This window comes from Lissotriton vulgaris, chromosome 2_1 (assembly GCF_964263255.1).
Source record: "Lissotriton vulgaris chromosome 2_1, aLisVul1.2, whole genome shotgun sequence".
NCBI classification, from domain to species: domain Eukaryota; kingdom Metazoa; phylum Chordata; class Amphibia; order Caudata; family Salamandridae; genus Lissotriton; species Lissotriton vulgaris.
The window spans coordinates 603,189,661-603,333,839 of record NC_141687.1 but is presented as its reverse complement, the minus strand read 5'-3'; positions in this window follow the sequence as shown (position 1 = coordinate 603,333,839).

Here is a 144,179-nt window from a genome sequence, read left to right as displayed (position 1 = left end):
AGAAAAACATCATGACTGTGTTTTCCTGACCGAGGAACAGACAAAGGGTCGTGTTGACTTACAGGATGTGCCACTTCCAGATGTGGATGGGGAACTGTGGGTTGATGGATCGTGTTTGAGGCTGCCAGATGGCACGACTTCCGCAGCATATGCGATCATGACACTTAAGACAGTGGTAGAAACAGCTAGGATACCACAAAAGTCGGCTCAGGCAGCAGAGCTGATAGCTTTAACAAGAGCCTGCGAATTAAGTGCTGGATTATGTGTGAACATATACACGGACAGCCGGTATGCCTTTGGAGTGGCCCATGACTTCGGGCTACTTTGGAGGGAACGTGGGTTTCTGACATCACACGGAGAGCACATTATGCACGGAGAGCTAGTGCGTGATCTCCTAAATGCATTGCTTGACCCTAAGAAAGTAGCGATAGTGAAGTGCAGTGCCCATAAAAAGATTACGGATAAAGTGGGTCAAGGGAATGCCTTTGCAGACAGCATAGCTAGACAAACGGCTATGTCCCGAACTAGCTCCCCCATGTATGTGGTACAATCACAGGCTGAGCGATGGAATGATGCTAGAGCAGAAATATTGGATATTCAAAAATCAGCTACTGAATCTGAACTTGCGGCTTGGGCAGCAGACGGGGTACTAGATGATGAGGGTTGTTGGAGGAGTAAAGACATGGAGAAGTGGAAATTGCCTGCGGCTTACTTACAGGCGATGGTCCAGATGACACATGGACTGGCTCATGTCGGAGCTCTGGCAATCACTCGGCTTTTAACACGAGTTTGGGAACATCCCGAGATTGCTAATACTGCAACGAGAGTAGTGCAGACCTGCCTGGTGTGTTTGCAACACAATCCTGGAAAGGGGACCCATACTCCGAAAGGAGGGTTCGTTCCACCTTCTGCACCATTTGAAGTGCTTCAAATGGACTACATCCAGCTCGAGCGCTGCAATAACCTGAAGTACGTCCTAGTGGTGGTGTGTGCTTTTAGCAAATGGGTTGAGGCTTACCCCACGAAAGACAATACGGCTTTGACGACAGCTAAGGTGTTGCTTAAGGAATTCTTTCCTCGCTTTGGAGTTTGCAAATTTTTGTGGAGCGATAATGGGCCCCATTTTGTTGGAAAGATTGTGGAATATGTACTGAAGGGGTTAGGGATTCAGCAGAAGTTCCACGCTGTATTCCACCCTCAGTCAGCAGGTTTGGTCGAGCGGTACAATGCTACGTTGAAGCTTAAGCTGGCCAAAATTGTAGCGTCTACATCGTTGAAGTGGCCAGATGCTTTGCCGCTGGCACTGCTTTCTCTTAGATCAGTACCCCACTCACGAACCGGCCTTACGCCTTATGAGGTGGTGTTTGGCCGCCCTATGAATATCTGGGGGGTGCCCAAGCCACGATTAATACATGATGTACCTTGTGTCATGATGAATGATTATCTGGCACGATTAACAAATGATTTGCTCTCTATTCACCAACAGGTTCGAGAAGCGCTCCCTGATAACTCTATTGGAGAGGGCCACGATCTTCGTCCTGGGGATTATGTTATGATACGCTCGTTTGAGAGAGCAAGCAGTCTGGAGCCCAGGTGGAAGGGCCCCGAGCAGGTCCTCCTTGCGACCCGCACCGCAGTACGAGTGACCAACAGAAAGCGGTGGGTGCATTCGACACATTGTCGCCGTGTCTCCCCGGACCTGGTGACTCCCGCTGTGTTGACTGATTATAAGGAGATCTTGGAGAAAGAAAAGAGCCCAGCTGTGACGTCGCCCGAAGTTGAGGGAGCCTTCCCGGACCAATCTGCTGCCGGAAGAGAGCGTTACAACCTGCGCCCACGATAAGAAGATTTTTTTGTTTTGTTTTTTTTTAATGACTGGTTGGTTACCGCTCCAGGTTTGTGAAACGGAAACCGGGAATTCCAAGGGGGGGGGATCAGTTCTGCCAGAGTAGCGACACCCGTCTTGGCCCGGAGAAGAAAACAACGGCTACCTCGGAGTTCAGCACCGTATTTTTCTTTTTTAGGTATACACGTACGTGTATCTGAGACTTTGGTGAACAATTTGTGAACAATTTGTGCTATTTGAGACTTTCCACGAACATTCTTGAACTATGGCATCAACGGCATCCCGTGATAAGAAAATATTGGGTGCCTTTCTCTTTGTTTTGACCATTGTGGTGATAGCTGTTATAGCCTGGGTAGTTGAACTTGTGGTGCCTGCACGTGAACATTTGCTGCCGACTACCCCGGCTCCGTCTGAACATTTTCATTTTACATTGCCCTTTCATGAAGAGCGACATCGCCAAACGTACTTAAATAACAGCTTCATTCAGATTCTTCACCACACACATAACATGACCAATACTTCAAATTGCTGGGTGTGTGGGATGTTGCCAGGGCACCAGAAGAGAGGGGGCACTCCACTTATTCCACTCCCGTTTTCGCATAATGGGTCATGCAACGCTTGGTACACCCTCCTCTTTACTATGAGATGGCCAACCAAAGGGGGGGTGCTTTTCCGTTTGAATAAAGTATGTTTCCACGACAAGGATGGGTTTCCCCGGGCTGAGGGCACTCGTTTCGAATGGGAAGAGTACAGCCTGATAATGTGTCTGCCCCACGTGTATACAGCAATCAGAGGAACATCAATGTCTCTAGTGCCCATGTTATAAATGTCATTGCTACAAAAGCCGATTTATGTATCAGGAACAAGGGTTCGATTGCAGTGGGAAAAAGCGAATGTAATACTACTCTCACGTTTGATAGCCCGAATGGCATTTCATTTGTTGCATCACGAAATACATATTTTATCTGTGGAACGAAGGGCTACCATCAGCTTCCATTGGGGTGGTTGGGCACGTGCTATGTATCGTTTGTGTTACCTCCCGTATTCATTGCCCCTCCGATGTATCACAATGATTATACTTTGTACCATGATTTCGTTCTGAATAGGGTTAAACGAACTGTTGTCCTGGAGGACATTGACCAAACGGACACTGCATTACAACTAACCCTGGGCGGAGTTCGCGGAGTGGGGCTTCGCGGAGCTACGCGAAGTGGGCGAGAAACTACGCCCACCTCCGCACTCCGCGTAGCCCCACTCCGCAAAACCACTGGCCGGCAGCCCCGCAACCCGCCTCCCTCCCGCCCTCCCTAAATACTTTAAAATAAAGGAACGCAATAATTTTAAAAGCACTTACCTTGCCGCCGCTGGCCGCCGCGTTCCCCGGGGCTCGTTATCTTCCGTCTTCCATATTTTGCAGTAATGCGCATGCGCGGCCGTCCGTTCCTTTATTTTAAAGTATTTAGGGAGGGCGGGAGGGAGGCGGGTGGCGGCCAGCTACGCTCCGTCTGCGGAGCGTGCGTAGTGCTGCCTGGCTCCGCCAGCTCCGAAAAATGCGGAGTAGGCGGAACTACGCACACTCCGCAGACGGAGCGTAGCTGGCCGCCCACGGTTAATTACAACAATATGTGGACTTTAATCTGGGACTATTCTCCTTTGTGGGGGCTGCACTGAACAGCCGGAAAATCAGACGACTGACCCGTGTTGTCGAGGCTGTTGCAAATGACACTGCCATTGCCCTGGGGAATATTACCGAGGAACTACAGATTTCCAGGATTGTCACCCTCCAAAATAGAATGGTATTGGATGTTGTTTTGGCTGATCGTGGGGGGGCCTGTAGAATTATCGGAAGCAGCTGTTGTGTATACATTCCGGACAATTCTCCATCTGTGTATGATGCCATCTCCAAACTTCATAAAATTGCAGCTGAGATTCACCCGGACAATGGAACTTGGACACTTTCGGGATGGTTCTGGTCCATGCTTGCAACTTGGGGCTGGAAATTGTTGACGATTCTCTGTATACTTGTAGGGGCCATGTTTTTCATATGCCTATGTATTCAATGTGGCCCAGCTTTATGTTCAATGTGTTTATCAGCTTGTATACCATCAAGACGAGCTCTTGCCCATGACAAAATGATGCTTCACAAGGAGGTAACACAAATAATGTTAATAGACATCGAGGACGAACATCCTGACTATGTTCACTATGAGGTAGATTCCGCTAAACGCTAAAAGGGTCGTCTGTTGTAATTGGCCCGGCCGCATTAGCGATTAGCTGAACCTACACGTTGTCCTCCTTAACTTGGCTATATATGAAAACGCCATTTTGAATGTTACAGCGGCCATCTTAGATCATGAGCGGCCTCGTGGCTGGCGTGCCTTTTAGTCCGTTGTCCGTTCCGCTGACCACTTCTATCTGCCCAGCAACAGGCTATTTTTAGTACCGGTCAAGCCGCACATGCGCAGTTCCCACTGACCCGTAAACCTTCTGGAATGTGCACCAAACTGACCAGCAGAGTTGTGCCCCCTCCAATGAGCTGGCAGTATTCCGAAACATGACCATATATGTCCTTAAAATGTGTCTTAACTCGTGCCGCCTATCTTTTATTGCCCCAAAACTGTATATAAACGGGGTCACACCGGTGTTCGGTGTGATACCTCTTGCATTACCGAAGGGTGCTGTTTGAGTGTACCACCACCCCATGGGGTCTTAATAAACTTGTTCTTTGCCTTTTACAGTTTCCGTGCCAACAGTTCTTGAGTGTAAGTGGGTTATCTCTGGAGTGTGTAGGCCTTGGGAACCCCGAATTACTTCAACTGGTGAATTTATCTGGAAATATTCCTTGATCGCTTTTTTTATGGTGTCTGCGTAAACATTATCAGAGAGGGCTCGGGAATTGAACCTCCACTGAAACGGGGGTGGTGCGTAATTCGGTATCATGAGTTTCATTAAGACAGGATTGTGATCTGACAGTGTGCGTGGCAGGACCTGCACTTCATGTGTCCATAAGGCAATGCTATCTGTGCCTAGCCAGTAGTCCAGGCGTGACCATCTACTGTGGATCGCTGAGATGTGGGAGGCCCCCGTGCGTCAATGTGCCGTTTCCTCCAGATATCAGTTAATGACAGATCCGCTAGCATATGTCCTAACTTCGTCCTTGCTTGTTTATGCTGTTCTAAGGAGTTGGGGGATCGATCCAGCCCATCCACAATAGTCGCGTTCCAGTCTCCCCCACATATGATATGCGTGTTCGTGAATGACTATAAGTGTCCCCGTATCTCTTGAAAAAACTCTGGCGCATCTTTATTTGGACCGTATACATTAAGGAGTGTTATGTGTTGCCCGCGTAATGTGCCGGAGACTATCACATATCTACCATTGGGGTCCTGTACCACTCGATGTGACTTGAAGTTTACACCCTTACGGATCAGTGTGATTACTCCCCTCGAATAGGAGGAATAGGAAGCCGTATAAGACAATTCCGCCCATCGTGTACTTATATGCTGATGTGTGTTAGGTGCAATGTGCGTCTCCTGCAATATAGCCACATCTATTTCCCATCTGTTTAGATAGGCAAACACCTGCCTTATTTTCTTTGGTTGAGTGAAGCCCCTTATATTCCACGTGAGGAAGTTTAGGTGTGTTCTACCTGTTCGTCCATTGTCCTGAGTCATTGATAAGGACAGCACGATCTATCTAGGATCGAGCAATAACCAGAATTGAAATCGGAACCCATCGCAATGCAATTACATACATCTGATCTACCAGTCCCATGCCACAGAGGACATAGTATCACGACATTTCTCAACTTTCTTGGTCTCTCAATACAAACCGAACCCTTGCTCCCTCCCACCCCACCCACTCTAGCAACCCAAACCTGCCGAAGCCATATTCCCTTTTGAGACATTCCCTTCAAACTAGAACAATTCAACACATTCACCCTCACAATAGAACTTATTTTGGGGGTTACCCTTGTGGAGGTCCGCTTGGGGCGCAACTCGACACCCAACGTATTGGGTGTGGACGACACCTTTAACAGATTATTTATACATGTTTGGTATGTCTGTTTGCCCGCACCCCCACCCCGCCAGCATTAGCTGTAACGTGGACAGTGATCATTAACAACAACACCCATAAAATATACGTCGTTCATATAATAGCATTTTGAGCAAGACTGGTACGTTCCCCCAACAATAGTTCTAGTCAACACATCGTGGCCCGTGAGCTGATCTCACAAACAGATATTTGTCAGATATGTATGTCGGACACACACACGTGCAGTGGTTAATCTTATGATTGTTCAGCACATTTCTGTAGCCCCATTCAGTCAGAGTACGGCGCCATCGGCAGCCCATAAACAAGGTTCGACCAGTGTGTGCATGTGACCAGAAAGGATACTGTATGCTGATCCATTCTCACAGGACCTCACAACCCAACAAAAGTTTTTACAATAAGTCCGAAAACAGCGCGTTAGAGTATCAATGTTCGTGATTGCCAAAAGCAATTTAGGTTTATAGTTATTGTGTGACTTGGCCTCCCTGCCAGATACCAAAAGTCGATAAAGTTTTACCCATTCACAGTCACTGGAGGTCTCGCAAGTAGCTGCATGGGCCATGCACTGTTCGCTGCAGCATTTAGTCTGTCACACTTATTTACTCAACAACCCATTTCCTCTTGCCAACGGCAGTCACAAGGATCCCGCCCTGCCCTCCTACAATCATGAAGAGTCTTACCGCAATTCTCCTGTGGTTCTTACCAGTACAGTTATTCTGAGTCTTGACGCTGTTCCTCGCGGTCTTTAGTCCTTTGTTCTTGCATCACTTTAATGATTCCTGCGCCGCTTTAGGTGAGGATAACAGCACTGCCTTGTCGTTCCATGGCACGCGTAGCTTGGCCGGATACAGCATGGAATAACTGATGTTAAGGTCCCTGAGTTTGGCCTTGACGGACGTAAATTTCTTCCTAGCTTGCTGCACTGCGATGGTGTGGTCCGGGTAGAATTCTAGTGAATTACCCTGGTGGGTCATTTTTCCTTTCTCACGTGCAAGGCGCAGGATGGCATCTCTGTTGCGATAATTTAATATCCTCGCTACTATTGGTCTCAGTGTTGCTCCAGGTGGTGGACGAGGCGCGCGTTCCACAATGAAAATTGGCGACAGCGCTTCTGGTCCGAAGAGGTCTTTGCATAGTTTCTCCACGTACAATTCCATACGCCCGGTGTTTGTTGTCTCCGGCAGGCCTGTGATGCGCACATTATTGAGCCTTGAGCGCGCTTCCAACTCCTCTTCCTTTGCTTTAATCACCTCTAGGACGCGTTTCATGCCTGCGCATTTGGTGGCCGTTGTGCGCGATTCGTCTTCTACAGCTGAGATGCGTGTTTCGGCCTCGTCTAGCCGTTCACAGTGTTTTTCTTGTCTTGCTGCCATGCCGTCCATCCTGCATGTTAAGTTGTCCAGCTTACCGTTTATGTCTTGTAAATTCACTTGAATAGCCAACAATTTTTTTTCCATGTTGCTGCTTGGTGCCGGATCCGCTGCCCCATCGTTGTCCGCCATGTTCTCCAACGGTTTGGGTGCTTTTTTATTTTCAAAGGATAGTTTCTGCTGTTGTTTATCCGGTTTCCCCATCGCCACTGCCCGTGGGGTAGTCGTCTTCGTCGTGTGGACTGATGCCCTGGTGGTTCTTACCGCCGACGCCGTTTTGCCCCTGAAAGTGAAGGACGCTACTGGGGTCCCCGTGTGTGTTCACAGTTCAGACGCTCCGTCCACTATGGGTCAGGCGTGTCCCCATTACCACGTGTCTGCGCTGTATACCATCACGGCTCTCCGGTATTTAGAGGGACCCGTTACTCCCGTGGTTGTTAGTTCTTTTATGGAGATGTAGAAGCTCCCCTTATGCAGCCACAGGGTTTAGAAAGGGGCTTGTGTCGTCTCCAGCAGTGGAGCTGATCACGGCATTCATGTCCTGAACCCCCCTCTCAGTCGCACCATATTGATGGGACTTGGGGATCACGGCTGTTGATGCGGTTGCAGCCTGCAGTTTCGCGCCGTTTTTATGATTTTCGTGCTTCAGGCAGCAGTACTTGAGTGACGATGTCTCACGAAATTATCTACCTTCAGCATAAACGTCGCATGTTACCAAACCAGGCATGTCAGGCGCTGTCACCATTGAGTCTTCAAGCCTCCTTTTACACTTGGCACGGAAAATTATATCTGCCGATCTGCGATGTGCGCCGCCGTTTTATTCCCTCTCACACTCGGGCTCAGTGAATGTAAAGCCGATCGTTACCTGCATTCCAGTATGCGGATTTGCCAGTCTGATGTAGCCGCAATCGTATCTTGCCTTCGCCAGCTTCCACCGCGGTCGAGACCTCCGCATTACTCACTGAGCCGAACCAAACGCGATCGGGTCGGCAATCTCGTCCCCCGCCATCTTGTCCGCTATGCTGCGCCACACTCAGATCCACGCTGTTTTGTACCTCTTTGCCTGCGTCTTTTTATTCCATCTTTGGTCCGCTCCTGCTCTGTACCATCCTGCACCACAATATTCGATGAGCTGGCGGAATGATGGGGTCCAAGGCAGGGACAGACCATGTCGCATTTGGTCATCCGGCGGAGCTGCGGATTACACAGCCATTCCGCTGTGCGCCCCCTAGCGCCTCCCTTGAATCTCTTACTTTAAAATTACAAGTAGCAATTGTCAAATGCAGTGCCCATAAGAAAGTTACGGATGATGTTGGTCGCGGAAATGCGTTTGCGGATGAAGTTGCGAAAGAAACTGCGAGAAATGTGATGAGTAGAATGTATGTTGCGGGTCCAGCGAGATGGGTTCCAGAGAAGAGTATGTGTGAAGATACGATTGAGAGTGTGAAATCCATTCAAGCTGAAGATACAGAGAAAGAGTTGAATGAATGGAGAGAAAGCAAGGGTAGATTGGATTGGAATGGTTGTTGGACTGATTTGTCCGAGCATCAAAGATGGTTGCTGCCTAAGGCGTATGTTCTTCCGGTTGTTACAATGGCTCATGGAATGGCACATATCAGCGTGAAAGGGATTTGTAAGTTGTTGGCTCCAGTTTGGCAGAATGCGGGAATTCCAAAATGTGCAGAGAACTTGGGTACGAACTGTATGGTGTGCTTGATGTACAATCCTGGTAAGGAAACTCCAACACCAGCTGGTCATTTTGCTCCTCCTACGTATCCGTTCGAGGCTTTGCAGCTAGATTTTATCCACATGGAAAGATGCAACAACTTGAAATATGTTTTAGTGGTCGTTTGCTCTTTTTCTAGATGGGTAGAAGCTAATCCCCTTAAGGACAATACTGCCTTGTCCACAGCGAAAGTTTTGATAAAAGAGTTTTTCCCTAGATTTGGAATGCCGAGAATTATCTGGAGTGACAATGGGAGTGAATTTGTGGGTCAAGTCATAAAGAGAGTGTGTGAGGGACTAGGAATTCGGCAGAAATTCCACGCTGCAAATCACCCCCAATCAGCTGGTTTAGTCGAGTGCTATAACAGCACTCTTAAATTAAAATTGGCCAAAATCCAAGCGAGCACTGGTCTACAGTGACTAGATGCTTTGCCTTTAGCGCTCCTGTCAACAAGAATGACTGTGCATTCGCGAATGGGTCTGAGTCCGTATGAAGTGGTCTTTGGTCGCCCAGCAAATATTTGGGGTGTGCCAAGACCAACTAGATTTAGTGAGATTGAACATCCTGTGTTGCTTGACTACTTGCGCGAATTGATGACTAAATTGCGTGTCTTACACCAACAGGTACATGAGAGCCTACCACAAGCTTCTGAAGATCCAGGCCACGCTATTGAACCTGGTTCATGGGTCTTCATCAAGAATTTCCTGCGGAATAAGAACGATCAGCCCCGCTGGATAGGACCCTTCCAAGTACTCCTGTCTACACGTTCTGCAATACGAGTACAAGGCAAAAGAAACTCGATCCACAGTGTACACTGTAAGCGAGCACCTTTGCTCTTACCGTACGATAAGTGGGTCCAGGAGGGACTTCCGGACTCTGAAACTGATACTGTTCCACGATGTTTGCCATTCAGCGATGCTAGTCTGATTTGTACGAACTCTGAGAGACAAAGTGACGATCTGTTACAAGAAGCTGTGCCTCTTTCGAATCGCTTGAACATTAGTGAGCCTGATTTGCTGTTTAAAGATCAAGAATTGCCTGGAAGAAGCCGCTATAATTTGCGACCGAGAGTCATGGACAAATAAAGCGCAAATAAAGTTTTTATGATTTTTCTGTTTGCAGGTTAACTCTCCACCGAGGATCTACTAATTTTTGTTTTTCGAACCGCCATCCGGGTTCAGCTGTAGGGTCGCGGTTGCCGAAAGTCTTTGGAGTGCAAGCCTGAGACACTAGGTCGAGTGTTCTGGTTGACCTAAGGGAGTTGCCCTGGGTTGACAGAGGCATTCCTTAGCATAGAACACCCTAGCATCGCGAGCAGCATATTAAGTTTAGGATGGATTTCTTCGAGTTGGAGAGACCTGCACGGACAATGATTTTTAGAAAGAAGTTATGTAAATTGATTTCAAAGAAACGATTTCTAATACCGTGTGTATTTTTGCTATTGAGTTTGATGACATTCATAATTGGTTATGTGACATTCTCTTTTAAAGTAGCGTTTTTTCCCACTGTGCAACCTACACCTACACCTACTATTTCTTCTCATTCTTTTCACCCTTTGCCTGAACATGAGGTAGTTAGACGATTGGAATTTGCCAATAATTCCTTTATTCAACTTTTGCACCAACACCAGTTAATGATGAATACGACAAACTGTTGGATCTGTGGTCTAATGCCCCATACGACCGATAAGGGTATTCCGTACTTAGTTTTGCCCTTCAGTTTAAATGGTTCGATTTGGGCTTACAGAACGATGTTTATTTATGCCCATAGTGTTTATCCCCTACGTTCACCGAAAGACAACCCGAAGAATAGTGCTGTTGCAAGAGGCATAGTCGACATGGTTAAAGGGACTAATGCCGTTGAAACTATTCCGATAGATGAGAAGCAACCCTATAGTGGATGGGATGTTACTGGATATGGAGTTAGTCTGAGTGTTAACCAGCGAGCGAAGAGTTCTCCACCGATTTGGATAGTGCCCCATCAGGGTCGCTATTGTCTGCAGTGTAACGGCAAGAATCCGAGAAGGAAGAGCGTTTGTACTGATACTTACGTATTTACATCTCAGTCTTTTTAGCTGCTAAGGGTACCTACTTTGTTTGCTACGACAAACCATATACATGGTTGCCCCCTGACTTTTCGGGCACATGTTTTGTTTCTTTCCTGTTTGCTCCCACTTTTACAGCTGCGGCAGATTACCATATGACGAGAGTTGTAGAGGTGTCTTTAGTCAAGAAGACACTGCAGGGCAAGAATTGGGAGATTTCTTTAAGGGTTTTCTGCCGTTCTGGGGACCGATGGCTAATAGCAGGAATATTCGCCAGTTGACGAGAGTGGTTGAGTCCACTATAGTCGAAACTGCCGGTGCCCTTAGTAACTTGACTGCTGAGCTCCAGTCGGATAGACTCATGACACTTCAAAATAGAGTTGCCCTTGATGTCATACTAGCAGATCGAGGTGGAGTTTGTAAACTGATTCAATCAAGCTCGTGCGTTTTCATTCCAGACAACGCTCCGTCAGTTTTCCAGGCCATTTCCAAGCTACATAAGATCTCTGATTCTGTCCATTTGGACAAAGGAGATTGGTCATTGATGGGATGGTTATGGGGATTGATATCCACTTGGGGTTGGAAGATTTTGATGGTCATTGGGATGGTTTTAGCTATCCTTTTCATGTTCTGTCTCTGTGTGCAGTGTGCTCCTGCTATTTGTGGCCTCTGTGCTACTTTGTGTGCAAGGAGACCTGTCCAGAGAGAGGTACTAAGTAATAGGATGATGCTACAGCAACATATCGATGATCTGATGAATATAGATCCAGATTCAGATTAACATGGGTTTGGGTCTGTTGCCTATGTAAGGGCAAAAGGAGGGTCTGTATGTCCGTGAGTTTGTGGGTCTGGTTCGGGTGTTCCGAACCCGTTCGAATAAGGTCGTTGGAAAAAGACGATTTTGGTGTCAGCAGACCGCATATGACGAGTGTAGCGTGTATGAGTGTTTTCGCATGAATCGATCGATGATAACACTCTGTATTCAAGGATTTAGTTTGCGTACGGCAGCCATTTTGAGTGGTTGCCCTCACATAGGCCGAAGACTACGGCCGAACGAGTCCTTGAAACACGTATGTCTTAGCTGACTTTTGAATGACCTGGCTGAACTGACTCCGGGCCCGAGGCTGCCCTCGCTGAGCCAGTTCCTTGTTAAGCAGCTGGATAGATAGAGATCAAAGAGTAGGGCAGGCCCGAGTTTATGGTACACTGCTCCCACCTTTCTATCTCACTTCCTTTACAACATAATCACTGATTTGGGTTGAGGGTTTATGATGGGTTTGTCCGGCCTGACTGAACAGGATAATGGAATGTGCTTGGTCATTTCTGGTGGGCTGGACAACGGAGAATGGGATTGTTGTCATACGCTACTTTCAAAATGTCACTTTTCGATTGGTCAATTTGTAAGAACCCAATGCTAATTTTGAATGTTGCCTGAGGCTTGATTTTTGGCATAAAAGACCATGCTCCGCTCATTGAATGTGTGCAGTCTCTAGCGAACCACCCGTGTGTGCTTCGTAGATCTCTGTTCCTGGTTGCAGCCAATAATTTTTGGTCTTTGACGTCATCAAGAAGTGTCCCGTGTCTCTGTTTGCCGAGACAAGGGAACTCGAAGGCATCGGGCGTTTTCCCTGATGCCCCTGGGTCTTAAAACCCGGTCCTTCAGTTGTGCGGTCCTCCTAGCAATGCAATGGGGTTATTAGATGCCTGGTTGGGCCCTCACTGGCAGTATGGGAGGAAGGAGCTGGACCTAGCCCTACTTACCCTTGAATAGGCTGTGTTTTGTCTCCACACAAATGGCTGCATACTCCCTGCAGTTAGTGTGGAGCCAGAGGCAGGAAGTCAGGGCATCTGTGAACTTCAAAGACCTGGCTCTAGAAGCTTCTCCCCACTTCAAAGGCACAACTTGGCATTTATACTGGACCTCATACACCACCACTTCAGTAAACTTTTGAAACTGTGGATACTCTGCCAAGAAGAAGGACTGATATGCTCCTAAATGATGACTACTCTGCTTGAGTGATGCTCTGAAGAACTACTGCCCTTCTCTGCTGACCTACTGCCCTCTTGCCTTGGTGCAAAGGACTAGCACTGCATCTCTTGAACCCAGAATGGCATCAAGGACTAGTTGGCTGTCTCTTGATCTGAAGCCTTAGGGTCTTCTAACAACCTTGCACCTGCACCTGGAGGCTGCCATCTGCGAGCCTACCCTGCTAAGTGGTGCCATACCAGTCCTGGACCCTTGGAGTTGGGGTTAAAATGCTCTGTAAGCCTCTGTAGATCCAGTGTAACCAATGCATCCCTTCTGCTGCACATCGCAAACCTGAGCATAAACGACATATCGCTGCTGCTGCATGGATTGGACCTGTCACACAAGACTTGCATTGCCACCGCAGCCCCTTCCGAACTACCACTGCGTGATTCATTCACTGTGCAGAACCTCACATGCCTTATCAATGGCAACATCGACAACGGTACATCGCACCCTCACAGCTCATCAGAACCAACAAATCGCCCCAACTGTGCACTGCATCCTAGATGCAGGGCTTTGCATTGCAAGCCCCGTCTACAGGATCCCCAACAATGATGCAGGCCCTTGCATTGCAGTCTAGCTGCACCTCAGTATTGATGCATCACTTTGACCTCACCAGGCATTGTCAGAGCAAATTCTGTTGATGCTCCGCAAACCGGGATTTAAGGGAACTCTGTGCAGCATGCGTAACTGGGTACCTGCAGCCTGCATGCACTCCATTGCAGTTGACCTGAACTTTATCCTAGTTCAGCATGATATTCCAAGCTGGTGCTTTGTGCTATTTGGCTCCATTTTCATAAAACTCTTTAAGCTTGACCATCTCAGGGGATACTGATTCCATTTTAGTCATTTTGTTCTTGCATTGTTTATTAAAGAAAGTTCGATTTTTCAAACTTGGTGTGAGATCCTTTTTGTGTGTTGTTTTTATGCTATTAGTGTTTGAAGTGTTGCACAAATACATTAGACATTGCCTCTAAGTTAAGCTTGACTGCTGTGTGCCAAGTTACCAGAGGGTTGAGCACAGGTTGATTTAGGGTTGTCTTGTGCTACAACAAGACAAGGATTGTGGTTACTGTTTGACCAGGGTTCAGACCCCAGTCAATCAACAGCCCATTTTCTTACATTATGAATTTGTATCTTTGTTTGCTGCAGACAACCAAATCATATAGTCCAGTGCTTCACTTACTATTTTCAGTAAACAGTTCCCTGTTTTAAAAACACCTTTTCAAGCTAACAACCCCCAAATTAAACATATAATGTAAAAAATACAGATTCCACAATTGGTAAGCTATATTGACTACTTGGGGCCTCATTTATGAAAAGTGACGCATCGCTGCGTTAAAACAGCGATGCGTCACTTTTCACTGCGCACCCCTTACGACATTCCTGATGCGTCATATTTAATGTATGACGCATCATGTTGCAAGGAGTTACAGATACGTCAGTATTTCTGACGTACCTGTAAGCGCAAAAGTGACGCATTGCTGGAGTGTGTCACAAAAGTGACGCAACTCCAGCAATGCGTCCTTTCACATGGGGAAAGCCCCATGTGAAAGGGCTTGCGTCAGTCTGACGCCTGCTGTGAGGCAGGCGCAAGATTTTGACGCAACAGCGTCCTAAAAGTGACGCAGTGAAATCTCATAGATTTCACTGCGTCACTATTACGAGGCTTTTTGCAGGGGAATGCCCCCTCTGCATACATTATACCTGACGCAGGTATAATGTGGCGCAGGGGTTTAAAAAGTGGCGCATCTAACTAGATGCGTCACTTTTAAAATATGGCGCACCGAGGCGCATTTTTACACCGCTGGTGCGTCACAAAAAGTGACGCACCGGCGGCGCAAAACTGGCGCAAGGCCTTCATAAATAAGGCCCTTGGTTTTTTCATCACACTTCCAACCTTGAAAGTTCCCTAATGCTCTTTCAGCACATTTACTCCTTCCAAATACCCCATCACTTCCGACCTTGAAACTTCCCTGATGCCCTTTGGGTTTGTCCTTTTTTGTCCCTTCTCTAAGCACTCAATCCCTTATTTCAGAATAGACTATTCGCACAGCCCTACGCACCATTATACAGGTGCAGCTTTTGACGAACCGCATTGTGAGCATATGCAACTGACTCATAGGTTGAATTGCCTGTGTGGAGTTACTTGATTGGCAATTGGATTCCTTCCATCCAGTTCATCATCATTGCACATCTAACTTCCCTCACTACCTACTCCTCTTCCTTTCCTGCACCCTCTTCTTATTTTAACCTTTCTCTCCGATATACTGCACCTACTGAATAATTGTTTAACCCAGTCTTGACGATGACCTAAATCCTTACTGGTTGAAAAACCGTCGACCACTCAGCATACCGTTGGCTCCCTTGGTTTCTAACATGTACACATTCAATTGTTTTCTCACTGCCCATGTTATTTATCCATTTTAAAATATTGTACCATTTCTGCTGTTTATTTCACTTTATTGCGTCTCACCTGCACTGTTCATCTTCACACAAGCACGTTGTGTGCACTGTACTTTTGTATTACACTTACATATAATGCATTAGTGCTGCCAGAACTAATAAGTACTCAGTAGCGGCTGTTACCAGACCTGGGTAGTGTGTGGGGCGGAGGCAGGGATTGGGGGGAACGAAAAAGGTAAAAAAAACACTCACCCGTGACGCCCAGCTGGCGCTGCTCCTCCTCTGTCCTCTTCTTCCTGACTCCAGTCCTGCGGCAGGATGCAAGAAGCAACAGGAAGCACCCAGCTCCCAGCCTCTCAATAGCCAATCACAAGGCTGCAATGCAGCATTTTGATTAGTCTGAGCACTGTGGACCGGTGCTCAGACACGGAATGGGGGCCTGGGCATGTACTCCTTGCAGGCTGTAAAGTAATGCAGCCTGCTTGAAGTAGATGCAAAGTGTGCATGAATGTTTGGCCTGCCCAAGAGGGCCGGCCAAACATTCATGTGCACTGAGAAGAGGGCAAACAATCCCACCCGTGCACCTCTGTCGTCAGAAAGGCCCCGCCCTAAACACAAAGCTGCAACAAACGGAAACATAAAATTATAATAACCTGAGGTATTATAATTTTATGTTTCCTTTACTACACTATTGCGAAGCAGTGGGGCGACGCTCCTCCGCCTTAGCAGAGGAGCCGCCAATGTACACAGTGTAATAAGAGACTTCAATACGTACAGCACTTGTCAACTCTGTTGTTGTTTTCCTGCTTCTGTTCTTTCATAATTGATTTTGCACCCTATCAAGTTGTCTTCTATAAGTATTACCTGTTGAGACTTTTTTTTGTTACAAATATATGAATTAGTCACTATGCACACGTATGAAATCTTGGCAACCAGGCCAGTTCTATCTATCTATCAATGCAACCCTCCATATCTGTCTATGCAAGACTCTCTATTTTACCCATCTGTCCAACCATCTCTATTTGTAATAAAGTTTTATAATAACACCACAAGAAACATTAGCTTAGGCAAATGGCTAGCAGCAAATGCCAGACAAATTAGCTTTTTTAGGTCTGGTGTTAACCAAAACCTTTTGATTTTTATTAAAATTATATATATAAAACAGTAACTTATAGGGGTTTTCAGCCAAGCGCAAATCATTTATCTGTTGTTGTGACATTCACATTTTTCTTTTACCCACTCCAGCAAGCATAATGGGGCAATTGGTCAGGCCACTTCATGAGTTGGATTACTTCATTGTGAATTACAGTATGCTATCCTTTCACAAGGAAGGAGCACACATCGACTTGCAAAGTAGTTCCATTGAGTTCCAGGGACTACTATGGTAATGTGTGCTTTTTATAGACTGAGATTTTTTTTGCATTTAAACAATGTTTTTCTGTGCTGAGTGATGAGGGCCTGGCAGCTTCCCCAGCAACAAAGTTTTGCAAAAACCATGGCGGAACAAAATAAGAACCGGCAAATCCTAAAGGACAGCAGATAAAACACTAGACCTATTGGCTTTGGCAATGCTTTTTTACCTTGTGATCGATTTGATCGGTGAATTCATGCACTGTTTACCCTGCGACTCGGTAATTACCAGGATGCCGAACTCATATTCGAGGCAATAATGGGAACCATGTGTACTGCAGTCATACTTTTCCATATCAGAGTTTTGGTGATGTTTACAAACCACCGAGCTTTCAGTCTTGTGGTTAATGATGTCACTAGAAACCCTCTATTGCAATATACTAGATCGTATTATATGGTTATGAATTCTGTATAGTTTAATCTCCACTGCGTCCAAGCCATTTTAAGAACCGCACAAAACAGAACGGTGTTGTCAGCTGGTTGCTTGCTTGACCACAAGTTTCATGTCCTAGTACGGCGCTAAGCCTAAAGTTCCATCATCCTGCCCCTTGTGTGGCAGTGATGTCTGAGATGAAACGCCCAGCCAGCTGAAGGAAATGACAGGAACTGCTGATAACATCTTCAACCATTCAGAAAATATTCAAAATAAGCTATGTAAACCTGCCTTAATGGTGGTGCAGGTAAGCTGGCCTTCAGGAATGGTGACACTGGTGGCACATTCACCAATGAAGCTAGACCATGCCTCTTTGTGAATTACTTTCCATTTTCAATTCTGACTTCTCTCTGGCAGTTTTCTCGCCAGCGTTAAGTCTTGTTACAGGAAGACCAACCCCAAGCCACAGTAAGGATCCCCTAACACTAGTGGTTATGCTAAAATCCAGCAACCAAAACATTGTTATCCCTCATTGGTAGGTTAGAAGTTGTCAAAGTTAGTGGTCTACAGTCATCCTTCATACAAACAAAGAGAAGTTGGAGGGTCTTCTATCCCGAGGAGTAAGATATTTTACTACACCCAGTAGGAACTGCCATAACCCAAATTTGTAACAATAACTAAATAGGAAGTAGAGAGCTGCAGCAAATACGCCATGGTGTTCCCTCCACGAGGAGCCTTATGACTATTGTGCGGGCCGTCTGTCCCCTAAACCCCAGGGTGCTGTTCGAGATTTCAGTCGCACAGACTTTCAGCACCCAGGACAGCGTCGTATGCCTTTCCATACTATGGAATAAGATAATGTGGGTGCATGGTTTCAAAAGAGGGACGGTAACCCAAACAGATCAGTGAATAGCGAAGCAGGCTCCTGCATTAAAGTTATTTTCAACGACATTTTGTGCATAGTTGCGGCTAGGGAACTGATTAATAGACCTGGGCGGTAAATTCTGTTCAGCTCGTGGAATTTGCGGAATTTGGGGAATTTCGCGTTCCACGGAGAACGCAAAATTGCCCAAAATTATGCGTTCAGCACCTTCGCGAAATTTTTCGCTTGTTCGTGTTCTCAAATGCGTGTTCGCGACATATTTCCCCCCGAGCACGCAAACAGCGATTGTGAACAATAAAAAAGTATCGGGAACAAGCAATTCCGCGTGTTCGTGGAATTTCTGCGTGTTCACAGAGATTTTTTTATCGTTTCGCAGAGATTTGCGTAACGAGATTATGCAAATTCAGCGCACTCCTACTGATCATATCAGTTTTCACTCTCAATTGCATGGCACTTTTATTTTAAGATGATTATTACGATGTTATTTCCTTTTAATATTGAATGTGACTGTGTGCTGTGTGCGTGTGTCTAATAACTATGCTAAACGGTATCTGGCGTCACATTTCCACCACCTCCAATGAGTTAAGCTTAACCAACCTACACACTAGAGCCACGGAGGCTTTCGAAACCACATTTTCTTCTAGCAAGCAAGGCACACATGCAGTCTCGTGTTAATACTGCTTGGTGATTCTGCAAACTCAGGGTCAGGGGAAAAGCCTGATGAGAGACCCGATACAGCCTGTTTCTGCCGCTTCAAAGTAATAAAGTATGACCATGCCCAGTTTTCTACATAGTGCTTCATGCGAGCAGAAGACTCTGTCTAAGCACTCCTAGTTTCTGCAGAAATACACTACAGACATAAACTTCGTCTTCTACGTAAGCAGATTGGGTCATCCTCCCCTTGTTTCCACTTTGCTGAGGGGACAGGCTATACCAGTAGGAGAATACCTTATTATATATACGGAACACCTCTCTGTTCACCCTTTGCCTTGTCAGGAGTGGCCATGTAGCAACCTCAATACACTTTAAAAAACACTCAACATGAACTAAATAAATAATTCAGCGACAGGGAGGTAAACATATGGAGTAGAAAGAGAGGTACACCCAGACAGCGAGGACAGAAACACTAATAAACAGCCCTAGAGACACATTAAAAACAGGCACAGGGTGTAGCACTGTTAGCATAATGACCAAGACTCAACTTGCAGAGAACAAACTTACAAAACCCCTGGAAACCTGGTGGACACACAATTTGTATCACTTGCAAGTGTTTGGAAAATGAAGGCTGGTACTTGCAAAATAGGGGAGATCCATAATACGTATCAGAAGAAACACTTGTAGGAGCCTACCAAGACACGAATCACTGAAACAATATTGTGCTAAAAATATCATTTACCATAATATCGTGCTCCTATACTTATACTTACTAATGGCAAGTACAACAATTTTGGGAAAAATATTGTTGACACTAATATCTTCGGAAATTAGACAAAAATGTTGATCTTTTAATATGGAGTGCAAAGTAGTAAATGTTAAATATTTTATTATATGAATGTAATATACGCAAATTGAATGTATTCCACTAATATATATAATACATATATGAGCACACAAACACATATATGTGTGTGTTATGAATGTATATATATATATATATATATATATATATATATATATACATTAATAGAGTGTAACATAATTAATACTATTTATTTAACTTTTTTTACACTTTAAGTTTATTATTCTGAAGATATATATATACACACAGCATATACAAGTATTATTTACATTATATTAATGTATTTAATATGTTACATTTAATAATATATGCATATTAATATTTGCAGTAATACATATACCGTAGGTATGAAATTAATAAAAATGTAAAATAAATATTTTATTAATTGTTACTATGTGTGTGTGTGTGTATATATATATATATATATATATATATATGTGTATGTGTATATATATATATATATATATATATATATATATATATATATATATATATATATATATATATATATATACGTGGCCTACATACACAATAAAACCATACCAAATTTAAACAATCGAATAAGAAAAAATACAACAGATAATGTAGACAATAATAAAATATATAAAATTGAAAAATATAAAAAAATGTATTTACAAACAACTGTAAAAATTTAAATTAATTAGAAAATATGATGAATAATATTAAATATTACAATTTAAACAATTGATACTATGAAATCTATTTAACAAATATAATATAAACTGTTGGAGTCTAAGAATAATAAATATACTATTCCCACCCTAGTTTATGCAACATTAGCGAAAGTGTTGGATTTCACATGGGTTAGCTTTACTATCCCTACTCCAGTCAGTGCAAAAGTAGGGAAAGCATTGGTTTTCACAGGGTGAAATTGACTATTCCCACTCCAGTCTGTGCAACAGTAGGAAAAGTATTCAACTGCAAAGATGTTAATTTTACTATGCGCACTGCAATTTAAGCAAGAGTAGGGAAAACACTTCACTTCCAACATATTACATACATGAGTAACACAATGAATGTGGAAAAAGTATCAAACTCTTAATATAATAATACAAATTAACTATATATATTCACTGAAAAAACCATAGGTTTCAGGCACGTTACAGTTAGAAATTAGCATTTAAAAAACCTTAGAAATTCACTGAAAAAACCATAGGTTTCAGGGGCGTTATAGTTAGTTGGACATTTCACTCGTACAAAAGCAGTGAAATTCCCCCATTATAGTTAGTTCAGCTAACTACAACTCGCGCGCCCGCAATGCACTGCTGATGACGTCACACATTACATCACTCATGACATGGTCAGTGAAATCACTCATGACATCACTGATGACATCGCATATGACATCACTGATGACATGTCTGCAAACACACCCTGTGGCGCTTTTTAATTTGAGGAATTAATTCCTCTTCAATCCTGAGGGTCCCGGGGGGCCAACTAGCCCACCAGGTACCTCCAGTATGCGCCAGAGAGCTGCGTTGCAGAGAGATGTTCAGAGGCCACACCCCTTTTTGCAACACTCTGCAACGCAGCTCTGTGGGGCCTACAGGAGGTACCTGGTGAGCTAGTTGGCCCCGAGGGACCCTCAGGATTGAAGAGGAATTAATTCCCCAACTTAAAACGCTCCACAGGGCGTGTTTGCACACATGTCACCTCAGGCCCCGCCCCCTCCCTTCACCACTGTGCAAACGTGCCCCGTGGCATGTTTTAAGTTGGGGGATTAACTCCCCTTGAATACTGAGGGTCCCTGGGGTGCAACTATCCCACCAGGTACCTCCATTAAGCGCCACAGAGCTGCGTTGCAGAGAGGTGTAAAAAGGGGTGTGACCTTAGAACACCTCCCTGCAACGCAGCTCCCTGGTGCATACTGGTGGCTCCTGGTGGGATAGTTGGCCCCAAGGGAACCCCAGTATTCAAGGGGAATTAGTTCCCCATCTGCAAACGCGCCAGGGGGCATGTTTGCAGAGTGCTGCAGGGAGGGGGCGGGGCCTCCGGCGCAACACCAGTCTTTTTTTTATTTATTTTTTTAAGACAGGGGGCTGTGTGGCCTCCCTTCTTTTTATAATTTATTGGCCCTTGGGACCCCATCCCACAGGGCCTGACCCCTATTTTTTTTTTATTTGGAAGGGGGCCACTGGTCCCCCTCCCAAGCCCATAATCAGCCCCGGGGACCCCATCCCCCGAGGCATGGCCTTTTTTAACATTTTATTTTAATTGGAGGGGGGCTGTGTGTCCCCCTCCTCAGGCCAGTTTTGGCCCCGGGGACACCATCCCCACAGGGCCGGCCTTTCCTTTTTTTGTTAAATGTTTTTAAAAAAATGTATAATGGTGGAGTGGGACCGGGTGGCCCTCCTCCCAGGCCATTTATGGCCCCGGGGACCCCATCGCCCGGGTCTGGCGCTATACGTTGGGGACCATGGGGGGTCCCCAATCCCCCCACGGTCCCAACGGCTCCCCGCCTCCTGCGGGAGCAGGCATTGCTTTTCCACACGGGGAGCTGCTAAGATGCAGCTCCCCGTGTGGAAAAGCAATCTGCTTTGGCATTTGGAAGAGGGAGCAGGTTTCCTGCTCTCTCTTCCAAATACCAAAGCAAAGTTTGCTATGGCAGGGCGGTAGCCGCGAGGCTCCCGCCCTGCCATAGCAAACTGCAGTGTCTCGAGGGTGGGCACCCCGGGACACTGCAGGAGCCGGCCCTGAGCATTGGCGGTCCCCAGGGCCATCGAGGGCTCCAGGAGGGGGGAAGCGCGGCCCCCTCTCACCATTTACAAAGACCCAGGGGGTGGTGGTCCCCTGGGCTGCCGGGGGGGCTGTGAGCCCCCGCAAATATTTTAGATAAGCTCCGGGGGTGGCAGTACCCGATGTTTAGGGGGGCCTTTGAGCCTCCCACACATTTATTTCACAAGCCCTGGGGGTTGGCGGTCCCCAGGATTTGGCCCACGAGGGGGCTAACTAATAACAAAGTGCAGGAGGCCCGCTTCATTTATTTTTTTTGCGGGCAGATCCAAATGTTTTTAGGGCCCTAGGGGTCTTTGCAGGAATCCATAAGCAGGACTAGGGGGTCAAGGTATTTCTACCCTGCGCCCTATTGTTGTTTTGCGCATTACTTTTTCTGTTTTCTTGTGCCTCGGTTTTACCGAGGCACAAGATGGCTGTCAACACTTCCTGGTTTGGAGTGTTGACAGCTAACTAGAATACAGCTCGTGGTCGGGAGGGTCCATGGATCCACCACGGCCATAGATATCTCTATTTTATTTTTCCCCCGGAAAAAATGAATGGATTTACACCATTTAACAAAAAAAGGTCTCTTTCTGCACCAAGGGCTACCTTTTTGCCAAATTTGGTGTAATTTCGTTTAGCAGTTTGGGCTGTAGCCGTGTCTAAAGTTTCCTATGGAAAATTGCATGGGGAAAACACGTTTTGGGATCCCCTTTTTTCTCGGCCCCCACTTGACGAATCACCCTGAAACTTTTAGGATAGTAGCGGACCGGAGCGCCCCACAAGTTTTTAAAATTTCGCGAAGATTCGTCAATCGGCGCCAAAGTTATTGGGAATAGAATGTTGCAATTTTCCTATGGCTAATAGGTCCTAACAATAACTACCTACTGGCGATCGGCAGTAGGTAATATATATATATATATATATATATATATATATATATATATATATATATATATATATATATATATATATATATATATATATATATATATATATATATATATATATATATATATATATATATATATATATATATATATATATATATATATATATATATATATATATTATTCACCAAACTCCTCAGATACGAGGCCGCACACCACAGCAGTTAAGGCATCAACCTTTATTTCCACAAACAAGCATGCCGGTATTTGGAGTTCAATTTGACATGATTTGTACCCTCCAGTGGGTTTGGTCACAGTCATTTCACAGTGTCTGCCGTGCCCCTGGGAGATGAAAGTTTTCCACTCCCGCCGGTCCTTTGTTTTTCAGGAGTGCGATCCCTCTGAGGAGTTTGGTGAATAATTGATATGCGGTGCCTTCGGCCGCAGAGGGATCGCACTCCTGAAAAACAAAGGACCGGCGGGAGTGGAAAACTTTCATCTCCCAGGGGCACGGCAGACACTTTAACGGAACAGGCGGCTTCTCACCCTGGAACCCAATGGAGGGTAAATTAATGTTGCCCTAAAATTGAAATGACTGTGACCAAACCCACTGGAGGGTACAAATCATGTCAAATTGAACTCCAAATACCGGCATGCATCGTAAATGGACTATAATTGGATAGGCGCACCGGAAGCCAGGATGATTTAAAAACATGCAGTGGTATGTTGGAGAGACACATTGAAAATGGCCACAGCGTTTTGCCTCTGAAGAAGAAGCGGGGAAAGCTTCGAAACGCGTCAGGCAGCAGGGCTTTATGGCGGGATGTGAAACCGCTTGTTTTCGAAATAAAGGTTGATGTCTTAACTGCTGTGGTGTGCGGCCTCGTATCTGAGGAGTTTGGTGAATAATTGATATGCGGTGCCTTCGGCCGCAGAGGGATCGCACTCCTGAAAAACAAAGGACCGGCGGGAGTGGAAAACTTTCATCTCCCAGGGGCACGGCAGACACTTTAACGGAACAGGCGGCTTCTCACCCTGGAACCCAATGGAGGGTAAATTAATGTTGCCCTAAAATTGAAATGACTGTGACCAAACCCACTGGAGGGTACAAATCATGTCAAATTGAACTCCAAATACCGGCATGCATCGTAAATGGACTATAATTGGATAGGCGCACCGGAAGCCAGGATGATTTTAAAAACATGCAGTGGTATGTTGGAGAGACACATTGAAAATGGCCACAGCGTTTTGCCTCTGAAGAAGAAGCGGGGAAAGCTTCGAAACGCGTCAGGCAGCAGGGCTTTATGGCGGGATGTGAAACCGCTTGTTTGTGAAAATAAAGGTTGATGCCTTAACTGCTGTGGTGTGCGGCCTCGTATCTGAGGAGTTTGGTGAATAATATATATATATATATATATATATATATATATATATATATATATATATATATATATATATATATATATATATATATATATATATATATCCGGCTCAGTCCCTGCAAGTTTCGAGAGCACTCGCAGACGGGTGCGTGATGCGGTTACAGGATCCGCATAAATATTCAGCTCAGTTTCCATCAGGTTTACCAAAGAAAAGAAACCACGCACTCCGGGAGTAGTTCTTGGATGGTTTAATTTAAAGTTCGCAACAGACGCGTTTCGGCGCTCCGCCTTTCTCAATGTTACAAACATTGATGGTGGGCGCCATGTTTTTAGCAGCGTATAATATATAGGCAATAGTTAAATGTTGACTTTTTGCGTATATAAGTTTGGTTTATAACTGCCACCACTGTGCTCCAAATAATTGAGAGTGTAAATATAAGCGGATTGTGGTAATATGCCGTCAAAATGTGTACTGAAACAATGTATGATGCGCACTATGAACAACATCCAATATGGTGTATGAATTTCAGTCCCTTGTTTGTTTTTGCCACGAAATCACGTGAGAACGCTGCTAAAAACATGGCGCCTACCATCAATGTTTGTAACATTGAGAAAGGCGGAGCGCCGAAACGCGTCTGTTGCGAACTTTAAATTAAACCATCCAAGAACTACCCCCGGAGTGCGTGGTTTCTTTTCTTTGGTAAACCTGATGGAAACTGTGAGCTGAATATATATATATATATATATATATATATATATATATATATATATATATATATATATATATATATATATATATATATATATATATGAATCACAACAACCAGCTCCCACAGAGGCATCCACGGAAGAAGGCACGGACTCAAGGCAGTCAGGATACAGCATCTGTTTATTAGATCAGGCCCCCCTCAATCTCAAGATAACAGAGAGACGCGTTTGGGCTTACTAGAAGCTTTATCAATCTACTTGGCACCATTGCATCACTGGTTTATATAGTCCCTCCCACTAAAAGCATTAATGAACATACACAACATACTCTGAAGCATGAAACTACAGTGTAGCCCTGCGATGAAAATCCAAGGTTGCTGTGCATGGATAACAGGTAAAAACATACAATGATGTTTTAAATTACATAGTGTTGTTAACCACCAAAACATACCTTTGTGTTAGTTGAATGCGTGTACGGATTTAAAATGTATACGCCATCCGCCTTGTAAAGGAACAATGAATTGCAAAGTGCCGCCAAGCTCTCATTGCGCATTGCCTGTGTGTAAAATAAAGCAAAATATATTGCATTTTCTAAAAGAACCAGCTACTTATTCCCCTCATAACTGCATACCCACAACCTCTAACTCGATATTTTCATCAACACAGATGGTAGATTGATTAGCATTTGGCCTCTGACCCCTGTTATGGAAACAAAGTTCCCTCTTCCCCAGTTCTTGAAAACCGCGATTTTAGTACATTTCTCTAGAAGTAAAAGGACAGGATAATCACAGCTGCTTCCCTGAGCCCAACTGAGCATAAAGTGTGGTTGTTCGAAAATTGTATCTGCTTTCCAGCTCGTGCTTGTGTCCTTTTAGGACTGCCTGTCCCATAATGCTGCTTGCTGACCAAAGAAAAACGCGGTAACACAGGCAGGAGTTCTGCAACATAGTCTATATGATGTAAACCTTGCAAATTATAACAAAGTTGCGAGGACAAAAAGCAATTTGTAAAACTAGTCATTTAGAGGGGAAACAGATTCTCAATGTCCTGAATGACATGCCTCCCACAGAGGCATCCACGGAAGAAGGTACGGACTGGAGGCAGTCAGGATACAGCATCTGTTTTATTAGATCAGGTCACCCTCAATCTCAAGATAACAGACACGTTTTGGCTTACTAGAAGCCTTTATTAATCTACTTGGTGCCATTACATCACTTGTTTATATAGTCCCTCCCACTAAAAGCATTAATGAACATAGACAACATACTCTGAAGCATGAAACCACAGTGTAGCCCTGCGATGAGTATCCAAGTTTGCTGTGCATGGATAACAGGTAAAAACATACAATGATGTTTTAAATTACATAGTGTTGTTAACCACCAAAACATATCTTTGTCTTAGTTGAATGCTTGTACGTATTTAAAATGTATAAGCCATCCACCTTAGTTATGAACAAATAATTGCAAAGTTCTGCCAAGCTCTCATTCCACATTGCCTGTCTGTAAAATAAAGCACAATATATTGCATATACTAAAAGAACCATGCTGCTACTTATCCCCTCATAATTGCATACCCACAACCTCTGACTCGATATTTTCATCAACACAGATGGTAGATTGATTTGCATTTGGCCTCTGACCCCTGTTACAGAAACAAAGTTCCCTCTAGCCAGTCCTTGAAAACTGCGATTTTAGAACATTTCTCTAGAAGTAAAAGGATAGGATAAATCACAGCTTCTTCCCCAGGGCCCAACTGAGCACAAAGTGTGGCTATTCGACAATTGTATCTGCTTCCCAGCTCGTGCTTGTGTCCTGTTAGGACTACCTGTCCCATAATGCTGCTTGCTGACCAAAGAAAAACGTGGTAATACAGGCAGGAGTCCTGCAACATAGTCTATATGATGGAAAACTAGCAAATTATAACAAAGTCCTGAGGTCAAAAAGCAATTTGTAAAAATAGTCATTTAGAGGGGAAACAGAGTCTCAATGTCCTGAATGACATGCAGCCCACGAGCGGGCTAAATAATAACGAAGCGCGGGAGGCCGCGCTTGTTTTTTTTTTTCCACGGACGAATCCGCGGATTCTTGGTGGATCCCACGATTTTTAAACAAAAAAAGTTTTGGGGGCCCTGGGTGAGGGTGTTTCTATCCTGCCCCCTTTTCTTATTTTGCGCATTACTTTTTCTGTTTTCTTGTGCGTCGGTTTTACCGAGGCACAAGATGGCTGCCAACACTTCCTGGTTTGGAGTGTCGACAGCTAATTAGAATACAGCTCATGCTCGGGAGGGTCCATGGATCCACCCCGGCCATATATATTATTATTTTATTTTTATAAGATTTCCTCAGGAACTACTGAATGGATTTACACCATTTAACAAAAAGGTCTCTTTCTGAACCAAGGGCTACCTTTTTGCCAAATTTGGAGTAATTCCGTTCTGCTGTTCAGGCTGTAGCCGTGTCTAAAGTTTCCTATGGAAAATTGCATGGGTGCTAGATCTGGCACCATTGGCGTGGGTCTCCGTTCCATTTTTGCTGTTGCCTCATGTGTTTTTGCTGGTGTTAGATGCTTTGGGCACTGTACCACTGCTATTCAGTGCCACAGTGCAAGTGCTCCCTATTGTAAATTGATGTATGGATGAGTGATTCCATGTTTGGCTATTTTGGTTCACTTGTCAGACCCTAGTCTAGTGCACTGAGTGTGCCAGGACGTGTAATCCAAAGGCTGCTGGTGGGCCTGCAGCACTTATTGTGCCACCCATAGAACCAGCCTTGTAAAATGTGTCTAAGGTCTGCCATTGCAGAGCCTGCATGCAGTCTGGTACTGCCATGCTGACTGGGTGAGTGCACCCACTTGCCAGTCTCTAAACCTTCCCTTTTCTTTATATCAGTCACCCCTATGGTAGGCCAAAGAGCAGGGTGCATTGTAAGTATAAGGTAGGACAAGCCCTGATGTGTGTGGCATGTCCTAATAGTGAATTACAGCCATTTTCGTTTTTCACTATTGCAAAGCTACCTGTTCTTCATAGGCCAGAATGGGCTGTTAGAGTTATTACATTTTATAATCCTAACTGTCTCAGGGAACATGGTAGAAATTCGAGTTTAGTATGCCTGAACTCAGAACAATAAAATACATCTTTTATTAAAGTTTATTTTAATATTCTGTGTTTGCAAATACCACTTTTAGAAAGTAGGTGTTTGCTTGTCTAACCATTCAAACCAGCCTCTGCTAGGTTGTGTATTCCTATATCTGGTTTTGAGAGTTACAGAGCTGGGGAATTCCAGGAGACAGGCGGGGTCACCCAGTGGTGAATAGAGAGATCTGCATCTACATGGGAGGGAGGAGTTGCACCTGAACCTTGAGTAGGGCTGTGCATGCCTTCCACAATGCTGGCTCACCCCCCGGGGAGCAGCTGATGCCTCTGCCCTGCACACTGAAAGAAGAGAAGGAGTCCTGTAAACAAAGTACTGTACTTGCCTTCCACAATGCTGGCTCCACCTCCTGTGGGGCGTCTGATGTTTCTGCCCTGCACAGTGAAAGGAAAGGAGAAGTCTGGTAAACAGAGTGCTTCAGAACTGGTTTGGACTGGGAAAAGGCCCCTCTCCCCTCAGAGAATAAAGGATTTGGGGGTATAAATATTGGAACCCTGATCCCATGAAATTGGATCACTTTTGGACTACAAGAAGAAATCTTTACTGAGGAGAGGAACCTGAAGAAACTGAGGAGAGACTATTCCCAAGCTGAAGTGCTGCTTGGGGGATTGGCCTGCAGTGGTTGCCTTACTGCCAAAGGAAGGAGAAAGGAACTTTGTGTACTTTGCTTTCAACTTGTGAAGGATCTCAAAGGGCTTGGAAAAGAGCTTGCCTCCTGCTGAAGTCTCAGGGACAACAGAATTCACCCCCCAGCTCCCCCGAAGTTGTTGTGGGAGTGCATGCTGCTGTTTTGAGCCTTCTGAGGAACTGTGTGTCGCAAGGAGCTGGAAGCGCGACTCAACGAGAAGAAGCGTGTTGCCGTCGCTGTGCCTGCCGTAGCAAATCCCCGCATCCACCCCAATGGCTAGATTTGACTGACCTGTATTTCTGCCACCCTTTTCATGGTAGGGGCCCCGCCATGAAATGTGGTGTGAAAATGCAGGATAGTATTCTCGGCGGTGCAGGCATCAGCACCAACAGCATATTTAGCACCTTTGAAGACTGCTGCAACAGCTGGATCCTTGATCGTGGCAGAGGCGGTGGTCTTGTGGTGTCCTACCACCACACTCGTAATAGGGTGGACAGGTGGTGATGGTCAGACCGCTACCACGAGTACGGCAGTACCAAGATCGTCGTACTTTTAATAAGGCCCATTGTATTCGTCCGAGCCCTCATGTCTTTGCTGCAGCCATACTCTTGTCTGTCAAGAAGACTCTGCCTGGAGCCTCCCACAAAAGAAAACCCAGTCAGCCCGCTCTGCAGAGGATGGACACGAGAAGGGGCTATTGAGCTTTGTAGGATTCCACTCATGCTATTTAGCCTTAAACATAAGACCAGGTGTGAATAGTAATATTCAGCCTCTTAATAACACTCCATAGCGCCTCCTTTAAGACTGCACATCGTCTTCGTACCCATGGATGCTGTATAGACTGGTCTGCCGCCGTCAGCAGGTGTCCTCAATGGAGTGTCCCCCACTCTCTACTTAACTTAGAGCTGCATTAGCGACGAATGCATGCAGTTGTTCCTTGCCGGGCCAGGTATTTACCTCGCTTGATTAGGGTCACAACTAAAGGAAGGCTTTAGAAAAAGTGTTCTGGTTTTGTTCTGAGTACCTTTTTTTCCTGACTATATATTTGTGCTGTTCATTAAAGAGATAGTTTATTTACAAAGTAAACACCTCTGACTGGGCACTGGTATGTAATGACTTAGGTGGCAACTGTAGAAAGGATCACGCTGCAACCGCATTTTATTGAACCTAGCGTTGAGCAATGGATAAGTGAGGTGGACAGAGAGTTTTTGTTTAAACTCTACAATCTTGGTTCTTACGATTACAGCTAGTAGGAAGTGCTTGAAAAACTCATTTTGAGATTTCTAGCTCCTGCCAATTACCTAACATTATCTACCAGGCTATACACAACAAAATGATGGCATACTCTACATAATATCATCACAAGGGGCTTTGTCTTTCCAAGAACTGGAGAGAACACGTTTTTGCCGGTCTGCTGCAGATTGAGAATTGAGAATTTGACAACGGGTGTGATTTTGATCTCCACTTCATGAATGTTTAAAGTGTGCACCAGAATAGAAGACGTTTACATATTTTTCCATAGTACATTTTTACACGAGATGAGTGGCGTGAGAAAAATGTTATCAAGACTGGTGCTGATCTGAAGATATGTTTTCAGATGATCAAAGTACCCAATAACTCTTAGACCTTCATCGATTTCTGAAGATGGTCCCTAGAAATGACTAAAGAAGGACCGAAATGTCAACAGACGATGAGCTCCATAAGGCAGGACTGTGTATATGGGTTATCCCCCGCCCCCAGCCATTGGGCTTGGTTCCACCGTTGTTTGTTTTTAATTTTGTCTAGATATTTTGTGTATATGTTTTTTAAATCACAGGTGTGATGGAGTTCGATAGCTCCACCTTAAGGGGACACATATAGTGCATTTGTATGTCAGCGGTTATGAATTGTTGTTACAGCATTTTTCTATACATAAATTAAAATAATAAGTAACTGTAAATGATGTGTTGCTCTCCTTTTGAAATTAGAATTCTGTAATAGAAAATGAAATTGAGTGTTTAAATGAGGAAGAGATTTAGTTAATGTCCAATGTGCATTTTGCTGAGTTTGATATTTTGTACCAGGAGCTGGCACGTGGCCACCCTCCAGCTGCTGCAGTTGGGTTACAAGGGCAGCGCATGCAGCTCACGTCCAGCATCCAGCTGTGCCAGCTGTGCGGGGCAATCTTAGCGCCTCTCAGTCCAGCTGCTGGTGTGGGTCGGTACTGACAGCTTGACAGGTCTCATCCGCTCCACACATGCCATGATAGGACATACAGACCTATCTCAGCACGAGCTGGCTGCTAAAACAGGGCAGTACCAGCAGCACTCCTAGACTGGCCCTACCTACTGCTAAGGGAAGTGCCCGTAACTGTGCGGCTCACACTTCCTGCTGTATCGTCAGTTACCAATACTTCTCAGCAAACTTCCAGCTCTTGCATCTGTAAAAGGACAGCGCCAGCACTTCTCAATTGGATCCTAACTGCTCTAATGGGACAGTGACGGTACTGCTCATCGGTGAAATGACAGCATCGATCCTTCTCAGCCAGACGCCATATTAGAGGGCTGCGGTGAGGCCGCGGTTACCGCTCCTCAGCAAGACTCCAGCAGCCGGATGCAATGAGGCACGTGGAGCTACAGGCACTCGGACCGCGAGGGAAGAAAGACTGAGAGGCAAAGAGAAGAGACAACGGACGCACAGACAGACACAGGGACAGGGAGGCCTTGCAGCAGAGACAAGAGGGCTGGGGCACGAGAAGAGAGACGGAATGGAGAAAGGAAATACTAACACGGCTCCAGGTGCAACCACACATTAACTCAAAATGAGGCACATTAACTCAAAATGACGCACATTAACTCAAAATGACGTTGACAGGAGGCGCAGGGGCGTTTGGAGTATTAGCTTCACCTGCAGGAAGAAGAGATGACAATGCCAAAAGAAGGAAGCTGCCCGAGGAGTGGGTCGGGGGTGGGAGGGGGCTGGACTCAGATACTGGGAAAGAATCACGCAAAGAGCACACACTAGACACAGACTCGAAGAAATAAGGACACAAACATGGAAACAGAGAGATACAGACAATGGGCAAGATGCAAAGACAAAGGGCACAGGGAGCCCGGGGGCACACAGACGTGAAGACGGTAGATAGATGATTGGTGACAGACAGGCTCAGGCCTGGGGAACAGCGGGCACACACACCAATGGCTGGATGAACCAGGTGTGGCCTAACGACCAGAGCTACCGACCTTGGAGTTGGGGACCCAGGTTCGAGCCTCCACGGTGGCTCAACATCCCATGAATATGCCCATACCTACCAAAAATGAATGTGTCCTTGTGTAACGTAGCTGGTGTGCATGTAAAGTAACTGGTACTCATGTAAAGCGCTCCAATACCTTCAAAGCTCTCCAATACCTTCCAGTCGAGATCGTGCTATATAAACCGAAAAAGAAAAAAAAAGTTGGGCAGAGTATAAGAACGGAAAGGCCAGACATCTGGACTACCATTTTTCACTTAATTAGAGATTTGCTGCATTTTCCACATAATTCATCATTCAATGCAAATTAACAGATTTTAACAACAAAACTTTCAATCTCAAAGTTACTAAAAATGCAGCAACACAAGTTGTTGCACAGAGGAAGGCACTCTGCAAAGTTTGACTAGTCACCTTTCAGTTGTATATGGATATATGTTTGTGTTAAACTGGTACTAATGAGGTGCAACCAAAGCCCTCACAGTGTTAACAAGTGTAAAAGTGGCAAACAATGAAGTAATAGTATCAAAAAATGTGCAGCATTACTCCACATAATTGGCCTTCTCTTGACGCATTAGTTACTCACCCCTTTTGCATAATTTGGCCCACATAATTTCAGTGGCCCTGACTATAGCACATCAATCTACACTCTTCCTTACAACAGAACAAATCACGCAATTTGTTACCACAATTACCACATCTCACCACATTCTACCACACTACGTCATACCACACATCATTATACAACAATAAACTATTAAACAATGCAGCCCAAAACCACACAAAAGCAACCAAATCTCACACTATACAACACCTGCATCATGCTACACTATGGGGCTGATTCCGATTCGGTAAAATCCCTTTACAAATAGCCGTACGGAGCATATTTCCCATGCCAATCATACCCGTAAATGTCCCCGTACGTATGATGAAGTATGATTCGGATCCAAAGCAGATCTCCGTACGAATCGTACTGAAACCGTATGACTAAAAAATACGTGTGATTTGTATCCAGAACAAGCAGTATGCGACGTCCGTACATAATTAAGCAGCAGTTTCTGGCCCAGCAAGTACGATTCGTCTCTGCAACACTCCGTACGACTCTCTTTCTACGGGAGCTCAAAACGTCCGGAAAAGCAGAGTCCGACCCAAACCGCATCCCCGGTACGCGACGTACACGCCATGAATGCCGGGGTACGGTGCGTACACACACCATGAATGCCGGGGTACAATGCATACACACGCCATGAATGCCGTGGTACGGTGCGTACACACGCCATGAATGCCGGGGTACGGTGCATACACGGGGTACGGTGCATACACACACGCCATGAATGCCGGTGTACGGTGCATAAACATGCCATCAATGCCCGGGTACGGTGCGTACACAGGGTACGGTGCGTACACACGCCATGAATGCCGGGGTACGGTGCGTTACACACGCGCGCGTATGGCTCAATTACAATAGTGATATGACTCACTCATACGCAATGTTTTCTATACGAATCGCATTCTGATTCCCCGGTCTGGATCGTACTTGTAGGGTCGTACAGCATGTTTACGATTCGTACGGTTCACTTTGATGGTCCGTGTCGTACGGCTTTTCCCTTGCTATTCATACGGTTCGCAAAGATCCGGTCATATATTTTTCCTATGAATCGTACTACGGGATTCGTACGGTAATTGGACGAGTCGTACGGAAAGGGCTACGGATTCGATTCGGTCGTACGGATTAGTTTACCGAATCGGAATCGGCCCCTATATGTTAAGATATTTGATCTTCCTTCCAATTCATTTTAATTCTGCATTTACTTTACTATATCACATAGCATAAAAATATACTGCACCACAACACAGTGTTCCACATTGGCGCAAAACTTACGACACATTGTACCACAACATAGAGGCCGCTGAACACACACAACTAAGCATTAAACTTGATTACACCCCTACAATTCACACCTCACAACAGGGCACATTATCCTTCCCCCACACTTCATTATTCCATATAACTCCGATGGCCGGACTGGGAACCAAAGCCGTGTCGGACAATTTTTTTACAGGGGCCAATATTGCAGCTATGCTTCAAAAATGGTTTTGTAACAAAAACGGCCACAGGGCCCCAAAAAAACGGCCCCCACTCTGGTGGTCCACCAGGGAAATGCCCAGTGCCCGCTACGGCCAGTCCGGCCCTGATAACACCCCACTACCTCATTCCACACTAGACTAAGGGCCTTATTATGATTAGGGCTCCCAGTTTTCCGATTATACGGATTTTTACATATAAATACAGACGGAAAACTATTTTTCCTTTGTCTGTATTTATATTTAGAAACAGCAAAATACTAGTACATTTTTCCACGCTGCCTGCTTCAGAGTTGCCACCCCATGCCACTGTTCTTGATGCTTGAAATTTCTTTCAGTTCCTGCCAATCAGGGTCTTTTAGTGACCTGCTTGAAATATCTTTCAGTTCCTTCCAATCAGGGTATTTTAGTGACCTGCTGTTGACCTATTGGCTCAGGGTCTCTTACTGACGGCCGTGACCCTGAGCCAATCTTGGTTGTATCCAGTGTGAGAGGGCAGCAGTGCAGGGAACAGGGGCAGGTGTCAGCGAGGAGCAGGAAGTGCTGGGGCCTCTACTCCACTCTCCCAGAGCCTCTCGCAAGCCCTCATGCACATCGTAGCAGTCAGCCTCGTGCACCTCGCACCCCAGCCTCCGCTTGCCAGCCGCGCCCTTCCCTAGCCTGGTTCTGCTTGTCCCATGTGCCTCTCCTCCCAGTATGGAGCCAGGCAGGGACCCTTCCTGTCTCCCTGAATGCCCACTGTTGCACTACTGGCCTTCCTGGAAGATGGCAGGATTAATTGTGGGAGCTTGCTTCTGATTGCAGAGAAGTTTGCTTCTGGTCACGAGGAGAGATGCATTTAAGATCGGTGAGTCTCACCTTCTGGAGGAGAAGTTGCAGTTTCTGGAGTGACTTGACAAGATAGTAATTGTAAGGCGGCTTCATTCTATTTCCTTTGACAGCCATTACACCAGCAGTCCCGTTTCCACTACTGTAATTGTGAACTTTCTGCAATATGCAGAGTGTAGCTGCAGGGGCTCTAAGAGGTGAAAAACAACAAGCCTTGTTAACATGTAAATGGTCTTTTAAAGACCTGTGAAGTACTCGGGTGCAGCTGTGTGTGTGCCCGGAAAGCTGTTTCAGCCCAGGCTGCCACACATGACAGGGAGTGGGGGTTGAGGGGACCCTTTGAGAGCCAGTCGGTACAAAAGGGGGTGGTGATGGACGGAGCATCTGAATCAATCAAACACTCACACCCAGTCAAAAGATCTGGGTTTAATCCATCACCGTTCTTTAGCCCACTCTGCCACCCCAGTTCAGACATGGCTATATGCAAATCAGTCTTACCCTGTGCCTCATGGGAACAGTCCAGCCCAAACTGCCAAGCCATGTCTTCCCTGGACTGGAAACAAGCTTCCGAGGACCGGTTTCTGGCATTCCAGCCGTCTTTAGCCCGGCTTGCTTGAATCCAGTGGCAAAGTGAGCAAGGGACTCACGTCTGAGCATACCCTGCCACACTTATGGCGGCCAAAATTGGTACAAAAGGGGGTGGTGATGGACGGAGCATCTGAATCAATCAAACACTCACACCCAGTCAAAAGATCTGGGTTTAATCCATCACCGTTCTTTAGCCCACTCTGCCACCCCAGTTCAGACATGGCTATATGCAAATCAGTCTGACCCTGTGCCTCATGGGAACAGTCCAGCCGGAACTGCCAAGCCATGTCTTCCCTGGACTGGAAACAAGCTTCCGAGGACCGGTTTCTGGCATTCCGGCCGTCTTCAGCCCGGCTTGCTTGAATCCAGTGGCAAAGTGAGCAAGGGACTCACGTCTGAGCATACCCTGCCACACTTATGGCGGCCAAAATCAGTACAAAAGGGGGTGGTGATGGACGGAGCATCTGAATCAATCAAACACTCACACCCAGTCAAAAGATCTGGGTTTAATCCATCACCGTTCTTTATCCCACTCTGCCACCCCAGTTCAGACATGGCTATATGCAAATCAGTCTGACCCTGTGCCTCATGGGAACAGTCCAGCCTGAACTGCCAAGCCATGTCTACCCGTCCATCACCACCCCCTTTTGTACCGCCTTTGAGAGCCAGGCAGGCTGTGGAGTGTTAGAGCTCCAAGGAACATGCTGGTATGTTATTTCTCAGCAAAGTAAACCACATGAAAGTAGCAGGCATCTTGGAAGGATGAAAGGAGGAGTAGCCTTGCTAAAAATGTATCACATGGCCTGAGTTCCCACTTGGTGTACACAACAAGCCCACCAACCCACTGTGCTACAGGGTATCGATGTTCCATACACTGGGTCTATAGCAGGGCTAACCTTGGCACTGGTACGAGTACCACTGTTCAAGAAGGCATAAAGTAACTGGCATAACTAATTTTGATAAAACCAAGTGCCCAAGGGTAGCAGGTGGAGAGCAGATCATGGGCACAGAGCAAAAGGGAAAGAGAAACTAGACATTTACTTGCATATCCTAGAAACAGCAGAAGCGAGGCGCAATGCGCTATAAACCACTATATGTCTGACTTCCAAACCATCACCGTTACCACAGAATTTGGAACAACATATTCATTGCCATGCGCTCGGGGTGGAGGAAATCCCCCCTTTCTGAACCTAGCTGTTTGTTCGTCTTACAGTCAATCAATCAGTGGTACATTTCTAGAGCATTTCTGGTCACCCTTTAGGGTATGCAGGTGCTGGGAAACCCCATTCCATCCCCTATGAACTAGTAACGCCATTTAACAAGAGCCAAAAGTAAGATTTAAGCAGGGATCTGGCTTTCATCATAAATATGGGTGCAATTTAAATAAATGTGGAAAAATACTAGCTGTAGCATCGTCTTTTGCTTGTTGCAAAACTAAATGTGGATAAATACAGATAAAATGCCCAAAAAATAAATATGGATAAATACAGACGGAAATAGCAAAAAATAAATACCATAAAACCGGGAGCCCTAATTATGGCGGTCCATGGGACCGCCATAGTCGTGATGGTGGTCCAACCACGGCCACACTACGGGACTACATGCAGCATTATAAGTGTGCAGGTCGGACTGCCACTGAACCGCTTATAGCTCTGCAGATCAAGGATCCTGCAGCAGTCTGGCAGTGGTTCAAGGCCAAAATATGCTGGTGGTGCCGCAGCGACACAGCTGAGCATATTTTGAGTTGACTTACCACCACCCTTTTCATGGTGGTGCACCACCATGAAAAGGGTGGCGGTGAGGCAAAGAAGGGGGCCCAGGCGTGAATGCAGGGGGGCACTTGTTGTGCGCCCTGTAGTTATGCACCCCCAGTTTCTGCCAGGGAAGGAATGCACATTATGATGCATTCATACCCGTGCATGAATGTGCGCTGGCGTTCCCGCAGTTGTGCTGTTTAAGGTTCATAATGACCTTTAAACAGCACTGTCACAGGACCGCCATGCTAGTCCCTACCAGACCACAACATTACTTCTAATCTGGTGTGAAGGTGACTGTAAGTTTTGGCAGTCCTGGAGTGGAGCGGTGGAATGCCACTCGCTCCAGACCGCCGAAACTCAGAATAAGGCCCTTAATCAGACTATACCTCACAATACAGCACAATACCTACAATACCACATCATGCTCTATCACACTACACACAGTGGACCTCCAGACTGGCTGTCCACCTGCAGCATTAGGACTGTGTCGGTTGGACCGCCATAGGACCGCTGCTGCCGCCAGGGATCCACTGGATGTGGCTCTGTGGTCTGAGGCCACAAATATGCTGATGGTGCCACTGCGGCACCATCAAGCATATTAGGAGTTTCCTCACTGTCAAACTTTTCATGGCGGTGAAACCGCCATGAAAAGTGTGGCAGTGAGGAAACAAAGGGGACCCGTACAAGGCTCCCTGGTGTCTCAGCGGGGTACGTGCAGGGAGGAACAGAGTATGCCCCCATATCTTCATGCACCACAGTGTTCCTATGCAGAAACATGCTTTGACGTTCCCATTGCGTGCCTATTTTAAAGGCACTGCCGTGGGAATGCTAATGGACTGCCTGCCAGCGACCTAAAAAGTCAGAATCTCCGCTCCCACTCCGCTAAAGTCATAATAAGGCCCTATGTATGGTAGCAGCAAGGTCAAGGTGACTAATGGCTTGGCAAAGTCATCTCTGCAGGTGGCATTTGGGAAATGAAGCTTACAAAGCTTGCCTAAGGCCTGCGCCTAGGCTAGTGGGCACACCACACTGTGCGTGTGTTTGGAACAACAGCCTGTCGGACTTAAAGAGCAGGCAAGCACACCCCACTCTCAACACTACACAACATTAGTGATAGTATCATTTGAGAATGTCGAACCCTCTGCAGCAATAAAGTATTACATTTTTTTTGTGTGAGTGTGCCTTTCCTATAGCACAAGCCCTCTCCAAGCAGCAGAAGAGCACGTTGTAGGAAACCTTTTTAGTTGCAACAAACGCATCTCAAACATGAGTTTCTTTACTTAGAACACACAATCGAGTGCGTGTGCGTGTGCGTGCGCGGAAGCAACACGAAACCAAGATGGAATGGGAATGAGGAGTGATATCTTGCAAGTGAGATGGAAAACTGTGAAGGTTTCTTTACATTACACATTCATTTTTACAACCTCACATATTTATGTTGCATTACGAATAATTACAATGTGACAATAGGGGAGAAAGAAGATTTTCCCATAAACCCGTCTTTTTTGTGAAGTATCACACCTGAGACTAGAGCTCAGGGCTTTGGGTTCTCAGTTCAGCGGGAACCATTGCAGCAAGGGTCTGACATCTAAGGTCAATAGCACAGCACCACACCCCTGCTCAGCACACTTGATAAGGGCGGTGAAAAGTTGCAAGATCAACCTGGAGTGATTACACACTATAAAATTGGCTTCATATAATATACTTTGGCACTTTTGTTGATTGTCTCTTGTGCAGTGCCCCATACTTCTTGCCGCAGGATGTCCTTTAGGGCAGGGCACTGTGGGAAAAGACCTGCAGAAGAGGTATGTTGGAAGCTTTGCCTGCCCAGGCAAGAGGCACCGAGAGGGGAGGCAGACTGTGGTGGTAGGGTTGGAGGGAATGTGGCCAGTGGCGCCAATGATGGGACATGAGGCTCGGCGGGGTCACCCTTCATGCGGCTCTGCATGACTCTTTTCTGCAGCATTGCAAAGGAATGCTAAAGCTGTTTTTTTCAGTTTATGTGCTTTGAACTTTGAAAAAAATAATTATGAATGTATGTATTGCCCGGCTTTGAAACGTAGTAAACCTCTGTTCTAGGAGGACTAAGGTTTACACTTCCTGCAAGGTCAGCAAGTCTGCTCCCTTCGTTAGGACCTTGGATTACAGTCAGTAAGTTGTAAGTCAAAGGCCATGCTTGACCAGGTATAGGCGGGAACCAAAGCATACCTGGAAAGAATGCAGAAACCAGCCCCACTCCCTGCCCCACTTTCCTTTTCTTTCTGACCTTCTCTCTCACACAACTAGGCCTCTCATCTGGCTGTTTGAACTCTGTTTCTCTCCTAAGCCCCTCTTTCCTGTTCCCCTCTACCTGCTCTAATGAACCCGGGAGGCAGGAGAAAGAGACAGGGGCGCCAGCAGAGGCCTCAGCCCTTCGAAGACCGACCCCCAGGGCTCCCCTGCTGCCACCCCACATACTCTCCTCACCTCGGTGGTATAAAAGGCCGCTCCGGCCCTGGATTTGAAGCCCTCTGGTTCTGGATAAACAGATTTTAGTTGTGTGCCGTACTTAGGCTGCGCATCAAGTGGCGAGTGGACCGCACAGGGCATGGATGGATGGACCCAGTGCACGGTTTTAAAGACATGTGGTCTCTGGAGCTCTGGTGTAAATTATTGGAGTTACTTTTAAACACCGATTTCAAACACTGGAAGAGAGATTAGTGACTGTGACAAGCAAGTAATGCCAACAGTTGTTCTGAAGGAAGCAGTAAGGCTGTTAAAGTCCAGATGTCGAAAAGTGCTCCAGGCACCAGTTGTCAAACCAAGAGCAGGCTGCACGTGCACGGGAGAGGAAATCTTTCTTTTCCCATATCATATTTTTAGCAGGGCTGACTGTTTTTTTCCCTGCGTCTTCAGGCAGTCTGCGCGCTTGTGCTTGAGACTGCTACAGCTGGGGGCTGGGACAGGCGCAGAGGCAGCGGTGCTGCAGTGAATTACTGACATCTGTAGAGAGAAACTTACGTGACATGGTGAGATGCGGCGGAGTGACAAGGAAGCCACAGATCGCCGAAGCCTCGGGCCTGCGCCATCCATCAGCTGCGATGTGGCAGGTGAAACGGGCCGGCGGCTGCAACCGTCTGCCACATGCTCCCGGAAACCGCTCAAGAGCATGTGCGCCACTGCCATCAAGCCAATAGGGTGCGAGCCCGCACCTGCCAATGCGTGTCAGCGCCGCTCAAAGAGGCGCACGTGCAGCGGAGCAGCAAGGCTGCTATGGACGCTAACACAAGCAAGGGAAATGGCCTCCCTGCCATCTGGTAGGGTACTAAAGCATGGCCTTAACAGATGTGACTGTCTGTGTGTGTGTGTGTATGGGGGAGGAAGGGGAGGAGAGGGATAAGACTTGTGGGCCCCGTATCCGCCGAGCCAAAGACAGCTACGTCCCTGCCCTGCCTATATGCATGCCTGTGAACAGATAGAGCTTCCGCACTCGAGCACTCTATCTCCGTGATTTAAGCTGCCCGGGCCCTCACCTGAATGCTGTGTCAGACCATGCCATTTCATCGAAATATATTTAATCGAAGACCCACTTTATTGAAAAGTAAGATGCAGGTGTTCTTTGCCATCAAATGGCAATGTGATTGTGGGTCATTTGAGCCCATGTTTTGATGAGCTACGCGAGACGCAGCAAGAAAAGGTTGGAGAGCGGATGCATCATTTTAATTATATTGGCCTTAGTATCTCAGTCACTCATACAGCAGGAAATATATTAGCCACTGCCTACTCTGATAATGAGCAGTGCAAGGTAAGGGTTGTTTCCCCTTACCTGGCTCATACCCTGCGGTGATATTATTCGAATTAAAGATGGGAAACCAATTTCTGGTGAAAAACATATAGGTTCCCCTAGATTTGACCACAACATCATCAACGTAGATGCTGAGCATTTAGAGCACGTATTAGATCATTTATCCAGTTTTGAAGCAAGCTGGAGGGTCCGTAAGAGTTACTAAAGCTATATAACAATAAAGTCAGCCATAGATATATTAGCTCTGAGGCGTTCGATGCAAAAGAAACTAAAGTTGGATGGGCAGTAATGGCTCTCAATAAAATTACGAGGAAAGAACGATAATCTACGTTAACTAGAGTGGGCTTGGCATAAAGATTACTCACTCAACTCCAAATTAAGATGAACTGTAGCAAATTCTCCATATAAAAAAGTTAGTAAGTAAGTAAGTTAGTATCTCCTCAAACAAAAACTGTCTAAACTTGAGAAAGACGTTGCAAGGTTTGACAAGGAAAAAGTCTATCCTTACCTCAAGGAAGGATATACTAATAAGAAAACCGGGTACTCCTCTGATGAGAACTCTGGCACTGATAGTCACAGGGGGTCTTCAAGCAGTGACTCCAGTGCCAGCACTACCCCTAACAACAACCGTTACCAACGTCGCCCTAATTGGAACCGAGGTTACCATCAAGGACCCATGTTTCATGGACCCCCTCAAATGCTGCCCCCTTGGCAATACCCCTTCTACCCACAGGGACCCCCGCAATTCTACCCCCAGAACCCCCCTTTTCACGACAGAGGTTGGGGCAGAGGAAAAGGGCGCAAGCGGAGCGGCACAAGAGGGGTGCAGTGGCAAGATCAGCCATCGACATCCGCCCCGATGGAAACCAGGAGTACAGCGAGGGGGAGAAGAGCCTAGTAGTCAACCTCTCAAATAGAGTACTCACACCCATTGAATTGGCTACTCTTGAAAAGGGTTTAGGGTTTGTCCCTACTCCCACCCCGGACAGTTTCACAGAAATATGCGAGATTAAACAGCTCTTTCGTAAAGTACGCCTTAGGGCCTACTTCCAAGATCAGCCAGCCACTGAAAAGACCGATACAGGGCTACGTAATCCCTCAAACTTTACCCCCACGGATGGGATGGTCCCTCCAGAGGTGATGACTTTTGAGAGGGCTGTACTAAAATCCTTGGAGACTAAACCAAATACCAGTAGTTTCAACAACCTGTGCAGAGCTGAAAGACAGGCAGTCTTATCCCTGGGTAATGACGCTTCCATCGTCATTAAACAAGCTGATAAAGGGGGAGCAACTGTCATACAAAACGCCACCGATTATGACATAGAGTGTAAGCGCCAACTAGCTAACACCACCCACTATAGACCCCTTCCAGCTGATCCAACCAACAGGCTAATCACAGACATTTCCAGTCTTATCATTGAGGGCGAGGCTAACGGCTGGATTTCGAAACATGAGGCAGAGTTCCTTCTGACAACGGACCCAGTGGTCCCCTATTTCTACACGCTGCCCAAAATTCATAAAGGTACCAGCCCAGTCCCAGGAAGACCCATCGTCTCGGGAATCGGCTCATTATTAGAACCATTGTCCAAGTTCTGTGACATATTCCTCCAACCAATTGTGAAGAAAATACCTTCCTTCCTACAGGACACGAGAGATGTCCTGCGTCTCATAGAGTCCATCGAAGGTAGAGAAGAGGTGGACCTACTCCTAATGCTTGATGTGGAAGCCTTATACACTAACATCCCCCAAGCAGCCACACTAGAAGCAGTAAAATCTGCCCTCATGCAGCAGGAATGGTCCTCACCTACCCCAATATCATTTATCATGGCCTGTGCGAGTATCGCCTTAACAGAAAATTCTTCCAATACGGATCACAGATGTACCATCAAATCAGGGGTACCTCAATGGGTTCTACTTTTGCTCCTAGCATTGCCTGTATTTACATGAGAACCAGTTTATCTATCCTGATTCGAACCCTTTCAGACAGCATCTAACACTATGGTGTCGTTACATCGACGATATTCTGATACTATGGAGGGGTGACCGCGATAGCTGCACTCAGTTCTGCACTTGGATCAACCAACAGAACCCCTATTTGAAATTTACAGGCTCCATGTCAGAGACAGCCCTGCCCTTTCTTGACCTCACGATACGGCTGGGACCAGCCGGTCTGAGCACCACTCTGTTCGGTAAGGAGACGGACAGAAACAGTCTTCTCTTGTTCAACAGCCATCACCCCAGAGCACTACGCGAAAATCTTCCCTTTGGCCAATTCTTGAGGGTCCGTAGAAACTGCTCCTCTAAAGATGACTACAGGCTAGAAGCCAACACCCTACAACACAAACTACATGATAGAGGGTATCCCACCAAATTGTTACGTGACTCTAGTAAGAGAGCCCTAAACAACCAAAGGGAGGCCCTCCTTGAAGTACATCAAAAAGAACGTGATGACCTAATAACGTGCGTCACAAGTTTCACCAGAAATTCTAACTTCATTAAAAAAACAGTGAACAAGCACTGGGACATCCTCAGTGCAGGGGGCACTGCTTTACATAAGCCTAGGCTCGCTTTTAAACGCACGGCTAACCTAAAAGACTCCCTTATACATACACGTCCTAAAAAACAACCCGGTGCTGGACAACGGACACTGTGGGACCTCCCACCTGTTTTTGGACACTACCCGTGTGGGGGCTGTGCGGTCTGTCCTCAGTGTAAACAATGCAAACAAATCAAGCTAACTGATTCTTTCACATGGAAACTTAACAGACACACGAATTGCCACAGCTCTAAGTGTATTTACCTACTTATTTGTCCTTGTGACAAATTTTACGTAGGGATGACCATGAGACATGTTAAGCTTAGAATAACGGAGCACAAAAGCAACATACGATGCTCAAAGACCCACACAAGATTGTATGAACACTACCAACTACACAATCACTCTGCTGACAGCATTCAATGGTTAGTGCTTGAGTCCCAACCAGCCATGACTAAACAAGCACTGTTCAGGCTTGAACAGAGATGGGTTCACCGTCTCCAGCTTGATACAATAGGGCTCAATGATGCTATCCCCTGGGCTACTGTCTCAAGATAAGATACCCTGACCCAGCCCCCCCGTCCCTGCTCGCCTGTCCCCCTACCTAGACAATATGACATACACAGGCATTAACCTTCCCATAAAAGAGGGCTCTTGACATGCCAATAGGCTCCACGATCACATCCCCTTTGGCATCGGGAAGAGAAATCGCAGGACTTATTAATAACAATCCCGGGGTCTACACCTCAAGATTACTTCCGTGGCCAGCGCCTTAGGTTACCTCACTACTCATTCCAGCCCCTAATTGGTAGTCTGAGTTTGATGAACAATTCCCACAACAGAGGATCATCATTCTACTACTCCGTTGTCCCATCAGCAAATTGTTGTCCTTACCCCGGGGCCCCACTATCACTTGATCGACCCCTGTGATATCCCAGAAGAGCTACACAATCCGAACAAATATAGGGGCACACCTTGATATTGACGAGGGCTACTATCTGCACGATGGCACACCACCATGGCGACATCTTCACTCCAACTTTTCTCGCTCATTATGCATTCCCCCATCCTCTGGTCTGGCGCTATCCAAGTAGACCTTTCCCTTGGAATTAGCGCTTCCCCCAAGATGGCAGTCACACCTTGCCAGCTGAATTCGGATACAGGTTGAGGCTACTGCGTTGACTCTGCGCACGCGCAGGTCGCGCGACAGGTACACTATAACACATCGCCCTGCCTAGATCTCAATTCAATTTTTCTGTGATTCATTTGTATTACCCCGACACTGGGTTTGTTACTATCCCAGCAGACCTCACTCCTTAGCATTAGTGCTTCCTCCAAGATGGCCCCCGATCAGTACCATCTGAATTTAGAGACCGGTCTAGACCTCTACATCGGTTCTGCGCATGCGCATGACGCGCGACAGGCGCTACACTACAGATGCAGCCCCGACGTCAAAGGACAACCACCTACATATAGGCGGTCACCGGAGGGACTCCTCACTAGCTGCTCCGCACCCTGACCAGGTGCCGTGAGCGTGAGGGGTAGGTGTCCCGCCGATCCAGTGCCTGACTTAAGGTAAGCGCCTACTCTTATCCCCGAGGCTCGTGCAGTTGCCCCAAGCTCAGCCCTCCGAATAGCACCCGGCATGGTTCCCGGCGGTTTCACTAGTATCGCTGAGAGTCTCCACTATTTTTAAATAACCTCAAGTTGTCCCGCTAGTGAGTGGGCACTGGCAGCAGCGCACTTTACGCCCAACCCTAATCATCAACGCTTCACCCTTTCCATGCTGCATGGCTTTGAATCGAAAGGAGTGATGGCAGTACCCTGAGGTGTTTCCTCCTCTCCTCCCCTCCCCCCCCCCTTCGTTGGTTCGCCCACGGCCCCTATGCCCCCGGGTCAATTCTACCCCCTGATGGCTAAATTCGGCGCGGGTTATGGTCTGAACACAGCGCAAGTGACAATACAACGCCATGCCCGAGGTGAACTGACTCCCACTCACCTCTTTATTCACTCATTAGGCTGGGTTCAACACCTTGTAGTCCTTCCCCCCAGCGCCAATTTGGACATTATGCTGGATACTGGAGTATGCAGTTTGATCTTAGTATATTAATCCAGCTAAGCCCTGGTTTAATAGATTATGCACACCACCTCCATGTCTTTGGAATTTAATTCATTTATAGTGACATTCAATTTGGCACCTATACCTAATGGTTACCAAGTTTTCACCATGGAGGTTACTCTTCCAACCAGCCTCCACCATCAGATCGCCTCAACCCTACCCTACTGGACTATACGCCAACTTTAACTCCCTTACCTACCCCTCATGTTCATCTAACCTAACAGCGCTGGCCCCACGGGAGTATGCTGCGAGGCTCTGATCATTTCCCTTAGGGTAAGAATATGCCTGCTTTTTTCCTAGGAATGGGTGTCCTCTTTAAAGTCTTGGCTTCACACCTCAGTATTGTGTTTGAACAGCACTCTGGGATACCTCCAATGTGAGACATTAATCGTGCCATTATTAGACCGATTTAGAAGGGAATTCCCACCAAATGTCCGGTACTCCTGTTTTCCCTTCACATATACCCCCCCTCACCCCTCACAGTGTGGAAATGTATCACCATAGTCACGTTATGTTTTCTAAGCGGAAAGTCACTTAAGTGAGTTTTGACTTGACATGTTCTTTTCTAACCTACCTTTTTTACCCTACCTCTAGGTCACCTAAATAGAGCAGGACCCCTTGGCCCTCTTTTTTCTTCGCCCCAGTGAGGTTGTATCTGTCTTCTTCAAAGTGAATGTGCATGTGTTTTTGTGTAGTACTTTGTTGAGGTCCTGACGAATCGCCGGTTGGCGAGAAAATGTTGACCACACCAGGGGGTTGAGTTAGTTTTCTGTATACCTATACGGTCTCTAGCTCCCCTCTCACCCCTTTTAACAAGCTAGAGGGTCCGTAAGAGTTACTAAAGCTATATAACAATAAAGTCAGCCATAGATATATTAGCTCTGAGGCGTTCGATGCAAAAGAAACTAAAGTTGGATGGGCAGTAATGGTTCTCAATAAAATTACGAGGAAAGAACGATAATCTACGTTAACTAGAGTGGGCTTGGCATAAAGATTACTCACTCAACTCCAAATTAAGATGAACTGTAGCAAATTCTCCATATAAAAAAGCTATTAAGTCATCCAAAGCAGCCTATTATTTTATTAGAATAATGAAGACCATTAATATCACGAAGGCCCTCTCCCAAGTAGTCAAAAGTAATACAACGTCCTACTGCCCTCCCATTTAATAATTTCAGGGATGCATGCAATCAATGTGCCACTATCTTTAAAGAATAAATCAATCTAATAAAGCTGGGTCCACATGTAAGATCGGGAACTATACAGAATTGAGAAAACTGGATTTATGGTAAATGTGTGGAATCAGTTTGGTAAGTTGAAAGTCAGTGACTGCGAGGTACCAATTGTATGAAGTAAATCCTCGAGATCATTGGAAGGTTTTGCACCTGACAAAAGACACTAAGAAATGTTGCTATACTCTTGCGTTGAAGTGTGCCACTTTTTATTAACACCTCACTAACTTAAGAATAGAGCCCAAGACTTTGAAGGCGCCTAGGGTTATTCGTGCAAAAACAACAGTTGATGGACAGAATGCAGATCAATATCATACATTCACCCCAGTACAGAGATCTGGGCCTAAATCCATCATGTTTTTGCTCACCATGCCATTCCAGTTTGAATCCAGCCATATGCAAATCAGTCTTGACCCTGTGTCCCATGGGACCAGTCCAGCCTGAACTGCCAAGCCAGGTCCTCCCTGGACTGGAAACAAGCATCCTAGGACTGGTTTCGGGCTTTCAGCCCTCATCAGCCAGGATAGCTTAATTCCAGTGGCATGGAGAGCACAGGATGGTTTAGCGGTTCGGGCTGGACTGTTCCCATGAGGCACAGGGTCAGACTAATTTGCATATGGCCATGTCTTAACTGGGGTGGCGGAGTGAGCTAAAGAATGATGATGGAATAAACCCAGATCAGTTGACTGGGGTGAGGGCTTGCAATGTTCAACACTCCGTTCATCATCCCCTTTGGTTTTGCTTTGTTCGCCGTAAGTTGGCAGGGTATGCCCAGACGTGGGTCCCTTGCTCACTTTGTCACTGGATTCAAGCTAGCCGGGCTGATGACGGCTGATTAGCCAGAAACAGGTCCCAGGATGCTTGTTTCCGGTCCAGGGAAAACATGGCTTGGCAATTTGGGTTGGACTGTTCCCATGAGGCACAGGGTCAGACTGATTTGCAAATGGCCATGTCTGAACTGGGGTGGCAGAGTGAGCTAAAGAATGATGATGGATTATACCCATATCAGTTGACTGGGAGTGAGTGCTTGCAATAATCAACACTCCGTCCATCATCCCCTTTGGTTTTGCTTTGTTCACCCTAAGTTGTTAGGGTATGGCCTGATGTGGGTCTCTTGCTCACTTTGCCACTGGATTCAAACTAGCCTGGCTGATGACAGCTGATTAGCCAGAAAGCGGTCCCAGGAGGCTTGTTTCCGGTCCAGGGAAGACATGGCTTGGCAGATCAGGCTGGAATGTTCGCATGAGGCACAGGGTCAGACTGATTTGCATATGGCCATGTCTGAACTTGGGTGGCAGAGTGAGCTAAAGAATGATGATGGATTAAACCCAGATCAGTTGACTGGGGGTGAGTGCTTGCAATGTTCAACACTCTATCCATCATCCTTTTTGGTTTTGCTTGGTTTGCCCTAAGTTGGCAGGGTATGCCCAGACGTGGGTCCTCTGCTCACTTTGCAACTGGATTCAAGCTAGCCTGGTTGATGACAGCTGATTAGCCAGAAACCGGTCCCAGGATGCATGTTATCAGTCCCAGGAAGACATGGCTTGGCAGTTCGGGCTGGACTGTTCCAATGAGGCACAGGGTCAGACTGATTTGCATATGACCATGTCTGAGCTGGAGTGGCGGAGTGAGCTAAAGAATGATGATGGATTAAACCCAGATCAGTCGACTGGAGGTGAGTGCTTGCAATGTTCAACACTCCGTCCATCATCCCTTTTGGTTCTGCTTTGTTCGCCCTAAGTTGGTAGGGTATGCCCAGACGTGGGTCCATTGCTCACTTTGCCACTGGGTTCAAGCTAGCCTGGCTGATTATGGCTGATTAGTCAGAAACAGGTTCCAGGAAGCTTGTTTCCTGTCCAGGGAAGACATGGCTTGGCAGTTCGAGATGGACTGTTTTCATGAGGCACAGGGTCAGACTGATTTGCATATGACCATGTCTGAACTGGGGTGGCGGAGTGAGCTAAAGAATGATGATGGATTAAACCCAGATCAGTCGACTGAAGGTGAGTGCTTGCAATGTTCAACACTCCGTCCATCATCCCTTTTGGTTCTGCTTTGTTCGCCCTAAGATGGTAGGGTATACCCAGACGTGGATCCCTTGCTCACTTTGCCACTGGATTCAAGCTAGCCTGGCTGATGATGGCTGATTAGTCAGAAACAGGTTCCAGGAAGCTTGTTTCCTGTCCAGGGAAGACATGGCTTGGCAGTTCGGGATGGACTGTTTTCATGAGGCACAGGGTCAGACTGATTTGCATATGACCATGTCTGAACTGGGGTGGCGGAGTGAGCTAAAGAATGATGATGGTTTAAACCCAGATCAGTTGACTGGGGGTGAGTGCTTGTAATGTTCAGCACTCCGTCCATCATCCCCTTTGGTTTTCCTTGGCTAGGGTTATTCCCCTGCTAAAAAAATCACTGCTGGATCTCGAGCACTGGGAAAATTATCAGGCAGTTTCACAGCTGCCATACTTTTCAAAACGTTTTCGAGCAGGGTCCGATATGGAATGTGTGGGTAACGCAGTCCTGAATAACCTACGATCTCAGCCATGCCATCAATTCTTCTTGAATTCCGCTGCCTTCCACACCATGGACCACCAGAGCCTTTTGTCCCATTTGGAGGTCTTCAGTGTCAAAGGTATCGTCTTGAAGAGGTTTTAGAGTTTTTACACTCAGCGCATACTCTAAGTTGGACTTTTGTCACAGCTAGCAGACTGTAGACACCTTCCCTGAGAAGTCCCTCATGCTACCACTGACAGAGATGGTGCATAAGGCAGGCCTGACCACACGAATACACACTGACGATACCCAAACTATCTTTAGAATCCAGGATAAGGTTGAGAACAGTGCTTAATACTTAAAACTGTGCCCGACCGATTATAGCAAATAAGCTAAAACAAAATAGAGATAAAACCAGTGGCGTCACTAGGGGGGTGCGGGGGGTGCGGACCGCACCGGGTGTCACCCCCATCATGGGGTGACACCAATCTGGTTTGTTACGACGTTACGCTGGCTGCTGGCTCTCACTGCAGCGCACAGGGCCAGTGGAGTCAGTCCTGTGCAGCCTGACCTCTGCTCTGCTGCCAGTGTGTTTTTTTATTCATAGTGCAAACCTGCAAGCCAAGCGCACGCCACGGTGCACCTGCTTACAAATTCAAATACTCTGCTGTAAGTGCAGCACGTCGCCACGCACGCACGCACGCGCCGGTTGTGATCAGTGGTGCTGGTGCGATGCGATGCGCGGCGTACCCCAGTTTGTGGGTCCCAGGGCCGTCAATCTTCCGCGCTACCAATGACGGCCCTGGGACAGCCCCCGCGCGCACTGTGCTCCTCTGACGCGTTTGCGGTCACGCGCCAAGGAGGAGACGAGACAATAGCGCAGGGGAGTGCATGCGGTGCGTTAGAGAAAAGAATTAATGTGAAGTTAGTCACCACCATCTTCTGTGATATCGCGAGCGGAGCGTCTCCCCTTCAAATTTGGGACAGTGGAACTGACTTCTTGGGTCACGGTAAGAGCAGTATATCATTTTTATGAATGAACTGCTTTTAACCCCTAGCAACATACACGGCGGTTTGTGAAGCCTGAGCAAGGGGATGGGGAAGGAGGGGTGTGTAAAGATTTGCAGGTAGTGTCAGGAGGCTTTGGTTTTACGACGGAGGTAAAGGCCTGGTGACCTGGGGTGGAAAGTGGGGATGGATTGAATGGGAGGCAGCGCCATCAAGTGCAGGGTGGGGGCCACGCTCTGTAGGATTTGAAGGATTGCATATGGGGTGGGGGGAGTGTGTGTAGTGTTGAACAAGGGGAGCCATGGGTTGAATGGAAGGCTGAATGTAGGGTGTGACTAGAAACACCTAAACTGTGCTGTTAGAAGCGTGGTCTCCAGAGAACAGGATGTCCAACCTGGGTGTAAGAGGGCCGCAGTGCGCCCAACGCCTGCTTCTATGTGTCAGACTCTGAACATGTATTCACCCACAGCGCTCGAGTTCCCTCCCGGCTCACAGCCAGGTCTGTGCCTGCCTGCATCCCCCCATCGAGCTGCCCTGCAGCGCACAGCCAGCAGCACTGCGGGCCAGTGCTCCATACCACATGGAACAGAGACATCTCAAATAACACCCAGTCTCTGCCCCCACATACAACCTGCACCAGCTACATTACACACACACCAGAGACTGCTGCTCTCAGGGACATTGCGTCACAGACAGGGCAGCTGATGCAAATTCCGTCGTTTGTATGTAAAGCGCTCTGATACCTACGGGTCAAGCTAGCGCTATATAACACTTTAAAATAAATAAATAATAAATGTACCCCTACAAGTGGGAAAGCGATCCGCTGTGGAGGGACCACGCGACAGGAAGAAGTTATTGCTTGCCGTCTAGCAAAGGGGAGAGGGAGGGGGATGCACTTTTTACACCCAGGTGTCAAGCACAGGCCCTACCTCCCCAGAGGCTGCTGCTGCCTCCCAGACATGCTAATCCCATCAGGGAGCGGAGTACCACCCTGCTGCGATCTGGCTCACAACATGGTGCAAGAGCCGCCACTCACATAAAAAGAGATGCCCCGCCCCTACCCCTCCCAGGCAAAAGGAAACCATGAGAGCACCAAACACACTCTCCTGGCGGGAGGGGCTACGTCTCGCGGCAATAGAAGGCACCCCCCATAACCAGGTGCACGTCCCTTTTCAGGGGGTTCACCATAGAATTCATGCGCGGAGATTATATTGCACAGTTCTGTGCTGAGGAAAAACATAGTAACCAGACCTGACTCCCATACGAATTGCCCACTTTTGGACCATTCCTCGTCCAGACGTTTCACTAGCTTCCAGCTGGTGAGTTTTCAGGTGGGATACACTAGGAGGGTGTTATTGCATGAGTTTACTTTCTCTGAAAGTTTGTAGTTGGAAAGATATTTTCTGATGAAAGGTTTTGCAGAGGAAAGATGGACACTAGCTTTTTATGCTAAAAATAACTTCTGCATAACCCTTTACGTATCATTAGCAGATATTAGGCAATAAATTATTGCAAAATACACGATTTCCATATAATGCATGATTGCCGGATAGCTGCTGTCCAAGGCCTACTGACCACATCATCTAACCTTGATTTGTAGCCCAGAGAGGGTGTGGACATGTCTCCTTACCGCTTCCTGTGCAGAGAACGTCTCCCCAGTTCAGCCCCTCTGGATACATGGGTGTTCAGGCTTGGCTGGCTTCGCTGTCAGGGGAGCTGGTACCTTGTGTGCAGATTCAGAAGCCGAGAGTGTTTCCCCCTGGTGTATGAAGTCTTCTTTTGAAAGGGGTCTGGGCGCCCCTAAACGGGGTGGGTGGGTGCTGTGTCTGGCCAAAGGCCCCACCCTTTAGCCAACCCCTGCAGCACATGGACAATGATCATGCACAGCTGGGGTTTGCTGAATGTGAAGGTTTCGGACTTGGTCCACTTTAGAATATGATCAAAGAACCCCAGAAATTCAGTGAAAAAAGCAAAGGTTAAAGTGACATTTTAAGTTTCTAATACCTTAATTTACATTAAAAAAATAAAAACAAAAATTCACGGAAAGATTAAAGTTAAATTTATGTTGTAGTTAGTTGCTGGAATGAGGCATTCGCTAATGTTAAAAAAATCGAAAACTTTGGAAATTTACCAGTTATAGTTTAGTCAAAAAGCTATATAACTTCTGCCCAAACATGATCACGTATGACCTTAAATAGTACAACACTCATGACATGTGAATTTTCGTTTTTAAGAGGACAAGAATATGGATTGGGTGTTTTCCTGTGGGTGGATGCACTGCCTGGCTGAAGGCCAGTGCATAATGGGGTGAAAGTTATAGTTTTTTTCCTAAACTATAACTGGTGTATTTCTGTGGTTTTCGGGTTAACGTTGTCTTATGGTCCCGTTATTTGCCATCTGTGTCCACTGGCAGACTCGGAGCGGAGAAGGTCCATGCGGTAAGTGGTGAGGGGGTGACACCATGAGTTACCCGCACCGGGTGACACCAACCCTAGTGACGCCACTGGATAAAACAGAGATATAACACCCGTTTAGACAATCGTAACAGTGGAATTATGATTGTTGGCCTCACACAATGGGCCAAAACCAGTCTCAGGTGTAAGATTGTGAAAACCTTACAGTTATTTTAGACTCTGTTTTACAACCGAATGAGGAGATTAAGTCAATAGTGAAGAATTATTTTTTATATTTCAGTGCTCAAGAGGATTATCTACTTATTCAGTCACTCACAGAAGGTCCGGCGAATAAATGTGTTTGACTCAGAGAGACTGGATTATGCAATCTATTCGACCCTCCCAATTTATGATATCAAAATTATTCAACTGGATCAGAATGTGGTGGCCCGACTGGATTTGAACATTAAAAAAAACAAATATTACTTCCTGTGGTCTGGTACAGCTAAACTGACTTGCAGTGGAACAAAGAATAACACTCAAGGCATTATGCCTGGTCCATGAATTAGTTCATGGTAAGAAGATTAATCCTTTTCATGAGATTTTATTTTTCTACTAGCGAGGCCGCCCTTTTAGATCTGGAGGCTCATGCATGTGAAGTGTTCTCTGTGTTAAACATGTAACAATAAGTATTCAAACTTTTTCTGTTGTAGCCTCACGGCTATGGTATGCACAGCCATTTAATCATGAAGCAAATCATTTCCTTTGTCTTTCACCCCAAATTTAACCTATCCCTGATCTTGTTCTTAGCGCATTCCTCTACAATAAATGAACCCTAATCCCGAGCCTAACCCAAACGTGGCCTTAATTCATACCTAAACATAGCCCCAAACCTGAGCCTAATTCCACTCTGACCCTAACCTAAGTATAATCATGACCCTAACTTTGACGCTAACCCTTATACTGTTGATGAACTTGTCCCGAATCCTTCTCTTAACCATTCTTGATTTCTGTTTCCGATTAAAAGTATTTTACAAGACTTTTTTCTATAACATGGTTTTTCAATTAGAAGTTTTCAATGACGTGTTTTATGTGAAAATCTGATGCAGTAACATGCAAGAGCCACAACTGGTACATTAGATTGCGTTGAAGCCGGCTTACACCAAGCTGCCACAGACAGAGAAAATTAACTTAAGTAGAATTGTGGGGGCCTGGCCCAGAATGCCCTCACATACCAGGCGATCCCACACTTCGAGATAGACATCACTCTACACCATCGCTGAGCGAGACAGTAGAGTTGATGAAGAAAGCAACTCTGATGCCAACCATGTTCACTTTACAACTGCTTTTTAAACATCTGGAATGTTGCAACACACTGGACAGCCCTGGTTCTCAAGCTTTTGGCAATTGCATTTTTGTCCAGGCATGTGGGTGCATAATAATGTCCTATTTTAAAGAATCACGCCCCAACAACACATGACTGATTGGCTCTATGAGCAAAGAAAATGAGAAAAGGAGAACCTGTGTGATTATCAGATAGATACAGGAGAAGCATGGAATGAGAGTGCCAGAGAGGGGAAAAAGACAGTTTTAATGATGAAAAAGAGAAGCATAACATGCAGCTGTGCGGCATTTCTTCCCCATGGTCTTGTGACTATCCCGAGGAGTATTTAAAGAAAAACTTTTACATCTTTATTTCATCACTGTCTTTTGAAACTCAATGCTTGCTTTCCATCTCTTTGGACCCTTGACCCTGTCTTCAGGCAGGTCGCTCCCCACGCCGCCCGCGCAGCTCCACCTGACTCCGCCTAGTGTGTTCCTGTGCTGCTGATTTGGATCTGCGCCTAAACCCTCAGGCTTCCACCTGCGCCTGATCCCTGGTGGCCAGTGGGCCTGAGGTTTGTTGCTGCCACCTGTTCTCTTTTCTGTGTCCTTGTGCCCCTATTTTTGTGCCCCAGTTCGCTGCATTATTTGTGACCGTTTTTGTAGCCTGTGTCCTCTTTGCTCCGCTCGCCTGTTGCCTTGCCTTAGACTTGTTTCCCCTTGCCTGTTCCCGCCGCTGCATCCCTGCGGCCCCGCCTCCCCACCCCCATTGGCTCCTTCCCACCTCCCAGCTGCTCCTCCTTCCCACCTCCCCTTCTTATGGCGGTAGCGGCACAGACGTGAGAGAGACCGTTGACCCTGCCTTCAGGCAGGTCGCTCCCCGCGCCGCCCGCGCAGCTCCACCTGACTACGCCTTGTGTGTTCCTGTGCTGCTGATTCGGATCTGTGGGCGTCGAGGCAGCCTCCACCCGCAGGCTTCCACCTGCGCCTCATCCCTGGTGGCCAGTGGGCCTGAGGTTTGTTGCTGCCACCTGTTATCTTTTCTGTGCCCTTGTGCCCCTGTTTTTTTGCCCCAGTTCGCTGCATTATTTGTGACCGTTTTTGTGGCCTGTGTCCACTTTGTTCCGTTCGCCTGTTGCCTTGCCTTAGGCTTGCTTCCCCTTGCCCGTTCCCGCCGCTGCATCCCTACGGCCCCGCCCCCCGCACACATTGGCAGGTGTTCTTTGCCATCAAATGGCAATGTGATTGTGGGTCATTTGAGCCCATGTTTTGATGAGCTACGCGAGACGCAGCAAGAAAAGGTTCGGGAGCGGATGCATCATTTTAATTACATTGGCCTTAGTATCTCAGTCACTCATACAGCAGGAAATATATTAGCCACTGCCTGCTCTGATAATGAGCAGTGCAATGTAAGGGTTGTTTCCCCTTACCTGGCTCATACCCTGCAGTGATATTATTCGAATCAAAGATGGGAAACCAACTTCTGGTGAAAAACATATAGGTTCCCCTAGATTTGACCACAACAGCATCAACGTAGACGCTGAGCATTTGGAGCACGTATCAGATCATTTATCCAGTTTTGAAGCAAGCTGGAGGGTCCGTAAGAGTTACTAAAGCTATATAACAATAAAGTCAGCCATAGATATATTGGTTCTGAGGCCTTCGATGCAAAAGAAACTAAAGTTGGATGGGCAGTAATGGTTCTCAATAAAATTACGAGGAAAGAAGGAAAATCTACGTTAACTAGAGCGGGCTTGGCATAAAGATTACTCACTCAACTCCAAATTAAGATGAACTGTAGCAAATTCTCCATATAAAAAAGCTATTAAGTCATCCAAAGCAGCCTATTATTTTATTAGAATAATGAAGACCATTAATATCACGAAGGCCCTCTCCCAAGTGGTCAAAAGTAATACAACGTCCTACTGCCCTCCCATTTAATAATTTCAGGGATGCATGCAATCAATGTGCCACTATCTTTAAAGAATAAATCAATCTAATAAAGCTGGGTCCACATGTAAGATCGGGAACTATACAGAATTGAGAAAACTGGATTTATGGTAAATGTGTGGAATCAGTTTGGTAAGTTGAAAGTCAGTGACTGCGAGGTACCAATTGTATGAAGTAAATCCTCGAGATCATAGGAAGGTTTTGCACCTGACAAAAGACACTAAGAAATGTTGCTATACTCTTGCGTTGAAGTGTGCCACTTTTTATTAACACCTCACTAACTTAAGAATAGAGCCCAAGACTTTGAAGGCGGCTAGGGTTATTCGTGCAAAAACAACAGTTGATGGACAGAATGCAGATCAATATCATACATTCACCCCAGTACAGAGATCTGGGCCTAAAACCATCATGTTTTTGCTCACCATGCCATTCCAGTTTGAATCCAGCCATATGCAAATCAGTCTTGACCCTGTGGCCCATGGGACCAGTCCAGCCTCAACTGCCAAGCCAGGTCCTCCCTGGACTGGAAACAAGCATCCTAGGGCTGGTTTCGGGCTTTCAGCCCTCATCAGCCAGGATAGCTTGATTCCAGTGGCATGGAGAGCACAGGATGGTTTAGCGGTTCGGGCTGGACTGTTCCCATGAGGCACAGGGTCAGACTAATTTGCATATGGCGTCTTAACTGGGGTGGCGGAGTGAGCTAAAGAATGATGATGGATTAAACCCAGATCAGTTGACTGGGGTGAGGGCTTGCAATGTTCAACACTCCGTTCATCATCCCCTTTGGTTTTGCTTTGTTCGCCGTAAGTTGGCAGGGTATGCCCAGACGTGGGTCCCTTGCTCACTTTGTCACTGGATTCAAGCTAGCCGGGCTGATGACGGCTGATTAGCCAGAAACAGGTCCCAGGATGCTTGTTTCCGGTCCAGGGAAAACATGGCTTGGCAATTTGGGTTGGACTGTTCCCATGAGGCACAGGGTCATACTGATTTGCAAATGGCCATGTCTGAACTGGGGTGGCAGAGTGAGCTAAAGAATGATGATGGATTATACCCATATCAGTTGACTGGGAGTGAGTGCTTGCAATAATCAACACTCCGTCCATCATCCCCTTTGGTGTTGCTTTGTTCACCCTAAGTTGTTAGGGTATGGCCTGACGTGGGTCTCTTGCTCACTTTGCCACTGGATTCAAACTAGCCTGGCTGATGACAGCTGATTAGCCAGAAAGCGGTCCCAGGAGGCTTGTTTCCGGTCCAGGGAAGACATGGCTTGGCAGATCAGGCTGGAATGTTCGCATGAGGCACAGGGTCAGACTGATTTGCATATGGCCATGTCTGAACTTGGGTGGCAGAGTGAGCTAAAGAATTATGATGGATTAAACCCAGATCAGTTGACTGGGGGAGAGTGCTTGCAATGTTCAACACTCTATCCATCATCCTTTTTGGTTTTGCTTGGTTTGCCCTAAGTTGGCAGGGTATGCCCAGACGTGGGTCCCCTGCTCACTTTGCAACTGGATTCAAGCTAGCCTGGTTGATGACAGCTGATTAGCCAGAAACCGGTCCCAGGATGCATGTTATCAGTCCCAGGAAGACATGGCTTGGCAGTTCGGGCTGGACTGTTCCAATGAGGCACAGGGTCAGACTGATTTGCATATGGCCATGTCTGAGCTGGAGTGGCGGAGTGAGCTAAAGAATGATGATGGATTAAACCCAGATCAGTCGACTGGAGGTGAGTGCTTGCAATGTTCAACACTCCGTCCATCATCCCTTTTGGTTCTGCTTTGTTCGCCCTAAGTTGGTAGGGTATGCCCAGACGAGGGTCCATTGCTCACTTTGCCACTGGGTTCAAGCTAGCCTGGCTGATGATGGCTGATTAGTCAGAAACAGGTTCCAGGAAGCTTGTTTCCTGTCCAGGGAAGACATGGCTTGGCAGTTCGAGATGGACTGTTTTCATGAGGCACAGGGTCAGACTGATTTTCATATGACCATGTCTGAACTGGGGTGGCGGAGTGAGCTAAAGAATGATGATGGATTAAACCCAGATCAGTCGACTGGAGGTGAGTGCTTGCAATGTTCAACACTCCGTCCATCATCCCTTTTGGTTCTGCTTTGTTCGCCCTAAGTTGGTAGGGTATACCCAGACGTGGATCCCTTGCTCACTTTGCCACTGGATTCAAGCTAGCCTGGCTGATGATGGCTGATTAGTCAGAAACAGGTTCCAGGAAGCTTGTTTCCTGTCCAGGGAAGACATGGCTTGGCAGTTCGGGATGGACTGTTTTCATGAGGCACAGGGTCAGACTGATTTGCATATGACCATGTCTGAACTGGGGTGGCGGAGTGAGCTAAAGAATGATGATGGTTTAAACCCAGATCAGTTGACTGGGGGTGAGTGCTTGCAATGTTCAGCACTCCGTCCATCATCCCCTTTGGTTTTCCTTGGCTAGGGTTATTCCCCTGCTAAAAAAATCACTGCTGGATCTCGAGCACTGCGAAAATTACCAGGCAGTTTCACAGCTGCCATACTTTTCAAAACGTTTTCGAGCAGGGTTCGATATGGAATGTGTGGGTAACGCAGTCCTGAATAACCTACGATCTCAGCCGTGCCATCAATTCTTCTTGATCTCCGCTGCCTTCCACACCATGGACCACCAGAGCCTTTTGTCCCATTTGGAGGTCTTCAGTGTTAAAGGTATTGTCTTGAAGAGGTTTTAGAGTTTTTACACTCAGCGCATACTCTAAGTTGGACTTTTGTCACAGCTAGCAGACTGTAGACACCTTCCCTGAGAAGTCCCTCATGCTACCACTGACAGAGATGGTGCATAAGGCAGGCCTGACTACACGAATACACACTGACGATACCCAAACTATCTTTAGAATCCAGGATAAGTTTGAGAACAGTGCTTAATACTTAAAACTGTGCCCGACCGATGATAGCAAATAAGCTAAAACAAAATAGAGATAAAACAGAGATATAACACCCGTTTAGACAATCGTAACAGTGGAATTATGATTGTTGGCCTCACACAATGGGCCAAAACCAGTCTCAGGTGTAAGATTGTGAAAACCTTACAGTTATTTTAGACTCTGTTTTACAACCGAATGAGGAGATTAAGTCAATAGTGAAGAATTATTTTTTATATTTCAGTGCTCAAGAGGATTATCTACTTATTCAGTCACTCACAGAAGGTCCGGCGAATAAATGTGTTTGACTCAGAGAGACTGGATTATGCAATCTATTCGACCCTCCCAATTTATGATATCAAAATTATTCAACTGGATCAGAATGTGGTGGCCCGACTGGATTTGAACATTAAAAAAAACAAATATTACTTCCTGTGGTCTGGTACAGCTAAACTGACTTGCAGTGGAACAAAGAATAACACTCAAGGCATTATGCCTGGTCCATGAATTAGTTCATGGTAAGAAGATTAATCCTTTTCATGAGATTTTATTTTTCTACTAGCGAGGCCGCCCTTTTAGATCTGGAGGCTCATGCATGTGAAGTGTTCTCTGTGTTAAACATGTAACAATAAGTATTCAAACTTTTTCTGTTGTAGCCTCACGGCTATGGTATGCACAGCCATTTAATCATGAAGCAAATCATTTCCTTTGTCTTTCACCCCAAATTTAACCTATCCCTGATCTTGTTCTTAGGTCATTCCTCTACAATAAATGAACCCTAATCCCGAGCCTTAATTCATACCTAAACATAGCCCCAAACCTGAACCGAATTCCACTCTGACCCTAACCTAAGTATAATCATGACCCTAACTTTGACGCTAACCCTTATACTGTTGATTAACTTGTCCCGATTCCTTCTCTTAACCATTCTTGATTTCTGTTTCTGATTAAAAGTATTTTACAAGACTTTTTTCTATAACATGGTTTTTCAATTAGAAGTTTTCAATTACGTGTTTTATGTGAAAATCTGATGCAGTAACATGCAAGAGCCACAACTGGTACATTAGATTGCGTTGAATCCGATTTACACCAAGCTGCCACAGACAGAGAAAATTAACTTAAGTAGAATTGTGGGGGCCTGGCCCAGAATGCCCTCACATACCAGGCGATCCCACACTTCGAGATAGACATCACTCTACACCATCGCTGAGCGAGACAGTAGAGTTCATGAAGAAAGCAACTCTGATGCCAACCATGTTCACTTTACAACTGCTTTTTAAACATCTGGAATGTTGCAACACACTGGACAGCCCTGGTTCCCAAGCTTTTGGCAATTGCATTTTTGTCCAGGCCTGTGGGTGCATAATAATGTCCTATTTTAAAGAATCACGCCCCAACAACACATGACTGATTGGCTCTATGAGCAAAGAAAATGAGAAAAGGAGAACCTGTGTGATTATCAGATAGATACAGGAGAAGCATGGAATGAGAGTGCCAGAGAGGGGAAAAATACAGTTTTAATGATGAAAAAGAGAAGCATAACATGCAGCTGTGCAGCATTTCTTCCCCATGGTCTTGTGACTATCCCGAGGAGTATTTCAAGAAAAACTTTTACATCTTTATTTCATCACTGTCTTTTGAAACTCAATGCTTGCTTTCCATCTCTTTGGACCCTTGACCCTGTCTTCAGGCAGGTCGCTCCCCACGCCGCCCGCGCAGGTCCACCTGACTGTGCCTTGTGTGTTCCTGTGCTGCTGATTCGGATCTGCGCCTAAACCCTCAGGCTTCCACCTACGCCTCATCCCTGGTGGCCAGTGAGCCTGAGGTTTTTTGCTGCCACCTGTTCTCTTTTCTGTGTCCTTGTGCCCCTATTTTTGTGCCCCAGTTCGCTGCATTATTTGTGACCGTTTTTGTGGCCTGTCCTCTTTGCTCCGCTCGCCTGTTGCCTTCCCTTAGACTTGTTTCCCCTTGCCCGTTCCCGCCGCTGCATCCCTGCGGCCCCGCCTCCCCACCCCCATTGGCTCCTTCCCACCTCCCAGCTGCTCCTCCTTCCCACCTCCCCTTCTTATGGCGGCAGCGGCACAGATGTGAGAGAGACCATTGACCCTGCCTTCAGGCAGGTCACTCCCCACGCCGCCCGCGCAGCTCCACCTGACTACGCCTTGTGTGTTCCTGTGCTGCTGATTCGGATCTGTGGGTGTCGAGGCCAGCCTCCACCCGCAGGCTTCCACCTGCGCCTCATCCCTGGTGGCCAGTGGGCCTGAGGTTTGTTGCTGCCACCTGTTATCTTTTCTGTGCCCTTGTGCCCCTGTTTTTTTGCCCCAGTTCGCTGCATTATTTGTGACCGTTTTTGTGGCCTGTGTCCACTTTGCTCTGTTCGCCTTTTGCCTTGCCTTAGGCTTGCTTCCCCTTGCCCGTTCCCGCCCCTGCATCCCTACGGCCCCGCCCCCATTGGCTCCCTCCCACCTCCAAGCTGCTCCCCCCTCTCACCTCCCCTTCTTATGGCTGCCGCGCGCAGCAGGAGCGCCGCTGGTGCGATGGAGGCACGCCAAAGGTATGCCCGTCTGCGCCCGTCCGCGCCTGGACCACGTCCAGCGCCAGGACCCCTTGACCATGCGCCCCCCACAACGCCAGACTGCACTACGACTCCAGTACCCTTCACGCACTCAACACCGGAAGAGACCACCCCTGCTACCGGGCCACCCCGAAGCATACTCAAGGGCCCTTTGCCTGCCGGAACTGCAGATTCACCAGCATCCACCTCTCCAAACCACCAGACAGAGAACCCAACCACCTCTGCTGCATCCTCCTCAACACCCGCTCCGCTCGCAAACACGCCATCGAACTCTGGGACCTCCTAGACTCGACCAACCCCGACGTCACTTTACTGACGGAGACCTGGCTGAACGCCACCTCAGCACCAGACTTTCAAAATGTTTGATTGTATGATTAATTAAAATCTTTACAATCTTCCCATTTTAAAATAACTATACAAAAACAATCCATATCAATTAATATCACAGCATTAAAATTACAACATTTAAAATTTGGCAATAGTCAGCTTCTGCCAGCTAACTGGGCTTTTAGTCGACTGTGGATTCAGTCCATGTGTACCATTGGCAATCTTTAGGAAGCAGGTAAAGGGCAGCTTTCTCCAGTGTTATGTACCTGCTCCACTTGCCCTAACCGATTTCTTACCTCTGCCAAGAACTTTACTCCCCGGCAGGCCAGAATTATGGAAGAACCCCCCAGCCAGCTTATCACAGCCAGTCTACAAGTACGAATTTTCAACTCATTAAAAAGGGGCTTCAAGTACTGTGTCCTCCAAGCCATGAGTGCTGGGCAAGCACATAGAAAGTGAGACAAGGATTCCGTTTTGTAAACACATAGCCGACATTGCTCTGTTTGATAATTGTATTTCCAGGATGGTAATAAATCTTTTGCAACGTGCTGTCCCATTCGGCACTCTATATAGTTCTTTTTTAAGTGTCCGCTAAAATGAGATAATAAATAAGCTTGCGGCTTAAGTGATTTAAAAGAGTTGATGATAGTCCATCAGTGTTGATGTTTAGAGGTGCTGTTTTTGTCCATCAAGAAGAATTTACTTTTTGCTGCCTTGTTGGCTGCTCTACAAATAATTGCTTTATCTGCCCTGGTATACCAAACTATTTGTAGATCAAGCTCACTCAAGCAGATTTGCAAATACCTTCCCCAGGAGTTCGGTGCTTTGGTTTCCACCTGTTGTTTAATTTCTTCCCAGCATATGTCCATAGTTTCTGGGTCGGCTGAACGGAATTTTTGGCAAAGCTTTACCAAGCCACTCATGCTCCGGAATTTCTGGTTTTGAAGGCCAAATTCGAGCCACACTTGCGAGGGGGAGGCAGATTTTGGCAGACTAAAAACAGCTTTATAGATCTTTGTCTGCAGGTTATTTAGCAGATCAGCCTCCTTGCCGCACCAAGTAACAAGGCCGTAAGTCAGCATGGGCAGAATTTGAGCGGCCATAACCTTTAGCAGATAACTAAAATTTGGGCAATCCAATTTTGCTTTTAATAAACGATATGCAAAAATTAGCGATTGCGCTTTGGCTTTTATTGCCAAGTTATGCTCCTTATGTGGTAATCCTTGCCCTATTGTGATACCCAGGTATTTGTACGACCGTTGCTCTTCCACCGTTGCACCATTAGTCATCCATTTGTACTTGATTTTTTTTATTCCACTAGGCGGATGACTCGTTTTTGCTTTATTTAATTCCAGTTTTTCTTGTACCAAGTAAGCTGTTAGTATATTTATAGATCCTTGTAGGCCTATTGGTGTCTGACTGAGCACTACTATGTCGTCCGCATACTGTAGTATATTAATCGGTTCGTTGGCCAAGGACGGTGGGTGACATTCAGCGGCCTTCATTACTTTGCTTATGTCTGAGAGGATAAGATTGAATAAACTAGGGGCTAGCACACAACCTTGTTTTAAGCCTTGTTGTGTTGTAATACTCGAGGGTGTGCTGCCACCATTTCATAGTTTCACTCTGGCCCATGTGTTGTTGTGCAGGGCAACTATTGCGTTTAATAGTTGACTCGGCAGTTCCCAGCTGTTTAGTTTTGACCACAGGCGCTCTCTGCTCACTCGGTCAAAAGCATATTTTATGTCCACGAAACATGCATACAACCGAGATCCCTTTTTAACTGCATTTTCTGTTATGAGCGCCAGAATAGTTACATTTGTTATGGTTCCTATCCCTTGCCTGAAGCCTGTTTGGAACTTAGGGATTATTTTCGTGTCACCTATCCAGTCTTGTAGCTGTACTAGGATGCATGATGCATAAAGTTTAGCCTCCACGTCAAGTAGCGATATCAATCTATAGTTTGCAGGGTTGCGGTGATCACCTTGTTTAAATATTGGGTGAATTATAATCCCTTTCCAGGAGGCGGGGACGTCTGTATGTTGGAATATATAGTTAAACAGAGGTGTTACGGTCTCAGACCAGAAGTCTGGGTCGTACTTGAAGAGGGCATTGGGGAGCCTGTTTAGCCCTGCTGCTCCTTCGGTCTTAGTTTTAATGTTATGCTCCTCAATTGTTTTTTAGAAATTAAGGGGTTTGGTTCCTTGCCACTTTTTCCTTTGACCCACTCTTTGTTTTCTTTATTTTCCGGACCCAAGTTACCATTTCTCTGCCCCACTTCTGACTTCATCAGCCATGGACCTTCATGGTTACTTGGGTCTGTGTTGCAGTATAGATTTTGCACATGTTGAGCCCAGGTTTCTTCTCCGATCCCTGCCTCTTGTTGGAGATTTGCTCCTTTATTCAGGTTGTTTATTATACCCCAGAAGTCCCTACTTTTTGGCAGCTTTCCCACAAACAATAATTTATTCCAGATGGTTACTTTGTGTGTGGTCTTGGAGCCCCACAACGTCTTCTTGTAAACTCTTCTTGCTTCCCTTAGTTTGCTTTTATCTGAAGTTTTCCCCATTCTTTTTGCCTGCACCATTAATCTGACCTCTCTTGCGACCCATCTCTTTTGAGTTCATCCATGGCTCATTCTTGGTGGTATAACTTTTTTGGTTCCCCGACTCTGCTGGGAATTTATAGATAAGGTCCCTATTTTCAACCAAATTTCGAGATGCACAACTCGGGTAAAGTGACTCGCCACTAAGCTTAAATGGTAAAGTTCATGAACAAATAATGATTCCAGATGAAAAACGCTGAATCTGTAGTTGCAAAAGAGTTCTTTTAATATGCCAAGAGAAACCAGCCAACGCGTTTCGTTCCGTCAGGCGGAACTTCTTCAGGGCTGTAAATCATAAAGTGAAACATACAAAAACCCGTGTAAGTAACTTCTAACAGAAATGTGTGTGCCATAATGAGAATCTGTGCAAAGCTTAAGATGTGTGGGAAGGGGACACAATACAGAGGATGAAATGCACTATTACCTAGGATGAGACACCAGTGCTAGTATGATCCTCAAGATTCTGTGAATTGTTGACTGTCAAATTTGTGATTTGTTTCCCCTTTTAGTCCTGACCAGCAGGCTGAATTGCCTAATTTGTGATTTGTCTTTCCTTTAGTCTCTACCATCAGGCATAACTGTATCCACCTTCTTCTCACCTACATTACCAGTTGTGTATATAATTCTTTTATCTTCATAATTAATTTAAGAACACCAAACAAACATTTTGTGCCTTCAATCTCCTTGACTGAGTCACGGGTAATATTATACCGACAGATTAGGGTATATGTCCTTTGTTGTCTTGACGCTATTTTCGTGCCGCGCATGGAGCGACAGTGGCAATCTCTCCTTATCTACACAATGTATTACACCTAAGAGTGTGGACTACGTTTATCAACTCTATAACAGCATAAATCTCCTTAGAATTTCAATTTATATATCATTTGCGAATTTAATAATATAATCAACATTGTCCTAATATCGGAATTTTTACTTAATTGTAAATAATAGGCTTCCTATTATATAAATAAATTATTTGTGCCACAGACTATAACAACCTTTGGAGATATAGGAATCAACTCATATGAACGCTAAGGTACTACCGTTTGATTCACTCCCGTTATATGTCTAAACCCCCATAGAACATAACACCATGATTAGGCCTCATTGACTAGCTTAAAATGGCGGCCGTTTTGAACTGGAAAGTAGTGGTTCGGGATGCGCGACCTTCCCCCATCCACACGTGAAGAGGGTGTGGTTATATTACAATCAGCTCGAAGGAGGTCGGCTCCCATAACTTGCCGGGAAGGTTTTGGCGCGCGGACCGCAGACACGCCAACTGGGGGGACAGATACGACCCCGAAAGGTAGGATATGTAGAAGACGTCTCCTTTTCACTACGCTCGGACACATTCCGTTTTTGGCTCACACCACAGCGTATAAATTACTCTGGTGGCATGGGTCCTCATTCCGTTATATTTCCAATATTTTGCCAGTGTAAACTTAAAAGCAGTGCAAAGGTTGTTTCCATTACGGGTACATATATTCCGGTCCGGCACAAGTGTAGATGCATTGCCAGTATAGACTAATATGCGGTGCAACAAGTGATTGCTATATGTGCACATGCTTTTCGGGCTCGGTGGTTTACCATGCCTTGTCCGTTAGAACTAGGTGTGTTAAAAATAAAAACGGATGTTACCATAGTGAGGCATATTATAGTCTCCTGTTTTTAACCATCATGTGCATAAGAGACATTGAAGATGATACTCTGGGGAACCGATATTTCGTTTTTCTTAGGGGTAGCACTAGAGATTAAGATATTTAGAACTATATTACGAGCTATGTAACCATTCTTTTCCGTATGAATATACATATTCATATTGACTTGCAGGTAATTGCCTTGAAGTAACCACAAATCTGGAGTCAATTGAGGACTGCTGGAATAGAACACGAGACGGTGCAAATAAAGTGCACATCACACCATTCGAAGGTAGGCCATTGGATATAGCGATAGACCTACTCTCACACCTCAAGAGTGATAACCTGCTAGCACTACAGGTTTCAAATATATTTTTATGTCTGATAGTTTGTTTTCTATAATTGTCATAGGCCAATAATTGGGCCCAGTGGAACACGCAATACGTCAAGAATTCTGTATGAGGACATGAGAGCATCTGTTTGAGAACCACATTTCTTGAACATAAAAGATACATATCTATTATATTTATCTTGATAAAGGTGCAGTAGTAGTCACCTAGCCCGTATTCAAACATATTAGGGTTTTATCAGTAATTGTCTCTTTTATGCACGCACTTGCTGTATGCATTTTTAGGTGAAGATCATATTTGGAAATATTGCCGGAAATTTCTACTCTACTCATTTTACAATTACGAAGAAGGATTTGGTTCCTTTCTTAAACTGACACTCTGAATTGGAATATACCCCTGCCTTCTTGAACATTATTGCGGTAGGAATTATATCCATATCTGCTTTTATTAATTACTAAGGATTGATAAGTGTTATACTATTAACTTAAGACTAGGGAGACTCATCTGGAGAGCGTTTGCTGTCGGTTTCTAGTGTGGCATGGATTTGCGGCATTAACATAAGAGGGCTATATACAAAAATCTCTGATAATGAAAGATGAAATGACTTGTTTGGACCTATAAAATGTTTTAGGTGCGGAATCATGTGCTGGGTTTTAAATTCGAATATGATCAATAATAAGGATAACACTGTTTTCTGCTATTTGCAATTGCATAAACAATATTTTAGGGATGATGTATCCACAAAACTGTAAAATGTATATAACGTTTGCTTGATAGAATTACCCCAATGGTTGGATCCCGTTGCAGGTCTATAATGAGACCTGCGTTTGATATTTCTGATGCAGCATAGGAACTTTGGAAAATGAGTATAGAATGCACTGTTGAGAAGAGAATGCTGCTATTTTAAATGGAAACATGTTTTTAACTGTGGTTTGTTTTCTGTTTAAGTAATGTCTTTGCACAGATTCTCATTATGGCACACACATTTCTGTTAGAAGTTACTTACACGGGTTTTTGTATGTTTCACTTTATGATTTACAGCCCTGAAGAAGTTCCGCCTGACGGAACGAAACGCGTTGGCTGGTTTCTCTTGGCATATTAAAAGAACTCTTTTGCAACTACAGATTCAGCGTTTTTCATCTGGAATCATTATTTGTTCATGAACTTTACCATTTAAGCTTAGTGGCGAGTCACTTTACCCGAGTGGTGCATTTCGAAATTTGGTTGAAAATTGTTTCTTTCCTAGGATGTATCTGGGATGTACTCCTGGGACAGGGAGTATTTGAAATTGCACGCTATTTATAAGAAATTCTCATTTACATATTGGTGATACATGGGTTGGTGCATTGAAGGTGTATAAGTGGTCCACTGTCCCAATTGTTTTGTACAAGATAGATAAGGTCCCTAGTCAACTGCTCCCAGTTGGACACTCAATCTTCCTCTAGTTGAGACCCTAGCTTCGTTGTGTAATCCTTTGCTGTTTCAAGGATATTTTTCAACCCACCCCCACGCCATTTTAATTTTTTTAGATTGAACTTTTCGGCATGTTGTCTTAGAGAATTCATTCTTTGTGCCAAGGTTAGCGAGATGTTCATTCTTGTTATTTGTGGGAAGTGATCGCTTTGGATGCGTTGATTAATTTGAAATATTTCAATGCTGGGGAGTCAGACCGTGCTCATGATTGTATAATCTATTATTGAGTGGACCTTGCCACTCAAATATGTAACGGCTGCTGGTATATCGCCCTTTGTATTGCCATTCAATATTGACAGTCCCAAGTCTCCTAGTGTAGCTGTTATTTTATGACCACCAAGGGTCTTTTTCATCTTCTCTTCCACGCGATCTTTGACTATGAGGTTGCTGTTGAAGTCCCCCCGAGATAAACATTGGGCATTGTACATAGGCTCTGTGCATCACTTTTATCAAGGTTATTAAATTTGCATATTTTTCTTTCTGGGTCTTCTTCTCCGGGTGAATATAAACATTAATCACTAGTAGTTGCCAATTTTGAGACTCTGGAGGGGACTGGTCGCTAATTCTGATCACTTGGGCCCAATTAACCCCCACGTCCAACTCTTCTGTTACCAAATCATATTTTTGGGCTACGTATGTTGATAATCCGCCTCGCGGATGCCCGAACGGCGACAATCTTTCAGCAAGGATATGATGTTCTTTAAAACCTGTAATTGAGGTCGGTGTCAATTTCCAAGTTTCCTGGATTAGAATTATATCTTGTTGCTGAAAGAAGGCTAAGGTTTCATGGCCCTGCGCCATTTCTTGAAAGCTGTGGACTTTCCAGGAACAAAACGAGACAGTGTGCAGCCTTTTTTCCTTCTGGGTTTGGGTTCGCTTCTCCGCTACCCGGGGAAAATTAGGGTGTTCGTTAGGTGTATTTTTTGCTCAGCGCCGTAGGTATCCATGCCCAATCCGTCATGTCCAGCATTTGATGGTCCATCTGTTGCGTGCTTGCTAAAGTGCTGACCCATGTCTCATTGTTTGTTGATGGTGGTGAAGAGGCGTGAGCACCTCGCACGCAAGTGTTCTGGCATTTTCTATCTATATTTCCCTTTCTTGGATTTTTTAATCTGCCTAATAGGGGATAGGGATACCTTGGATGTTTATGTAGCAATAAGGCGATTCCCCAAGCTACAAATTGTGCTCTTGCTGAATATATCTTGTCCACCAATTCTTTGTAGCCCAATTGGTCACAGATTCCTCTGTGTCTGGCTTTTGCTTGTTTTGTTGGAATTCAACGGATATCAGGTCCTGAGATGTTATCCCTTTAAGGTCGGGGATTTCCTTGAACAGTTTTAACAGATTCCACGGTTAAGGGTGTCCTGTCTTCCTTTTGTGGGGTATTCAGGCAAAAAAGTCATTTTTAATTCAAAGGATTCTGCATGGTAAGGGTGATCTCCAGATAATTGTGTAGTGTCTTCTTTAAAGGCTAAGGAATTATGAGTCGTAAAAGAATTATCCCTTGCGATAGAATCTTGTTGCTCTCGATCTTAGTTAATCTCCTTGCTTTTTATGTCTTTTTTTTCCAAGGACCTTGGTTTAATTGTTCTTTGTGGTTCCAGAGCTGCGTCCCTGTGAAGTAGCGTACATCTGCGTTCCTTGCCAGCTATTGTGATTCTCAGGGGTTTAGGCTGGTTTTCATTTTCTGATGTTGTTTTTTCCAAGGATCTTTGTTTAATTATTCTTTGTGATTCCAGAGCTGCGTCCCTGTAGAGTAACGTACATCTACGTTCCTTGCCAGCTATTGTAATTCTCAGGGGTTTCTGCTCGTTTTCGTTTTCTGATGTTATTTTTTCCCAGTATGTTTTTTTTTTATCTTCCTGTATTCTGGATATATATACACTGTACAATACTACCAGTTATTTGCTGCATGCAATTTTCGCCCGTTGTCCTCTCTTGGCCCTTCTTATCCACCATAGCGAGTATCTCTGTCGTTTGACACCAGACATCGCCATAGCCATCCCACAGGGCTACAAGATCTCCCGCAGGAGGGGGAATCACCATCATCCACAAGGACACCCTCAGAGTCTCAACCAACACCGACGACGCCCTCACCACCGCCAAGCACATGCACTTCCAGATCCACACTGACCCCAACACCACCCTCAGACAAACACTCGTCTACAGACCACCCGTACAACGACCACAGTTCTGCGACACCATCGCTGACCTCGACACCACCCACACCCTCGCCTCCACGGACTACATCCTCCTCGGGCACCTAAACTTCCACCTCAAGAACAACAACAACGCCAACTCCACACCGCCCTGATCGACAACCTTGACAACCTCAGACTCAATAAGCTCGTGACCACACCCACCCACGCTGCTGGACACACACTGGACCCCATCTTCTCCACACGACCCCACGTCAACCACACCACCGAACCCCACTGGACCGACCACAGATGCATCCACTTCACCTTCAGGAAACCCACCACACACCACCGCACCCAACAGCTACCACGCTGCTGCTGGGGCAAGGTCACCAAGGACCAACTGACTACCACCCTCGCCCTGAGACCATCCCGCTGACCCCACCGACCCAGACACCGCCGCGACCAACCTCAAACAGTGGATCAACAACTGCGCCAACGCCCTCGCCCCTCTCAAAACCTCCACAACCAACCACACCAACAAGAAAGCCGCCTGGTTTACCGAAGACCTCCGGATCTCCAAGCGCACCTGTCGGAAGCTGGAGAAGAAATGGCTCCATGGCCAAACACTAGACAGCCACACAGCCCACAAAAGCACCACCCACAGACACCACCAACTCATCAGTGTAGGAAGGTGGATACCTGACTATGGTTACCCCAAATTTTTGCCTAGTGTTTAGCTGGCTTTCGACTTAGTTGGCCTGGGATCCTGCTAATCAGGGACCCAGGCTATCTGCTCTCTCTTTACAAAGGACTCCATGTACCCTAGGTATATCTCCAATTGGATACTGGGTCACCTTATGAGCCCCAGTACAGTGTACTATAGGTACCCAGGACATAGGAGCATCCAAGGCCTACCAGGGGTTGCAGCATGTATTGTGCCACCCCTGGCTGGCCACACAAATTGACACAACTGGCTGATCACTCAGCTGGGGTAAGGTGGTGTAATCACCCTTTGATTTAGATATAGTATACCTATATCTAACCTTAAATCTAGACACATATATACCTATAAGTCACTCCTATGGCAGGCCTTAACAATCCTGGAGGCAGAGTGCTTGGTTTTATGTGAGATGGTGCTCTAGCATGAGCTGAGCCATTCTGCAGCTTTCGGAACTATGTCCTTATAGCTGTTCTAGGATATTGCCATACCATATACTCTTAAGTGCATTATGAACCTCGCGGTTAAATGCTAACTCTGGTTTGGCTTTATCAAAACATGTAGAGTAAGGTGTCATACGATTTGGAATACTACCCCCTCGAATCTGTGCATTAGGGATTGAGAAGCCCCAGCCCCAAGCAGCATCTGCACCAAAGATCAGCTCTGCACACTCCACAGGTTCTGCCTGGGGCCCTTTTGCATTTTCCTGCGTGACACGTCTGCCCGGTCACTTGCCTGTTGGCTAGTGGCCATCTTGGTGATGATCCTTTGAATTTACACCACTGGTCTGGTTGCTCCAGACTGGCCTTTGCTTTCCTCAAAAGAAGCAGCCCCTCAAACCTTGCTGGTCTCAGTAAGAAGCCAACATTGTTTCCTGCATGGGTTGCCTTTGCCAAGGCTTGTTAACTCCAATCCTGAAGCCGACACCACCGACAGCGAGAGCCTTTGTGGTAAAGTCCGTGCCTGACTCCTGGTTGTCGTTGACTCCTCCTGGTCCACGTGGCTGCAGAGACAAGCTTCCCATCAGCACCTGATTGCTTCACGACATCGCCTGGTTCCTTCCTGGTTCCTTCCTGGTCACTGGCTAGTGACCCAGACTCTGTCCCCACTGCTTTCAGGTCATCTTCATCTTCAATCCACCCTTTGATCCATCTGGACACTTCTCTCCTGATCGCCTGCAGCATCTTTCTTCCAGGTTCCATAGGATTCGACGACGAAAACCGAGACACTTTGACACCTATGCAACCGCTTCCTGTGGGTGAGGTAACACGAGTACTTTGGTGCTCCTGTGGGTATCAACTATCCAACTGTGTTGGTTTCAAGTAACTTTCACTGAGTCCAGATAGAAGAACCCTAAAGAACTAGTTTGTAACTTGTACGTTTCCATTCATTCTCTATGGTAACTTGTGTGTGTGTGTGTGATTAGACACTGCACACGCCTCCTGTGGGTCTCCTGCTTCCTAACTCTTGGTAGCTCAGTGTAGCCCAAGCGATTCCCTAGGCCCTAGGCCTATTCACTTTCCGTGTAGTGGTCCTTATACCACTTTTTTAGTATATGGTTTAGCGTGCCCCTAGGGCCCTACTGTATTTTGTGCAACTTATTGTGTTCTAATTACATATCTTGTATTGTGCTTGTGCCTCTGACCTCATAAAGAATTCAGAGGGTTTGTCTAGTAATAAATAACATATATATATTATATATATCCTGTGTGGTGTCCTTTCATTTGATATTAAAGGGGTTACATATGGTAAAACAGCTGGCTTCACATGCCCTCTTGAGTTTAGCCTAAGACTGCTTTGTCCATGCTAACCCTAAGATAGCTGGTCTATAAGGTTAACTTTACAACTATCACCATAAGGGTTGTTTGGATTGGTGCAAGGTGCTCACTAGAATAGTGAACATCATATACCAGGCCAACTTCTCACAATCAGGACCGCCAAGAAGACCACCTTCAAGGACCGCTTAGACAACAACGCACACAACACCAAAGAGCTCTTCAGCATTGTGTAAGAACTCTCCAACCCCAGCTCCAACACCAAGGACATCCCACGATCACAAGACCTGTGCGACTCCCTGGCCACCTTCTTTCACCGCAAGATCGCCGACATCCACAACAGCTTCAACTCCGACACCCCTACACCCACCACCGAGTCCACCACCCCTGTGATCACCACCCGCACCAGCCGCCTGACCGCCTGGTCCCACGTCAGCGACCAAGACACCACCAAAACCATGAACTCCATCAACTCCGGATCCCCATGCGACCCCTGCCCTCACCACGTCTTCAACAAAGCCAGCACAATCATTGCACCCCACCTCCGGAAAACAATCAACAGTTCCTTCGAGACAACAACCTTCCCGGAAAGCTGGAATCACGCAGAGATCAACACCCTTCTGAAGAAGCTCAAGGCGGACCCCAAAGACCTCAAGAACTTTCGGCCCATCTCTCTGCTCCCTGCAAAAGTGACAGTGAAGATTGTCAACAAACAGCTAGCCCGCTACCTCGAAGACAACAACATCCTGGACCCTTCCCAATCCGGTTTCGCAGCAACCACAGCACTGAGACAGCCCTCATCGCCGCCACTGACGACATCAGGACCGTGATGGACAAAGGAGAAACAGCCGCCCTCATCCTCCTGGACCTATCAGCAGCCTTTGACACAGTCTGCCACCGAACCCTATCAGCACGCCTCCATGACGCCGGAATTCAAGAGAAGGCCCTGGCCTGGACCACATCCTTCCTCTCCGGCAGAACCCAGAGCGTCCGCCTCCCACTCTTCCACTCAAAAACCACCAAGATCATCTGCGGCGTCCCACAGGGATTCTCCCTCAGCCCGACGCTGTTCAAAATCTACATGGCACCGCTCGCCCACGTCGCACGACAACATAACCTCAACATCATTTCCTACGCCGACGACACCCAGCTGATCATATCCCTCCCCGAAGACCCTCACACCGCCAAAGCCAACCTCCACAGAGGAATGAAGGCCATAGCCGACTGGATGAAGGACAGCAGACTGAAGCTGAATTCAGACAAGACAGAGGTCATCATTCTCTGACCCACCCTATCAGCCTGGGATGATTCTTGGTGGCCCACATCGCTAGGCTCAGCCCCGGAACCGACAGACCACACACGTAACCTGGGGGTCATCCTCAACTTCACCCTCTCCATGACCAGGCAAGTCAACGCCGTCTCCGAGTCCTGCTTCAACACCATCCGAATGCTCCACAGGATCTTCAAATGGATCCCCCCTAAGCATGGGCGGAAAATCCGTTACGCTCGCGGATTTTGCAGATTTTTGGTAAATTCGCAATCCGCGAGATTCGCGAATTTCCCGCAAAATCCGCAAATTTGCACGCAGCGGATTTTTTTTCTTTGCGGTGTAAGTTCGCAATTGCGAACATGTAGGTGCGGCGGGCAGCAACAATCTTGCACTCGCAAAATTACAAAAATTGCAACTCCGCACTAGAAATCTACTAGCAAGCAGCATAGACCTTCTAAAAATGATTATTTTTATCAGAATAACTCCTCAGGTTGACAGTTGCCTGCACTTTTTTAGATTTGAGGCCTTTTGATTTTCTTTGGATAACTTTTGGATTAGAAATCAACTTTCTCATATAAGCTTGGTGGGGCATTAAAGTTGCTGTAATGCTGCTCTGCAGAAAAACGAGTTTTGCAAAAGTGAAAGCAGGTTCAAAAGTTCAAACTCATCATTAGTAACCGTTCCCTGTAGTGCTTCCTGACAAGGGCCTCTCCAAAGTTCAGTTGCTAGTTGCAACAATTGTTCAGTTGCTAGTTGCAACAATTGTATGACCCTGCTCTGACCCTCACAGCAGGCTCATAGAATAGCTACAAGTAGGCCACAAAGGTCCTGGAAAAAAAAATTGCACTGCAACAGAAAGCAAATTACAGATAAGGATGCAGGTGCCAGACTGGAATTTTAAAACAGTGACACATTAATAAATCAACCCCAAATTAATTCATGTCAGTTGAAGCAGGCAGGTGTGCTTGCTTTTTCCCCCCATAATCTACAGTGATGATGAACCAGAGGGTGGCATAAGGCATTGATGTACCAGAGGGTGGCATGGGTAAAACAGAGGGTGGCAGGGGTGAAACAGAGGGTGCTGGGAACCTATGATGGTGAACCAGACGTAGAAACAACATAATCGTGACCGTTGCGAGCCGACATGTAAGTTCGCGATTGCGAACTGTTACAAAACCCTCGCGAACTGTCAGAAATCCTTGCGAACTGGCAGAAATCCTTGCGAACAAAAAAAAAAATCTGCTAATTTGCGAGAATTCGCGGATTTTGCGGATTGCGAGTTCGCAAATTCGCAAAATTCGCGAACGCCAGATTCGCAAAATTCGCCCATGCTTAATCCCCCCCCCGACATGAGAAAAAACGTCACCCAGGCCCTCATCACCAGCAGACTCGACTACGGGAACGCCCTCTTCTCAGGAACAACAACCAAGCTCCTGAGACAACTACAGCGAATCCAGAACTCCTCGGCACGACTGATCCTCGACGTCCCCCGACGCAGCCACATCACACCCCACCTGAGAGGCCTGCACTGGCTCCCCGTCAACAAGAGGATCACCTTCAAACTCCTCATCCGCGCACACAAAGCACTACACAACACCTGACCTACATTCCTCAACAACCGACTCAGCTTCCACACCCCCACCCGAAGCCTCCGTTCAGCCAACCTCGCCCTCGCCACAGTTTCTCGTATCCGGAAAGCCATCGCCTGCGGCAGATCCTTCTCCTACCTTGCCGCCAAGACCTGGAACACTCTCCCTACAAGCCTACGACAGACTTAGGACCTGCTGGCCTTCAGAAGACTTCTCAAGACCTGGCTCTCCAATCAGTAGAACCCCCCCCCCCCAGCGCCTTGAGACCCTCACAGGTATGTAGCGTGCTTTAGAAATGCAGTGATTGATTGATTGATTGGAGACATTTGTTCCCAAAGGACAGAGGTACGTCTATGATCTTTTGGTTTGAGACAGAATCCTGTTCTTACATTATTTATTTTCTCTATCTTGAATGAGCCATCGCAAGCACTTGGTATCTTCTTTTTGTCGGGAATAAACCGTGAAAAGGTGCATGGTATCTTCTTTCTCTCTAGGATGTATCATGGGCAGGAAGTGAACTATGCATAAAGGGTACCTCTAGAAAGACCCTTTATGCATAGTTCACTTTCTGTCTCCCCCTCTGGACCTTAAACTAACTGGGAGAACTCCTCTTCATTTCTGCTTGTATCATGGGCAGGTGCACAGTATCCTCTTTCTGTCTGAGATGTACCATAGGCATGTGTATGGTATCCTCTATCTGTCTGGGATGGACCATGGGCAGGTGCACGGTATCCTCTATCAGTCTGGGATGAACAATGGGCAGGTGCATGGTATCTTCATTCTCACTAGGATGTACCAGGGGCAGGTGCACAGTATCCTATTACTCTCTGGGATGGAGCATGGGCAGGTGCACAGTATCCTTTATCTGTCTGGGATGGACCATGGGCAGGTGCACGGTATCCTCTATCTGTCTGGGATGAACAATGGGCAGGTGCATGGTATCTTCATTCTCACTAGGATGTACCAAGGGCAGGTGCACAGTATCCTATTACTCTCTGGGATGGAGCATGGGCAGGTGCACAGTATCCTCTATCTGTCTGGGATGGACCATGGGCAGGTGCATGGTATCCTCTATCTCTCTGGAATCAAACATGGGCAGGTGCACGGTATCTTCTTTCTGTCTGGATGGCCCATAGGCAGGTGCAAGGTATCCTCTATCTGTCTGGGATGGAGCATGGACAGGTGCATCCTCTATCTGTCTGGGATGGAGCATTGGCAGGTGCATGGTATCCTCTATTTGTCTTGGATTAATCATGGGCAGCTGTATAGTACCTTCTTTTTGTCATGGACGAACCATGAGAGTGACTTCTTCCATCTGGAATGGACCATGCGCAAGCACATTATATCTTTTCGCTGTCTGGGATGTACCGTGGAGAGGGGCACAGCATATTCTTTCAGTCTGGGATGTACCATATGCAGGTGCACCATATCTTCTTTTTGTCTGGTACGGACCATGAGCAAGCTCACTGTACTTCAAAAAGGGGGTGGGGTCGCACACCACTCACTCACCAGCGGGATCGCCCCTAAGGACTATTGTCAGTGTAGTTTTGTATTCCGCGATGTATCTTTCTTCGCCATCCCTGGACGAGCCTGGGACCCCGCACCCGCGCGCCTGTGTGGTACTAGACCTGGCAATATTTGGATACATCGCGGAATACTAAACTACACTGACCATAGTCCTTAGGGGCGATCCCGCTGGTGAGTGAGTGGTGTGCGACCCCCAGCCCCTTTTGACAAGCTCACTGTCCCTTCTTCCATCTGGGATGGACCATGAGCAAGCGCATTATATCTTCTTGCTGCCTGTGGTGGACCTTGAACAGGAACAATGTACCTTTTATCTGGGATGGACCATGGCCAGGGACACAGTGCCTTATTTCTGCCAAGGATGGACCATGTGTAAGTACATGATACCTTTCTCTGCCTGGGATGGACCATGGGCAGGACCATGGTATCTTTTTTGTCTAGACTACGGACACAGGCATAACACTTTTATCTATAAAGAACGGACCATGAGCCGACACCGGGTACCTTTATTATATCCTGAGTGGGCCAAGGGCAGACGCGCAATACCTTATTTCTGTGCAGAATGGACTGTGGGATAAAGCGCAATACCTTCTCTGTATGTATACTGTAAAATGAGCAGAAGCCCAAGTCTTTGTAACAAGAGTGAGTCATGAGCAGATGAGCAGCACATACATGACACATTGCTTCCCCATAGTGGCTCTTGCACGGATGTCCAGAAGTAAAAAAAATTTCCTAACTTCAGTTAGTCATTCTTCTCTCTAGAAAGGGAATCTGAGGCAGAACATTAGTATGCATCTCTCTTCGAGACACTCTCGGTGCATTTATTGTTGGGGGGAGCCTGTTGCTCCAAAACCTGATTGTGGGTTATTTAGTGGCTACAGCTGAGCTTCTGGCATTTCTTTTAGGGTAAATAACATTTACCCCGAAACTTTTTTAACGCAGGGAAGCACAACGCAGTCGGTACAATGACCGCGCTTTGATTCTGCATACCATTACTCCGCAAGTCGGAACAATGACTTGCGGGGGTGTTGGATTTAAAATCCAACACCTTCCCGCGTGTCCGCACAGACTGGAGTTGCAATAGTAAATTATACTATTCCAACATCCAGCGCCCCCCTTCGTACGTCGTTGTTCCGACTTGCGGATTAATGGTATGCGGAATCACAACGCGGTTGTTGTAGCGACCGCGTTGTGATTCCCTGCGGGGGAAAAGGCTGCGGAATAACGTCATAGATTCTTCTTTTAGACGTGGACCACACTGCGTCCCTACTACGAGGGGTTTCAATAAAGAGATTTACTTCTGTCGAGATGTCAACATTTCTTTTGCAGCCCCTGTTCTATTGCTTCTGTTTCTGCCTGTGATTTCTACGGATTTTGATGCAAATGGCCAAGAATCTCTGCCCAGCATTTACTGTCAAGGCCTCACGTAGACACTTCTTGTAAAGGCCTCACATCTTGCTGGTATATGTATTTACTTTATGGGGTCCCTAACAAGAGCTTATGGCCAGAAACCTTTTCGAGGCAGTCTGAGTCAACTAAATAGGCTTGCTCCACAAATATCTTTGCATGACGTCAATTATGTTATCTTATAGTCGGTCACGAGAATGCTTCTTATTTTGGCCTGGAACATTTCTTCTAAAAGCTGAAGGAATGGCTTAGACACCGGCAGAGTCAGAGAGGAAGAGACGCCTACGCTGATGTGGGCCTAATCACTACATTACACGCGGTGCACCGTGGCAGATTAAGAATGTCACAGTGCACAGCGAGATCGTGATTACTAGTACCTCGGACGTGAGCTTGCACCACGCCTGGCCCTGTCAGGCTGAGGAGGCCAGGACAAGAGGCTGTTTCATCCATGACGCAGCAGGCACAGAAGAGCCCGTGAAGAGGCAACGGAGGATGGAGCCCGCGAAAAGAGCCCTCTATTAGGGACACGGTGACACGGGACAGCCCCGCTCCAAAGAGAGATTAACCCTCAATCACAGGAGCCCCCCGGCAGCCGGCGAGGGCGGGAAGGGTTGGTTTATTGGAGATTAGTCCTTAATCTTTACAACAAATTGTTTTCTCACGTCTCTTTCCGTGGCAAGGCTGCAGCTCGTCGAGCGAGATGGCGGGGGCAGCGCGCACGATGCAGATGCGCGCTGCGTGCAGCTGAGACCGGGGCCTGTCGCTCGTCGAGACCGCGTACACCCGCACCACGATAACCTCTGGAAGGGGCAGGTGTGTGGCAAGCGCTCCGCAGGCGGTTATCCTTTATTCATAGCTAGCTTTCCGCAGCAGCCGAGTATCTCCAGCAGCTAGACGAGAAAACATTGTGTTGAACAAGCCAGCGCTGAAAAGATGCAGGAATAACAGAGGTTCTCTCCAAGGCCTTCACCACAGGCCTCTCCGTTTCTACGCCGCAGGGCGCGCGCTTCGAGATGGAGCTCCGAGGAGCCGTCTGCGAGCGCCAGATCCGAGCAGCGCTCCCCTCCTGTATGTCATTAATGGAAGGTCACCACCATCTATTTTCAAAAAGGTGTCTGCCCAAAAGGACGATATCTAAAGAGGAAATCCCACAGTCTGGGTTGGGGGGCGTGCGGGGGGGGGGGGGGAGCGGAGGAGGGAGGGGGGGAGGAGGGAGTGGAGTGGAGGCTCGGAGGGTGCACTGAGAATACAACCGAGAGATTAAGCGGTCGATAGATTGAAGGATGGACGTAGAGAGACAATCGACAATCACAGAGACAATCACAGAGTTTGAGATTAACAGAGCGGAAGGGGCAAAGGCACACAGAAATTACAGGATAGCTAAAGGCAAAGGTCCAGATGGGTAGTTTGATGGATTGAGGAAGAAGTCCAAACATGCATGACTTTGGGAGTCGATTGCATGGACGCATTTACGGGTGAATAGGCACACAAAAATAGATTCATAATCGAAGGTAAAGTAAGGTAGAAAAAATAACGTTTCTTAATGTTTGGGATTTGTAGAGCGCATGGCTGTTCGAAGGCTTCCCAGCACTAGATAGTTCTGTTTGCACAGATAGCATACATGTACTTATCGGGGAAATAACCAAGGGCCAGATGTAGGTAAATTAGATTTACCGATTTTTAATTACCGAATTTTACCGATTCGGTAATTAAAAATCAGTAAATCTAAAGGGTGGATATGTAGGTATTTCCAGATGTGGAAATACCGAATCTGTAACAATTGGTATTTACCGATTCTGTAAATACAGAATCGGTATTTCCCATTGATTCCTATGGGCTTTGAAGCCCATAGGAATCAATGGGAAATACCGATTCTGTATTTACAGAATCAGTAAATACCGAATTTTCCAAGGGTGCAGGGGGTGTCACTTTGACACCCTCTGGCACCCCACAAATAGGCATGTGTGCCATGTGGCACACAGACATGCCCTAAGGGCATGTCTGTCTGTCACATGGCTAGGGGCCAGATGTAGGTAAATTAGATTTACCGATTTTTAATTACCGAATTTTACCGATTCGGTAATTAAAAATCGGTAAATCTAAAGGGTGGATATGTAGGTATTTCCAGATGTGGAAATACCGAAACTGTAACAATCTGTATTTACCGATTCTGTAAATACAGAATCTGTATTTCCCATTGATTCCTATGGGCTTTGAAGCCCATAGGAATCAATGGGAAATACAGATTCTGTATTTACAGAATCGGTAAATACCGAATTTTGCAAGGGTGCAGGGGGTGTCACTTTGACACCCTCTTGCACCCCACAAATATGCATGTGCGCCATGTGGCGCACAGACATGCCCTAAGGGCATGTCTGTCTGTCACATGGCTAGGTGTGCATGCACACATGTGCATGCACACCTGAATTCAGTATTTTACCACACAATAGGATTGTGTGGTAAAATACCGATTTTGTAGGGCCTTTGGGACTCAGAAGAGACCCACCTACATCTGAGATTTACCGAATCGGTAAAAATACCGATTAGGGGCCCGATGTAGGTAAATCCCATTACCGATTTTGAAATACCGAATTTTACCGATTCGGTATTTCAAAATCGGTAAATGGGATGTAGGTCCCAACATCTGGAATCGTTACCGATTCCTTACAAATTCGGTAATTACCGATTCGGTAAATACCGAATCGGTATTTGCTATTGAATCCTATGGGCCCTTGAAGCCCATAGGATTAAAGTCAAATACCGAATCGGTATTTACCGAATCGGTAAATACCGAATTTGGCAAGGGTGCAGGGGGTGTCACTTTGACACCCTCTAGCACCCCCAAAACGGGCATGTGTGCAATGTGGCACACAAACATGCCCTAAGGGCACGTCTGTCTGTCACATGGCACATGTGTACATGCACAGATGTGCATATACACAGGAATCGGTATTTTACCATGGATTTGTATTCCATGGTAAAATACCGATTCTGTAAGCCATGTGCTGATGGAACATTGGCTACCTACATTGCATTTTCGGTAATTTTACCGAATCGTTATCATTACCGATTCGGTAAATATTACCGATTCGGTAAATTTACCGATTCGGTAATGATAACGATTCAGTAAAATTACCGAAAATGTGCCCCTACATCTCGATAGCCCTTTACCGATCGGAAACGGCCGAAACTCGGTATTTTCCGCCGATTCCGATCAGTAAAGGGCTACCTACATCGGGCCCTTGGTATTTTACAGAATCTGTAAATTTACCGATTCTGTAAAATTGTGCCCCTACATGCCAATCCTTGAATACCGGTCGGTAACGGCCGAAAATACAGATTTTCGGCCGTTACCGACTGACCTACATCGGGCCCTTGGTGTGCATGCACACATGTGCATGCATACCAGAATTTGGTATTTTACCACACAATAGGATTGTGTGATAAAATACCGATTTTGTAGGGCCTTTGGGACTCAGAAGAGTCCCACCTACATCTGAGATTTACCGAATCGGTAAAAATACCGATTCGGTATTTTACAGATTCGGTAAATTTACAGAATCGGTAAATTTACAGATTCTGTAAAATTGAGCCCCTACATGCCAATTCTTGAATACCGGCCGGTAAGGGCCGAAAATACTGATTTTCGGCGGTTACCGACCGACCTACATCGGGCCCCTAGTCTTTACATTTTTCTTGAAGGAGGTTTCATTCGGTAGGGCTCTAATTTCAAGTTTGGGGGCATTCCACAGCTTTGGTACCAGATCAGATGGGCAAATGATCTTCCACCCTATCTAGTCCTTTTGTCTTAAGGAGCTGTTGCTGGGAGGATCCTAGGTGTCTCGTCGGGTGTACCTAGATATCAATTTTCTAAGCTTTAGAGAACCTTTATTATTAATGGACCTGTAAGGGTTTTGAATTTGATTCTGGCTTCGATGGGCAACCAGTGTAGCTGTCTGAGTGGCTCTTTAGATAAGCAGTTGGGAATTTTTAATAAGAGTCTAGCTGACGCATTCTTTACCCCTTGGAGTCTCCTTGTTACATACCTGGGTGAGCCCAGATACAGCGAATTGCCATAATCCAAGTGTGAGATTAAAAGGGACTGAATCACAAGTTTTTTCAGGTGTACAGGAATCACTTCAATAATCTTCCTTAACATTTTGAGAAGCGAGAAGCAAATTCCTGCTAACCTCATAGAGTAACAGTCCATTGAGAGCGTATCTTCTAGCCAGAATTCCAGGTTTTTATGGCTAGTTTAGGGGTAGGAGGATCTCCCATACAGTTGGGCCACTGTGTTAGGGGTACGTGAATGGCCATATTTCCCAGCATCATAAGCTCTGTTTTCCTGCCATTCAGCTTCAGGCAGCTGTTTGACGTCCAGTTTACCACTTTCTCAAGACAGTGGATCAGCTGATGGTTTCTTGGATTAGGGGCATTTTTCAAGGATACTACCAGCTGGGTGTCATCAGCATATGACACCACTGATATGTCAAATTCCTCTTCTACCATGGCAAGCTGTCATACATATATATTAAATAGAGTAGGGCTAAGGGAAGAGCCCTGGGGGACACCACGTGTGATTGGGAAGCGATCTGAAAAAACAGTCCCTTTCCATCACTTGGAAGGTTCTGTTATCCAAAAAAGAGGCAAGCCAATCCACGGCTTTGCCCTGAATTCCTACATCTCTTAGTCTCTTTTTTAAGATAGTGTGATCTACGGTGTCAAATGCTGTGTTGTGATCCAATAGGAGGATATCAGCTGACTCACCGTCATCCAGTATCTCCTTTAGGTCCTCTGTGACCGCTAGTAATGCTGACTCTGTACTATGAGAGGCTCGGAAGTCCATCTGAGTGGGATGAAGGATGTCATTGGCCCCTAACAAAATGGCCAGTTGTGATTTGCATGCTTCTCCAAACGTTTGCCTAGATACGGCAGGAGGGAGATAGGATGCAGATTGTTGTATATGGTAGGGTCAAGATTAGCTTTTTTGATATGGCCTGATGACCGCAGGCTTCCATGGTTTGGGGACGACAAGGGCCGTATCTAAGGATGAGTTTAGTAATTCCGTCACAGATGGTAAAATAACCTCCAGTGCCTTAGCCGGATATGTGGGGGTGCTGGATCAATGGGTGAGCCGGATTTGGTTGCTTTAATTAACTACTGGACATTCTCTTCCTCCAGTCTAGGGAATTGAGTTAGTGTAGGGGAGGATATTGGACCTCTCATCTCGCTTCGTTTGTCTGAATCAAATTTCCTATTCTTCGGGAATTGGGCATATATTTCTGTCACTTTAAAAAAAATGCTGCTATGTTGTTGCATCTCTGTACCGAAGTGGGGGGAGTGTTAGTGCATTCATGGGGACTAGGCAGGGTCTTGACCACTTTAAAGAACTCTTTAGGTGAGTTGGCGGACAGGGAGATTTTAGCCACATAATATTTGGCTTGAGCTTTCTCATTTCATTATGATAAGTCCTGATTAACAGTTTGTATTCTGATATGTTGGCAGGGTCATACTTTTTCCTTCAGAGTCTCTCCAATTTCTTGCATTGTTTTTTCAGTGTGGAGAGCTGTTCATTGTACCTTAGATGGGATTTACAGTTTGTAGTTCTCTTTGGGGCACATGTGTCAGCCGACTGGGTGATCCAGTTTTCACATTGCTGTTATTTCTCTTCTAATTTACCAGCAAATATGGGGGTGTTGTCCCTTTGGACCATCTGCCAGGTTTTAGGGGTCAGTTTGGCCCAACTTCTGGTTGTAATGGCTTGGGCTTTAGCTTTTATTTGTCGCACAGGTTCCAGTAGGCTGAAAGTGACTGGAGAGTGGAATGACCAGGGGCCTGGGATCATTTCCAATACTGTGATCTGGGGATCGTTCAAAAAGATAAGATGCAATGTTTGACCTTTCTAGTGAGTGGTTGATTTCACCTGTTGGATTATTTGTAGTGCTTCAAGATCATGTGATCATGCCCAGCAAGTGGGCGAAACACGTCATCAGCCATGTACTGCATCAACAAAATAAAATAAGAAAACAGCACCTAATTGGAGTCCCGTCTGTCAGCAAGCAGCTGAGGGAGTTTTTGTGCAACACACACACATATATATATATATATATATATATATATATATATATATATATATATATATATTCACTGAAAAAACCATAGGTTTCACACCGGTTATAGTTAGGAATTAGCATTAAAAACCATAGGTTTCACACCGGTTATAGTTAGGAATTAGCATTTAAAAAACCTATTAAATTCACTGAAAAAACCATAGGTTTCACACCAGTTATAGTTAGCTGGAAATTTTACTGATATAAAACCATTGAAATTCCCACGTTATAGTTAGTCGGACTCACTATAACTTGCGCGTGCAATGCACTGCTGATGACATCACATATTACATCACTCATGACATGGTCAGTGACATCACTCATGACATCACTGATGACACCATCCTTGTGACACAGTGACAGACCTCCTCTCAGTGTAAAGTAACCCTTCAGACACATATTCAAAAATAGAAACTGAAATTTTTAAAAAATGGAGATACCTATATCAGTTACAACAAGCAATTCTGTAATTCCACTATCTATATACACATCCACTCATTCACCAACAGTTCTATATAGTCACTCATACATATACTCACTCATCATATGAAGAGATACACCTATACATCCTGTTACACACCGACATTCATCCAAAAGTTACTCACACACATATTCACACGTGCAAATAAACTATTGAACAACCATTTATTTGAATATAGAGTTATACACACACTTCCACCTTACTTCTATTGAAAATTACACATATTTATTCTCTTAAACAATCACTTATAGAAACACATACTTATTTAAACAGGAAATCTTACAATCTCTTACTCTCACATATACTCACTTATATACATCAATATTCATATATACTAGATTAAAACATATGTAGTTACTGATAAAGACCCTAGTGAGACAGTCATTCACTCACTAACAAACACATATAGACACTCATCCACCCATACAGTCCTGTACATATGCTGTCTTCAAAACACATACAAACAAAGAGTCAGTCACTCATGCATCTATGTGCTAAGTAATACCCCCACCAAACCATATAGACACTCATACTGATACTAATAAAAATATCAAATAACCCATATACATACGCATGTAGCTACTTATCAACACATGTAGCCACTTATACACAAAGTGAAACACTAATATATGTATTTAAATATTTAAACATAACTCACTAATATTTATTTTTCAGAAATACACATATTCACTGGATGGTGTCATCAGTGATGTCATGAGTGATGTCACTGACCATGTCATGAGTGATGTAATATGTGATGTCATCAGCAGTGCATTGCACACGCAAGTTATAGTGAGTCCGACTAACTATAACGTGGGAATTTCAATGGTTTTATATCAGTAAAATTTCCAGCTAACTATAACTGGTGTGAAACCTATGGTTTTTTCAGTGAATTTAATAGGTTTTTTAAATGCTAATTCCTAACTATAATCGGTGTGAAACCTATGGTTTTTTCAGTGAATTTCATAGGTTTTTTAAATGCTAATTCCTAACTATAACTGGTGTGAAACCTATGGTTTTTTAAGTGAATTTCATAGTTTTTTTTAATGCTAATTCCTAACTATAAGTTTCACTTTATAAATAAGACTGTTAGCACTCTAGTTGTTCTTTAGAACACTCTGGTACATTCTGTCATTGGGCTACAGTTGGGCTACATCTAGTTGAAATTTGGGCTACATTTACATTTTTTGGTCTCTGGTGGCCATCTTTGGGCTACATTGGGCTACTTTGGGCTACATTTGGGCTACATTTTGGCTCTAACATATATTAAGCCCAATGTAGCACAATACATATTTTTCTAAAGTTAATTTTTTTACAAACCACTTCAGAATAGGGCTACCTGTCCCTACAATTATCCCATTTTTTTTATTTTTTATTTTTTTGGGGAGCGCTCCCGGAGCGCGCCCCGGGGAGCGCCCCGAAAAGCGTACTTCTGAAAAGCGCCCCGGGGCGCGCTCCGGGGAGCGTCCCGTGAGCGCCAATATCGTAAACGAAAACATGATCGTGACGTTTCGCGTAGCCACGACCGCGTGATACGCACGGCGTAAGCGCACCCGGAAGTACTCGAGCGAATACAATCGCACAACGTAAACATCCGACGCGCTTACGCTGCGCGACCCGGGGCGCGCCCCCGGGCGCGCCCCGTGCGCGTAGCGTAAGCGCGTCGGGTCATGTGAGCAGAAAATAACACTTTTCATTGGTTCATAACAGTTTTAGTTTCATAATGATGAAGCCCCTGGTCTTGTGACCTGAAAATAACACTTCTCATTGGTTCAGGACAATTTTTTTTTTCTAAATGATGAAAGACCCCACCTTTTTTCCTTATTCTGACTTTGTCCTTTGACTGAGGAAGACCTGTTTGTTGCTCTCTCTACTTTTTTGCTCCAAATAATGGCTTCAGTAGTAGCATCAGCTGGTGCATCTGCCCCACCACCACCACCACAACCACCAAGAGGACCAGCTCCAAATTATATTGGTGGTCAAGAACAGGAGGAGGAGGAAGAGGAAGAAATGGAGGGGAGAAGAAGATGGCTGCCAGAAGAAAATACCCCATACAAACCCAAACCACACATTGTATGGGAGTTTTTTTCAATCCCAGAGGGGAAAAAAAAGGTGAATGCGCCCAAGGTGACTTGCCTCATCTGCAATGATGAACTTTCACGGGGCAACCCAAACAAAAAATAATCATTTGGTAACTATACCATGATTCGGCACATGACCAGAAAGCACCCAATCAACTACTCTCGTGCAGAGTTCAGGGAACTGGCCAGTAACCTCCCCCAGTCATCAAGGACCCCCTCCCAAAGAAACCAACCCACTCCATCAGAACCAGAAACATCCGAGGTGATGCCTTGCATTCAGCCGAGATTTGCTGATTTTAAAATCACTTGTTCTGCATGTGGCAAGCTTATCGCCTATGGCGAAAAAAGCGTTAAGCTCATCGTCCTTGCAGGTGACAACCACAAGTGCCCCAAAAAGAAGTAATTTTTTGGGTTTTTTGTTTTTTTGCTCCAGTTGAGCCAGTTTCAATTCCCTTTTTTTGTTTCTCCCCCTAAAAAAATACAAAAAAAATATAAAACTGTTTTGAAAAGCCAAAAAAAGTTCAAAAAGTTCAAAAAACACAAAAAAAATATAAAACAACAAAAAGAAGAAAAAAAAAGTTCTTTTTAGAACTACCTCCAATTTCTAAATCAAAACTTCATTTTTTAAAAACTCTGTCACCTTTTTTCATCATAGTACGCTCCCCGGGCCGCTCCCCGGTGCGCGCACCGGGCGCTTCCCCCGCGCAAAACGAAAAAAAAAAAATATTTTAAATGCCCCGCGGGGCCCTTTTATAGCCCCCACATCAAACCTAGGGGGTCAAAGGGGTCTATCCCTGACGCCTTATGGTCATTTCCCCCTTTTTTTTAGCCACCTCTTATGTCTCGATTTTACCGAGACACAAGATGGCGGCCGCTCTGGACTGTTTCGAATGTTTACAGACACCCGAGAGCCAATCAGCTTTCCATGCGCACCTCGCGTCACGCGCCCGGAGCGCTCCCCGGTGCGTGCACCTGTGCGCTGCTATAGATATATATATTTTTTTGAACCTAAATTACTCAAAATCCACTAGAGCACATATCTTGAGACATAGCAAAGGCACATCGGGCTACCAGTCCCTACAATTTTGCCAAATTTGGTGGAAATCCATTCAGCCGTTCGGGTTAAAAGTGAAATCGACCGCCCTATGGAAATTAACATGGGGAAAACGCGTTTTGGGACCCCCCTTTTATCTCGACCCCCGCTTGACGTATCCCCCCCAAACTTTCAAGGAAGGACCGGAGCTCAACGAGGCCATTTTCAGGAAATTTTCAGGCAGATACGTCAACCGGTGCCAAAGTTATTCCAAATAGAATTTTGAGATTTAACATTGAAAAAAATCCTAACTATAACTACCTACCGCCAGTAGGTAATATATATATATATATATATATATATATATATATATATATATATATATATATACTGTACAAATGCGATGGGAAGGCGGCACCTCTAATGGGTATACTATGATGACAACTACAAGATCCATAATTCACTTTGCTTAAAAGCCCGGTGAGCGGGACATTGTGAACATACTTATCCAAGCAAGACGTGCCGCCTCATCTTTGAGCAGCGGCGTCAGTGAGCAAGGTCGAGGACACCTGAAACATTTGACGGATGTGTGGCTGCTTCAATTTAGCTGTGCTGTACGGAGTTAGCTGGAGTGCTGCCTACGAATAAATAAGTTACAAAAAGCCACGCCTGTGTGAGGCCTTCAAATGTGGGTTCATCTTCTTTTGGATTTGTTACGGCCTGCGCCAGGTCTGGAAGGCCCCCCGCAGAAGAGCGGGTCCAGTGCTTCTAATCCAGCGGCACAGAGGAACCGACGTGCTACGATTCGTTAGGCACAAGTAAGCATTCCAGTAGCCTTGTAAGTTGCCCAGCAACCCACTGTGGTTTAAAAAACTGTACAAATGCGATGGGAAGGCAGCACCTCTAATGGGTTTACTATGATGACAACTACAAGATCCATAATGCACTTTGCTTAATCGCCCGATGGGCGGGACATTGTGAACATACTTAAACAAGCAAGACATGCCACCTCATCAACAAGCACCTGCGTCAGTGAGCAAAGGCGAGGACGCCTGAAACATTTGACGGATGTGTGAGAGAGAGAAACTCTGTTTATTTAGACCGTGGTCTTTAAACAATGAGATCGAAATGCATCACATCAATATCAAAACCATAAAAAATTTATAAAATCAGGCTGTTACTCTCCATGCCGCTTTCTATATGTTATACAAAATTTAAAAAGAAAAGGCATTCTATGGGTAGCACAGACAAAAAAATCTTAAGAAGAATTTTAAAAGACTTGCTATACATAATAAAACTGGAAGATATTACATTAAAAATAGGCAATTTCGATATGTTTCTCATTACAGTACTATCCGATATCTTATAGGCTTGCAATCCCTCGTAACTTAGCTTTTACTTGTATCTATCAATATAGGTTCCTCAATTTGATTTATTTTGCTGTTCCTGTGCTAAGCGATTCACCTTTTTCAGAAAGTTCCCAAGTGCAATTGCTATTTCCAGATTTTCCATTCCTATCAATAAGTTCGTCGCATGTACACGTTGTCTTATGCCATATTTTATAAATAAAGGTCGTAAGACATGTCAAGCAGTCAAGTAGTATGTGCAGCATTTCACACTTGGCCCCCAGGCCACATTTACATATACCATCTGGATATAACATTTCTGCCTAAACTCTCCCTTCCATTAGCCAAGGGATGGTGCCAATTCGGATTTTCAGTATCTCCCACCTAAATGCATAATTTGGCAGGGTTTCTAAGTATGGGTACCCAGTCTCGTTTTCCCATGATTCTATCATATTTACCACTGATTTTTTGTTTCTTGGATATCCTATATCCTGCCTTCTGGAGTACTCTCTTCCTTGTACTCTGAGTGCACTCTTCGTGAACTCTACATCTAGAGAGTTTTGGTTTACTCCCACTTTTAGATTCCCGATTATTTCCTTTCTTTTTCTTTTTGCATCTAGTGCCCATCTTAGGTTACTGTGGCGGATTTCTTCACTACACCAATGTGAGACCTTTTCCTCTACCCGCTGGGATTGGCGTTTCCAGAATCTTACCATCGCCATTTTGGCCTGAGTATTCCATCCAATCATATCTGGTTCCAGTCTTATTGCCAGTATCATAGATGACTTAGGTAGTGACAATAATGTTTTCAGGGCCTTGCCTTCCTCCCGATCCCAGCCTCCCTTTCCGCTTAGAAGGAGCACTTCTGCACCATACAGTACTTGGAGCGGTATCATGGCCTCATATGCTTTTAATATCGGTTTGTGAGACATATCCCCATAGTTTTTATTGAATTTTTTCAGGCAACAAATGGAGGAAGATGCTTTTGCGTTTTGGTGTGCCAAATGTATGTCCCATTTTAAGGAGGATTCAAGCCAAAGACCAAGATATTTATATTCTTTTACCGTTTCTAATTTTATTTTATCTAGGTACCAGCTAAAATTCTTGGTCCCTTTACCGAAGCACATGATCTTTGTTTTTTCCATGTTCACTGTCAGTAATTTATCCTTACAGTAATCATGGAATACATTTAGTTTTCTTTGTAGCCCGAGCTCTGTCTGGTCAGTAATCACAAGATTGTCTGCATACAGCAAGCAAGAGACCTTTCTACTATTCATTCTCAGGCTCGCCCTTCTTTCCACCTCTAGTCCTGATGGGAGATCCGCTAGAAATATTGAAAAAAGGAGCGGAGCTAGGATGCAGCTCTGTCTCAGTCTATTCCCTATTTCAATTTTCTTTGTCAGCGCCCCTTGTGTATCTTTAATGACTTGGGCCCAGTTCCCTCTGTGTAATTCTTTCATGATTTCAAGTAAGCACACCGGGATTTCATATTTAATCAGGCACTCAGGCACTCCCATAGTTTCCCCCGGTCCACTGAATCAAAGGCTGCCCGGAAGTCGACGAAACAGCAAAACAGGTTCCCCTTTTGTTCTATCGACTTCCGGGCAAGGGCCTACAGGGCATAACAGTGATCCACGGTGGAGTGCCCTTCTTTAAAGCCTCCCTGTTCCAGCGGGATAATTGAATTCTCTTCCACCCAGTCCTTTAATTTGCCAAGAACTATTTTAGCAAATATTTTCTCCTCGATGTCCAGTAGATTAATTACTCTATAATTTTTTGGGTTGTTCATCTCCCCTTTCTTATGTATTGGCCTTATTGTCCCATTCCAGTTATCGGGGAGTTTGCTAGTATCTAAGATGACTTCAAACATATTTGCAAAAAATTCCGCCCACCAATGTACGTGAGTTTTGATTATTTGAGCCGGGAGGTTATCTGGGCCTGCCGCTCTTGTGAGATTCAAACATTTTATCGTCTTTTTAACCTCTAGGGCGGAAAAACTGAGTTTTATATCTGCTACCAGACCGCTCCAGTCTGTGTACAGATTTTCTTCCCGGTCTTTCCCTGGGCTATACAGATCGTGTAAATACTCCTCCCATGCGGACTCTTCTACAATGCAGTTCATTTTCCCTGGTTGGCTATCTGCTGCTGAGTGGACTAACTTCCAGAAGTTTCGTAAGTTCTTAGTTTCGATTGCCTCGAGTAATTTTTGCCAGCATCCCTCTTTAAATTCCCTTTTTGCCCTTCTGATAAGCATGTTATATTCTCTTTTTAGGCCCACTAGGGTGTTTACATTATCTTGGTCACTCCTTTGCTGAATGCGGCGGGTCATTCTCCTAACTTCCCTTTTTTTCTCCTGGCATTCTCTAGTGAAGCAGCCGGTAAGTTTCTCTATCTTCTCACTTTTCGCTTTATTTTTGTTTTTGCCTCTATTTATATTTTGTAGACCTATACTAAGAGTTTGAACCACCTCCTCGATTTTTTGTACATACCAATCGAGGTTTCGACCCCTGGCTAACTTCAGGTCTAGATTCTGTTGTAATTTTATTAATCTGGCAACATATTCTTCTGTAAGCCTAGTTGTGTGGCGTCTGGGATAATCCACCTTTTGTTCCATAACCTTTGGGCCAGATTCGAAGTGAACACCCGGGATCTCCAAGGCTACCATGTTATGGTCACTTCCATCTCTATTCACAATTCTGAATCCTGAGATTAATCTAAAATTCCAAGGTGTGGTAAAGGCATAATCTATGGGGCAGATTTGAGAGCCTGGTTTGAATGTTTTTTTAGCAGGGCAGTCTAGCTCGCATCTTCCATTTAAACAGAACAGGTTTTTTGTTCCCAGGAGGTTTCCCAACTGCAAATCTTTAGCACTAGATATACTTTCAGGGAAAGTTGCTTGAGGTATTTCATAGGCCTCCAATATGTCTAGAAACCAACAATCTACCTTCTCGGGGTGAAGTTTGTGATTAAAGTCGCCCACGAGAATAAGCATATCCCTGCCGTATTTTTCACCAAGGTAATCTATATCCTCCTTAAAGAGAGCCATTTGCTTTACATATTGCTCTGTGGAGGCCCATGGCATGTACACATTTAACATTAGAATTGTATCCATTTTATACACCCTGATAGTATTATTCTACATGCCAACAACCCTTTGCATTTCACATTTATTTCAATTACTTTCTCAACTATCTTAGTCGATACCAGAGTCATAATTCCACCAGCAGAACGCCCGAATCTACATTTCTTTGCAGGTCGGTTTAGCTGGTAGAAGCCATCAAAAATCGGGGTCTTGCCACATAGCCAGGTCTCCTGGATACACATAATTTCTGTATTTTCCCCCAAATTCCCCTATATTATTTTGTTTCAAGTCATTTCCTAGGCCGTTTATATTCCAGGAGATTATCCTTATGCTATGTGGCATACCTTTTCCCTATTCGATATCATCTAGCCATCCTTCCTCCCTGCAGTCATTTGTGTGTCTCGATGAGGGTCCTACCTGGTCAAACTCCTTACTCCAGTTTCCCCACCCATGTGCCATCTCTGAATTGTTTGTGACTATTTTTATGTTTCCTAGGGGCAATACCTCCTCGTCCTCCAGGTCACATAACCTAACCTGTCTCTTTCCTAGCCCTGCGTGGCTTTTTAGAAAGTTGTTTCCCTGCCATCCCTTTCCTTCTACTTCTACTAAAACTTTGTTCTCATTTAGTAGGCGGATACCTTCTATTTGTAACTCGTTTACTGCCTTTTCAATCGTGTCTTTTACCAGGTTTGAGTACAACGTGATTCTACTAATCTCTTTTTCTTCTCTATTTTGTCTAAAACCCACTTCCCTAATGTCACTCGTTCTTATGGCTTTCAGCTTCTGGCATTTGGAAAAGCCTTGCAGGAGTTGAGACCTATTCAGAGGCCGCCTCTTACCTAGCTTTTTTCCCCCTAGCCTTTGCGTAATTTGTTCAAGGTATTGCCTCATATTATCGTTTTCATCTTTCCTTGACCTGCTGGGTATAGGATGTTCATTCGTATCTACCTTTTCTGACGGGATATAGGGTCTGTTTACTCTCACCTCCCGTGTTACCCAAGCCTCTAAGTTTCCTCCCAGTTTCCCCCCCCCCTTCGGCTGGCCTATGTGTTTGTTGTCGACTGTCTTCTTCAGGGGTTTGTGTGGGCCTTCACCTTTTCCCTGAGGCTTTGAGTTGTTCGATTTTGGGATGCTCATCTGCAGGTGGGGACCCTTTATTTCCTTTCTAGTAATCCTATCTTCCTCTTGCATCGTGACTACTTCCTCCAAGGAGGGGCACACCTTCCTTACTGGTTTAGTTCCTGCTCCTCTTACTCTATTTATTGGCCCACGTCTTGTCTGCTCTGCCCTTCTTATTATCCTCATTGGCCACTTCAAAATATATATCTGGTGGCCCTCATTGGATTGTTTGTCGGATTGGGGCGGGACCTCCCTCTGCGGGGCAGGATCAGAGTTAGGGATTTTGCCTGCTGTACTTGGTGTATGCTCATTTCCCTTTGGATTTTTTACGGTTTCTCCCTGTGCCTGAATTTGGGGCTCCGGATCGGCGATTTGTCTTATCGTGTTTGGCATATGCGATTTAATCCCCCACAGCTCCCCCTCTATATTAGCAAGATATGTTTTCTGAGTTTTTAAAATAGAGTTATTAGACAAGGTGACCTCTAAGAGGCCTTGCAGGGTCCTTTGTAGCATTAACATTAGGTCCAGCATTGATGTGGCTGACAGTGATGAAAGGTCGCGATTAGGTTCGAGGTTTAATTCAGATGTTTTATCCAGTTCGGCACAGTGTCTTGAACTGGTGTTTCCAGTTTCCGATGGACATTTATTTTGGCTCCTGTTCTGACTTGTCCTTTTATTCAGGGAGGTTTCTGTTCCTTTCTCCGTTCCTACCCGAAGTATTGGGCTGTCCAATGGAATTGGGGTGTCCAAGGATCCTCCCTCCACTTCATAGGAGAAGGATAGACGTGGTGATGATGACAGCCGTGCGGGATTAGGCCCCCCTGGTCTAGTAAAAGCTGTAGCGATTGATTAGCCAAATTGAGGGAGTTGGACCCATGTATCTCCAGGGGTAGGGAGGCCCCTGCGTTCTTCTTCCCCTCTAGGCTTGCATTCAGGGATGCCACTTTACTAGTTGTAATGTCTTTGTCTTTTGCAGGTGAAAACACCTTTTTAAAGTGCTTCCCCATAAACTCCTTTATTGAGTTTGACGCTGCACTACCCGTGGTTTTGGCCGTCACCTTTGGTCTTTTGGCTCCTTTCTTTTTAGTTTTCGGTGTTAATTCCAAACACTCACTGCTCTCTTCCAAGCAGCCCGGGCTTGTCGCATTTATAGTGTTTACAGCGTTGAGTCTTGGTCTCAAGTTATGTTCTGCCAGTTTTTCCCTTTTTTTGTGGCCATAATTGGCTTTCACCCAGCGCTGTTAGAGCTCGCTGGGGCTTGGTCTCCCTTAGTTCACCTGATGAGTTCTGTTTTTATCCTTACTCTATAAAAGTTGATTCAGTTAAAGTCTGAAGGATAGTTACGTGCGTCTATTGGATCAGAAGGACTTTTTAGGCTCACTACTAGTATCTTAGACGTGCCCTGTAGAAAGTCTTTACTTAAATTTGGAGCGGTCCAAACATCATATATTTATTCATGTGACTCTCCAAGCCAGGAAAAACTGGTAAAATGCGAGGTTGTGTTCAGCATTTTCACCACCTCGCCGTTCCCCCACTTACCTCTGTGTGTCTGATAGATCAAGCTTTAAACCCATGCCGTGCCCAGCGTCCGGTGGTTATGTTGAGAGCCGGGAGGCCTCTTCCGGGCTGTCAGGAGGCTTCTTTCCTCTTAGGGTGTACTTCTGTTGCTCCTGCTCCTTACTGCTTCACAGGCAAATCTGCTTGCGGCACTCGCAGCACTCGCGGCACTTGCGGCACTTCTCGGCATTCACGGCAACCGCTGGATGCAGGTTCCTCGTCTCCGTGTTTCCCTCTCCCTCCACTCTGCTCCCTGCGTGTCACGTCAGGCGGGTGGAGGGCGTTACTGCAGGACGGTCGTTTCTGGCCCAGCGCGGGCATTTCCAAAATCTTCGACGAGGGCAGGCAAGCAGCGTGATCCATCACAAGACACAACAGAGCTTCTCTTTCACAAATGATTAAGGATGTGTGGCTGCTTCAATTTAGCTGTGCTGTACAGAGTTAGCTGGAGTGCTGCCTACGAATAAATAAGTGACAAAAAGCCACACCTGTGTGAGGCCTTCAAATGTGGGTGCATCTTCTTTTCGATTTGTTACGGCCTGCGCTAGGTTGGGAAGGCCCCCCGCAGAAGAGTGGGTCCAGTGCTGCTAATCCAGCGGCACAGGGGGAACGGCGTGCTACGATTTGTTGGGCACAAGTAAGCATTCCAGCAGCCTCATAAGTTGCTCAGCAACCCACTGTGGTTTAAAAAACTGTACAAATGCGATGGGAAGGCGGCACCTCTGATGGGTTTACTATGACAACTACAAGATCCATAATGCACTTGGTTTAAACGACCGGTGGGTGGAACATTGTGAACATACTTAACCAAGCAAGACGTGCCGCCTCATCTTTGAGCAGCTGGGTCAGTGAGCAAGGACGAGGACGCCTGAAACGTTTAACGGATGTGTGGCTGTTTCAATTTAGCTGTGCTGTACGGAGTTAGCTGGAGTGCTGCCTACGAATAAATATGTTACAAAAAGCCACGCCTGTGTGAGGCCTTTAAATGTGGGTGCATCTTCTTTTCGATTTGTTACGGCCTGCGCTAGGTTGGGAAGGCCCCCCGCAGAAGAGTGGGTCCAGTGCTGCTAATCCAGCGGCACCGGGGGGGATGACGTGCTACGATTTGTTGGGCACAAGTAAGCATTCCAGCAGCCTTGTAAGTTGCCCAGCAACATACTGTGGTTTACAAACTGTACAAATGGGAAGGCAGCACGTCTAATGGGTTTACTATGATGGCAACTACAAGATCCATAATGCACTGTGCTTAAACGCCCGGTGAGCGGGACATTGTGAACATACTTAACCAAGCAAGACGTGCCGCCTCAACTTCGAGCAGCTGCATCAGTGGGCAAGAGCGAGGACGCCTGAAACGTTTGACAGATGTGTGGCTTTTTCAATTTAGCTGTGCTGTTCGGAGTTAGCTGGAGTGCTGTCTACGAATTAATAAGTTACAAAAAAACACGCCTGTATGAGGCCTTCAAATGTGGGTGCATCTTCATTGTAAAAACCAAAGGTACAACAATGTTATAGTTAGCAAATAGAATTTAAAAAACTTAAAAATTCACTAAAAAAAAAAGGTTACAGTGACGTAAAAGTTGGGGTTAGATTTTACTATTTCAAAACCAGACAAATTCAGCCATTATAGTTAGCTGAGTTAACTATAACTCATATCCCCACAATGCACTGTTTATGACCTCACATATTACATCACTTATGACATGGTCATTGGCATCACTGATGACCTATCAAATGACATCACTGATGATATCAGTGATGACATCATGCAGTGACTGAGAGTGCTTTTAAAAGTTTTAATAAGTGTTAAATATATATACCTAGGTATATTGGTGAATCCGTGGGTGTATGAGTGATTGTATGGTTGACTGAGTAGGTGTGTGACTGACTGTATAAGTGAGTGATTAGGTGTCTCAGTGAATGTATGGGTGAGCGACTGGTTGTGTGAATGTGTGTATCTGTCCATCAGTTAATGTCTAAGTGGGCATATGAGTGTGCTTGTGGGTACGCAAATGGCTAATTCATTGGTTGTCTGACTATCTATGATTGTCTGGTGGTCTGTGTGTGTGGGTGAGGAGGTGTGTAACTGCCTGTATGGATGAGTGAATGGGTGAGTGAGTGGCTGTATGGGGTAATGAGTGTGGGTGTGAGAAGCGGTATGGGTGAGTGAGTTCTTTATGGCTGTGTCGGCAATTGAGTGCTTGTGTCAGTATGGATGAGTAACTGGGTATGTGAAAGGCAGTATAGGTGAGTGACTGGGTATATGAATGACTGTATGCATGAGTGAGCGAATGTGAGAGTGGCTATATGGATGAATGCATGCTTCTGTCAGTGACTATAGGTGATTGACTGACTACATGTTACTATTTGTATGAGTAAATTAGTGGGTGTGTGTGTAACTGTTTGGTGAGTACGTGGCTATGAATTGACTGTATGGGCGGGTGTCTAGGTGTGTGAGTAGTTTTATGGGTGACTCGCAGTGTGTGAGTATTTGTCTCTATGTATTAGTGAATATATCAATGGCTGTTTTAGTGAGTGAGTGGGTGTAGGAGTGGCTGTATGGGTGTGTGATTGAATGTGTGTTTTTATCTGTGAATCCGTGAATGGGTGTGTAAGCACTGGTATGGCTCTATGAATGGGTTTGTGAATGGTTGTGTGGGAGTGGCAGTGGGGGTATGAAAGATTCTATAGGGTGTGTGCATCAGAGATGCTGTGAATGATGTCATCAGTGATGTCATTTGAGATGTCATCAGTGATATCACTCACCATGTCATGAGTGATGCAATATGTGAGGTCATAAGCAGTGAATTGAAGGGGCGTGAGTTATAGTTAACTCAGCTACCTATAACAGCTGAATTTCTCTGGTTTTGTATGAGTACAATTTAACCCTAACTATAACGTCCCTGTGACCTTTATTTTTTTTTGTGGATTTCAAAGGTTTTCTAATTTCTATTAGCTAACTATAATGTCCTTGTAACCTATGTTTTTTTAGTTAATTTCTAAGGTTTTTAAAATGCTAAATCCTAACTATAACGTACCTGTAATCTTTTTAAGTAGCAGTTGTGTTTGCAGTGTGGAGGAAGGGGGCTCGGCCTACGACCAGCTCTCAGAAATTCCCCTGCGTAGGATATACAGGAGGTACCAAGAGGGTTTCTTGGCCCCCAAGGTCCCTCTGGACTGGAGCCAAGGGGACTTTTCCCCCCAACTAGTAGTGTGCTGGAAGTAACATTTGCCACAACTAGCCCTCCTTTTAACTCCACTAAGCCCCATACAGCTGAATTGCTGAGAAGTGGTCAGAGGCCATGCCTCCTTTCTCCACCACTCTGCAAACACGTCTCCTGGTCCACTGCTGCTTGAGCCCTGAGGTCCACAGGACACAAGGGGACCTCATCTCCCCACCAGCAGTGCGCCAAGAGGCAGTGGTCCTATAACTACCTGCTGGCAACCGCCATTTTGAGAAATTAAGGTAAAAAAATTATTGAATATCTGGACCTTTGGGTCCGCGAGAGTCTCTGAAGACTCTCACAGGAGTGGCAGTCTAAAAATAGAGAGTTCTGATTGACCTAGGGAGCTTTATTTCTCTAGGTCATCTCGCTTTCATGGGATGCAGACTCCCGAGGAAGTAAGCACTCTGATTGTCTGACAGCAAAATGAGAAAGCTGTTGCTGGCAGCTGTTACAGTTCTTCATCCCTTTGCTGCCATAGCATTGCCTGTCTCAAGTGGTAGAAGGAGGCCACAATGGAATATATAGACAATCTTGTCGGTCCCTCAGTCCTTATCTTAAAGAAGCTCAAGTCCTGGTATCAATCAAGCATCCCCTGAAATTAAAACACTGGTGCTAACCATAAAAAAAACTATGATGTATTGATTTTCAATATTAATAAAATGTTTTGGGAACTGGCCCAATAGTTCTCTAAATAAATTCATTGTGTATGCACACACACTAAAGGCCTCATTACGATAGCGGTCAGAAAGCATTCCAACCGACTCGGTCTCGGAATCGTATCTGACAGAATCGGATTCGGGGAGTCCGACCGACCAATTATGATGTTTCCGAACACTTTTCATTCATACTCCCATTGACTTCAATGGTAGCCTGTGTTCCTTCCAACAACACAGGTTCCCATTAAAAAAGGGGTGGTTGCAAAAAACCCTCCTACACCGTACATTGTTGGAAAGAGGGGACCCATGGGTACACCCACAGGCCCCAACCGAAGTACTCCGGGTGAAGGGGGGGGCGTGCTATGGGCCCCAAAATCAGGTTCCGACAGCTGATTCATGTCCGACAGACCGATTTGGAAAGGCTATCCGAATATCGTAATCGGTCAGTTGGATGTGTTTCAGAGTCGATCGGAAACGCCGATTCGGTTGAACTAAATGTCAGTCAGATCCTTTCCGACCTACATCGTAATTGGCCCCTAAGGGCTAATTCTATTTCCTTGGATTAAGGCTTTGCTATATCGCTATAAACGTAAAAACCTCAGGCACTAGCATTGCTGACTTGTTTTAATATAAGACATGTAAGTCTTCATTAAGAATCTCCCAGCACAAATGGAGTGCTAATAGCCCAGTATTATAAATACTGGGTGGTATTATCAGGCAATTGAAATAGACAGGCCCACAATGGGTGTACTGTGCTACACCCATAATCGGCAGACATTTTACTGCAAGGTTTTCCTAATTATTAACCTTTTTTCCAGTCATATAATCCAGCTGTAAATATGTGACCAGAAAAGCAGGTGGGGTAAACATGAAGTATTACTGGGTATGGGTTATCTACGAGTAATTATGAGTGGGATTCTACACTGGATAACACCTGTAATTGCGTAGAGTGGTAATCTGTTGTGGGCTTTGGCTTATGAAGCAGTTTGTTGTTTTTCTTAGTTATGGAATGTTAGATAGGTAAGAATGCGGGAGGTTCAATTAAAGGTAAGAAGGTTCTGTAGTGACTGTTGAGAGATGGGTCAGGAAGAGGTTGGATGCTGTTGGTGATGTTATCTCCTTATGAATAAATTCCTTGAAAAAGTTTATTTCACCAGGCATGCAGAGTACTTAACATTGGCGATGAACAGAAACATTTAATTGGGATCAGTGGAACGCCACCAATTCTCCTGGAATTTCAATTTATAGGACCTACGTGTGTTAATAACCGTCATTGGAATGCAGGACTTTCTTGAAAAACTGAGGAAGGAATCTCTGATTTATTGAATTAAACCATGTAAGTTTTTTTATCTTTCAGGAGAGACGGCACAGTTTGGAACTTCACATTCTGTGAGATCATGAGCAACCTCACGCGTGCTCTCAGGTGCGACTGACAATGTCTAAAGCTTGATTTCTGTTGCCATGACGAGCATTAGTTGCAGACATACACATGCAGTGTCCTGCCCCAGCCATTGCGTACATTAACGTATGACATCATTACCTGATCACATTGGCAGCCATTTTGAATTTGGATAAATGTTGCAACGCTCATCATCTGAATATATCGACACAGTATTTACACTGAGGCATTCAACAGTAAACATTCTGGAACCTGCAGGCATTGTCAGGTAACCTACTCATTTCCTTTTATTTTATGCTGAATTTGATGAAGACTTGACAACATTGCTTTGTGTATTCTCTGTGACTTGTAATTTCTATTGTAACTACTGGATTATCTTCTATCATGTCGGTGAGTAACATGCCTCAACCTTGACCTTTTCTCTCAGACAAAGGTAATCCTTTACTTTCGTAGAAGTTTTGGAAGAATCTTTTTGACTCGTACTTGGTTGCCATTGGTGGAGCTAAGTTTTCTGCTGCCATGAAGCAACCTTTTGTACTGCATAGTTTAGTTATTGAGGGCTGTAACATTTATGAGAGCACATAAAAATGAGACATCTATTGGCAATTGAGAAGTTGATCCTGCTGACATATATGAAAAGTCAGTGAAAATGTTTAAACAAGGCAGATGTGGTATTGGAAAGCCATACAATCTTCCCTCCTATTCAGGAACCAACAGAGAGAGTTGGCAACTACATAGCATCTCTTAAAACATTTGCCCACACTTGTGAGTTTGGAGAACTGACGGATTCATTAATAAGAGACCAGTTGGTGAGATGCACTAACTGTGATCGCTTTTGTACAAGAGAAGATATTGTCTCATAATCACTTAAGGAAGCAATAGCCATCATGGAAGGAATGGAAAATACTGGTGGATGGGTGAAGATTAGGAACCATCATACATTTACAGATAATGCTACTGCGCAGAGTAGTATCCGCGTCTTCATGGATGATGCTGCACTAGACATTGAATTAAATGTTCAAAAAGTAACTACCAACAGCAAAGTGACTGCAGGTTTCTATGACCACAAAACCAAGCAGCTTTTTGTGATCCTATTGCACCACTGGTATGTCACATTTTCCCATATTAAAAGTTGCACACAGGCGGCACAAGGGACTTGTAAATAAGGCCCCCATTGTTATAGATGTGGGAGTTTAGAGCATCTTTCCAACAATCTTACTTGTTATGCCAGAAATTCAAATTGGCGGAAATATGGTCTTAAAGGAATTTATGCTCGGGTAAGCAAATCTTCTGAGAAAGTGCTTGAAGTTGAAAGTGTCACTGAGGGTGTGAAAACATTTGTCCTGATTCAGGATCTTTTTATCCCATTGTTTGTGGCAAAATTTGGGAGAATAATTTTCCTAATCAACAATTGGAGTTGCTGCCCTCAGATATAAATCCATTTAGTAATGAAGGTAACATAATAAACATTTTGGGGTATGTTGTCCTGAGAATATATTTCCATGGCAGAGAAACTATTAGGAACAATTTATGTTTCAAAAAAGGATGACAACTTATTGGGGTGGAGACTTCATAGAGACTTGGACATAATTTTAGGCTGCCTCCTCCTCGCCATGGTAGCTCTCCTTCCTCGTCCTTTGCAGTCCTTCTTCTTTGATAACTCCTAAGTTGTACATCTTGTGCATGTAGGAGGCAGCCACAGCAGGTAAGTGCCTTTTTTAACATTATAATTACTTTGGGAGGTTGGAGGGACCGGCTAACCCGGCTCCGTCACAGAGTCAGAGTTTTGCCTCAATTCATTGTTCGGAACAGAATGCGGAGTAGGCAAAACTCCATATACTCAGCTGAAGAAGCAGAGTTACCTGCCTGGATTTAGTCAGGATGCCTTTCGGCTTGGCATCTGCCTGGTTCCAGAGAGTGATTTATTTATTTATGGGATTTTTTGTGCGCAACTAATACCCTAAGGTGTCTAGGCGCAGCGAAATACTCCAGATTCCAGCACAGATCAGCACGTTCTTATTGATTAAAAAGCCAGGTCTTCAGTAATTTACGAAAATTAATAAGGGTGGGAGCGGTTTTAATGTGTAAGGGGAGTGAATTCCAGAGCACCGGCGTAACTACCAAGAATCGCCTGTCACCCCAGGTGGCCGTTCTTGTGCGGGGGACAGTCAAAAGATAGCTAGCTGCTGATCTTAGATTCTTTTTGGGGGTATACACCTGAAAAGCCTCTTTTAGAAACTTTGGTCCTGTCTGATGAAAGGCCTTATAGGCTATACAGAGAGCCTTAAATTTGATCCTGCTCTCAACCCTTAACCAATGAAGGTGGCGTATGGCTGCAGAAGTGGGATGTCGCCTAGGGATGTTAAGCAGGATCCGTGCTGCCATGTTTTGGACGGACTGAAGCTTGTTTAGGATGTATTTATGTGTGCCAAGAAAAAGAGCATTTCCATAATCTAATTTAGAAAATACTAGTGTGGTGACTAACGTTTTTCCTGCAGATACTGGTAAGTACGGCAGGAGTTTTTTTATTTTCTTCAGTACAAAGAAAGCAGCCGAGACCACCTTATTAACATGGCATCCAAAAGTTAACTTATTATCAAAAATCACTCCCAGATTCCTGACCTTGGTGGCTGGCACCGGAGGCGACCCCATCTGACTAGGCCACCATATGTGAGACCATTCTGGAGAAATTGTGCCAAAAGTCATGACCTCAGTTTTCTCCGCATTAAGTTTCAGGCAGTTACTGTGCATCCATGATTGTACATCCAGTAACCCCTCCTGAAACCTAGCTGCTACCACGGGGCCATTCTTGTGCACCGCCAACACAAGCTGGGTATCATCAGCATAGGTGGTTAGGCGCATCCCATGGGATTTGATGACCCTCGCCAAGTCCGAAACATAAATGTTAAAAAGAGTAGGACTTAGCGAGGATCCTTGAGGAACCCCACAAGGCAGTTCAGTGGTGGGCGAATAATAATTGCCCAGCTTTACTGCCTGTCTACGGTTGGCTAAAAAGGAAGCTATGAGATCTTTGGCCAGATGATTGATCCCAAAGGTTGCGACACTGATGAAATTGGTCTTGAAGGATGCTACAAATGTCATGTTTTCCCATAAATACTTATTCATGAAAAAAATGCCACAGAGTTTGATAATACTTTGAGAAGAGTATTCAGAAGATTGCCAGAAAGTGGTCTATCAATGAAAAAAGAGAAATGGAGGTTTGGGGTATCATCAGTGACATATTTGGGCCAAATGATATCAGGTGAAGGAATTCAAACTAAGTTGGGATTGCCTCACAACATTATGAAAGCCCCCCACACCAGTCAACAAAGACCAAGTGAGATATTTTCTGGGTGTAGCTGGATATTATTGTAAATTCAATACATGATTTGCTAGTGTTCTAGAGCCAGCTATGATGCTTTTTAAGAAGGGCTTTTTGTTTGTCTGGTCAGATACATGTGAGGCTGCTTTTCAAGCAATTAAGATAGAGATTAGCAAACTGGCTATCCTGGAACACTTCAATGTGACCAGGTTATTCTGTTAGACAACAATGAAGAGGGGGAGGCCTTTTATAAGGAGTTTACTAAAATGTGTAAGAACAAGTTGGGGTTGCTTGAAAATGTTGAACATCGAATTCTGCTCAAGAATGGCCTGATATCCTGTGTTCACAAGGTGCACACATTGCCACAGTTAATGCTTAAACCCTAAAGAGCTGAATTAGACTTATTGCTTGAATTGAATGTGATTAAGAAAACGGAATCCTCAGAGTGGTTGGCACCTGTTGTATTGGCCCCCAAAACCCATTAGGATGTGTGTAGATCTTTGTGATCTCAACAAATGGATTTGGGTAAATCGTCAGTCACTACTTCATATATCAGAAACTCTCACAAGGGTCACTGGGGCCAATATGTTCAGTGTGTAAGACCTTTTTTTGGCTTATCATCAGGTGATGCTGCATAAGGATTCAAGACATCTGATGCCCTTCGGAACACCTCTTGGAGCTTACAGGTTTGTCAGGATTAAGGGTGGGCCTAGCAGGCATAGTGCCTTTACATGGAGTTCCACAGAGTTGGAAAAAACTCAGTGGAACTCTACTCCGCTCCCTCCTCCTCCCAAAGTAATTATAATGTAAAAAAAGGCACTTACCTGCTGTGGCTGCCTCCTACTCACCATGGCTGCTCTTCTTCCTCGCCCTCACTGTCCTTCTTCTTCGGTAACCCCTACGTTGAACGTCTTGTGCGTGGAGGAGGCAGCCACAGCAGGTACATGCTTTTTTTTTACATCATAATTACTTTGGGAGGGTGGAGGGGGTGGCTAACTCCGCTCAGCTACGGAGTCGGAGTTTTGCCTAAATTCAATGTTCGCAACAGAACGCGGAGTAGGCAAAACTCTGTATACTCTGCTGGAGGAGCGGAGTTACCCTCCTGGGTTTAGTCAGGAGGCCTTACGGCTTGGCTTCTGCCTGGTTCCAGAGAGTGACAAAATTGGTCTTGAAAGATGCTACAAATGCTACAAATGTCATGTTTTTCCATAAATACTTATGGGAAAAATGCCACAGAGTTTGATGATACTTTGAGAATAGTATTTAGAAGATTGCCAGAAAGTGGTCTATCACTGAAAAAAGAGAAATGGAGGTTTGTGGTATCATCAGTGACGTATCTGGGCCATATGATATCAGGTGAAGGAATTCAAACTAAGTTGGGATTGCCAGACAATATTATTGAAGCCTCCACACTCGTCAACAAAGAACAAGTGAGGTATTTTCTGGGTGAAGCAGAATATTATTCTAAATTCAATAAATGATTTGCTAGTGTTGTGGAGCCAATTAGGATGCTTTTGAAGAAGGGCTGTTTGTTTGTTTGGTCAGATAAATGTGAGGCTGCTTATCAAGCAATTAAGATGGACATTAGCAAGCTGGATATCCTGGGACACTTCAATGTGATGAGGGTAACTATATTGACAACGGTAGCTAGCCTGAACGGGTTGGGTGCTGTTTTGATGCAAGTGGTGGATCATGACGAAAGGGTTGTTGCCTTTGCTTCTTGTGCACTTAAACAGGTTGTAGAACATTTACTCATGTATTGAAAGAGAGCCTTTGGCAATAGTTTGGGCTGTGCTTCATTTCAAGTTTTATCTGTGTGGTATTCCTTTCCTTGTTTGCATGGATCGTCACTCTTCATTGCAGAATATCTCCTGTAAGAATGGTAAGAGGTTTACTCCGAGGTTGAAAAGATGGAGTGAATAATTTGGAGAATTTAACTTTCAGGTATAATAACTACCTGGACTTGTGAACAAGACAGCTGAATGTCGTTCTTGCTTACCTTTCGATGATGATGGTGTTCTTGACATAGGTGAGGCTCAATCAGTGAATTGGGTCAAAGAATCAGTCATTACCAAAGGGGAATGGGAAGTGAGTGAAGGTGAGAATACGTTTTTGTCCCTTATCAAGGAGTAGGTGGTACATGGCTGGCCAGAGTACAAAGTCCCAGAACCCGGAATAAAACCATTTTGGGGAGTAAGGAATTAATTAACCATTCGTGATGTGCAACTTATGAGAGGGGAGAGAGTTGCACCACCATGTTGCGTTAGGTCCAGGTTGATCAATTTAGCACATGAAGGACATCTAGTAAGCAATCTCACAAAAGCTAGGGCGAGAGAAAGGTATTTGTGGCCAGCCATGTATCACCAAGTGGTAGAAGTGGTTAAGGATTATTTCATGTGTGCCACCAATGTTAAATCATGTGTCACATGTCAGGCAGCTACGTCAGCAGTGAAGGTTCATGAGAAACCTAGGATGAATCTGGGACTAGATTTCATGGGTCTTTTGAGCTGGTATATTCAACAGAGTGTTTTGTATTGTTGTTAGTAGATTATGCCTCCAAGTGGGTGCCAACGAAATGCACGAGTGTTGTGTTCACTGGGTCTGTTTTGGATTTCCCAAAGGATGAATTTGCTAGGAAGGTGTACCTACATATGCAGTGACTAGCAATGGTGTGGAACACATGTCTCATGAGATGCTACATTTTCTGAGAGACCTGGGTAATGGTCACCAAATTAACAGTTGTATATGCACGATATGTCAAAGGTCTTGTGGAGTGCATAAATAGGGTTGTAAAGTCATGTGTGCAAACAGCAGTGGAATTCAGGGTTCCAATGAAGGATGTCTTGAAAGAGACATGGTGTGCTCATCATACTTCTTTGAATTGTGTAACATTAAAGTAGTCATTTTTATAGTTGAAGAGTAGAACGCCTTATTCCAAATCGAATCCTGCCTGGCTACCTCATACGGAGCAATGATTATGATATGGAAGATATTAACTGGAATACAAAGATAGGTATGATGAAAAACACACTCAAAATTAAATGTTGAAGATATGGTTTGGGTGAAGAAGCCTCATTGGGAGAGGAAAGGAGTAACCGAATTCATAGCGCCTTTCATCACTGTATCAACTAAAATGAATTTTCCCACTTTTCATACTGGTGACATTTGGAGCATATCTAACTTAGTCAAGTGTATTGACAAAAACACCAGGCCTCATTTGGAGCATATGGATGCGTTTAGCTTATCTTGTGGAGTTGATGAGGATAACCAAGAAGGAGTTGAAGTGTATGCTGCCATAAATCAACCAGGAAAATTGGAGGTGAAGGCCAGGGTTTGAAGGTGTTCACCAGATCAAGGAAGTTTTCTTCGAGGTTTAAGGACTGTCATAGATTAAAGGGGAATTTTATTTCATGGATTAAAAGAATGTATCAATGTTCTTTTCACTGTCTGGGATTTTATAATGCGTTGTGCACATATTTGGGTTGAGATTTTATGTTATTGTTTTTGTGTATTTTATGAGTTATGTTATTGTTTGGTTTGTTTAACCCTTTCGATGCTGATGACGAGCTGGGCTCGTCATGGTGCACAGTGGTCGTGTGCTGATGACGAGCCCAGCTCGTCATAAAACAATGAAAAATAAAATTTCCAGCACAGGAGGGGAATTGCCTTAGCAGCGAAGGTGTTAATATTTATTGGGTGGATGTGTTGTGGGTGATGGGTAATACACCAGTACGCTGTATTTCTTAGTTATGGAATTTTAGATAGGTAAGAATATGGAAGATTCCATTAAAGGTAGGGACATTTTGTGGTGACAGTTGAGAGCTGGGTCAGCAAGAGGTTGGATGCTGTTGGTGGTGTTATCTGACAAAATGTAGAGGGAGATACCCTTTTACTTGGAAAAGGAATGGGTAACAAGCATTCAAAACAACACATTTCCTTTTCCAAACTTTTTAGGCCGGAATACTTAGGAGTCACTATATAATGTAGGGACAGGTGGACTAGTGTGTAATGAGTATTTGCGCGGGTTACCAAATTTACAAAATTACTTAGATGAATTCTTATATACAAAGGTTAAGTTACACACAACCCAATGTCAAAATTCAAAATGTATTATTTATTATTCACTGTTGAATTGCTGATACATTTCTAGAGTCAATTAATGTGGCTAAAAACACATGGTCACATTATTTATAAAAACATTTTTGCTAAAAATTCAAGAATCACAAAACGTATGTGCAGCAATTATTAGACTTAAAACACAAAATGTATTAATGAACAAATTTGTAAGTACTTTTGTAAATTTGGTAACCTGCGCAAATACTCATTACACACTAGTCCACCGGTCCCTACATTATATAGTGACTCCTAAGGATTCCTGCCTATAAAGTTTGGAAAAGGAAATTTGTTGGTGGTGTTATCTCCATGTGAATGAGCATATTGGAAAACAAGTTTCACCAGGCGTGTTGAGTTCTTAACATAATCTTAAAGAAAAACATGTGCAAATACCTCTTTATACAACTTGTTATGAGGCCCATAGTGGCCTATTTAAAGTCCAGTGTGCGGGCTGCCAAACCAGTAAGATCACAGAAGTCCTGCCCTCTGCAACTCTGCAGAGACCCACACGCCATATTTTAAGATCCCAGCTATACGGATGGGAAGATTCTGCTGAAAAAAATCTTCCACAGACACAATAAGAGCATTTTCAGTGAAATTGTTCAATGTCGGCCAACTGACTATGTCACAGTGGCATGATGGACTGAATAGCATCTTTTTTTTAGTTGTATGACAGAGGCACGAATGTCTAAACTATGTGTGCCTCCACAGCGCTGCCCGAACAACTAATGTACCTGACTAACGCATTCCTTTACCAGGCATGCCTTTACCATGCAATTTTGTGGTAAAGATATGACTGCTAAAGGGATGTGTGGTAAAGATCATCCCCAGGCCCCTCCACCCTGAGCCCTAAAAACTACCTGACCCCTCGAGCCCTAAAAACCTCCCTAGCCCGAGCCCTAAAAACTACCCCGACCCCCTCCTCTGCCTTAAAAACGATCCCAACCCGAAGCCCTAAACACTACACTGACCCCTGAGCCCTAAAAAGTACTCCAACCCCCTCCGAGCCCTAAACACTATCCTGACCCCTCCTGAGCTCTAAACACTACCCAACCCTCCCAGAGCCATAAACACTACCCAACCCACCCCGAACCCTAAATACTACCCAGACCCCCTATTGAGCCCCAAACACTACCATGGCCCCTCCTCGAGCCCTAAACACTACTCCAATCCCTCCCTGAGCCCTAATAGCTTCCCAACCCCCCTCTGTACCCTAAGCACTCCTGCAACCACCCTGAGCATTAAAAACAACCCCAACCTCACCCACCAGGGCCCTGAAAACTACCACAACTACCATAAGCCCTAAAAACTACCCACCAACACTGAGCCCTAAAATGACTCTAATCCAGCCCTGCCACACTTACCAGACTGCGTCCTCTCCCAATCCTTGCTCTTCCTGTGCCAGCCTATTCCAGCATATAGACCACACACTGCATTAACCACGCATATTCTTGGTTAAGGCAAATGCGTGGTTAAGGCAAGCGTGGTTCCACTTGTGTGTAAACAGCTTGCGTGGCTCAGCCTACGTTCACGTTGTAAAGGCCGTTTCCCTCTTTTTTCCAAGACAAACACCCAAAGTGTTTTACAAAGACAAAAAATTATTGCCCTTGACCCTTGAAGTTTTTTCTCAGAGAGTGGGAGCATTATATGTATAGTCCGGCTAGGGCGCACCACACCATATATTGAGAGAGTGACACCGCAAGAAAAGCAGTGCTAGAGAAAAGGGCCACAGCAGATGAACATTGCAATCCATAGTCAACACCAGGTTCTGTGACTCATTTCACAAAAGCCAACAGAGTGGATCCAAAGAGAAACATGAAGGCATATTGTATGAGAGCATGTGCAAACACCGTTCAAGCTCTGAGACAGATCAGAGAGAATGAACCTAGATCCTGCAATTGTGCCCATAGGCTGTAATACTTTGTAGATAATATTCACATAATGTTTATGTGTACAAATAGCTCTCTTTGTAATTCATTGATCACAGACAATCCTGTGCTCAGGTGTATATTTGCAAACACACACCCAAAACATATTTTTGTTTCTATGTGCACATGCATAGTATTAAAAAAAGGCAGTCATCGTCCTCTTCCAGCATATAAACTCCTCCAGGTCCCGCGTGAACATATATATATTCCTCTTTCTATGCAGCTATTTGCAGAAAAGCATTTTTTTCGTTCCTTGGTAAGTAACAACCAATCTTTTGTGTCACTTAAAGAAAGAAAGTGGGCCAGGCGTGCAATTGAAAACTCGTTTCATCTTCAAGTCACTGGAAAAGTGGGTTAGCACTGATGGCAGACTATGATATTAACTTTAATCACAGAAAGAGTGACAGATAGAGTGACAGAGCAAGAGAGAGAGAGCGAACAGGGACACAGTAGAAGACATTACAGTCCATAGTCAACATCGCATCCCGTGACTCCCTCCATAACTGCTAACAGAGTCATTCGGAGGGAAATGAAATGAAATGAGGGATTTCTAAAGCGCAACAAAACCCGAAGGTATCTAGGCGCTCAGTACACCAGCAGGCAGTCGTTTTAGGAAGGTGCATTAATAAAGCCAGGTTTTAAGGACAAAGGGGCAGATTTACAAGCTCCTTATGCCACTATTGCGTCACTTTTAACATGGGAAAAGTGACGCAAAAGAGCCGCAAGGGGCTTGTAAATCTGCCCCAAAGTACACAGGGCCTCATTTATGAGGCCCCTTGCGCCATCGGAACTTCACTTTTCATGAAGTTCCGTGGCGCAGAAGCCTGCGTGGTATTTATCAGGCAGCAGTACGCCAGTTTTTGTGGCGTACTGCTGCCTAATAAATATCAGTCCCTTTAACGCAGTGTACTGCGTTAAAGGGGCGTGCAATGGGTGTTGCTGGGGGCTTTCCCAGCAACATCCATGGCCTTTTGACACTGCCCCAGATTTACGAGAAATCGTAACTCTGAAGCAGTGCCAAAAGCTTACGCCTCCCCAGGGGAGGCGTAAGCTGGGGAGGCGTAAGGGAGGCGCAACAGGGAGAAATGTCTTTATTTCTCCTCGTATTTCCTTTTTCTATGTGTGCTGCATTCTACAGCACACATAGAAAGAGGAAAAGCCTCTTGTGATTATTTTTGTACAGAAAGGTTTTCCTTCCTGTACAAAAATAATCTTCCCCGCAATGCAGGCACCCTTGCACCATTGCGCAAGGGTGCCTGCGCTGGCGCAGGCAGCCCATTGTGAGCCGGTGCAGGGCAAAAGGACAGGAATGCGCCGTATCTTATAGATACGGCGCATTTCTGCCCTTTTCTTTTGCCGTAGGGAAGCGCAGCAGGAAGGCCTGCTGCGCTTCCCTACGGCAAAAAGTCATAAATGAGGCCCACAGTCACTACTCCTCAACAGCACGTGCAATCGCCGCCTAGATAGAGTCTGAGACCGGAAGCGCACACTGCACGTCAGCTCTGAGATAATTAATCGAGGCCGTGTCATCCGATGACTTTCATTGATAGTACAATTACCTAAGATGCCTCGACAAGTCCAGCGCACAGCCAACTACTGATCAAAACCTGAAGATCAATAACGTTTCAAGCTGGCCCCGCCTGTGCAGTGACACCCAGCACACGCACTCTGAGCGTGAGACAAATCGTGTGCAGGATGAAGAGGGCTGACCTGAGCTCACTGCCAACACTCCGTGGTCAGAGCGGAGTGCAAAACCAAAGCTACACTGAACCTGGAGCACAGCCAGGCGCCGGTGCACAGTGAAGGGGTTTATCACGCAGATGAAACAGACACCAGCACTCTCCGATCAATGCAAAACGACTTCAAAAAAGGAGGAAGAGAGCATGGATTAGGGAATATCAACCCGCGCATCATTTGGAAGAGTAGTCCCTTGTTTGGGATTGGGAGGCGTATCTTGAGCACAATCTATCTTTAGACTGACCTGCAAGCCTTAAAAAGAATCTTGTTTAGGTTAACCCTTCCACTGCCCCTAGGACGCATTGATATTTCACAAAATGAAATGAACTCATAGAAACCCAGGGCCTCATATATGAGGCCTTGCGTCAGTTTTGCACTGCTGATGCGTCACTTTTTGAGACGCATTGGAGGCGTAAAACATGCCTCCTGTTGCGCACAATTTACAAAGTGACGCATCTAAGCAGATGTGTCACTTTGGAAACCCCTGCGCTACTGTACCTGCGTCAGGTATAATGTATGCAGGGGGGGGGGGGGGGGGGCGTTCCCACGCAAAAAGCCTCGTAGAAGTGACGCAGTGAAATCTGTGATTTCACTGCGTCACTTCTAGGACGCCGTTGAGTCAAAATCTAGCGCCTGCCTCACAGCAGGCGTAAGACTGACGCAGGCCCTTTCACATGGGGCCTGCCCCATGTGAAAGGACGCATTGCTGGAGTTGCGTCACTTTTGTGACACACTCCAGCAATGCGTCACTTTTGCGCTTCTGTATCTACTTGCGACATGATGCGTCATACAGTAAATATGACGCATCAGGTATGTCACAAGGAGTGCGCACTTAGAAGTGACGCATCACTGCTTTCACGCAGCGATGCGTCATTTCTCATAAATGCGGCCCCCAGAGAGGATCTTTGGAGTCGATGAGATGGCTTTTGTCAGTCTACACAACATTCACAATAAACATGGACGAAAAATCACCTCAACAAAAATGGGCCACTTGGTGACTGATGTCACAGTAGATGTCGAGACTGACTAGAAATAATCATGTGGGTTTCTGGAATATTTTTATTTGCCATTTTGCCATAGTGACTGCTGCAGGGCTGAATATTGTTTTGGCTTTTTTTTACTGGGTTCTCCCTTTGAACATCTCGGTTGAATGTTGATCCACAATCTCTTTTAATAATTGACAGACCATAGAGCCATGAAATGCAGTCTACATTGGTGCCCCAGCCTCAGTCACATTAGTATGTTCGCAGACTGTTACATTAGGGCATGGAGACATTGACATGCTTGCTCATTGCATGTGGGGTGAATGGGTAGACTTGGCACTGGTGCTAAAGAGTCCAACCCAGCAGGCAGTGCCACCTCTTAGAATAGCCACACATGAATGGTCTCCTCCTGGTTGCGGTTAGTGTTATCCAGCCAGACTCAGCACACTGCTCCTCCTCTTCATTTCGACAGTAATGCGAGAGTCATCAAGGCAGAACCAAAAGCACAGAGACCCAGTTAAGAATTGTCCGCACAATATATGACATGTGCATTAAACTTCCAGCACGACCACCTGAACACAACTTTTGCCAAAATAATTGGTAGTGGTGTGGGATGGTATGCTCAGATTAGTGCCCTAAATTGTAGCCCTAAAATGATATGTTTGAGTATATGTGAAGCCTTCTTCAGCCGAAGATGGGCATACGCAAGTTGAATGTCCGACCAGTAATATAATGAGAATTGGACAGGCATTAGGGTCACGATGTCGGGAGTGAGATAATAGCACAGCAAGACTGCTATGGTCCCTGATGCAAGCCAGTAAAATGACCTTGTTGACTGCTGTTGTGGTAGTAAGATGAAGCATTGTCAGGGTTCAATGGGCTCTTTGGGGGCTCTGCACCAATAGTAGCTGTGCCCCTGGAGCGAGAGGGCATTTAAGAATTGACAGATGGAAGCCTGATAGAAATGGTATTAAGGAGACATTGAGAATAAGAGAAGAAGGTACATATTTGCGAGTGATCCGGATAAAAAATTAGGTTACAAAAGATGAAGCTATGATAGAGCAAGAGTTGTGCATTTACAAGTCGGTTCACAGTGGAACCTTTCACCGTTGAGGAGGAAGAAAGGGTAAGACGGTACCTGTGCATGAGATGAAGGAGATATGCTTAGAGAGGTTAGAACAGGACCATCATAGAGTAGGCAGGATCCAGGGAAGAGAACATGCCCAGAATGAGAGGGTGGCCAACAGTATGAATACTACTCATAAACGTTGAAAGATGCGCCACCCCCCCCCCCCTTTTCTGAATCGATACCATACAATGACAGTGCATGCCATAGCATAAAATACCATAGCGTACCGTGCCTTAGCATAGCACAGCATACCATACCATACAACATAACTAAAAAGCAAATCGACAAAGCTAATAGAGCGTTCTGTTGCATAGGCTGGGTATACACTTAAAGCACTTACATTAGTTTTATGGACTTTACATCTTTTGCAGCGATCCTTGAGTAATCTTGAAGGTGACAGTTTCGAATTCTGAAAGTACCACAAAACCTCTCATTCCTCTCAAGTTGGTAAATTAAGTGCCTTTTCACTGATTAATAATCATACCTGTTGTCAGTGCCTAAAGGCAATCGACATTGGAAGAAGAGTGCAATGTATACCTGTTATATACAGCAAGTTTTACAGATAGAAAATGGCGACGTGGCACTAGAACTGGAGAGTCTTTATTAATAGATGAATAAAAGGAGAGAGGGCAGTAGCGAAGAACAGGTTTAATGATACTATAATGCCTTCTTTGGTTTTTGGTCTCCCTAACCTAGGTTTGTGCTTTCTAAATGCATCAGAACGTGAGAGGTCAATAGCGAGTATGTGATTGAGTTTTTCCCGTTCTTCAGTTTCGAAGACATACAAATAATGTGAATGAAATTAAGGGTTTTCAAACCTAAATAATAAGACTTTTTACGCATCTGTCAACGTTTATGAGTAGTATTCATACTGTTGGCCACCCTCTCATTCTGGGCATGTTCTCTTCCGACGACCCTCAGAGGCACCCTCGTCTATAGATCCCCGGGACCACGCACACAATTCAGCGAAGACATCGCAGACTTCATCAGCCCACACGCCCTCCCCTCCGCTGACCATATCCTCCTAGGGGACCCCAACTTCCACCCGGAGAAAAACAAGGACCGCAACCCCGCTGCCCTGCTGGACAACCTCGCCAACCTCAGACTCAAGCAACTGGTCAACACCCCCACCCACTACGCCGGCCACACGCTTGATCCAGTCTTCTCATCTAGCAAGCACATCACCTTCAGCCACTCCACCGGACTCCACTGGATCGACCACAGCTGCGTCCACTTCAGCTTCAGAAGAACCAAGACCCACCACCACCCGCAACAGGTTCCTCACAGGAGCTGGAGCAAGATCACCGCCGAGCAGCTCACCACCTCCCTCAGCCAGAACCCACCTGCCAGCACAACGGACCCCAACGAAGCAGCCCGCAACTTCACACAGTGGCTGACCGTCTGCGCCGACGACCTCGCGCCACTGAAGAACCCTCCCAGCAGACCCAGAAGCAAGAAAGCCTCCTGGTTCACCGACGAACTCAAGGACTCCAAGAAGAACTGCCGCACCCTCGAGAAAGTCTGGTTCCTCGACCAGACCACAGACAACATGACCGCCCTCAAACACGCCACCCGCAAGCACCACCAGCTTATCCGCACCACCAAGAAGAAATCACTGAAGGAACGACTGGACAACAACGCCCTCGACAGCAAGGAACTCTTCAGCATCGTCAAGGAGTTCTCCAACTCCAGCACCGGCAACAACGACATCACTCCTTCACAAGATCTCTGCGACTCTCTTGCCTCGTTCTTCCACCGCAAGATTGCCGACATCCACAACAGCTTCGGCGCACCATCCACGCACCCAACCGTCGAACCAACTCCCCCCACCGCCACCCTCCGCACCTGGACCTCAATGACCACCGAAGACACAGCCCGCACGATGAACACCATCCACTCCGGATCTCCAACCGACCCCTGCCCCCACCACGTCTTCAACAAGGCCGACTCCACCATCGCACCCCAACTCCGGAACATCATCAACACCTCCTTCAACACCGCCACCTTCCCGGAGAGCTGGAAGCATGCCGAGCTCAGCGCCCTTCTGAAGAAACCTACAGCGGACCACACCGACCTCAAGAACTTCCACCCCATCTCGCTCCTCCCTTATCCTGCCAAAGTCATCGAGAAGACCGTCAACAGACAGCTTGCCGCCTTCCTCGAGATGAACGGATCCCTCGACCCCTCACAGTCCGGCTTCCGAGCCAACCACAGCACCGAGACCGCCCTCATCGCAGCCACCGACGACATCAGAACCCTGCTCGACAACGGGGAAACAGCGGCCCTCATCCTCCTAGACCTCTCTGCAGCGTTCGATACTGTCTGCCACCGCACCCTAGTTCAACGCCTCAGCAACATCGGTATCCAAGAGAAGGCACTGGAGTGGATCATCTCGTTCCTCGCCGGAAGAACACAGAAGGTCCGCCTCCCCCCATTTCGATCCGAAGCCACCGAAGTCATCTGCGGCGTACCGCAAGGATCATCACTCAGCCCCACCCAATTCAACGTCTACATGAGACCTCTTGCAGCCATCGCACGCCAACACAGCCTCAACATCATCTCCTACGCCGACGACACCCAACTGATCCTCACCCTCACCAGAAACCCCTCAACCACTAGAACTAGCCTACACGAAGGGATGAAAGACGTCGCCGAGTGGATGAAGAACAGCCGCTTGAAACTGAACTCAGACAAGATGGAAGTCCTCATCCTGGGACCATCGCCCTCCGCCTGGGACGACTCCTGGTGGCCCCCCGCCCTGGGCACCACTCCCAAGCCAACAGACCATGCACGCAACCTGGGCTTCATCCTGGACTCCTCCCTCTCGATGACCAGACAAGTCAACGCCGTTTCATCATGCTTCAACACCCTACGCATGCTCCGCAAGATCTTCCGATGGATCCCGACCGAAACCAGGAAGACGGTCACTCAGGCACTCGTCACCAGCCGACTGGACTACGGAAACACCCTCTACGCCGGAACCACAGCCAAGCTACAGAAAAGACTCCAACGCATCCAGAACGCCTCCGCCCGACTCATCCTGGACATCCCCCGACGCAGCCACATCTCCGGCCACCTGAGGGACCTGCACTGGCTTCCCATCAGCAAGAGGATCACGTTCAGGCTCCTCACCCACGCACACAAGTCTCTCCACGACCTGGGCCCCAAGTACCTCAACGACCGCCTGACCTTCTACACGCCCACCCGCCAGCTACACTCTACAAGCCTCTCCCTCACCGCCGTACCACGCATCCGAAGAGCCACCGCCGGAGGGAGATCCTTCTCCTACCTGGCGGCCAAGACATGGAACTCCCTCCCCATCCACCTTCGGCTGACCCAGGACCATCTCGCCTTCAGGAGACAACTTAAGACCTGGCTGTTCGAGCAATAGCGGACCCCTTCCCCCAAGCACCTTGAGACCCTGCCGGGTGAGTAGTGCGCTATACAAATGTTATGATTAATTGATTGATTGATTGATTGATTGATTGATTGATTGATTATATAGTAATGTATGGTATGGCCTATCATTGTATAGTTAACTCAAGTCATAAATAAGTTTATTTTGAACCTTAGTCCCTAAAACATAGCCCATAAAATACATTATTAGTAAATCGATCCAAAATAAAAATGACTTATAACTTAATTGTTCATATCAATTGATAAAAATACATTAATAAATAAAATGCAAAGCAGGTTCACCTGCTTAATACTCACAACCTCGAATGTACTGTACCACTATTTATTCAGGAGCAACATAATCTCTACTGCGTTTACTTTTCTCTCATATCTTCCTTCTTGCTTTTAAAATGTCACCCATTGCACAGATCGCAACTAAAAATTGCATATGAAATATGAATTTAATAGCTTTCAAACAGTAGATATTCCATATATTCCTGAAACTGGCTTTAAAAATTTCTTATGCTCTCAACTAAAAAACAAACAGTCTTATATATGTGATCATTATTGGATTTCACCTGCATCCTATATTCTCATACACCCCCGTTTATTTTTAGCCTCTTGGCCATCTCAGCCCGCAAATACATAGGATTGACTCAGATTTGAAACCTTAAAAGTACCTGCTTCATAACAGTGTTTGCCAATGTTGAGAGATAAAGAAATACAATAAGTTGTGGCTCTCCGAGGGAGTGCTGCAGGGCGGTGGGGCGGAGTGGGGGAGGGGCAGTGTGGGGGTAGTGGAGTCCGACATATGACGTACAGGAGTAGGGTAAGTAATTAAATTCTCATCTTTACACAACTAGGACATCTCAGGTCACTCCATTCTCGCAGCTTGTTCCAAAATATCAAAGTAGCCCTCTCCGAGAGGCAGGACCATGAGGTAATTCCCAATTCCTGCTCTAGTGTCTGAATCATAACTGATTTGGGCATATTCAGTACCCTTTTCAAGCACTGAACGTCAATTGCTTCAGCTCAAAAATGACATTTTAGAAACATACAACAATTTTGTCTGAAACATAGCTGTAAAAGTAGTCATAACTGGGCCCAGATCAAGCCCAGAGTACTCCATTCTAAATGTATTTATCTCCATTATAGTAGGCACAGAATTTGTTTTAACCGGTTCTCAGTGTGTTTTCCATCTTAAGTTAAATGTAAAATACATGCCCAGATATTATTACTTTTCCACTACTTCTATCCATGTCCTCTCTAATGGCTCCATTACGAACGTAACAGAATGCGGGACCGTCCGCAAGGGCCGCAGCTGTCCCGCACCTGGAATTAGGTTGCCACCACCACCGTGGCGGTGGCAAATCCTATTCCCAGCATTGTGGAGGGCGGTGCTCACGGCACCACCCGCCACAATGCTCGGAATGCACCTGGTGCACTTGCATGCACAACGTGACCAGCACCACAAGTTGCTTGCCCCCTTGTGCATGCAAATGCAGGTGGGTAGCATAGGTACCCCCCATGTGCACCCCCACCCCCCCAACATCTTAGGGGCCCGCTACGGGCCCCCGAAGGCAAAGATCACATGATTTTCCATGGCGGCAACGCCGCCATAGAAAGGCACATCTCCGCAAGCATCGTAATATGGATGGCAGTGACTTGCAGACACCGCCACCATAATAATCTTGTTTTCCGCCGGTCGACTCATTGACTGGCGTAAAAGCTGCAGACGGTCCTTCCATCCGCGGCGGACCCGCCCAGTCATCATAATATGGCGGGGGTTCTTTGCAGTGTAGATGCAGGCAGATCGCCCCGCCGGGCCAGGGGTGACTACAGCCGGCCCTGCAGTGGCTATCCGCCTGTCATCCTAATGGGTCCCTTAGTACCATTTAAACTCATACTTCCTCTGACCAAATTCTAATATTTTGTTTTTTTTCCATATTTGCCACAGGTTTCTTTGGTCTTATAGTACCTTATAAAGGCATCTAATTGCCACTGGAGCCTAATATGTGCCATATCCATAATGACTAAGTTGTCTGTGTAAAGCAGACAAGATATATGGCGCCCGACCAAGATATATGGCGCCCAACCATCTGGGGGAAAAGGAGGCAGATCCCATTATGTTTTAGTGCAGACAAAGTCTGGGCCAGCACACACCCCTGACGTAAATAATTCCATATCTCGATCTTATCAGATAAGGTTCCATTCTTATCTAATTCCATTTGCGCCCATTCTACTGATGGAGTTCCTTGAGTATACTAAGCTGCCCCCTAGGCTCCATAGCGGATATAAGTTATCCCATAGAATCTCACAATTCACCAAGTCGAAGGCCGCCCAAAAGTCTAGAAAGCATCAGTCGAGATTTGATTTCAGATCGATTGCCTTCCTTGTAAAAGCCCATAAACTGAAGCCATGGTCTATAGTCGAATGACCAGCTTTAAAATCACCCTGTTCCATAGCTATCAATCCTACCTCGTATGCCCAGTCTTTCAATCTTTTTAAGATTAGTTTACAAGAAACTTTCTCACCCACGTCCATGAGAATTACCAATCTGTAATTGTTTGGCTCGACAACGGGGCCCATTTTATGTAAAGGTTGAATGATTTCCCCCTTCCTGGTTTCTGGTACTGAGCCTGTCATAGTTATTGCTCTAAATAGTATTTCCAGAATATCACTCCACCAATCTACATTAATGTTTATCATGAGAGCTAGCAGGGTAGATGGTCCTGCAGCTCTCAATAGGGATAGGGTTTTCATAACGTTCTTTATAGTTATGGCCATTTAACTATTCAGTAACTCATCTGCCATCTACTCTCCTGTTCGAAACTCTGGGTAACTCTTTTCCAGGTTCTTCACCCAGGCTTCTTCTGGGACCATGGTCGGTTGTTTATTTCCCATGCCCAAATGCACTGGTCTCTAGAATTTTCTTGCATCCTTTGAGGATATTACATCCAGCTGGCCTTTATTTCTTTAATTGTTTCCTTTTCCAGGAGCTTAAATACATTCCCTATCGTCTCACCATCCTGGCCCCTCTTCATGGACTGTTGCAACATACTTAAATGACTCTTCATTTTCTTGCATTATGTGTCAAACCCCCCGTTCTTACTGGTCAAGTCAATTGCTTCCTATTTAAGGTTCCTATTTTTACATTGGTCCACTTTGATTCAATTAATTACTTATCTTGTTATCTCGGAGAACAAGGTAAAAACTTCCGAAAACTTTGGATGTTGTTTAATTTTGTGTAGGATCTAGTTGGATTTTCATAAGCATAGCCATCCCCTTTTCTTCTACCCTAAGGTTTACCCTTTTTGATAATGTAATATCTGTGATCACAACCTTTAGCTTTATTACAACCTTCAATTGGCACTGGGCTTTCAGAGGAAGATGATAATTGCAGTCAACAGACAGCACCCTAAACTCTGTAATTACATAGAAATACCAAACTGGGACAAATATATAATCGATTGGGCATTTATGGGATCCAATACGAAATGTATTGCAGGCTGGCACATCGCTTGTAAAACGGCCTTTAAAGCAAATTAATCCTCTATCATGCATTACACAGATCACTTCTTATCCATATTGTGACACATTCCATCTGGGAAGATTGTCTCAGGTATATTATATGCATTGAGCAGCTCATTCACACTCTGCTTCTGACTTTCAGCTTAATTCTTGCATTGAAGACACCTATTGTTAATAACAATCCTTTTAAATGGACATATACACATTCCTCAATATCCTATCTGCTGGTTTTTATTATACATTATATTGAACGTAGATGCACACCACAATTAAATAATCAATATCAGCATATTTTTGATATAGATCAACTTTACATATTTGCACCCACTCACATTTCGGTGGCACTGATTTCCAATTTTCCACTATCTTTACACAAGCTAGAGTTAGCAGCCCAACTGAGGGACGCCCCTATATATTTTCTTTAGCGTCTGAGTTAACTTGTAAATAGTTCTCAAATGTATCTTCTACCAACACAGCCAGGTTTCTTGCATATAGAACACTTCATTTTCATATAGGATCAGAACAAATTTCCCTGGGTTCCTTAACCGTTTTAAACCATGAAGTTTCCAAATCATTACTCTTAGGATATGTAAGGACACAACCATCCAAACACTCCCCTCAGGCTATCTTATCAAACACCTGGACAGACCCTCTGGGACTGGAGGTGGGATAGCAATCATCTACCGTGATCACCTGTCTTGTCTCCTTAAGGACAGCCCAATCCAGGACTGTGAAAACGTCCACTTCTCTATCCACCTGCCACTACCCTCTCGGGGATTTTAGTCTACCGCCAACCAGGACAGCAACGACTCTTCTGCGACTCCCTTGTGGAATCTATCACCTCACTCGCCTGTCGAACCCCTAACTTTACGATCCTAGGAGACTTTAATCTCCACTTTGACGACCTAAGCAACAAAACTGCCGCCGATCTCAAAAACGACCTAGCCTCCCTCAACCTAGACTTAAAAAGTAACCAGCCAACTCATCCTAAGGGCCACTTGTTGGACCCTATTTTTACAAACCTCTCGAGACTAGTCGTGAATTCCCCTATCCCTGTCCCCTGGTCAGACCATTTCATAATCCCCTTTAAGCTCCAGCTGTCGGCCGAAGTACCGGAGAGTCCTCCGGCCCAAGCACCATCCCGACCGTGGCAAAAACTGGATTCGGCTTTATGGGCCCAAACACTTGCCTCCACCTCTCCAGTGCTTGACCCAGATCCATCCAGAGCAGACGTTCAACTACGTTGCTGGATCGATCAATCCCTGGACGCTATCCTTCCCGTCAAACACCTCCCCAATAAGAAGAAAACCACCAAATCTCCATGGCCCACCCAAGAACTACAGCTACTTAGGAAACAGTGCAAAAAACTTGAGCGCCTCTGGAGAAAGGACTGGGCGACCGGAAGCAAAAATGAATACAGATCTGCCATAAAACACTACAAAACTTGTATAAAAAATGCCCAGGCAACCTTCTTCGAGAAAAAAATACTGGCAGCTTCAAACTCCTCCAAAGAAACCTATCGCATCGTGCGCCTTCTGACCAAAACCCCAGACCCGGTACCTGTACCAGACAAGTCGGGCACCAGATGCAATCAGCTATCTGAATTCTTTGCCACAGAAATTAGTAATAACCTCAAATCCCTCCCTCCTCTCACTTCCTCTCAACTCCCTGTCACTCCCCCCCTTGTGTAGAGGTTCCCTGCCTCCAAACATTCTCCCAGGTCACCACTGATCTTTTTCTGACCACCCTACAATCTGTGAAAAGCGGGGCTCCATTAGATCCAGCTCCTACGAGCAAACCATCGCCCCTCCATTCACCCAACTGATCAACGCCTCTCTGGCACTAGGCACGGTTCCAGACAATTGGAAAAAAGCTACAGTCAGGGCACTTCTTAAGAAATCTCACCTCGATCCTAAGGACCTATCCAATTTTAGACCCATTTCCCTCCTCCCGGTCATAGGCAAAATCACAGAGCCAATTGTGAACCACCAACTATCCTCTCTTCCTAGAAACTAACAATCTCCTGCGCCAATCCCAGACAGGGTTTAGACCGGGACAGGGAACAGACACTGCACTACTAGCAGTGGTCGAAGAGGCAAGAACCATCATAGACGCAGGAGGATCAGTGGCAGTGATCCTCCTAGACCTAAGTACCGCCTTCGACGCGGTGGACCACACCATCCTCATCCACCGGCTCAGCCTGGCAGGAGTGTCTGGCACCGCCCTGTCCTGGATCAAATCCTTCCTCGAAGGCAGAACCTTTCAGGTATCCGATGGCTCAGTTCTGTCCAGTGCTCTTCCCCTCCAGTGTGGGGTCCCCCAGGGCTCCTCCCTAAGCCCCACGCTTTTTAATGTCTACATGTCCCCATTAGAGGACATCGTAGCCCCATTCGGCATAAAAACAGTCATGTATGCCGATGACACTCAATTAGTGGTGTCCTTAAACCAGTCAAGTAAAAGCCTGGACAACCTGGCTGACTGCCTTAAAAACATCTTCCACTGGATGTGTGAATCACGCCTAAAATTAAACGGAGAGAAATCGGAGATCCTCCTCCTGGGCAACCCACGCAAACTCCCGCCTTCCCTCTCTTGGCCACCCTGCATGGGTGCACCCCCCACCCCCAAAGCAGAAGTCAAGAGCCTGGGTATTTGGCTGGACCAAGAGCTCAACTTCAAAGCCCAGGCTAGAAAAACCTCTGGCATCTGCTTCGGGCTCATCCAAAAAGCGCGGAAGATCCTCCACCTGCTCCCCTTCAAATCTAGGAAACTGCTTATGCAGGGTTTGGTGAACTCCAGACTAGATTATGGAAAAAGACTGCAATACGCCCAAAATGCGGCAGCCAGACTCCTAACAGGGACCACATCAGATGCTCCGCTAAACCGGCCCTCAAAAGCCTCCACTGGCTCCCGATCAAGGAAAGGGTCACATTTAAGACCCTCTGCATCTCACATAAAATAATGCAAGGAAGAGGCCCACCAATCCTGAGAACCCTGATCAAACACCATCACTCGAACAGACAATTCAGATCAGAATCTCTATCCCTGGCCAGTATCCCCAGAATAAAAAAGGCCCGATCTGGGGGGCGATTGTTCTCCTACAATGCCCCAAAATTGTGGAACTCCCTTCCACTGTCCATTCAAAGAGAACACAATCTACTCGCTTTCTGGAGGCAACTAAAAACATGGCTCTTCCCATAACCCCTCACCTCCCCTTACCCCCTCTGGATTAATAGGTTGTATGTCAGTGCTGGGACGCCCTAGGGTAGCTACGCGCTTTAGAAATCCGCTTTCAAATTTCACATTTCAAAATTTCATCTCTTAGTCTATGTCACTTAAGCTAACCCCTTCTATACCCCTGAACTAATTTAGCTCATACTTGGGCTGCTCAAATGGGCCCACATGTGCAATTTGCTTATTCTTGTTATTGCGGACCTGTATACATAACTGTGCCTTTTCTTCCAATTTTTTTTTAAAACCTTGTTCCACCTGCCATACATTCCTAATTTTTTTCTAAAGACAATCTCGCATGGCACTGAAATAAAACTCCTTGCTGTGGCATTTCTACTTCTTCGTGTGGAATAATTTGCATTGAATTCCCATTAAATCCATGTTCCTGTTTGGATATTAAATCTTTGCTAGTTTAGAACGACATACCATCTTCGTTATTTTCTTCACATCATTTCTTATCACAAAATCAACTCTACTGATGTCCTCAGATGAAATAGCTTCAAGATTTCTACAGTTCTTATATATCCCTAGAGCCCTAATTCAATTCTAAGGTTTGAGTTTTGCTCATTTTTACGCCTTTTTCTAACACATCCATAAACAGACAGAGCTCCACCTACTCCTGATTTAGGCAGGGATTTTGGTTTACCCATACTTTGGCACTCATTAACTAATTTTGATTTCCCAATTCGTTCAATGTACGTTCAATGTCCGGCAGGAGCTAGTAGAAGAGATGATACCGTTTATTAGGTTCTTAATCCAGGAAAGAAATCTCAGCCATCCTTCTCAGTGTATGCCACTTGTTCACTCATTCAAAATCTAAAATTTCACTTGGAATCACCCCAAGACAATTCCATGACACATGGGCCCACATTCTAAATGAGCTGGTGGTAGCCCTAGTTACCACACACCTCATAACATAACGTGTATTTTTAACGCACACGTTCACCCGTAGGCATCCTGGTACTGAATAACAGATGTTTATTGTTACCAAACTCAATGGTACTCCCTCTCCTATTATAACATGACAAGAAAAAAAAAGACTTGCACAGCATTGAAAGCTTACATAAAAGAACCCTATTCATGTACAGAGAGTAAAACACATAATATTGCAAAGAAAAATACATGTGAAATTACACATTAAAAAATATAGTCCTCCAAGTAAGCAGGACTCTTTATAACCCTACCAGACTTCCTTGATATAGAAAGTTTACCATTGCCTTCACTTTCTCCCTGGTTTCACCACTAGCTATACCAGTATAAAACCTTCCTCTGTTTTCACCCTTGTCACCAGCCTTGCTACCAGCGTCTTTGTCAACTCCTTTGTAATGGATATTGCTCTGACAACACTTCTCAGCTTTCTCCATGTTTCTCCCTTTGTACAACACCACACAATTGAGATTCCACACACATCGGTCCTCAGTCCTGATGGTGCTTGTGAATACTTTTACAACCATCACAGGCTTTGACAATTTGCCCCCAACTACATTTCGTTCCAGTCTCTTAATTATGACCATATCACCAATAGCGACAGCTGTCAGTTTGACTGCGTGTTTCAAATCAAAGCAGATTTTACTGTTGTCTATTTTCTTGTCCTCCTTCAACTTCCACTCCTCAGACACACAGTTCCTCCTCCCATCACTCATCACTTAAAAACTTGTTGACCCAAGAGGGTTCTAACACAGTATCAGGATGCATCCCCGAAACAAAACGAATGCTGATTCACTCATAGTAGCGTGAAGCGTGAATCTGTATACAACCACCCTCTTGGATACATCTTCTTTCCAATTTGGTCAACTGTTTTTGGCTAAAGAGATGATTTCTTTTACAGTGTGATTAAACAGCTCTGCCTTCTCTTTGGATTTGAGATGATAGCGGGCACATTTGTTTGTGTTTAATACACACCCTTGAAGAAAACTTTCCATCTTCTTTGACACCAACTGCACCCCATTATCTTTCAACATATTTTCAGGAAGACCCTCCCTTGCAATGAGGTGTTTCAAAAAATTAATCAATCACATGTCCCATCTCAGTGTCCTGGGGAAATCATACCTCAGGCCACCTGGAAAATAAATCCATCACAACAATGACATAGCTTTCATGACCCTCCCCATGGATTGGCCCTAGGAAGTTCAGGGCAGTGTCTTCCCACAGACTATTAGGGTGCTTCCTGATAACCATTGGGTGCACCCTGGGCTTCATGGCTCTTTCTCTCACAGCACACTGCACGCAATCTGTCACTAGGTGTTCTAGCTGTAGATCCATTCCAGGCCACCAGTATGTTGAGCGTAGCCGTTATTTGGTTTTGGAGATGCCCAAATCTATTTATGTGCTTGCTCGAATAATTCCTTTCGTAACAAGGTAGGATGAACTAATCTGGTACCACTTCACAAAAGACCATTGTTAGAAGTTAACTGATCCTTTCCTAACCAGAAATCCTTACACTACACACTACCTTGATATTTATGATTTCAGCCTGTACATATCAGATTCAACACTTTTGCAGCACTTTATCCCCTTTTACTGCTTCTTTCCATCTCTCTTTCAGAGATTGTTTCATAATCAACTTCACACACAGACTCTGTGGGATTACCTGTGGTTGAATTGTTAGCCTGTTCAGAACCTACTTCAGGTACTAATCAGGACAAGTTATCTGCAATCACATTTTCTGTCCCAGGGGTATATTTTAAATCAAAGTTGTATTACTGCAAACTCACACCCACTTCGATATCCTAGCTGAAATAGAGTCAATACCTTTTGATTTGAAGACTTCACACAAGGACTTATGATCAGTCCACACTACAAATGTACTGCCCCACAAAATGTCTGCCAGTTTATTAACTGCCCAATGAACTGCAGGCATTCTCTCTCTCTTACTGAGTACATAGTTTCAGCTCTATTTAGACTCCTTGAAATGAACATAATGGTATTTTCTGGAACAAACCCACCTTGTTGTAAAACAGCCCTCAGTCCATTGAGACTCACAACCATAGTGATTATTGAACCTTTATTGGTATCAAAACAATTAGGTTTAGGGGTGAATGTGCCCGTCTTTTTTTTAGTTCAAAAAATACATTTTCACAATCAGAACTCCAGACAAAGTTAGTTCCTTTCCTCAAAATGTGTCTCATGCTCGAGCTGACATCAGCAAAGTTTTGTATAAACTTATAATATTCTGCCATTCCTAGAAATCCCACACATTTTCCCTTGATGGACAGAGAAACCAAATTCTGGATAGTGTTGATGAGCTCCGCATTTGAGACCACCCCTTCACCTGTTATAATATGTCCCAGGTAATCAATAGTCCTTGTTCCAAACTATCATTGTTTTAGCTTGATGGTAAGATCATGATTACATAGGCTACACAAAGCCTGCCTGACCCTGGCACCATTATATCATGTTAGTATACACGAACACCATTGATTCCACATACAATTTTCTCCATTGCTTGTTGGACTACAGATGACACTAAAACAATACCAAAACGTAGCTTAGCCTAACTGAATGTTCCGAAAGGCGTGAGAAATGCAGTGAGATCCTTGGATGCCTCATCCAGTTTATTTGATGATAGGCCGAAGTAAGGTCTATTGTACTAAATACTTTCCTCCTATTATCGTTAGAAACTCAGAAATATTGGGTAGTGGATATTTGTCAACCAGCACACATTTATTTAGCTGCCTGAGATCAACATACAACCATTTAGTTTCATAGCTACAACCACTGGAGCAAATCACACTTTCTCAATCATCCCCCTCAGGACAAGCCACCTGTTCACTCATTTCAAAACCTAACATTCCACTTAGAATCACCACAAGACAATAGCAGGAAACACAAGCCCATATTCTAAAAGAGATGGTGCCAGCACTAGTTACCAAAAACCCTGCTTACACTTAGCTGCTGGCTTCTTTGTCTGTGGACCTCCCCGTTGTTGTGTCATAATATCTACACTAGTACATTTTTGTACATGAGCCGGGGATATAATTTCCTCCCTATGGTTACCAATTTTATTTCCTCTTTCACTCAGAACATAGAGTGAGTTTCCGCTTCCCCTTCCATTTCCTGTTTTTTTAACAGTCTATCTGACAAGCTTTTCTTATAAAACAGATAGTCTCCTCTCTTCCTAACCAACAATTGGTTGGTATGATCCAAAAACAGAAGTGGACTCCCTTTGATTGTTATCCTGAGTTCCAGATCTGGACTGTCCCTCCGAAAGTGGGAGATGCTCAATTTATTTTTATTCATCTGCTAATACCGGCAGAATATTGAAATGATTTTTCATTGCCTCATTATTTAATAACACAGATTCTAAAGTCACATGAAGAGTTTTCTGCATTAATAGCATAGCATCCAGCATAGATGAGGAAGGGCAGGCAGAGGTTTCTGGTAAGATATTCAGTGACTCACTTTTACCATATGAATGGTTCCACACCTCCCTGCCCCAGCCTCCTCAAACTCACTCTCCCCCTACTCTTGCTTTTGATCCCTGTCAGACTAAATGTTCAACACGGCCGTTGGCCTCTAGGCTTTCTTACCCTATCTCTTCCTTTCTATCCAGTCCATAAATTGGGAGAGGATGAGAGCCTTAAAACTGATAGGACAGCCTCCAAAATTAAAAATCCATTGACCTGTAGCTCACTATGTAGCAGTGATGATGCCTCTTGTGAAGAAAACCTATCCACACTATGCTCATTCACTTTGGCTGCCTCTCCATCTTCTCTTTTCTTGAAGTGCCTATCCACAAATTGTCTAATTGGTGGTGCTAAGCCTGTTACTGAGTGCGCTGATCTTAACCATTCAGATTCATCTTGGGTCTGGGACTGGGGTATTATTTTTCCCCTTTTTCACCCCTTTTTCACCCCCTTCCCTTATTTGGGGCACCAAGGGTAAGTCGTCACTCCTCCCGGCTTTATTAGAATCATGCAATTCTTGACTTCCCCTTCCTACATAAGTGGGATTTCTCTTTTTAAGTCTATTTTAATTTGCTTTCCTTGCCTAATTTATTGGCATTTGCTTGTTGTCTAGTATAGCCTCTAAGAATTTCCAGCAGTTAGTTGGAGTTTTGGTTAAACTCAAGGTAACCCTGTACTTTCCACACACACCCATAACATCCACAGTCCCTGGTACAGCTACAACTCTCAGCTCCCTGCTCAACTAGTAAACAATTATTTGCTTCACTCACAATTTATTTAAATTCTGTTTAAGAGCTGAATTGTCTCCAAAATGGTTCACATGATTCACCTAGTCTCTTCAAGGCAATCTCCTTCTCAGTCTCTTTCACACATTGAGTATAAAAACGGAACACAATAGCTTATGGGGAGAGTGTTATTTCACTTGTCCCATCCCTATAAGTGTGCACACTTTCCCTTTATTCACTATTTTCACTTCTCTCTTCCCTTACATCTTCCAGTAGGGTGCATTAGTGAACTGAAACCACTTATCAACTTCTGTGGTGTACAGATAATCGTAGAGTTCAGTCATACCTTGTAGTGTAGTTCCTATATTCCCAATAGGCTCTGCGCATTGGAATAACATAAACGGTAGTTTAGACGTATGACTGAGGTCGACTAGGTCTCTACTGAATATGTTAAACTTAATTAGGTATGCCAGCTAGCTCAGAGGTCACTAGAAACTTTCTCGAAAGAACAGGGAGGAGTTAACTTCCCTGACTAGACAAGAAGGGATTAGCTTCTGACAACCGCATAAACATGACAACTTTGCTCCCTCCAGAATAAGGAGTATATCTCCAGAGTCGTGTGAAAACAATAGATAGCTTTTTCACTCAGTCAATCGTGCATACTTAGTTTCACCAGAGTGCAGAGAAATAGAGAGACAGGCATTTTCAATAAAAGGTGTTATTTATTGAGCAGTCTTCTTTCTCATGCAAGAGAAGCGGACTGCCACAATTGCAATACTTGTCATAAAGTAAAGTGCGTACAGTGAAAGGAGTATTATGAATTAAACTGTAAAAGCATTGATATGGTTTCTGAGCCATATGATACTTAAAACGGATTAAACATATACAATTACATACAATGATAAAAGTTGACTAAACGTACTCAACTGGTGCTTCTAAATACGCCTACCCCGATGTACCTAACCTAAGTCTAGTACGTGGGAAGGAGTAAGGGAGTCGCAGTTTAAGTTAAGTTAGTTTTGCCAAGAATCTGAATCAAAAATTCTCTAAGGGTCTAATCAGATCCGTACCTTGGTTTTAGAATGAAGGAGGTCTTGTATCTCGTTCTCAGGACTCGATCTCACAGTAACCCGCAAGGGTGACTGGAAACACTGGAGCTGGATTTTCTCGGCAGGAGAAAAGACAGCGTCTTTCTCAGTGCATCAAATGGGAGGGTCGGCTTCCTTCGGCACTCGCATCAGCTCTGCTTTGGGTAAGTAAATAGCCGCTCTGCTCCAAACCACCGTGTGTTGCTTAAGGCAAATGCTGGTATATTTATACCTGTAAGGTGCTGTGTTTGACGTAAGGTTGGACATAAGACGTCACTAAGAACTGTCACTAAGAACTGGCAGTTCTTTCAGGACTCGCAGGAGTTCTAGGAAAAATCAAAACAAAAGCAGGGGGTTGGAGGTTTGGTTTGTTTAAAGAACGCGTTGTACTTTCTAGGAGTCTTAAGGAAGTAGCCTTGCCGTATTTGGGCTGCATTAGCTATGACTAAATATGGATATGATTCTTATGCCTTTTTAAGGATATGATTTGTTATAACCACATAAGGGCATAAATCGGTAATATATTATATTAGGGTCCTAGATACGTTCACAACACCCACTCCACGTATAATGTCCATCATTGCTAAATACTAAGCAATGTATAAACATATAAGTATGCATGTGTTTTCCAGCCCACCCCAAAATACATCAAATGCATTTGAAATGGTATAGATACACGAAAATCAGTATTATACTGTACGCTTTCAAGCAGTGGTATCATTCAGATAAAATTGTGTTCATTTGGAATGTTTGACTGAATGAATCACGAAAATTACATTAATGAAATGGCTCTTAATACAGAAAAAAGGTCGAGACCATTTCATCACATATTTATACAAGATTGTACGTGTGCTAGAGGCTGATTGAAAATATTGTCTCTAGAGTCTCTAACAATAGAAGTTCTGTTCTCTAAGAATAGTTGTACTTTAAGCAGAGTACCATGTGCCAAAAAGAAGGGTAAATATTTTGGAAATTGGGAAAAAATTATTTCGCTTTCATGGGGAAAAAAATAGTTCTAAATGTTTTCAGCAGGGCTGTTTATCAAAACTGAAGGCCAAATTCAGAGTTCAGGGAATGCTGTGTGCTCGCTATTTCAAATATTATTCTCGTTGTTAGGGGAGAACATTACCTCAGCTAGGCCAGCAAAAAATTTGTCTACAACAGTAGGTGAAAGTTGGGCCAACGCTGAAAAATCAGAAATAGTGCATATATGCGATGCATTGCCATCTTCGGTGTTCAGATCAGCAATGTTCACGGAAAGTTGTACCTGTGTGGTGCCGCCACCTAACCGTAATGGTGAAGTCTCAACGAATGCCGTCATCAGAATAGGTAGCCGCTAGGGACAACACGCTGCATGGTTCGTTACCGGACAAAGCAAAGCATCGATATCCATTGGTACTGCTGATGGTAGTGTAAGACAGACGTCCAACACGCATTCTTTTCCGCATAGCAGACATCGAAGCACAGGTAAGATGCAATTTTGCCAGATTGGCCTGAATGAAAGAAACCAGGTAGTATTCAGATCTCTTAGCCGGGCCAATCCGAGGACCTTAGAGATACGGTCTCGGTATTGTATTGCTAGGATCGTTTCTTCCATCGTAGCCAGAGTTTTGTCTGTGACTTGGCTTGCCATATCGGAGCAGAAGAAACAAAAATAAAATTCCTGCTACGAGTCCCAAAATAAGAAGCAGGCCACCGAATAGAGGCCGCACAAAATTCGGGAAGATGCCCAGAACTGTTTTAAAGGGTGCTAACAGTCCCGAAAAAATTGTCTTAAATACATGTGCAATGCCACTGGTATCTGACATGTTTAAGATTTGGCTTAACATTTCTACGAAATGCACGGGGCAATTTGTCGATAATAGGGTATGTATCTCTGCTGCTGTCCTTGCAACTTGCAGGTCATACATCTCTTTGGACAAGGTTAAACGCACAGTTGTTTGTAAAAGAATAGACTTCATTCTGCTTATAGTATCAATTGGAATAGAAGAGATATTTACAGAAGGCCATATTGCTGCCGCCATGTCTGGATTGCTGTTTGGATACAATACTTGCATACAACAAATGACCCTGGAAGTAACACTCACGAGATAGGCTTTTCCTGGCATCACGCCACAACAGCTGTGGTGACTTATTATAACGTAGCTACCGTTGGAAAGTTGCCTGAAAAAGGGCTCTATCTGTCTAGCAGGGGTGCCGTGCAGATGACATGAAAGGTTGTTTGATGAACCTTCGCAGGCTCCATGCAAATTAATACCTTGACACAGAAGTGTACCACTTAGTGATTGTTTACAATTGTTACAACTAAGAAATACCTCTTTTTTCCCTTCACTATAACATCTATGTGTATAAGGTAAATTCCATGTTGACTTGATGTATCCTTTACCCAACCTTTCATACAGGCCTGCTGGTATATACTTTTGGCAGTATTGAAACTGAAAAGTTGTTATCGGGATTGTAATGGTGCCATGCATTATCCATTCAATGACAGGTCTTTCTGACATTGTCAATGGTAATCTTTCTAGTTTTTCAATGCTCCGCACCGTATAGCCTGCTCCTTTTTGTGCCAATGAGATTTGTCTATCAGTAAGATTAAAGATAGAAAATAATGAAGTTGTGTTGATTAGACGCCATGGAACGTAGCCTGAACAAAGGTTTTGTAACGTCCAGCCTAGCTGTACAATAGAACGTAATTGGGATTGACCATGTAATAACATTAGCATATCCTGTTCTATTATATCAATAGCAGATGATACAATGCTGTCCTGTGAATAAATTCTGGAGGACAGAGTCGTTAACCCATTGTCCACTACAGAAAGTGATTTTTCCAAATTAATACGATCAATTTCTCGTATTTTTTCTGCAGTTTCAATTTGTGTTACTTTCCAAGCTTCATTGTAAGCTGCGTATATACCGGCGTATATGAAACGTTTTTTACGCTGTTTGCGAGGTCCCATTATGAAATCTCGCAAGTCAGCACCTTCTTTAAGTAAAGTTAAGTGTTGCTTAATTTCGGGAAGTGTGGATCTCTGTAGCCAGTCGAGGCATAGTTTTCCTACACTGTATGTTGTAACTATCCCTGGATGTTGTCTCTGGGAATATCTTGGGTTTGGCCTGTTCTGTTTGAGCCCCTGTATTTTGTTCAGGAATCTATCTTGACAGTTATTTGTGTCTGTGGGCCAGAACAACCATTTGTTCCAATCAGGAATTGTTCTGTTTTGTTTTAAAATATAGGACACGTCTAACCACTCATCTGTAGTGGTGTTTCTATCAGGCATTGGCTTTGGTATAAAGGGTTGTTTAAATCTTTTATCTTGGCTAAACCAAGACATGTTGTTTGTTGAATGGTGTCATTCAGGAACATTATTTCTTCTGGGATCATGCAGGCTCTAAACAATGATTCTAGACCTTGTACCTGCCACTCTTTGTACCCCAGATGGTTTTTGTCTCAATGTTATTTTTCCAAAATTCAAAACCAAATGTAGACATTTTTTCATAACATTTTTCAGAATAAATCAGTTTAGTATTTGTCAACATGTTTTTCACTCCTGTCTTATTCAACATCTTGTAATAAAACGTTTCTGGATTTGTGTAATTAAATCCTGAGAAGTATGGAAATTTCTCATAAAATGTTTTCGAACTGCCTTTTGGCGGGGTTGGACAATGTTCCCACTGATTATAACTAAAAACATTTCTAGGATTTACAGATTTATGCAGAAAGTGATGCCCAAAGTGATTGTAACAATACATTTCCTCATAATTCGACGAACCCTGTAAATATTCATGTTCTGAAAATTTTGCTGTCATTTCTAAATCTGACAACATATTATTAATATTTTCAAAGTCCCAATCATCAGAGAAAGTACTAGATGATACAAAGTCACTTAAGGAGATCTTAAATTGGTGTGGATATTTCAAGAGCTCAACCGGGCCATAGATTTCATAGTCAGTTTTGTCCCATGCTATACCACCAGGTATAGGGATGGCTGTGATGTTCACTGATGAAAGTTCTATTTTTTCGATGTGAGAGGATCTGTGTGTTTTCAGGACCAAATTGATGTTCTGAATTGCTGTGTCCATTGTACTATATTTTCCATCAATAAATCTACCCAAACTTAAAACCAAGATGAGCCACAGAAGGAGGAAAAGTACACCTAACTCAATCCATAATGTAATCCATGGTGAAGTTAGATATGTTTCTCTGAGTTGATGAAAGAGTTCTGGGATTTTTTCTTTGAATGATTTTGTTGCTGGCTTGTCTCCATGTACACTTGGATCATCGGAAAAGTCATCACAGTTGATAAAGTAGCCAGATGCAATTCTATCAATTGGTGGAATTGCTTCCGGATTTCCATTGACCTTTGGATTTTCTTTTGTTACATTTGTATAGTCCGAGGATACATTGTTGTAGACAGGTGTTTCTTGACTAACTGTTGTGATTTGGGTATCAAGAGGTACAAGTTCCATTGCTTTGTTGCATACTCCTTTATTATTTACTGAAGGTTTATCAAATGTGATTAGTCTCTCAGTTTGAACCTCTTGGATTGTAGCAATGTTGGAAATGGGGGTTGCCCAAGTCTCAAAGGGGGTAGCATGGCATCAAGCGGGCAGGCCAAACTTCGAGGACATGTGAAGCATTCACGCAGTACCCACAGACGACACAGCAGGCACACTACAAAAGAGACGCAACTCCACCTTTGGTTGGAAAAGAAGTAGTTTAGTGATATCTCCAACCTGTAAGGTAAAAAGGAAAAATACAGAGGTAATCATAACATGGCGCCAACTGGCACCCAAGCCAAGTATTTCAGTGGGGGATTATTTACATGGGACAAAAAGGGTTGAGTCCATAGTCCATAGTGTCTAGCTGAAATATAAAAAGGTTAGCACTTGGCACATATCATCATTGACGACCATGTAAGGGACAAATTCATTTGGCGTGTTCGCCCATTAAACATGCAATCAAACATTAGGGGTAAGAACCCAAAATAGCTGGCATTGGCGACTCCTGCAAAAAGAATAGGAATCACCCGGCATTAACATCAGGCAGGAACACCTGTAATAAAACACTAGGTTTCTTCCCCCCTCCACCTAGGGAACTACACATCAGGCAGGGCCTACTCAGGCCTTCATCCTTGGGAGGTTGGCTGAAATTGTAAGTTGCATATTAGCATAACTACACCTCATGCGTGGCAACGCCAACCCCACCCCTGTAAGGGAAAAACATCATATAATACCAGACAGGAACATGAATCCTCAGCCCCCCTGCAACCTGCAACACAAACATTAAGCAGTGCATTGGTATTAATAACATATGAACCAGGCCTGTATCACATTTTCCGTGGGCACCATCCGGCCCCTACATCATGTGTAAAACCAGGGGGGGGGGCATAAACATCCCCACCCTGCACTAGGAGTACCTCCAGGCCTTTAATGGACTCCCTATGGCACCCCACACTGGCATAAAGGGCAAGATTCACAGTACCTAACAGGCGTGTAACGTCAACATACACTAGTAACAGGTCATAACCATTAATGGCCAGGGATAACCAAGCATTTCCTCTCACCCGGTTACTGTGCAGGAATAGACATTTCAGTAGGGCAACCATATGCCTTCCATCCCAAAAGGGGGAAAGGTCCCTGAATGAGCAACAACATTTCCTTTGGTAAAAGTACCTTTTCTCAACCCCCTGGTGAGAGAGCTAAACGTTAACCCTTTCGTGAGGCTCTAATCAAGGATTATTAACATTTCACTACCCATGAATACACAGGGCATCAAGCACAGGTGAAGCATCTAACTCCGGGTCAGGTGACCAATCAATCAGCCCAAAATATTGCTACCTGGAGGACCCGCCTAGGGCAAGTAGGAACACTCAATCCCCCAACGTGGGGTTAAATGTATAAACTGATTCAGGCCCCAGTTTCGTTCCACAGGGCTCTAGCCCCAGTTCCAGGTCACCCCGGGCTAACGAGGCTCCACCACAGTCTTTCCCGGGGGGGAGGGGCACCCGCGGAGGCTCCCACTCGCCTCCCCGGGTGTTACCTGTCTCTTCGGTGTATGAAGGGCCAATAGGGGAGGTCCACGCTACTCCGGCGCTCCCTCGGCTTCAACGTGGCCCAGGCTTTCCGGGAGCCTGCGCAGGCGGGTCAGGGCCTTCAATAGGCAGCCGGTCTGGTCATCACGGAGGGGCAGGCACCAACAGCGTCCCGACGGCAGCCTCCGCGAGGCTTGCCTGTCTCTCCGGGCTGCACTCGCTCCTCACGGAATCTCGGAGGTGGGGGCAGGGCAGGCACCGAACCCGTGCCTCGAGGTCCCCGCTCTCCTCTTCTCACGGAAGCCGGGCCCCTCTCTCCTCACGGGGGCCCGGGACATTAAGGCAGCCTTCGCCGGAGCTTCTCCCGGCCTCTTCCGGCTGCCCGCCTGGCAGCCAATCCCTACGCGGCAAGGGCGGGGGCGCGGCCAATGACACGGCCGGGTGCCCCCGTCACGTGGGTTGGTCGGGGCTGGCTTCAGGGCCTAGCGCGGCCCTCTCCTCAATCCGGCGGCCCTCTTCTGGCACCGGGGGCCGCCGCAACGTACAACCCAACAGCGGGGGTCCCCTCAAGGCGGCGCCGGGCCGCAGCGGTGATCTCCAGCGGCGAAAAGGGGCAGGCTCCCCCGCAATTAATCAATCACTTGGCAGACAGTGCGCTGAAACGAGGGTGGGCTCCTCAGCGCCACCTCCCCTCACAGTTTCCTCAGCGCCCGGGCCGCGACGGCGATCTCCGGCTGCGACAAGGGGTAGGCTCCCTTCTTAATTAATTAATAATGCGGCAGACAGCGCGCTGAAACGAGGGTAGGCTCCTCCAGCGTGATTCTCCTCAGGAGAATGGCGCTATTCACAGCGCACTACTCCCTCCTCTGCCCACACAGTCCTCAGGGCCAACAGCACTTCGGGGGTCACACCAATCCAGGGCACAGTCCCTTGGGGGCACAATCCTCCCCAGGCAGCTCCACAGTCAACAACAGTCTTTGGACCCACAGCGCTTAGGGGGCAATATCGCAGTTTATGCCAGTCAGCCGTCCACAGTCCTTCGGGGGCACAATCCTCCCCGGGTAGCTCCTCACGACCCAGCACTTCCACAGGGCCACAGCTTTACAAGAGGGGGTAGACAGTCCCACTCCTCACCTCCTGGGCGCTTCTCCCATGCAGCGCTGGCGTGGTACCTGGTCCAAAATGGCGTCAGTGACCTGGGTAGGGGCCCTCCTTTGTCAGGGGCCCAGGGGACAGCAAAGGGGGGAATTTAGGGGTACAGGGCCCAGCTCACAGGCCCATGTGGCGGTAGCACCTCACAGCGAGTCCCCCTCCCTTCCTTGTCCCAGCGCTGACTGAACCTCTGGTGACACTTCCCCCTATTTATACCCTCCTCCCAGGCAGTGCCAGGACCTTCTAGAATGTTGGCACATCTAGCCTAAACTGGTTCTAGGGGAGGGGGTGAGCACCCTGGGTGCCAGGCTTTCCCTCCAAAAGCTAGGGGTTGCTGGGTATTATTATCTAGACCGCTGACGTATGTCAGTCCAGTGGCAAAACCCATGGCCATGGCATCCATTTTAAAAGCAATACATTTCAGTCAGGTGCAGTTTTAAAATGGGGGTTTTTACAAGTGCTCACATTATGTCAGGTAATTACATTTTTCAAAAGGGGTCTCACACCACTCATGGCCTATACAGGTTTAATCCCATGGGGGAGACAATCCAGATAAGGGGGTCAAAAGCGAAAAATTTTGGGGGAAAAAGGCCAAGTCCAACAAGCAAGATTTGGTCTTCTGCTATTTCTTGGGAGTCCACTGAGCCTACTACTTATTATTGGCCACATGGTTGTGGTTTCACTGGGTCAATTGATACAGCTCGGTTCTCCTTTTTCCAGCAAGTGGCGGTAGTACTACTGATCTTGTTCCGCTGACAGCTAAGACAGGTACTGCTTTTCTGTAAGAAGGCCCAAATTCCTTCTTCACCGCAATCTGTTCTCTGACCAGATCCCCAATCTTTGGAATCCAGACAGGTCTTGCTGGGACAGGTGGTTTTTCTTCAGTGGTCGTTGGCTTTAGCTTTTCGTTACTCAGACTTTTTCTTGTTTCATTTAAGTCCTGTAAAACAGCCAAACGATCTTTGATATCAAAGGTTTTTTGTATCACCACTGAAGTCTGACAATCCAAATCCTGTATGATCATTCTAGTACCAAATAAAAGTTTGTACGGACTGATACCTCCTAGAGAATTTCTTGCCATGTTATTAAGGCTATGTTGGACACTTATTAGATGGTTGACCCACCCGTCACCCGAACCTAATACCCTCGCTGTTATAGATTGCTTTATGTCACGGTTTTTTCTCTCCACTACTGCATTTCCCTCGGGATGGAATGGATGGAATACCGCAATGCAATGCCATTGCTGGCCATGGCCTCCTTGTAAGCCCGAGAGCTAAACGCAGGACCCTGGTCAGAATGTAGCATGCCAATTGCGTATGTGCCGATAAAGACTCGCAAATCTTTTATAACAGTTCTGGCGTCAGCCGAGCGCTGGGGCCACATCCAAATGAATCTCGTCTTAATAATTATGGGATCGCATTTTTCATTCTGGATATCTGCGCATAGATAGCCTGATGCTGTCTAATAGTGGTGTCTGGGTGGTGTCTGGTCCGGTTCACAACTACGATCTCTGTTGCAGTCCTGACAATTCATTGCAAAGTTATACATTTGCACGATCATCCCCAGCCACCAGTTTTTTTATTGTAATTCTATTAGAGATTTCAGGATCCTTTGGTGCCTCAGACCCAATCCCATGTGTGCTTCTTCAATCAAGAAGACCCTCCGGTTCGTGTTTGGAATTACTCTATCTCCCACTCCAGGGATTTGAGCAAACGGAACGGAGTTCGCATCAATAATGTATGTATTGCCGAGTGGATAGTTTAGAGGTAACGCCGCATAATTGCCTTCTATTGAGGCTTTTACTGCAAGCAGCGTTTAGCCATCTATTTGTTTTTTGGTACGCTTTTTTGTAGCTACGGAAGCCGAGCGATCAGCTGCCATTGTGGCTCTGTCAGCCAATGAAGTCCCCGCAATGTGAACGCTTGAAGACTCTGCGTATGTATCACGTGAGTCTTTCGTAGTTCTTTATGCAAACAAACTACTTGTTCTCATAGTTTTTTATGTTTTATTGTGGCATCTGTCTTATCTTTGTAACTGTTTTTTATCCAGGTCTGCATGGAATTATTGTAAGACCGGACGCAGTAATGTGAATCGCACACTATTAGTGTGGGGAATTCGCCTTCAGCATTTTCAAGCACCATCTTTAGAGATCTTATTTCAGCTCGCTGAGCTATACAGTTTCTGAGTGATTCAGTTTTAGTGACCATCGGTCTGAATTTACCTAGGCGCCAGCGACCTTTAACAATAGCACACGCAGCATTGTAAATTTGTTTTTCCACAACTTAGTGTTGTGCAAATCTGTCCGTGTAGATTACACAGGTGTACTGTTCGAGAGGCAGAATTTCTACTGACAGTGGGCATTCATATTCGTAATCCAGATTTTCCAGTTTTTTCATTTTCGGATCAAAAGCGCCTTTCACGTCTTCTGCAGCAAGAGAATTTTCCCATTGTATCCATTTTGGATCTAAAGCTTTAGCATTGGGGATGCTTGCTCTTGTTACTGCTTCCAGGGCAGGTATCGGTGTAACAATTATTATTCGTTTACCTTGTGCGAGGCTCTTTCTTTTGCTACAGTAGTTTGAACCGCAGTTAGAATTTTTTCAGTAGAACTGAATTTCATTTCAGCTTGTGTGTACAAGTGTGATTTGTAAGTTATTGGTACCGTTTCTCCCTCATTAGAAGTCAGGTATGCGAATCCGCATCTTCCTGGGATGACTCGGATTACAACGTTGCGTTCGTTTGCGCGTTTTTGCCGTTTTGTTTTAGTTAACATTCTGTCTGTAATGATCTTAAAATTTCTGTGTGTTTTTTAGTCCAATTAATTGGTTCAAAATCAGGTTTTATTAGTTCATAGAGAGGTTTAACCCTCTCTGCATAATTTAGAATGTATGTTCTTCCGAAATTCAGGAAACCTAGTATTGATTGTAAGTTTTTCAGCGTTTTTGGAGCTTGGAGTACTGCACACTTCTCTAGGAAGTTGTCTGATAGGCTTTTGCCTTCAATTGATAATTCATATCCTAAAAATAGGACAGTTAGATGGGCAATTCGTGATTTTTTAAAGTTCAATTTGTACCCTTCAGATGCGAACCCAAGTATTATGGTGTTCACTCTTTTCAAGTGAGTCTCCAGGTCATCGTCTGTAAGATAGATGTCATTGACATAGGATAATACCTCATCATCATAAATCTGTAGTAACTCTGTTACCCTGGCTGAAAATAATCCTGGGCTATTCTTGAACCCCTGTGGGAGACGACAAAATTGTTTTTGGGTCCCCAAGCTGGAGAAAGCGGTCAAATATCTGCTTTCAGGTGCTATGTTTTGACAGAAGAAACCATTTGAAATATCTAATGTCGTTTTATATTTCTTGCGCACAATGTTAATCATTAGTGCTGCACTGTGTGAGTTTTGCACTGCAAAAGTTTTACAGCAGGAGTTTAGATGTCTGTAGTCCAAAACGAGACAATATGAATCGTCTGGCTTGGAGACAGGAAACAAAGGATTGTTCATTTGTGAGGTGCATGTTTCAATCACCCCCTGATATTCAAGTTGATCTAACATTTATCTTACTTGTTTTTTAGCTTCTTGCTTAACAGGATACTGCCTCTGTGCAGTAGGTTGATTTTTTAACTCTATTTTATGGTGAAGAGAGTCCTCATCCCACCCTACAAGATTTTTATATAATGCAGGGGCTTAGGCCACTGTCCATTTTCTAGCAAATGTGTATTTTTTTATTAATTGGAATGTGATTTGAGAGGGCAGGCATAATCATTTCTTCGCCATGTGGGCACTCCCTGACAAACTCTGGTGGCCAGTCTTTTTCTGCTAGAAGGATATCATAGCCTTTAGATAGATTCTACCAAAAGAGACCTTTAATTTTCCTAGTTTTATCTCCCTCTATACGTAATGTTATTTCATATAGTTTATGAGGCACGCTTACTCGGGTGTCTGCAGTTTCCACTTGAATGTATTCATTCGTGTCCACTGTCTTCATAAGATTCATCAGGATCTTGCGACCCATGGTCACTTCTGCTGCGCTGTCTAGCATTGTCTGGGCCCACTCTCCGTTTTTCAGTCGTGTCCTCTGGATTCTCTGCATGTTTTATTTTAATACTGGCTACCTTCTTTCTGGGAAATTGTTTTTTTTTTACTTTGATGAGCAGGTTCCTTGTCTTTGGACTTGACGTGCTCTTCTTTATGTTCTGACCGTCCTCTTCTTTCCGATTTCTTTGAGGAAGTCTGAAAAGATCGAGAGGGACGTGTATCAATATCTTGATATCTGTCAGGTTTTTTCGAATTGACCCTATTTCTAAGGTTGTATCTTTTTTCTGAGGGCTTCCTTTGTGGAGACTTGCCCCCACACCCTTCTGGAGATCTATTTCTACGTTGAGGAGACCTTCCTCTTGACTGAAACTGTTTTTCTCTGGGAGAGGTTTGTTTATTACCCTCCCACTTCTTCTTTTGAGAATTGAGATTATTTTGAATGAAAGTCTTTTCAGGATTTTCAATTAGTTGTGGTTTTACTGGTTTACCAGCCAAGCTATCTCTACCTAATTCTTCATAGGATTTTTCAATTATTTTAGCAAATTCAAAAGGTTGGTCTGCTATGTCCGTCTCTTTCAATTTTTGGCGGATCGCCACACATGCTGCTTCTCCTTTTATGTGGGCTAACAATATAGCCGAGACCTGCTTAAAGTCTTTCAGTAATTTCATACCCAGAGTTAAAGCAGGTTCTGGACCGTATTCATTTTGAATCTGTCTTAGTACATCTGGTATAACCGCCATAGACGGAACACCATGTGTTTTTGTGTAGATAGAAGCAAAGACTGTGCCCCAAGTGTCACAGTCCTCCACATGTGGTGCAGTCCTCATTGGGAGACAAATAGTCAGAATTCTGTGTTTTTCGTGAGGGGTAGTATCTGGAAATACTGACTCTATCTGAGTGATTTTTTGAGCTAACCAGAATCGAATTTGTTCGCGTTTTGCGGGTGTTTTACCAAGACATGATTGTATATTCTGTGGTGTAATTTTATTTGTGTTCCCCTGTTGAGGAGTATTTTGTGGAATTTTATTTGCAGGTTGGACAGTTGAAGTCCGCATGACATATTGGACCAATTGTCTATGTATTTTAATTAGTTGTTTTAACTGAACTAAATGTTCTCTGTCTGACATTGTTTCAATGTCGGGGTGTGGTGTGTAGCTGGCTAGAACGGGCCATGTGGCTCCTGGTCTGCCTAGTGGACCGAGCCTGGTAATGTGATTTTGATGTTTTAGGGCGCCATTAAACCAGAATAGGTGCTCTTGGTATGTTAGTGGAATTTCAACTTCATCAAGTTCAAGTTCAGGAATTTATATAGCGCACTACTCACCCGGAGGGTCTCAAGGCGCTTGGGGAGGGGGTTCATTATTTATCGAATAGCCAGGTTTTAAGTTCTTTTCTGAAGGAGAGGTGGTTCTGTGTAAGGCGGAGTTGAGTGGGGAGTGAGTTCCAGGTCTTAGCCGACAGGTAGGAGAAGGATCTGCCTCCCATGGTGGATCTTTGGATACGCGGAACTGCGGCGAGGGCTTGGTTGGCGGATCTGAGTTGGCGGGAGGGAGTGTAGAAGGACAGCCGGGTGTTGAGGCATTCGGGCCCTAGTTTGTAGAGGGCCTTGTGTGCGTGGGTGAGGAGACGGAACGTTATTCTTTTGTTGACGGGGAGCCAGTGAAGGTCTTTCAGGTGGCCGGTGATGTGATCTTGGCGAGGGATGTCTAAAATGAGTCTCGCTGATGCGTTTTGGATGCGTTGGAGTTTTTTCTGTAGTTTGGTTGTGATTCCGGCGTAGAGGGAGTATTCCTCTGGAGCTTCCGCTATTTTGTAGTAGTGGAACTCATGTGTTACAGCATGTGCTGCTGGAAAATTTATCCAGGAATAGAATACCTCTGTCTGCCGAAATTCATGTGCCTCTACCACAAATACGACTGTACCACCTCTTAATGTTACTCCATTTTCTAGAAGTTTTATAGTTATGGTTTTTCTTATATTGACCGGGATGATTATTGCATCCGGGTCGTTATTTTGGACAAGTGTGACGTCCGCTACGAGTTGAGCTGCTAGTGAAGCTCTCTCCCTTTTGTCCTCACTGTCTGACGTTTTTACTGACAGAAAGTTTGCAAAGCAATTTTTGAGGAAACAAAGATTAGGTGCACAATATTTTGGAACACTGTACCGTTCAACATTGACTAAACCGAAAACTAATACATAGGAATCTCTTCCTACTAAGTTTCAGCGGATATTAACCTTTCACCCACTCCAGACGTCTATTGGAGTTTTTACGGGAAAAAGGGGACTGTGTGAAAAAGCACGACTGAGTTACTCTAGTATCTTGCGTTAGATTATCGCCTTATCAAACGTTGGGCGCCATGTAGTGTAGTTCCCATATTCCTAATAGGCTCTGCGCATTGGAATAACATAAATAGTAGTTTAGACGTAGGACTGAGGTCGACTAGGTCTCTACTGAATATGTTAGACTTAATTAGGTATGCCAGCTAGCTCAGAGGTCACTAAAAACTTTCTCG